At 44.5% G+C, this 144,179-nt stretch overlaps 1 protein-coding gene across 6 annotated transcripts; it reads left to right on the forward strand.

Annotated features, from left to right (window-relative positions):
* Positions 1-21,544: 21,544 nt before the first annotated feature.
* Positions 21,545-104,091, forward strand: PAX2 (paired box 2). 6 transcript variants are annotated; one of them, XM_041461055.1, is made up of 10 exons: positions 21,545-21,673; positions 25,383-25,551; positions 26,791-26,988; positions 55,438-55,523; positions 57,531-57,650; positions 78,886-79,061; positions 80,862-80,988; positions 95,949-96,050; positions 101,943-102,029; positions 103,970-104,091. In XM_041461055.1, the coding sequence occupies exons 1-10, from the start codon at positions 21,631-21,633 to the stop codon at positions 104,089-104,091; spliced, it is 1,230 nt and encodes a 409-aa protein (XP_041316989.1). In that variant the 5' UTR covers positions 21,545-21,630. The 6 variants fall into 6 exon arrangements, with proteins under 6 accessions (XP_041316989.1, XP_041316990.1, XP_041316991.1 ...); XM_041461056.1 differs by having other exon boundaries at positions 103,951-104,027; XM_041461057.1 differs by having other exon boundaries at positions 21,631-21,673; positions 25,386-25,551; positions 55,438-55,496; positions 103,951-104,027.
* Positions 104,092-144,179: the final 40,088 nt, after the last annotated feature.

The raw sequence follows: 144,179 nt of genomic DNA on the forward strand, positions 1-144,179 counted from the left end.
AGGAATTGCCTTTCGGGTTTTTAATTAGAGTAATTGAAACTGGAAGAGGCGGGGCTGATTATTTTTTATTTTTTCCCCTTTGTTATTATTTAAAAGTCATTGATAATGTTCCCTGCATTCAGATATCGTCTTCAGAAGCAGACTTACAACAAAGCAACAAAGGGAAAACAGACAGATCCGCGGGTCTGGAGCTTGAAACTCCCAAGCCAGCAGTGTGCGTGTATTAGGTTAATTGGGTTTTGTGGGTCTGGGGGATCTCTGAGACTGTCCCCAACCCAGCTCTTACTGCCTCTGAGCTGGGCTGGTATTTCGCGTGTGAGGGAAAAAAAAAAAAAAAAAAAAAAAAAAGAAAAAAAAAACCAAACAACAACAACAACTCTGGTAACATGAAATCAATGACCTGGCAGTTACACTCTAATTAGCGCCTCCCGCGAAGCAGCCCAAAGCCAGCCCAGGAAAACCGCACACAGGCACCGCACGCCGGGGAGCGGGGGCAGGCGCGTCCTCGGCGGGCTGTGACTCTCCGTGCCGGGGCAGCCTGACTCGCTCCGAGCCTTCCCCGGTGCGTCTCCCACCCGCGGCCGCGGCCGCACCTCCGGCTCGCCCACGCGCGGCGCGGAGCGGCTCGGCCGAGAAGCGGGGACCGGCCCCACCCGGCTCCCTGCGGGGCAGCCGCCGAGAAACCCCCGGCTTCGCTCTCGTTTGCCCGAGCTATTTTTCTTTCGCCCTGAAAAGAGCAGACAATATTGTCCATTCATCAGAAAGGCAGGAATTTGGTGCTTCTGGTTGACTCCGAGACGGGTAATTCAGAGAGAAATGAAAGCTGGATAAATGACTCGGTAGTGTGAATTAGCACGGAGGGTGCAAGCCGCCTGGCAGAGAAGTGCGATTTTATAAACAACGGCATCGTCTGGCAAAAGGGTAAAGAACTGTACAGAGCTCACAGCTTTTCTAAAGCTTCACATTGATATTTTATAAATGGAGAAGTGGGGGGGAGAGATATACATGTGATATATGTTCATGAGCACAGGCTATGCAAGCACAAGGGAACATTCTCGTTCAGATCCCCACACAGGTGCATCTCGCCACGTACTAAATGCTCCCTAGCTGTCTCCAAAAGAAATAGCTATATGCAATAAAATATATATAAATTAAAGTCTCTTCATTTTGATATAAAGATTCGGGTTTATATTATACATCTCTTATATATTGCCACGTATTCCTCTCCACAGACGAATCTATTTTGGGTATATGGGCGCAGTTGTGAACGTAACATATATATTTATAGTTACATAGGGAATCTGAGAGTTGGCAATACGTCTAGCAACGAGACCACTCGTTATATATATGGTTGCATAAAGGATCGTGTACAGTTACATTAAGTCCCATTAAGACAGTGAATGTCGGTCCGCACCGTTTCGCACACGAAATTACAATTACAAGTTTCTGACTAAAGAGTACGAGGAAATTGTTAGAAGCTGGGGTGGTCCGGTCCCCCGGCCTGGTGCCGGCGACCTCCTTCCCACTGGGGTGCCATTGGACTTAGGAAAGCGGAGATGGGAAAAGGTGTTTATTCAGGGCAATTAGAAAGCAGGTACCGCTTCAAAAAATGGATTTATTAAGGGGAAAAGGAGTCGAAATTATTGTTAAAAAATGTGCATAAACGAGTCTAACAAAGTAGGGAAGCAGAAGCATATTGGCGTGTAAGGTATCACACTGGAACTGCTTCCACTTCAGACCTCGGGATTAATCAAAGAAATCGGTGCGGCTGATGAGGAGTTATTCAGCAGCTGAGCTCTGGAAAACTGCATCCCTGCTTTCTTTATACATTTTATTATTTTCAATTGGTTTGAAAAATTAGAAGTGTTTAGAAAAAAGAAATACACATTTCTTCTTCCAGCGGGCTGGAAAGCTTTGATTTTATCCCCCATCCCCTCTCTCTTATCTTCCCTTTCTATTTTTTTCTTCCTCTCAAGTTTGTGATGGGGACCGCAGGGAAGGATGCTTTTGAGAAAGAAATTGAAGCACCTTTTTGGAGGGCACTGCTCTCCTTCGCCCCACCCTCAGCATTCCTAACTCCTGTTTTTACCGGCAATGCCAGCCTGGAAGCCAGCAGCCTGGGCGTTCTGTAACCTCCGACGCCAGGCAGGGAAGAGACAGATCAGGGCTCTCCCTGACAGTTTCCCTTCATTGTGCTCTTAAACCTCCCCCTGGCAGGGCTCGGCAAACGCTTCTTTGTCCGCTTAGGAGTGGCCGTGGCAGGGGGAGGCGAGTTCTTCCTCTTTATATGGACATCCGTCGATGCCAAAACTTTCTTAGGAAACTTGGAGGAAGACTCAGCTTCTGACAATCGAGTAGAGATGACAACTGCCAGAGATGCCTGTGGCCATTAGCTTTAACTTTCCTTTCAAAGCAGACGGGAAAATGCCTCTTTTCAGAATGGCCATCTCTTACATCCTGTATTCTTAAGTGCAAATCTTTAATGCTGTTGAATCAGAACCTCTTGTCTCTTGGCCGGTTCGCAGACAAAGTTGACAAGCTAAGGGGATGGTGGGGAGCGAAAGTTACTGACACGAGTGAGTGGGACAAGCAGGAGTGGCCGCACCCCTCCGCACTCGCTCGCTGGGGTGTCACGCCTGGCCTTGTCCAGGCACATGGACCGCTCGGGAAATCACCCCCCGAGAGCGATTCCTATTGATCGCCGGGCGAAGAGCAGCGGATTGCATCTCTCCCCTGACGGTCGACGACGTGTGACGGCGGAGGGTATAGGGCGGGGAGGGGACTGGAGGAGGGGGGGCAGAAGGAGAGAGGGGAAGAGGGAGTTCTTGGGCCAATTTTTCAGTTATTAAAGGACCCTTCCTGGACCTACAGAGCTCAGGGGCATTTCTCATCTCAACTCCAAATAGAAAAAAAAATGTAGTCAGCTATCTTTAATCATTGACTCGAGGGCACATTTCACATCATCTCTCAAATCTGCATTTTTTATGAAGTGGCCAAAACGTGTGCTGTGTGCCTAATTTTCTCTCCCTTACAGGCGTTAAGAAGAGTAATGAGAAATCGGCTGGAAATTAACTTGCTTCTGCCCCTGCAGCCTTCTCCCCTCATGAGAGGCTGGAACTTTTATCCCCCTCACACACACTTTTATATCAACTGGTTGAGAGCCCGGGGGCTGCCGGAGTTGCGGGGCAAGGGGGGCAGGCGGAGGGAGCTGCCTGCAGCACAGTTAGGAGACAGACCTGCAAAGTTCCCTTTTCTCTACAGCTCCCAGACCATAACAGAGATTCTTGTCACAAGGACAATGGTTGTGTTCCCGGGAAAAGGTGAAAGGCACACGAGTTACGTCTCCCCCGGATTTTACTCTTCCACTCAATGTTCCTCTCTCAAACCTACTCCAGCATCTAAAATACTGAAAACTCAGTGTGTTCAAGAGATCCGGGGAGCAGGGAGGCAGCGGATATAGGAGGATATTTACTTTCTATGCTTTAATATACGGAAACACATTATCATTGTTGTCATTATTGTTCCTCTTATCATTACTAATGCCTGGAGTGTTGGAGTTTTCCACGGAGGTTTGGAGTTTTCCACCGACGTGGAGACGGCGTGTAAGGACAGGCTGTCTGGGAAGGAAGAACCACTGCTTCCTCACTTCTTGCGCCTTGAGGTCTATTTTTTGTTGCTCCCGTAGCCCTTCCCCGACACTCGCCCCCGCGCCCGGCAAGAGCCGCGGAGCAAGGCAGCCCAGCCGTGCCGCCGCTGGCTCCTTCCCCATCCCCGAGAAAGCCGTGCCCGGGGGAAAAGCAGGCTCTTCCCTTCCCTCGACGTGCCGGGGAACTGTTGCTTCTGCGCACCTGCCCACACCGGCGCCTCCGAGGCAGCTGCGAGCCGCTCCTGCTGGGACCCCCGGGACCCCTGCGCTACCGAGGGTGGCCAGGGCTGGAGAGCCGGGAGCTGCCGCGTCCCCCACGGTGCGGAGGGGCCAGCGCCCGCTGCCCGTCGGCCCGACGGGAGGCGCTTGTTTGGGGGCAGCTGCTCCACCTGCTCCGGGGCACTCGCAATGGAAACTGGAAGTGAACCTAAAAAAAGAAAAGTGCGGCGGAAAATAATTCTTACAGCTCAAAACAGCGTAAAGCTGAGATTTAGGAGCTCCATAAAATGCCAATGGGGAAATCACCTCGGCACAGGCTGCCATAAATGTTTCAGCTTTTCTGTTCTAATTCTCATGTCTACGAAGTGTTTGACGGCTCTTAAAAACCTCTTTACTCTTTACTTATTTTCCTTTTATCCTTTCTTATCTTATCCTTTCTCTTCCTCTGCCCCCTCACTCACTTTTTTCCTTCCACAAACTCTAGAAAGGTGGGGGGTTGTTTTCCTCTTCTCATATTTTCTATTTTTTCGCCCATTCTGTTCATTTATCCATCCATCCATCCATCCATCCACCCATCCTCCTTTCATCATCAAATTAAACGTTCCCTTATTTATTCAGACCTTTTTCCCTAATATTGTTAAAGATCAATGTCGGTCTCTCTGTCTACCCATTCATCCTGATTTCCATCTTCTCACTTAGTTCCATACATCTTTTATTTTCACCTTCTTTTGCACATTGGCACGGGGCATGCTCTGCTGCCGCAGTCTCTCGTGGTTTTTACGTGATCTTCCATTTTTCCTTTCCTTTTCTCCAATTCTGGCAACGGCGAGCGGAAGACCCCCGCCTACATGCTCACCTCCCTCATTCCTATCCTAATCCACGCTGGGACTCTCCAGATTCCCTGCCCGTCCAGATTCCCCGGGCCCTGCGTAGCCAGGCTGTCCCTAAGAACAGGGCGCCCGCAGGCCGCCTGGCTGCCGGGTCCCCTTCCTTGAGATAGAAACTTATGTTGAACTACCTGGAGAAGGAGTAAGAGATTCATAGCGACGTCTCCCCAGCTCTCGGGAGAGCATTGCCACCCGTCTGCCCACAGCCCCGCGCAGGGGGTGCGGTAGCCCCGACCCCGAGACACTTCGCAGGGTTTTGCCAGCCACCCCCTCCAACGGGGACCACCAGCCGGGGCCGTAGAAACATTCTGGGAAGCGCTTTTGAATGTAAACGTCACGGCAGGGCAGCGAGGGATTAACACTGCCCGGCCCGGGGCAGCCCCCCCTGGTTGGGCCGCGGCCGGGGCCCGTGCCCGGCGCCGCCGAGCTGCACTGCCCCCTCTGGCGGGACGCGCCGCCCGGCCGCCCTGTCGGGAACCGGCCCGAGGCCGCCCTGCTGCTGGGGCGTCGGGAGCCCCGAGCCAAGGAAACGCCACCCTCCTCCCGGCTGCCCCCGAACCGGTGCCGCAGCTCCCGGCCTGATCTTGGCGGGGAACCCGGCTTCCCGCAGCCAGCCTGGTTTCGTGCCCCGGGGCGCCACCGGCACGCCCGCCCAGCCCACTTGTCCCTGCGCCACGTCCCGGTCGGTCACTTCACGCCGAGGCCCCTGCACCGACGAACCCTGGCTCCATCCCTCCCGCACACCTCCCACCCCCGCCGGCGCCCGGGCACCCCGCCGGAGAGTCCCGAAAGGCAGCGATAGCCCCTGCGGCTACGTCCCGGGCGGCCGGGAGGGTTCCATCCTACGGCAAACCTAACCCACCGCCCTCGGGCATTCACCCCACCCACCCCAAAGTTGTCGCAAACACTTTCCCACTCCACTGCTCTGACACCAGCTCAGACACTGGAAAGGCAGCCTTTTTCCGTGCCAGCAGCATCCCTGCAACTTTGGTAGCTCAAAGTACTCCTGCTCATCTCACAGCCTCTACGGACAGCCCCGGAACAGGGGAGAAGCTCACTCCTTGCCCTGCTCCTCTCACCTCTCCCTTTGTCCTCCCCGTTCCGCCATCACCATGAAAAAGCACCAGGTGGTCAGCCCAACACTAAGGCAATAGTGCGGGGCAAGAGGCAGCGGCACGGACATCTCGCACCTCTGAAGTCACCCCGAAACTCTCGGGTAAAGGCTGGATCTGCCCGTGCACGGCTGCCGGCCGGACGAGCCTCCGAGTGCCGAAGACCCCGGCCGGGGTCCAGCCTCGCCTCTGTCCTTGCGTCTCCCTTGCCCATTCCTCCACAGGTCGTCTTTTTAATATCTCTCCACCCTTCAAAGCACACCCTGCCTCAAAGAAAGGGAGAGGAGACGTTGAACGAAGGGAAAGGCGCCCATTTCCTTACAATGCTCTCAAGCCAAACAGCCAAGCAATGTGAATTTTCCCCCGCCATTGGAAATCGTCCCTGCTCCCCGTGTCGCTAGTGTCTGCCCTATTACCTGTTGCACCACTTTCTGTCTCGGACTATGGGGAAAGAGCCTGTGAGCCTCCCTTTTGCACACCACAGCCCCTTCAAGGAGTTTATTCCTTAAAACACTCCGTCCTGGTTTCCTTGCTAAAAGGTGCAGGCAGCCAGAGCCCGAGCCCGCAGCGGAGGAGCCGGGAGATTTTCCCGTGGTACGAGCGGCCGCGGCAGGGGGGAAGCGGCGGCCGGTGCTGGCTGGGAGCAGGGAGAGCCGCGCTCCCTCTGCCTCTGCATTTCCCTGGGAACTTTCTATTACGGAGTTAACTATTAACTGCAGGAAAGCAGGCAATTTTCTTCGGAATGCAAACTATTTCCTTTATCCAGCAGATAGATGTTTGAGGTGATTGATTAATATGGAAACTGATATTAAAATATGTGTCGTAGAACACTTTCCCCGTAGTCACAGTCTCACGGCTACTGCCGCAAGGAGGAACAGGCGTCCAGGGCAAGCAACGCTCCGAGCTGCTGCCTCGGGTTTTCCTGGCTGGCCAAGAAATGTTTTAATTGTGAAATACATGCAGATATAGTTATAACAGCTCGCATTAATACATCTGAACAGTGCTGAGCGAAAGGGCACACTGAAGGCGCACAGCAGGACTCACGTGGGGGAAGAAACGCCGGGGGTCCCGCCACAGAAGGGGAAGGTGTTGGGATAATGCTTGGCGCTGCCCTCTGGAGCAAAGGCGAGGGTGGGTGTCCAGCGTATCGGCGGGGTAAAGAAAAGAGATTCACGTATATAGAGATGGTGTAGAGCCAAACAGGTACACTATAACCATTCGTGGGGCACCAGTTTGCTGCAAGGGGAGAAACGAGAAATTTTAACAGGGAAGTCTGCAATTCTAGACTCTCGTTAGATTACAGTTTGGCACAGCTTTAAGGTCGGAAGCGTAGTGTGTTCATTAAGGTGCCCATAGTCGTTCACTCCTTTTATCTGTAGCAGCACCTGCGCTCCTTGGTTAAGGGTCGCAGTCTGACACCGAAAAGGACTGTTACACACCGGGAAACCGGGAAAAGTCCGGTTCCCGTTTATCCCGGCCCCACCATGTGTTGCTGTTCTCCTTTGGCTAGCCTCGTGCTAATTAACCTGTGCCCCTTTTAATTAAGAGAGGACTCTCTTGGCGGTGCCCCCCGCTCTGCCCGACGGCGCCCCTGCCGCCCCCAGGGGCTGAAGCCCCGGCAGCCCCAGCCCTGTCGCCCAGCCCGCCCCAAGCCCCCGGGCCGCCCGCCGACCTGCCCCATGGCCCGCAGAGGTGGATGGCATGGGCACCTGCCCTTCTCGGCCCACTCGGCTCAGCCTCCTGATGATATTTTTCATGCTTCGCCCCCCACCCCCCCGCCCCACCCTGCCTTTCCCTTCTCCGCTGATTCACACAAACATTTAATATAGGGAAAGGAGAATTTTCCAGTCTCTTTTGCTGCTTTTCCCCCTCTTTCACATGTTTGCCCCTCTCCCCCTTGCTCTCTTCCCTTCTGTTTCCGTGTCCTCGCCCCCCCGCCGCCGTTTGTTTGTCCCAATGCCCGGCCGATCATCGCGGTGTATGAAGTTCTAACTGGTTTGTGTCAGGCAGCTCTCTCTAAGCAGTCTGGCGTGACGGATTAAACATCAACTAGTTAAATAAAAATTAATATCAACTGCCTCCTAACTTCTAATGTCATGTTGTTTATAACTAATGAACTGATTAGGGGATAAACACATCAGGAAGACATTTCTGCTTCCCTGCTCTTTCGAGAGAGATTTGCAGAATTCAGAGTAAATCTCCCAGAGTCCCTTCTGGGTTTCTCCCACACCAGTCTGGGGAGGGAGGACGGGGATTCCGTGGGGTTTGTTGGGGTAAGGTCGGAGGAATCTGATGCCTGTGTCAGGGTTAGCTGGACTTATTTAAACATCTCACCGAGGAAGCATTTCAGCGCGGCTGCGAGCTGGGCTCGGGCTGCAGGGAGGTGAGGAACCACTCCAGACAGATCCAGCGGCTGCTGCAGACCGGGCTGGAGAAGGCGTCTGAGGCAAATACTCATTGCTGAAATTATTGACTTTTGGTGCCCCATTTTAATATTTAAAATGAAACTTTCTTTTCTTTGCTTGAAAAGGCAATCGATGATTTTTAAGTGATATGAAGGAAAGCGTTCCCTCCGCCTTCCTTATTTTTACAATTCTCCACTTGTCTGGGGCGTGCTTTTCGCCAGTCCGCGTTGTTAACATTTTCCTAAACACTTTAAAAAAAGAAACACATGCAGACACATAACCCCCAACAGCCTCTCTTGGAGAGGTCCCAAGCTTTTAAATACTGTTTGCCCAGCACCGCCGGCTCTGACAAGACAATAATAACAGGGGAAGCTTTTTAAAACCAATTTAGCAAATGCAGAAATGTAATTTTAATGAAGAATCGATAGCAGAATGGTTCATTTTTCCTGGGACTCCTTGTTGGAGCTGAGAGAGACTTTCAATCAATGGGGAGATAGAAGGGGGGAGTAGAAAGAGAGAAAGAAAAATATTCGTTCAGTGATGTCTTTAGCACTGGGAATTTTTCTTCTTTTCTTTAGAGCTTTGTTCTATTTATTATTTATTTATTTTCAGTCGCAAAGCCTTTACCAAAACGTGGTCGTAAAAGCAAGACAAGAGACGAGTGGACGGATAAATGGATGGATGGATGGATGGATGGATGGATGGATGGATGGATGGATGGACGGACGGACCGACGGATAAATAATCTCTCTGAGGCAAAAAGCTAGGCGCTCTACAGAGGTGGACTTCACAGGATTGCCTTCTGTCGCCTCCAAACTAAACGGCGAAATTCTCGTCTCCCGCCACCCCAACTGGAGTGTGCCCGGACCCCGAGCTGAGAGCTACCAGCTCCCGGGTGGGCTGCGCCACCATCCAGACCAATTCCCCGCCCGTCCCCAACGCGCTCCCCCCCTCAGCCTGAGCCCACCGCCTCCCTTTTCAACTTGGAGGAAGTTCCTCCTCTGTCCCGCGTCCCCCTCTCCCTTGCCAGCCCCTCTCCGAGCACATTTTTATGGTAATAAGACAACAAATTAATCTGCTGTTGCAACAAGACTTCCCTACAGGTAGCCAGCTTGAAGGAGGGGGGCAAGGGGAAGCAGATTCAAAGTCCAGGCGTTGTCCCCCCTCCCGCAGGATCCCCGCGGGACCCCCCCAGCCCCCTTCCTCCCTGGCTGCACAGCCCTGGTAGACTGGAGCAGGTGAGCCCCTCTCCAATTTTATAAGCAGCAGCGCTGCATTTGCTTTGATTGTTATTTATTTTCCCCTCCTTTTAGCCTGTCCCGGCTCAGTAGAGCGGCGTTTCTTTCTCTATGGCTGGCTATTTTTTTTTTTTTTTTTTTTTTTTTTTTTTTTTTTTTTTTTTTTTTTTGGTGGTGGTGGTGCTCTGGTGTGTCTGTGTTGTTATCTAAACCGTTTAGTTTTGGGTGGTTGCGCCTAGATCTCGAAAGTCAGCGGGGGAAAGCAAGACACCCAAGCGGGGAGGAGAGAAGCGAAGAAAAGGCCGCGGCGGATCTACTGGCTTGCAGCCGTCCCGGAGAGACGGGCCATTAGGCAGAGGAGCCATGGCTCAGAGCTCAGGGAGAGCAGGTAAGGCGGGGGGGGCGCTGAATATTCAGCAGGGAGGGATGAGACCGTCACCCCCAACTCCCTCCTTTGGCAAGAGGCAGCCTGCTTCGGCTCTCCTCCACGCACACCCTCCTCACCTCGCCAGATCCCCCTCTAGCACTTGCTATCTCACCTGAAAAACACCCCTTTTCCTTACGGGTGTCCGCTCCAGCGCTCCTTGAAAGGCTGGGCTCCCACCGTGTTTACCGGGGCAGCTTGGCAAGGACCCGCAGCGGAGCACCCAGACGCGAGCGAGAGCCGGGCCGAGCCCCGGTCCCTTCCCTCCCGAGCCGCTCCGACCGCCAGCGGCCCCGGGCGCTTTGCCTCGCCGCCCTGCAGGCGCCCCGGGCGGCCGAGCCAGCCCCCTCCACCGGCCTTTGTTTATTTGCCCCAACCCCGGAGGTGTCTCCCGTCCGCAGAAAGTTCAGGGCATTGCTTAAACTCTTCCTCCACCGACTCCCTCCCCACCTCGGGAAACTTTGCTCGCTGTGCTGGCTCTGGATCTGCGTTGTCCCCGCCTCGGGCCCCTCGGGCAGCCCAGCGCCTCGCCGGGGCTCTGCGGGGGCGAAGCGCGGGGCTGAGGCGGGCGGGGGCCGGCACTGCCTCGCCCCCGAGCGGGGGCTGCCTCTGAGTCCCCCAAACCTGCTCCGCCGACGGACGCGTCTCCGGATCGCCCCCGTCTCCCAGTCAGCAATTTTATGATTTGCAAACAAAGCTTCAAACAAACCCCGCCGGAGAGGTTTTCCTCGGCGCTGCCGCTCGCGGTAAAAGCACAATTACGCGGTTTGGTTCCCTCAAATTAAGTATATAAACAGAGCTTTTAATTAAGGGATTTTTTTTGGCGGGGGGGGGGAAAGGACATAGAGGTTTAAAATACAAATCTCACCGACTGCCAGCACAGAGCCGAGCTGTTGCCCCGGCTGCCAGTCGTTTGCTGCAGGGGAGGCTTGGAAAAGAAAGGCTGCGACGAGCGCTGGGAACCCAGGCTAGGAACCGGAGCTAACAGCGCTGGTTTTCTTTTGTCATTTCTGATGGAGTCGCAGGGTGAAATATCCCCCACCTAGACAGGGATTCAAGTGCACAAACAGAGAGACACGTACGAGAGGCAAATAAAAATATTCGCCCTTCAGAAAACCACATCTTTTCAATCGATAGTTTCCCCATATATAAATGTGTGTGCACTACCTCTGTAAATCTCAATTTTAAACACATTGTGTGTGAATATATATATATGCATATACATGTGCAAGCTTATGTTTTCATAATCGAACCAATTAAATCTATTATATATGCTGTATACTAAATATAAATATGACAAAGATTCACCAAACATGAAAGAAAATTACAAAGGGAACGAAAAGGGCCTCCTAAAAGAAAAGGCCACAGAGGCAGTTTTTTGCTATTCTGTACCAAAAATCTTCTAAGTCAAAACTGGAAAAAACCTTCAGAAAGTTTGCAAACCCCTCTGCTCCTTTTCCCTTCTGTGTTTTTAAAGGATCTGCCGAAGTCCCTTTGCATCTGAGGTTTAAATAGGGAGATCAATAGAAAACAGTTGTAATGATCTAATTAATTATGGCAAAATTAAAAGCGAGTAGAAAATCAATCTCTGATGGTGTTGAAGATGGAATTAAATTGATAGTCCATCTGTTCACCTCCTAGACCGTATAAATATGCAACCCAAGGACGGAGCTAATGGGATCGAGCTGCCTGGGAGACTCTCTCATTCTCTCTCTCTTCTTTTTACTTCATTCCTTCCCGAAGTTGAGCCCCGTAGCCCCGTGTTCCCTCTCGCAGCCCTCTGTTCACCCAGAGTTCCCACTCTCGCTGCTTGTGTCGAGCAACTCAAGCCGGCAGCAGTAGCCCGCAAATCTGAGGGTACAAAGCCGTGTGACTGGGAGGAAAAAAAGAAAGCTGAGGAGACAGCGTTCAGTGAGAGCGTGCTCCCTATCGTGCTGTTTTTAAATCAAACGGACATCATGATGATGACGATGACAACGGAGTAGTTTGAGGATGTTCTCCTCCTTCTAAGCATCTTATTTACATTGGTCGTGGGTTCAGAAAAGTCAGCCCTTCCTGTAGCCGGATTTTTACAAAATACTGCGCGTGTTCTGTCAGGGAGAGGTGACACATTGAATTAGTTTTGTTTGTCCGGTTTTCCTGACTGCGAAGCTCGAAGAGCAGAGACCCAACGGGAGGCGCTCGGTGCCGCCCTGTCCTGGCGCTGTCCCCCTTCCCCACACCTGCCCTGTCCCTGCCAGGCCAACTTTCCCCAAGTGGGCATTGGGCATTCCTGCTCCGGGCTGTCCTCGGGCTTCTACCCGCCTGCCCACCACGGTGACATTCTGCTGAACGACCAGCGCCACTTGAAAATAAAGGAGAATCGGTGTAATTGGTAAATTAGAGACATCACTGCATTTGCCCGTTTAAAAAAAAATATATAGTAATAAATACCCTCTTTCCCCCATTTCCGCGGTTATTTGTAGGTGTGGAGCATACGCTAACAGCAGGGAGAGCTAGGGCGAGCTGTCAGGCTGGAGGAGTTCCCCGCCATCCCGGCCGCTTTTTAATTGTGAAAAATTAAAGCTAGGGACTGCGGTTCCATTGAAAAATAACCAATGAAACCGATGATACTATCGCCTGGGTTAGAGCTGCGTGGGGTGGGACGGTGGGGGAGGGTCGCTTAAATAAGTGAAGCCTAAATATAAATCAACTAAAACGGGGGGTCCCGGGCCCAGATCTAACCGCGTGTGCACACCCCCACTATCGGGGCGAAAAAAATTGACCGTATCTCACCAAGTTGTGTCAATTTAGTTCTGCCAAACCCCGAGAGCCGACGGAGGGAGTCCCGCCGGCTTCGCCTGCCGCCCCCAGCGCCGCGCCGAGGCTGGAGCCGGTCCCGGAGCCCCGCGCAGGGCCGGAGCGGGGGAGAAGGGGAGGGGGGAGGGCGGGTCGGGTCGGGCTCTGCCTGCGGGGACTTCCCTGCCAAAGTTTGCCTTCCCCTCACACTTCCCCATCCGGCCAAAAAAGAGTGCCGGGGGCGGGGAGCGGGGGAGCAGCCCGCAGCACCAATCGGATTTATTAATTGATGTATTGAAAAGAAAGATTGATTGACATCTCCTAATGGAAATTACAGCCTCACTTTCCTGCTGCACGCTGCCCTCCCGGCTATCCCTTCATAAAGAAACCCTTGAGGCAAAAGGTAGATTTTCATTTAAAGTGCCCCAGTCCTCAATTTCACAGATTAGATACATTTTAAACACAGACGCACATATTGCAAATTAGAAGCTAATTTAATTATAAATCAAAACTGGGCATAAATATGCACTCACCACAAAGGATCCATTTAGCAGAATGCAACCACCTCCCCTAACCCTGGAAAACTGCCTTGCAGAAATAACACTACATATACATTGCCAAAGTTATGGATTGTGCACAGTTTAAAGATATCCACGGGAGATATTTTTTCCCACGCTGGGGAAGGGGTAAAACCCCATGTGTCAGAAATCAGCCGTTCACATGGTGACAATTTCTCTTTCTCCTAGAGAAAAGAATTCTCCCACAAATAAAAGTTTGCATAGATGTAGAACGTTGTAATTCTGAACTTACAGGCTAGGAGGGAGTCAGAAGAGGCAGATTTTTGAAGTCCAGCAGGTCAGGATCAACAACCACGCTCACACACGCACACACACGCACACACGCACCCACAGAGCCGGGGCTCGTATTGATTGGTGACGTTTGGTTTGCAAACCTCAGAGAGGAGAGGAAGGAGGAAAGTACCAGGGTCCGAGTGAGGAGAAGGAAAGGCAGGCACCCGGGAACAACGCTCCGCGCTCGGAAAACCTCCCTCCCTCTGTCCGTCCCTCCATCCCGGATCCGCTCGTCCTCTCTCCTCTCTGCGTTCCACTCTCCCGCGCCCGCAGAGTTGCTCCCTGACTCCTCATCCCGCACGAGCTGCCCAGATGAGGCAGCCAGGGAAACTGGAGGGATTTGGTGCTGGCTCACAGTTCAGTCCTTCCCCGCCCCCTCCACCTTCCAGCTCCTTTTTATAAGTTAGAATTCTCTATTTCCCCCACCCTTCCTTTAGTCTCTTTCTCTTCCTCCACTACGCTGAGAGACACCTCCACTTCTTTCAGCCCCTCCGTTTCCCCGCACACTTCATCCCTCTGCCTCTCCTTCTGTGTTTTCCTCCTCAGAGGCAGTAAACTCCGAGGCCATTAGCAGCTGATGTTAAAGAGGCATGAGTCTTCCTGCCACTTTTTTAATTAGGCGCCTAACTTGAGCTTTGGCGGCTTGAGGGGAAGGGAAGGAGCGAGCCCGTCTTTGCCAGTGGCACAGGAGGAGAGAGAGCTAAATTCGCCCGTTTGCCCGGTTTTCCCACAAAGAGGGGAAGGGGGAAGAAAGTTTCCCCACCAACTTACGACCAGTTTCTGCTGACGCCCTGAAGACTCCCGTCTTCCCCCCCGCCGCCGATTCAAGCACTACTCCGCAAGCAGGACCCCCGCGCCCGGCCGGGCAAGCCCCAGCCCTCACCTGCGGCTCTCGCACGGGGCGGAGGGGCCGCGCCAGGTCCTTTGTTGGTGCGTTTCCAGCCTTTGTTTAGCGGTGGAAACGAGCCTGCCTTCCCCGACCCAGCTCCCGGCGCATCCCAGCCGACCGGAGAGCCGTCCGCGGCAGAGGGAAGCGGGGGCAGAAGCAGGGCTTACAACAGGGCTTGGGAACCACTGCCAGAAACGCAACCGCGGCAACTTTCTCTGGGGAGGCGGATTTGTGTGTGTACAGAAATTGTTCGGGCTCAGCTTGGCAGGAGGAGAGGAGAGAGGAGAGAGGAGAGAGGAGAGAGGAGAGAGGCATATCTATCACTTTCCAGTGCATGTGTGAAGAAGTCTGCTTCCAACTTCCCCCGCCGGCCCTGCGGAGGGAGTGGAGCGAAGCAGTCGCCCCTCTCGCCGGCGGGTCTTTCTGTGCGATCATTTTTGGAGATGTGAATCCCAGGCAGTCATTACCACACTTTGGCCCCTTTGACTGCTGGAATTACCCTTTCCAGGGACTTTAATGGGCAAGCCATAGGGTTTTTCGCTGATCCGCAGCAGTTTTCTCTGCCTCCCCATTTTTATGGGTGTATTATAGTTAGGGGTTATATAAATGTTTTTGCGTGTGATAACTGTAAATCCTAACATTTGCAAATCGCCCTGAGGCAAACTAACCTTGGACGGGCAGATAGAGGGAGGGAGGATCTCCCACTACTGCTGATTAAAAGGAGACTTTAATAAGCGTCTAATTCACTCATCGGGAGTTTTATGGAGAAATTACAGGACAAAAAAAAAAAAAAAAAAAAAAAAAAAAAAAAAAAAAAAAAAAAAAAAAAAAAAAAAAAATAGACATCTCCAGCGTGGGGGGCAGGAGGCAGTAGAGGGGGCTCCCACGCATCTACCCCAGAGGCAGCCCAGGGCAAAGGCAAGAGACAGCTGGGCCTTGCCAGTGGCTCAGTCTCCTATCACGAAAGAGGCAGGGTTCACATCTGCCAGTTCGTTTTTGGGTCAGAGGAGCAACACGAAACCCTCTGTCCTCAGCCCCGCTCCGCCGCTCCGGGGCAAAGAAATGAGCAGGCGGACGACCAGAGGGGCTCTGGGGTTGCAGGACAGACAAACGGAGAGATCGGTGGCAGGAGTTTTGTAGCGAGCGGGCGAAGCCGGCCCGTGGAGGCCGCCTCGACGGGAAACAGGTCTGGGAACCCCACTTGCAGCGGGAGCTCCTCCAGACCGCACTGGGCGCGATGTTCGGGGGCAGGGATGGACCGAGACCCCAGCTCGGTGCTGGGAGCCGTGTACCTGCTCCCTGCCTGCCCGCTTAGGGTGGGAAGGGGCAGGCTGGGGCGGGCTGTGCTGAGGCCGCCCCTGTCTCCATATGTCTATGGCTCGGGAGGCTTGGAGACTCGCCCCAGCTCCGGCCGTCCCGGTGCGCTGAGAGGCGGCTTTGTTGCAGAAGTGTCTCTTCACATTGTTGGCTCTCCCCCAAACCCCCCCCCCCCCCCCCCCTCCCCCCTTTCTTTTTTTTTTTTTTTTTTTTTTTTTTTTTCCCCTCAATGAGGCTGCAAAAGGTCTTCGGCTTGTCTCGTTTTTGTGGCAAACGCTCTCTTGTAAAGAGGAGAGGTTAAAGTGTCGGTGACTGAATAAAGAGCAGCACACGTGGGCTATTACCATTCAGGGCAAACAAATGCAGAGAAGGGTAAAGCCAGCAGCAGGCAGGGCGAGGGGGGAGCGCAGCCCCCCCCGGTACACACACGCACCCGCCCCGCTGGCAGGGCCCGGCCGCCGGCCTCCTCGCGGCCCCGGCGTCCCCCAGACATGCAACCCACCCATGGCTCACAAAAGAGCTAGAGAAAGAGAGAGGGGGAGACATGAGGGGGTCTTAGATGGGAAAAAAAAGAAAGTAGCTTTAGGGGAAATGTGCTGTGGAGTGTGAAATTGCAGCCCGTGGTGCTCCATATTGTACCAGAAGCTCTCCAAAAACTCATCCTCCAACGTGACCAGAGGTGCTTAGAGGGGGAGAAAGAGGGAGAGGGGAAGAGGGGCTCGGAGACACAGGGGGAGGGGAAGGATGGGGGCCTTTTATTCTTTTCGCGCCCTCTTTCTTATTAATTGTTCGTTTAAAACCTAACTTTATGTTCATTTGTTAAACTCGACCACCAAGAGCAATCTCGGGTCTTCTGGGCAGAGCGGCTGGGGGGCATGGGGAGGAGCAGCTGGATGCTGGCTGCTTCCCCCCACCCTGCTCGGCCCTGCCCGGCCCTACGCACCCTTCGGAAATCTACCGCAGCTTCGGTTCTGTTTCTATGTCTCCACGCTACTGCTCGGCACCTCTGCCCTTCCCCATCAGCCGCTCCCCTCCGGTATGATCAGGCCACAGCTCCCATACAGCGAAGATGTGGATACCCCTTCCATCTGGGCGCTTGTTGGCAAGAGGCAGCGAGAAATCTCAGGCCAGAAATCATCCTCTCCTGAGACAAAGCACCCAAAAAGTCGTCCAGGAATGTTTTATCAAAGCGTCCCCCTCCTGAAGATCCCTCTGACACACACATGCCCACTTCTTCCCTTAAATGCTCACATCTTTGGGCGGGGAGGGGGGGATGTGTTATCATTTTCTTCCTCTATCTTTTCTCAGACAGGGATTTCGCCACCAACTTTCTCAGGCTGAAAGTTAAGTTAGTTGACGCAGAAACTATGCATCAGAAAAATACACCTAGACGGTCAGCATAGATTTATTCTGTGAATTCTTAAATATGTAGCTGAGAATATTAAGGGTTGAGCTAAATCACCTCCAAAGTACCAACATTTAGGCTGTAAGCGTTTGCACACTTGACAAGAGGAAGAACGCAGACAGGGTGTGGAGCCAAGAACTTAGTGGCATCTCCATGGTGTACAAATCCAAAACTTCTACCTCTGCAGCACACCGTCCTGCATCCTGTGGCCATAGGTCGCGTTTAGCTGTTTTTCCAGCATAATTGGCTACAGACAAATCGTAGAAAACAGAGACCCAACGTGGGCACAAGTCCTGGCTCTGGAGCCAACTGTGATCGCAGGCACAAGCGTTTACTCCAGGCCTGAGCCCTCCGAGGGGCTCCTCCTCTCCCGACCCCTATTGTTCCAGGGCACAGCGCCCTTCCGAGTGGAGAGAGGACCAGGGGGAGCAGTTTCCGAGAGCAGTGTCTGTAGAAGCTGGCTCCCAGGGACAAGGCGAGGCAGCAAGCTAGGGAAGCCAAGGCGGCTCGGGAGAACTCAAATGACTTCGAAGGGAAGCTGACAGGACCCTCGAGATTATGTGTATTGGAACCAAGGGTGGGAAACAGGATCAATGGAGAAGATTTCGACTTGATCAGACGGAGAAAGCCGGCTAATGAAGCAGATCGAAAGATGGCTATCATTGCAACTCCCCCAAAAGTTTATTTTTCTTGAAATTTCCGCAGAGAGGCGGCCGTCTCTTTTGAAGTGTAAATGTTTCTAGCTTGGGGGAAGGCGGGGGGGGCGGGGTGGGGGGGAAAGGCTGGGTTAGAGAAGAAGGGGGAGATCCTCATATTCTCTTTGAGAAAAAGAAATAAAAGCAGGAGGGAAAAAAGGAAAAGCAAAGCAAAGCAAAGAAAAGAGATTACTAAAAGAGAAAAGATTAATCTAAAGTGGGACAGGGAAATAAGCACACAGGGCTCGTGAAGTGGAATAGATGGGAAGCTATGGGAGTGGAAAGAGGCCCGTGGTCTCGGCCTCACCCGGTCCCTCAGGGCTCACGGCAGTGCCCGGGGGCGCGCAGACAGCCTGGTATTTTTAATTTTGGTTGGCAGAAATTGTTCAGTGGATTTAAATGTTGACAAAGCAATACTTCCAGGAAGACTAGTGTGGGAAGGGGCACCAGGTGATATTGTGGTATGTGTGGTGGGGGAAGGGGAAAGCAAGCAGAGAGCTTTCCCTTCCCTTCCCTTCCCTTCCCTTCCCTTCCCTTCCCTTCCCTTCCCTCTCCTCAGAAAGTTGTCTTGTTCTACCAGGCTCAGGGCTCCCCGGTTTACTCGGGTTACCTCCGTGCGTAGGATTCAGACTTCGTGTCGCAGAGTGCTCATTTTTTGTATTTCTCGAGCCTGCTATCCCTGTCTTTCTTCTCAGTGATACGGGAAAATAGTGAAGAAATTAAGGCAAAATACATTATCGGGAAAAGGTTTGGGATTCGCCGGCTGCCCCAGACCACCACCAAGCTGTTATCTCCTGACCGTACAATGGTCAGTTACAAAGGCTCAGAGCATCTCTGAGAGAGGGTCCATGAACTCACCAAGCGTTAGTGCAGGCGCAGGGAGCTCCCTCCCTTCCACCCGGCATTGCCGGGGCTCCTGCCGCACCTCCCGTGCTCGGCTGTGTGCCTGAGCACGGCCCCAAGAGCGCGGGGCAATCGGGGCTGCCTGGGGCGGAAGGGAGCAAGGCCGGGGGTGACTGCTGGAAGACGAGAAGCGACCGAGACCGGTCGGTGACGGAGAGTTGTGACGGGCAGGGCGAGAGGCGCCGAGTGGCGAGAGGGGTTCCCCTCAGCGGCGACAAGCGGGCTCCCGGCTCCGCCGTGAACAGGGGACTCTGCTACCCGGGGAATTCGACAGCTACAGTTGTCCCACCGACAGACGCGAACGGGCCGTGCCGTGCCGTGCCGTGCCGGGCCAGGCCGGACCGGGCCGGGCCATGCCGGGGATCCCGGCGGGATCGCGGCGGCCCGGGCCCGCCGCCGGCTCGTCTCCGCTCAGCCAAGCGACCGGAGGGCTCCATCTAGAGGCCGCGGCGGGCAGCGCCGCCGCCCCGCACCTGAGCCCGGCCGCCCCTCAGCCGCTGCGCGGGGCGGTCCCGCCGCGGCCGGGCCCGGGCCCGGGGCGGGAACGCTGATGGGGGACCTGGCGGGTGGGCGAGCTGCGGCCGGCGGGTCAGAGCCACGGCCCGTCCCCGGTGAGCAGGGCGCCCTGGCCCGGCAGCGGGGCAGCCCGAGGGAAGCAGCGGCCGCCCTCGGTTTGGCGTGCGGAGGGAGTTCCCCCGGAGAGACGGAGCCGAGCCTTTGCCTTCGCCAGGCGGGCGGCAGCGCAGATCCTGAGCGGGCAGCGCGGAGCCCCCAGTCCCATGGGAAATTCACCCCGCGCAGGAGCTGCTGGCAGGGGCGGCAGGGCCGCCTCAGCCGTGCCCGCCGCGCCTGTCCGCAGCGCAGCCCCGCAGTCACAGAGGACTCACTTCTATGTAATCCCCGTGGTGTAACAAAAAATTTTCTTTTCCAAATCATCCCTTCTTTTGCACACAAGGGAAAGAGAGAGAGGAGAGAGAAAGATAAAACATCAGCCGAAGTGCCAAAATGATTTATGAGACAGTGGAAAATATTTCATAAAGATCTCTCAGACATTCTTTACTTAAAGCGGTTAGGGAAAAAAAAAAAAGGGGGGGGGGCTGTTTTGTGACAGATAAGCAGAGGGATAGGAAGAATGAAGGAAGAAAAGAGAAGGAAGTATACTTCAGGTGATGGTAAACTCTCAAGTTTGAAAATCAAAATTGAGCTCACAGCAATTTCTGTCTTGCCTTTCTGCCCCTGGTTATTACCCTACGAAGGTGTTTCTTATTTGCTCTATATTTCTTTGCTAGGTCAAAGCCATGTCTGTTTTAGCAGCAGACTTATTTGTAAAATAATTTAAAAATCCCACTCTAACACACACACACAAAAAAAAAAAAAAAAAAAAAAAAAAAAAAAAAAAAAAAAAAAAAGAAAAAAGAGAGAGAGAAGAGAGAGTGGGAGAGGCAGCAGAGATGTGGAAAGTGTGAGGCTGGATTTGCTGTTATTTCCCCAAATGCATGTGAGGGAAAACTTTGCAATGACCGAAACGGGCCTAATCTCTTGGTTTTTAAGAGGTGCAAGAAGCTTGCTTGCTCTTTCTATGTCTCTTTCTTTCTTTCTTTCTCTTTCTTTCTTTCTTTCTTTCTTTCTTTCTTTCTTTCTTTCTGTCTGGCTTCTATTTATATTTCTTTCCTCTCCTTTTTATACATTCCTCTCTTTCTGTGTCTCTCCTTTTTCTTTTCCTTCTTCTCTCCCCCTCACCTCCTTTCTTTTTTTCTCCCACACTAAGCCGCACACCACGGAAGCCTTGATGTGTATCGAATCCCCCTCCTGTCCCGCTCTACACCGAGTAAAGTCTCCGGTTAAAAAAGCGGAGCGTGAGAAGGGAGGTGAAACTAGCAAGGCGTGTGTGCTTGTGTTAAATAAGCGAGTTAAGGATCCTGAGCCGTGACAACAAAGCGGGGCTCACGTCCGTTCCCGCGGGCCGGGCAGGGGCGCCGCCGCCCCGCACACGCACGGCCCGGGGCGCTCCGAGCGCGCGGCCGGGGCTCCCCCGCCGCCGGTCCCGCAGGCAACGGCCCCCCCCGCGCTGAGCTCCGCCGGCCCGGCCCTCTTCTCTCTCCTCTCCTCTCCTCTCCCCTCTCCTCTCCTGGCCGCGCTCGGCTCGGCGCGCTGGCGAATCAGAGAGTGTCGGAATCTATTGCCTTTGTCTGACAAGTCATCCATCTCCGGGGAGGCGGGCGGGGGGCTGAGGGCGCTGCGGCTTTTAGAGAGACACACACCGGGAGCGGAGGCTCCAGTCTCCGGCCCCGGCTTCTCGCAAGCACTTCCCACCTCGGGCGAAAGTCCGCCGGGCGCCGGATCCGCCGCCCGGCCGAGAGGAGGGGTCGCGCCCGCTCGCCGCTCGCCGCTTTCCCGGGGATTGCTACTCTGCTTTGAACTTAAATGAACTAGCCCCGGACCGCGGGAGGAGGAGGAGGGAGAGCCGCGTCCTCCTGCGCCTTCTGCCGCCTGGCCGCCGGCCGCACCTTGCTCCGGCACCCCCTCCCCGTCGCCGGGGATGCTCTGAGCCCTCCCAGCCATGACACCCACCTGCCCCCCGGCGCCGCCAGTCCCTCGCTCCCACGGACTCTGCTGACTCCCCCACGGCCGGCGCAGCCCTCCCGCCCCTCGGAAAGTACTTCGCTGCCCGCTCCGCCGGGCCGGGGGCCCAGCGCATCCCGCCGCTCCCCTCCTTTCCTCTCCTCGTGTGCTTTTTTGTTTTGTTTTGTTTTCCGTTTTTTTTTTTTTTTTCCAATTTTTTTCTCCCCTAAGTCTTGAAGTTGAGTTTTAGAGGCGACACGGCGGCTTCAGCCGATTTCTTCCCCTTCCTTTGCCTCCCCATGGATATGCACTGCAAAGCAGACCCCTTCTCAGCAATGCACCGTGAGTACTGGAGCCCGGCTCCTTCCGCTGCTGTCCCTTTCTCATCCCTTCATTCTTCCTTCCCCAACCATCCTTCCTCACCTGATCCTCCTCCAGGTCCACCTTTTCACCCTGGCCGCTACCGGGCTCAGAGAGGCGTTCAGAAGGCAGGACGGATACTGCCGGCCCGAGCTGCAGAGCAAGGATGCCGGGCAGCCCCGAGCTGAGGGGAGCAGAGCTCCGTGCCGGCAGTGGGGCGGGGGCCAGGACCCCCAGTCCGAGGGCAGGGGACTGAGCGCTGCTGTGCCTGTGCTGCGTGCCCTGAGAGCGCTAAGAAAAGCCCCCTTCGAACCAGAGCTGTGCTCCGCAAATACACTTTCTCCATCGCCCCTCAGAAAACAAGAGTTTATTCTGACTCGTGTCAGCCCCCGGGACGGGCCCTTTCCCTGTCCGTGCCCAGCCGGGCCGGGACTCCCCGCAACGCTCCGCGGCTTTAACCCCCCAGACTGCCCCGCGATGCGATGCTGTTTGCTTTGATTTTGGATTTCGGTGGCAGAGAGGGAAGACGCCAGTTTCGAATTAATGGCGGGTTAGTCGGTGGCTGTTCTGTGAGTCGTTTTCGTTTGGCGAAAGGTTGGACTGCGGGAAAAATAGGACAATTGTATGGCAGGGAGATGAAGTGGCTTTGGAGGCTCCCAAGAAGTCACGATCCCTCCTGGTTTATTTACCAGATACCCGGTGTGAATTTTAAATACAATCCTGGTACAGAGGAAGGGCATTCATGCTACATTTTTCAATTTTAAAAGGTTTTCTTAAGAGGGGGACGAAGGAACGTGAAAAACCTCCTTTACCAGGGACTGTAACAAGGAATTTCCAGTGATTTTAATTAAACCGCAGGAGAGAAAATAATTCCGAGATTTAAATTGAAGAAGAAAAAAATACAAATAGAAAACCGAGACTGAGAGTATGTTGAGTCAGGAAATGAATAATTAAGAGCAATTTGTAACTTTTGACACCGAAACTTTTGAGGACACGCCCTGCCCACTGCATAAAACACAAATCGAAAAGATAGAAAATGGAAATGCTTGAACTTTAAAAAAATCCCGATTTTGCCTTGAGAAGGAAGGTGCCGAAATACAAGCCCACGATTAAATCCCCAAACGCGGACGTAGGTAACTGCCTTTCTGTTTCCTAATAACTGATTTCCAGAATACATTGCTTAAAATGTAAGTTTTGATTTCCAAAGAGCTTTAACAGCAAACACTCCGTGCTTTAGCCATTATTTTAATTTTCAGCGGTGCGATCTGTTTCGGGACGCGATGTCAGTAATTCCAGCTGCAGTACGATCTGAAACATGTCAGCAGACGAAAGAGGCATTTCACTGTCGCTGATTTTTTAAAAACTCCAGGGAGATTCCTGACCAATTTCTGGCTTCCGATTAGGGGAAAAAAAAACCCCAAAGAACACCAAATCTAAACAAAACAAAACGACCCCACCAACGTTTGATTCGTTTCCTAAAGTGTATTTCTAGAGCTACAGACCTGGTTATTATTAAGCAATGTAAAGAGATGCGGGCACAGGCTCCTGACATACAGACACGATCGGTACGACAGCGGCACGACTGAGTCTGTGCACATACAGATGCCGGCACTTACATGCAGATAAATACACGTAAATATCTGACTGCTCTGATAGAAAGAATGTTAGAAAACCACGGGGCAGAACAGAACAAACCCGTGTGAAAAATATCCGGACTGCAATAATTTGAATTATTAATTTTTAATCTTTTTGCATCTGTTGCCCTTTAATACTTTGTAATGCGAGTTATAATAGGTGCTTTGAATTATTTATCATGGAGTTGCCGAAGAAATTGCTATCTGGTAACTTTAGAGGCAACATGTGCAGAAGGGCTTCTGAAAAAATGGAGAAAGAACACAACAATATATACCCGCGGGTTTTAGTGGAAGAAGATAAACATCCCCCGTCCCCTCTGAAACCCTAAATATGTTTTTTAAAAGACTAACAAAAGAATGCAAAACATAACCCCGGTTCAGCGGGGAACGACGAAAAGCCAGCCGGCGCCCCGGCCGATGGGGCTGGGAGGGGATGTGTGAAGGTGTTACTGAAGGGGTGGGGGAGATGGGAAAAACTCTATTTGTACGAAAGGACTTGGATCGATCGCAGGGCAATGAGAGTTTCCACTAAGTTCAGAACCAATAAGTCAGTGTCAGAAGCAGGAGAGAAAAAAACCTCAACGAAAATACAAACAGATCATTTTTCAGCAAACTGCAAAACGAACTAAGATCTCTTGGCGAGGAAAATACAGGAGGTTAGGGTTGTGTGAAAGGAAAGCTTTAATACAGAGTGCACTCCACAGCTATATCAGCTGGATATTCCGGAGACAGAGGCGCTCAGGTAGCAGCGCCAGCGAAGCTGTACCGCCTGCGAGCGGGCATCTCCCCATGCCCTGGCAACGGCGAACTGCTCTCGGCTCTAACGTAGACCTTTGATTCACGACCGACTGTCTTATTGCGCCCGAAAAGCAGATATTTCCCTTTATCCCCGTCACTCCGTTTCTCGTGTCCACTCTTAGCAGGTGCATACTTATTTTTTCCCCAAAGTTATTTCTAGAAATGGAGAAAGACAGATCGGGGGGGAAAAGCGATCCTAGCAATCCTGTCTGAGAGAGAGCAGGTTTTTGGCTGGAAAGGGGGAACAGAAGAAAACGGAGAATTTAACTTCTCCCTGAATTAGATTTGTATGGTAGGGGGGGGGAAAAAAATCCCCCAAAAAACCAAACCCAAACCCGGAAGAGTACGAGTCTATTATTTTTTTTTTCCCGGATTTTTTTTCCTGTAAACATCGAAAGCTAATGAGAAATAGGGTCTGCCTGTAAAGGAACACCAGCTGCGGGACACAAAATATTTTCTATCTCTCTCCCTCCATTTCTTTCCTTTTCTCTTTTCTCTGTGAGTCTTTTCAACTCGCATCCCAAAATAACGGGATAGAACTGCTTGCATGGGGGACATGCCGCGGGGTGAGGGAGGGCGGAGTTCGCGAGGAACTGTAATTGACAACGTGATAGAAAATCCTGGAAAGAAAATGAGAGAAAAAGCCCAGGAGTAAAGAGAAAGGGGACTGCGGCAGAGTCCGCCCGGAGCCTCTAAGAGGTCGAGCTCTGGAGTTGGGAGTGCATCGCTGCCCTGCTCTGGGGCTGAGGAGCGGGCGCGGGCGCTGTTTCCATGTCCGGCCCATCACAATGGCCGTGAGAATCCACCGCTCCGGCATCCCGATCGGGACCGCAGGAGGAGAGCGGCTCGGGGAGGGAGGGCGGCGTACGGGAAGGTGGAGAACAATGTTCCTCCGTCTCGGGAAAATTCATTCTGCCTTCCCTTTCCATCATTTTCTTTCTCTTTCTTTTCTTTTCTTTTTCTTTCTTTCTTTCCTTTCTTTTCCTTTCTTCCTTTCTTCCTTTTTCTTTTCTTTTCTTTCCTCTTGTTATCGCTCTCATTTTCTCATTCTCCTTGTTTGTATCTCTTTTCTCTCCTTCTCCCTGTTTATCTTCTCTCGCTTCCCCACGTCCTGTTCCCCACTCTCGACCCCCCGCCGTCACCTCCATCCATCTGTAATGACTGGAGAATTTGCAGCGCGAGTGGTAAAGAATCCACGACTAACGGTGTGTTTCTGGTGTGCGTGGGTTGTTGTGTTTTTTTTATTTCTCTTTCCCCAGCAGGGCACGGGGGTGTGAACCAGCTCGGGGGGGTGTTTGTGAACGGCAGGCCCCTACCTGACGTGGTGAGACAAAGGATAGTGGAGCTGGCTCACCAGGGGGTGCGACCCTGTGACATTTCCAGGCAGCTGCGGGTCAGCCACGGTTGTGTCAGCAAGATCTTGGGCAGGTAAGGAAAGAGGCAGCTCCTTTCCCTCCCCTGAGACTGCAACATTACGTCCCTTCCCCGCTCCAATATGACCTTCCGCCCTTCCCGCGGCACCGGGCTCTCCCCGCCACGACCCCGGCACCTTCGCACAGTGGGAGCCCGCGGCTGAGCAGGGCCCCCTCCTCCAGCTGGCAAGGACGTGTTTCTCCCCTGCCTCCCCCCTTCCCTCACCGGCGGTGTTTAAAAACTCCTGGGAAGACAAAATAATTCGAGAAGAGTGTGTGGGAGGGCGGGAAAGACAAGGGACGGGAGAAAGAAAGCGAAAGAACCACCAAAAATCCCCAATCCATGAGGAACAAAAAAAATCCTAACTCACAACAAGCCGTAAGCAGCTTTACCAAATACACGGGTAAATAAACAAACAACGGGGCGAATAAATAAATAAATAAATAAATGCCCGCGGTAACTGATCATCGCCAAATGAGGTGTGCAATATCCCTAGGGGCTACTCGGGGAGAGCCAGGGCCCTGGCCCGGCCGCTCGGATGCAGAGCGGTGTGAGCAGGCGGCGGTGCCCCAGCCGCCGGTGCGGGCGCTACGCGCGCTGCCGTGCCCGGCCAAGGCCGGGACAGAAACGCTGCCGGCAGCGCAGCTAATGGACAGCGGGGAGTGGGCTGGCGCTGCCCTGTACGAGCACCCGCTTGAGAGGCATCCCGGGGCCGGGATGAATCGTTCTCCTGCATCCGCAGCTCGGCCAGCGCCCCGGTTCGGGAGCGGCCGGCTGGGAGATGCAGGCGGGGGAGTGCGAGCCCGCCACTGCCCGTTCCCCACGCCCCCTTCCCGGCCGCCCGGCCCGATCCCGCGTTCGGCGGGCTTCATCTCTGGACGGCGGCATCGGGGAGAGGGTTTCTGTTTAATTTCCCGACCCCAGGGCCTAAAAGAAGTGTGTGCGCGTAAAGCGGGGGAAGGGGGAGGCAGCGCCCCTCGCTTCTAACACACACACACGTACACATAGGAAAAAAAAAAAAGAAAAAAAAAGAGTGAGCCCTAGAGAGACGAAGGGACTGCCTTAGCCCCAGGTCATGTCGCCTGGCGCCTCGAGAAGCGGCGATACGCAGCGCCCGAGCGGCCACGGCCCGAGGCCGCGTACCCGCGGGTCGAAACCGAGGTGGGGCAGGGGGCAGGGGCCGCGGGGTGCTCTGAGGGCCAGTGAGGCTCTGGGTGCTCAAGGACGGCAGGCCACTGACCATATTTTATGCAGGTATTACGAGACGGGAAGCATAAAGCCCGGCGTGATCGGAGGCTCCAAACCCAAAGTGGCCACCCCCAAAGTAGTGGATAAAATCGCCGAGTACAAGAGACAAAACCCGACAATGTTCGCCTGGGAGATCCGGGACAGGTTATTGGCCGAGGGCATCTGCGACAACGACACGGTCCCCAGCGTCTCCTCCATAAACAGGTAAGAGCAACTCCGCAGCTCGCGGCCCAGTCGCATCTTTACGGCCCCATAAACCCCCTTCCAACAGCGAGGACGGCCTAATCCTTCCTCGGTCAGAGTAGATCCAGCCTTCGGCGGTCCCCTGTCTGCAGCGGGACCCGTGGGCATAGCCCGCCAGTCCCCGGCCCGGTCCAGCGGGCGTTCCCTGGCCTCGCCGTGACCTCCGAGCCCAGCTCCCGGCAGCGGGACGGAAAACAGCCGCCCGCTCCCGCAGCAGCCGCCCCGAGCAGCGGGTGCGCGGATCCGTCCCGGGGCTCGCTGCGGCAGGCCCGCAGCTTGTGCCCGACGCCCGGCCCGGGGCCAGCCGGGGCCGGGGCAGCGCTGCTGCCAGAGCACCTGAGCTCCCGCCGAGCAGCCGGCACTGCCGCAAGGTTTGGGTGCTGCTCAGGCTGGAGGGGTGAGGGACTGCGGAGCCGGGGCTTCCCGTGTCCCTCGAACACCCCTACCGGCGTGTAGATGAGCTCCAGCCTTGCCAGGGTATTAGAACTCTGAGCCGAAAGGCTGCCTTCATCTTCTGCCAAGCAGGGCTCACAGCCGCGAGCCGCTGAGCGCGGGAGGAAGGATTCCCTTGCACCCACTCCCCCGGCTCACTCTCCATCGGTAGCCTGAGGGAACGGCTAAATTTGCCGGGCTGTTCTCCACCCGGCTGGGGAGCGCTGCTCTCCGCTGTCCCGGTGGCCCCGACTCGGTCTGATCCCTGATCTCGCAGAAGGCTGGGCAGCAGCAGAATTGATTTCGCACTAGCGAACCATTTGCCCCCTCCGCCTTCCCCATTTCCTCCCCCGGCTGCTAGGGTGCAGATTTTGTTGATTTTGTTGTTGGAGGGACTCAGATTTGGTCTCAGGTTTGAGGTGACAAAAAAAAAAAAAACCTATATGACACGCAAAAACCCAGGATCGATGCAGGAGAAAAAGGAATAGATATAATCACGTACTGACAGACGTCAAAGCGCTCAGACTGCTCACATGCCTGCACGTTCAAACACAACGTACATCAGATCTTCACACTTTGGCAACACAACACTCCTGTGCACACAGTAAAAGTAATTACACCGTTTTAGTGTTATGTATGTACAGATACCCTGACTGTGCCCACAGAAATACAACCTCTAGAAACAGAGTATACATAGGCATGAAATACCTCACCAACAGAGTAAAAATACACTAAATTTTGGATGCAATTCCAAATGTATGGCTCTTCCCAGCCAAATAAATATACACAGGGTATGTGTAAATAAGCATGCAGGCTTTTGTAGTGTTTACATAGATAAAATGCACAAATCCCTATACTGGCCTTTTTGATATATAACAAATTTAGCCAGATTTAAAAAACCAAAATCAAAACCAAAACCTGGTGTATTTATAGCAAGAGAAGCAAAAATAAATAGCAAGGAAAACAGTGGTATTTTTTTGTCTTGCACTTTTCATGGCAGATTTATCAAAATATGTCTAATAACTCAGACTGTGTATTTCTAAATCTGGCATCCTATATAAATGGGTTTTAATATTTTGCAAATGATATGGAATTATCCCAAATCATCTTGAAAACAGCAGGTAGAATTAGCTAGTAGAATGTACCTTGGCTAAGAAAGATTCCCTCAGACACACTGTCTCTGTAATATACTGCTAGGCTACCCTAGGAAATTATCCCTGTGTGTGCCATCTGTATTAAAATGGTTATTAAGTTATGAACAGGGTAACATAATACTGATCGGCTAATTATACACCCTCCTAAAAAACCTCCAGGTCTCTGTTACTCTCTCAGTCAGGTATTGAAATAATAACAGTTTGACATTCAGACACCTTACAAAGGCAGCTGTGGAAGGACAGACAGCTATCCCTGTAAGGAATTGAGCTGGTGGTATGGAAGTCCAGAGGAATGGCCATAGGCTCTTTGGAGAAATGACATGTACAGACCCAACATATATTTATACTTCAGCTAGCTTAAGGGATCTCAGCATCCAAAAGTCACTGAAGTCTCAGTCTTATGCTTGCTGGACCCAGTGCCTCATGTCTGGGTTGTGCTGTCCCAGGCAGAAAGCTGAGCACCAGATTTGGCTCCCACCGTGCTACCAGTCTGCGGCAGGGTTTTGGGAGTTTTGTACCTCAGTTTCCCCACACTGGATATGAAAACTAATTTTTCTCAGAAGGAGGTGGAAACAGATGCCAGTTAGATTGTGCTTATAAAATACTTTGAGGACAAGTGTTTTGAACTGCTAAGTATTATTATACTAGAGAGGCTCAGCTGTGACCCACCATGGCAATGGCATTTGAGTGTGTAGTCCCCAAGGCTCAAGAGCATTTTAGCTTCACAAGATCTAGTCTTTCCCCATTCCTTTTAAAAATACAGATAAAACTTCCCACTGTTCACCTTTGTATGAAGCTCCCCAAAACTCACATCTGTGAGCCCATAACACAGGTAATAAAATTTGCAAGTCTGTCCTAGACAAGAACAGGACAGCGAACTGGGAAAAAATTGCAGTGAAATAGGAAATATTGAGTATATTAGGGCCCAATCCTAGTGCTGTGGAGAGTAGCGTGAGCTTCATCACTCCAGTGACTTTCATTACTCCACCTCACAGAACTCACAAAACACAAAGAAGCTCACAATTTAAATATACATTTTTCTCTCTCTCATTGTAAAAATTCACATACAGAATCTGGACAGTTTCTTTGTAACAGGAAATCCCTTACCTGCAGTAAATTTTCATCTCTCTGATCACCAATCACAAATTGGAGTTAATCTAACACTTAGTCTCTGAGCAGCTTCAGAGAGATGACAATTTTAAAACCTAGCCATCAATAAATATCTGTCTTCTTACTTCTGCGAAATGTGGCATTTCCAATGCAAAATCTGGTTTTACCCAGTGTCTAGAACAGTTAGAACTACATCCAGGAACATTATCTTAAGGCAATTAGCAAGGCATTTACGAAAAGTTACCTATATCCCTAAATAGACTGTGAATACTGTGCTTCAAAATGGAGATGTCCTTGTATATAGAAAAAAAATTACTTCTGGTTATTATAAGATTTTTTGAAAATGTATTAATTACCTTTTATTTTCTTTCTGAGAATTAGTCTAACATTAGTAAAGGTCTTCAGGTGAGAGACTTAAGAACAACAGTTTCAATTCAGTTTTAAAATTCTCCCTTAAGCACTTTAAAATTTAAAAAAAAATTTTTTTTAATTCTGTGTGCCTACATTGCAGTGGTCTGTCACTATTGCACTGAGAATAGCAGGACACTTTTGGGACAACATGTTATTTAGTTCTGAGTTTTGTCAGAAACTTTTTCATTCCAAACTCACGCAGACAAAGGGTAGATACAAATTCTAGTGAAAAAAAACATGACTTAACTACCCTGTCAAGACTCAGGAAAAAACATTAAAGTCTTCTGCTACACAGTAGATTTCTTTTAATTACGGGAAAAATCTAGAGAGTATATGAGTTCATAAGCCAAGTGCACCAGAAATGACAGAATCGAGATCAGTTATCTCTGCGCCAACAGCTTTCCTGTTCCCACTTCATACTTTAAGTACTGTGCAGTATAAACCAATTGTCTATGCGTAGGTATACACATAAACATACATACAAACATGTATATGTACATGTATATATGTAAACTCACACACACATACACAGTGCATGCAATTGAGAAGCAGGCAAATGACAGAAGTTGTTAATTCTTTGGTAAGCAATTAATGCTTTAAATCTTTTGAGCACCTTGCTTCTTGAGCACTCTGCCAGCGCAAACTTTTCCATCTATCATCTAACTATAAACCAGTTATCTTTGGTCATTTCAGATTAGACTGTTTCAAGTGAATTTAGACATTGTTAAATGTAGATGCTCCTTGTGGCAGTCTCCCAAAAATGAACTTGGGCAGATGCTAGTGAGAACTTTTCCTTTGTTTAGCAGAACATATAGTTCACCTAAGAACATAAATTTCATGAGATGGTAATCATCCCAGAGAAATCTGAATTACACAGTGGACGTTAGTAGGAACAGGAGGGAGCACCTCACGGGCATACTTTCACGGTACTCTAAGTTATGCAATTGTTGTTTAAGCACTATTTCCTGCTTCTCTTAAATTAATGAAATATCTTGGGTTAATGAATGAGGTTCAGAAAGGCAAAGCAAAACAACCTCCCTCTGATTTGCACCTCTATCCCAGTTGTTGGATGGCCAGGTTCAGTACTGGGAACTCCCAGTTAGTTCTTAGCCAACGCATGCCAAAGGCAAAGCATTTCAGAGTTCAGTCAGTCTTCTGGTTACACTTTGGACCCTGAGTTCCTGAGAACAGACCTAACTAATACCCCATGGCAGAGAACAGAGTTTAGTGGATATATTATCTCCGTCAAACTGCTGGATGCTTTTTCGATCTTCTCTTAGGTATTGGGTATCCATTAATTTCTAGAGTTAAGCATATGGTTTAGGGAGATGTTTCCATTTTCACGATATAGCAATTGACTAATGATGCCTAGTTAAAGTCTCCAGTAATGATGTGTTTTTAAAATACATATGGAAAGACACATACATTGACGTGCGTTATAAGGACCAGTAAAATATACTTGTACATTGAAATATTTTTGAGCATACGGCCAATTTCAGTGGCTGCAGGCCAGCCTGTAGTTTAGAGCAAAGAATGGCATATTCGAAGATCAGATTTCTCTTACCAGTTCTGACATTAATTTTCTGACTGATCTTAGGCAGGTCACACGGACTCCTTAGAAGGCTGTTTTGCCATCTGTAAAATGAAAATAACAGCTTTTAGTTACTTTTGTAAAACTCCATATGATCTTTCACTAAAAATTTCCATTGAGTTCAACACATAACAATAAAAAGTTCAAAACTGGTGCTAGGTTGGTTTACATCAGCTGAGGCTTTAGCTCATGCAATTGAGGTAAATGTAACATTTCGAGACAAACAATTGTCTGGCAAGAAGAAGGCACATTAGAGCAGGGGCTGTGCTGTATGCAGAAGAAATCAGTATTACACAAACAGCTTTCTGAGCTACCCTCGCTAGCCAGCAGCACTTGAAAATTCCCCAAAGGACATCCCACCAAAGTTACTGTGAATCTCCTTGGTTTTCCTTCCCCCTGAACAAATCTGGAATTCTTGGAAGAGAGATATTGAGTCTAGGGAGAAGCTGGAAGAGTACAGGGTATCTCTAATGGCAGCTTGTTCATAGTGATCAAATGCAGTGACAACTGCATTGTCTGCAGTGAACTTGGGGTGAACTGCCTGAGTTTTAACCTGCAAGCATGTGTGTGGGTGTGCATGTCACACAAACCTATCACCACTGCTGGTATTTAGTAGGCACAAGTCAGTTTTCTCAATATAGACACCAAATACTCGACTTGTCAGATAGACTGGGTTTGCCTCTGTCTGACATTGTTTTGGTGCAAGGGAGGAGTGAAGAAAACTTGTCCGACGGTGCTCAGTGGAGATTACCGGGACTTGTAAACTGGCATTTCCTAGTGCACATGGAAGAAACTCAGGATTCTAGCAGGAATCCTCTCTCCCAGCTGATGCTGAGTCTAAGGTTTCTATGCAGTTTCCTGCATGGGGGCACGCTCTCGAGGTAGAAGACTTCTACTGCCAGTTGCTTTCAGCAGAGCAAAGAATGTAATCGGGTCACACAGGGCTTCATTACAGGGAATATACTCCTTTAAATTCAGACTCTTTTCCATCAGACACAAACCTGGTATTATCTTCTTTTTATCATTGCAAATAAAGGACAGGCTCATAAAGCAGAGGTTACAGACAATGTTACTGCAGCTGAAAGAGTAAATGAATGCTCACAGCATTTCTCTTTGTCTTATTCATCATATCTGGCCATTGGAAGGTTGTATGGGGGGAAGTACAATAAGCTAGCTGCATTTTTTCTGATTTTCATATTGCAGAGATATTAGCTCAACAGAGCCAGTCAGCAAGTAGAATTGGTTGTGCCTGGGAAGTTTTGAACTCCCTGTTCTGTGAACCTTGAAGTTCAGAACCGTATCGGCCCCTTTATCACCTAAAAATCCCAGCCCTTCCTTTTTCTATAGATGTATAAAAAGCTTGATTTTTGCTGGAAGTTAAATATTTTCAAGCTTTTGCAACTACTGAATTATTGCTGCATTCTGCCATAGAGGTAGCTGCAGTTCTGTGCTGGGTGAGTGACTCTTATGGAGCTAAACCTCACTTACCAGAATCAGTATTATGTGGAAAAAACTCATTTGACTTTGGGAGAAAAGAGGAGAAAATATAAGTGGCTTGGCCAAGAAATGACGATGGGGTGAGAACAATATAGTGATCTGAAGGGCACAGTCCTTCCAAAAGGAAAGGAATGATCACATTTAAACAAAGCACTATAGGCAGGAATTAAGGGAGGCAAATAAGAAAGGAAACATTTAAATGGTAGCAGAAGGTATCCTCTGATATGGAGGTCCATTAAAATGTGGAATTGCATCCCATAGGAATTCCTGATTTCTTGGAAAATATGTAAGTAGGTGGCATTAATAACAAGCAAATATACAATAAGAAATAATCTTGTGTTGGCTAAAGAGACAGATAATGGTTTAGCAGGCCAGCTAGACTTTTTATAATATGATGACATGGTGCATACAAAACAAAGTCGTGTTTTCAGACATATATCAAGTATCAGAAAATTCCCATCTCTAACCCCAAAGCCTATTCAAAAAAAAAAAAAAAAGTATTTTCATTTTATTTGAATAACAGGATATGATTTCAAAACAGTTAAACAAGGTTGATCTTCACTTAGATTCCATTGTCCTTAATTAAGGCATGGTGAAATTCAAATGGAATTTAAGCTCTCCACTTGAAATCAGCAAAATATTTAGACATCACACTTTTGCTGCTGGTCTCTATAAATGGAAAGCTAGAGACTTCTTAAAGCATTTGCCATTGGTCTGACATCCACATAGCTCACTGGGGGTTTAAGAAATCCCATCTGTGTGTAGATGCTCTAACAATGATTACTACTCATGAAAGCATCAGAAAGGTTCTTCTCCCAAATGATTATTTTTTAAACTGAAACTAACAGGAATGAGGATTTTTTCCACTGTAATTCAAATTAACCTATCGGAGCCTATAGCTGCATTGCCATATTTATCAGTCCCAACTGTTTAAAAATGCCAAGGTAGAGCCTAAACTGTGTAATTGTCATAAGAATCACAAGCGCTTGTAATACAATGTAGGTTTGTTTTCACTTGTTTTCTCTTTTCTACTCTAAATTTTAAAGGGGATTTGGATATCTGACTCCTATTAAGCATCTTTAAAAACATCTTAACAATGCAGCCCTTTGTCTTCTGAGAGCTGACAGGTCCCTTTTCAAGCCCCCACAAGCACTGGCAACATACTTTATTAAATGAGAGCTGAAATTCTCATACTACCACTTGACTGGAGGAGCTGAAAAACCCAAAAAGCCATGGTTAGGCTTGTGATGAAATACTAGACACTATGATATTCAGCACTAGCCTCCAATTTTCTCTATTGCCAGTAACTGAGGGCTGATTTTGCAGCACTTATATGGCTATCTACCCAGCTGAAAATCACAAATCTAATCACTTGGTTTCCAGATTCCTCAGGGTGCACTTACAAATATTCATTTCCAATCAATTTACACCTGCTAATATTTCTCAATGCTTACATGTGATCACAGAGTCAGAAGAAATGCCAGTGCTTACTATTTCTATTGCAATAGCATAAAGAGGCTCTGTGCATAGATCACAAACCATTGTCCAAAACAGGCACAGCGTAAATAGGAATTTCTTTCAAGAGGCACTTTTAGAAAATCAGCATATACACATGTCTTGGTTTACACCAGCCCCTTAGCTTCTACTAGGCTCATAATTCAGACAATCCTCAAAGTTTCAGGGGTCCTGAAACAAACATCTTTGTCTGTCATAGGAAATGAGATATGTGGGAAGGGCTCACTCATCAAGTCCAAGTCTAGGTAAAAAGCAGAGCAAAACTGAAGAGTCCTTTTCTATGGGCTCATATTTGACAAGACAGAGGCTGCACACCAGCCAGGCTGAAAGAGCCTCCCCCCTCTTCCATGATAAGTAGGCATATAAATAAATAAATAAATGGCATCCTAACTGCACTGAGAACTCAATAAAACAATCACATCAAATATGAGGAGGTATAAATCTCATGTCTGCACAGGTAACCCACTCAATTGCTTTTATTATGGCTCAGCCTGACTCCATTTATTACCATCCGTGGCCTGGGTGAAGGATGTTTGCATGGAGGGTGGTCTCCTGGTGAAATCCTATCCCTGGAGCAGTGACAATCAGCCCATACAGAGGTGGATTTTGGTGGGGAGACCAAGGCAGATCCATCTGTCTGCATGAAAACTAATCAATAACCCTGTAACTAGACCCCTTGTCACCGGGAAATGGACAACACAATAGTTCAATCTTGGAGCCATAGGAGAGGAATAGCTGTGGTTGGGGTATGAAGAATTACAGGATATATGCATGAAATGTTTGAGACATATGGAGAGAATATGTCTGTCCATACAGACATTGAGGAGGAGCGATGACATAGACGGAGTGTAGAGGGTACATTAGTATATAGGAGGCAGATTTGAAAGATTGGTGTGTTCAGAGGTGGGTATGAGAAACAAAAAATCTGAATTATACGGCATTTTTTTCTACAGGACATTTACACAGGGATTCTAAGTGCAAGGCAGATAGGTACCTTTGGGAAAATGTGCCTGTTGGTTGGATACTACATATTGGTATATGGTAGAGAGCATGTGTCTCTGAGCAGGCACGTAGATGGTGACACAAAATGCTGGTATGCAAAAGGAAGCATATTCAGGAGCTCAGTGCAGTCAGGGAAGGATATTCCTTTGTCCTTTGTCTGGCTTGGGATTTATGTGTGTACTAGTTTTGACAGAGAGGAGGAAGAGTGATGTGCCAAAAGCCTGAGCTAACAGACTGTGAGTACACAGATACACTTCCCAGAAAATGCTGTATATGAAAAATTTACCCAAACCTCACTGTTAATTCAGGAAGGGAGATTCTGGTGGCTTGTCTCTGCCTCTATGAAAAATAGAAATAGGACATTTCTTGCTTTTGTCACCCTTAGATCTGCAGTTCCTGTAGCATTTCTAAAACCTGCACAGAATACTGCTCCCCAGGCTTCCAGCAATTCCGTAACACATGCACATATACACAGGTAGGATGGAGTTTGCCTCTAATAATTGTTCACTCCTGGGGGAAAATTCACTATTCTATGTTTAGCTCCATTTTCAACAGATCCTCCTCCTTCCGAGGTAAGAGTTCTTCCCTCTCTTATGGGTCCAAGGCATAAGGGTTAAATAGCCATCTCTTCTTGGAAGACAAATTGCTTCAAGATTAGTGATCAGCTCTGCTCAAAATGCCCATCACTATATTTCATTTGAGAAGGGTGGTACCCATGTTTTGCAAGCAGACTGATGTTTGCTTGTTAATTTACACAAGGAAAAGCAGAGACTGCAACCAGACAGCAAAGTTACAAAAGAAACCCTCACGTATCTGTCAGGCAGGATGCCATGTACCACCTCTAGTTCCAGGGTAGTTTGCATAGTTCTGGGAACAAAAAGAGCACTTATTTCATTGGTCAGGAAGGAATAATATCACAGCCCTTTGATTCCCAAAATCAATCCTCATTTGTTTCAAGCTGGGCCAAAATACAACAGCAACATCATTACCCCACTACCCACTTTCAAGCTCTCACTTTAAAATTGCACTAGATTCTTTGAGCACTAAGATTTGGGCTCTTCTTAAAGGGATTACTGCCTTTCAGTATACCCATGTTTCTCTAAAAATTCTTTTAAGAACAAGTTTTGGTCATCTGCCTCTACAAAGAAAGACCACTGCATGATTTAGCTAGGTAATAGTGCCTGCTGTTAATATTTCCCTAAATTTAGGCCACTTCTTTGTTGTTTAACTGCAGAGTTTTGAACATGAAAAATTAAACATTTATACATAAATTACACATACACAAAAGTATATATTCATTTATAAAATCAATGTGAATGGAGGGGATGTATAAGAGAAGAGAAAAGGCACGAATAACATTTCTGAAGAAAAGGATAAAATGTTTGCAAACCAAGTGCATGGGGAAGTGTATTTCAGGGATACACTACATACAAATGTGCCAAGGCAGTGTAAGCAGAGGCAGAGTGGAAAATGCGCAATGTCCCAAATTCCCTTTGTCTATGGAACAAAAAGCAAATTTAAAGTTTAAAAGAGACAATATATGTAGTACTATTTCTGACAGATGAGCCACAACATGAAGTTTCCAGAACAGGAAGAGAGCACAGTTGGGTGGGTTGGATAAGGAAAGAGCAAGAGATAAGGATGGAGTGAAAGGCTAAAGCAGATTTGAATTGTATACCGTCAAAATCAGACCCGCTGCGGCTCTCCAGAAGGCAGTTTGGGCCACTGTGCCAAATAAGATGCCGAGTCATTCAGTATTAACATCCAACTCCCTTATGTGGCTTTAACAGTTTCAGGCTACATGTGTGCCTGAGTTTAGGGTCTGTGAGTATGAAGGCAGACAGGATGGGGACAGAGTAAGTGGATCTGGCTGCATGCAGCTTCTTGTGAGGGGTGCAGGCTGGAGAGCAGGGAGGAACTGCATGGATGAGTTTGTATGCTTGCACATGAGAAAGCACAAAGAAATTTGTAAAAGACGAGTACCATGCTTGTAAACCCCCTTTGCAGTTTACTTGAGTTTTTGTGACCTGCAAATATTTAAAGAAAAATACATGTCTATGGTATACCTATTGCTCTTCATGCCCCACAGAAAAAAAAGGGAGAGGTGGTGTCAGAGGGTGACATGAAATGGAAGGGAGTGTGGTCCATTTCAGGTGGATGTGTGTACAAGGAAATGCCCCTGGCACTGTGAAAGACAAGGGATAAAGTGATCCTGGGGAACACAGTCTTTTGAAGCATGCATGCATGAGGAGGATGCCAGCCCTGTAAATGAAGCCTTAGCACTGCTCAGAGCACCACCTTCCAAAATGAAAGCACTTTCTGCACCTCTTGAATATGCTCCAGGATCACTCTGTGCACAGTGAAGTAATTTGAGCATGGAAACCTGGGTGCCTTTGTGCAGATAAACCTTTGAGTCTCTATTGTTCCAATAGACAATCTTCTCTGTAATGGATATTTGGGCGAGACATGCCCTATACCCCATGACATGTGTACCAGGAGGAGCACTGGGCATATCACTAGGGCAACATGTCCAGCTGGGAGTATAGACTTTTAGGAAGTAGGTATTATTGGTCTGTGTAAGAACTAAGAACAGTCTTATCCATGGAAAAAACATCGCAACTCTGCAGTTACATGCAGGGAGTCACAGTGGTGAGCAAAGGCACAGCAATACGGTGGGACTCTGCTGGGGATTCTGTGCCACTGCTTCCCGAGGGCCAGAGAGTCTTGTAAATGCACTGATGGACTATGGCTCTAAGCAGATGCAGGGGGGAGTCCTAACAGTGCTCATATCTTCACCAGCAGTTCTTTTGGACAGATGTGGGGATAAGGTGCTTTGGGAGCTGTACCACCAATGTGCTGAGGAAACACAGGTGGTGAGATGGGCAGCACCACTAACACAAACACATGTGCAAGCGTGTGTATGACAAAGTGGCATCTGCTGACATGTGTGAACACAAAAGGTGTACAACAGGGCAAATACATATACAAAAGAAAATGTCATGCACAAAGGTAGGGACATGTGCCTGTTGTGGGTACCAAGTGCGACCGAGGGAATGAGGGGCATATATGGAATGATACATTTGTCATGGAATGATACATTTGTCGGGGAGCGGATGTGTGGTAGTTCACCTGATACATGATGCAAGAAGAGGATACCTGGGGATAGCGGGGGCAGAGGAGATTACACAAAACGAGATATTTCTAATTATAGCTATAGTTTAATGCACTGGACTCTGCCCTTCTCCCCTCTCCCTTCCCCTTGCACTCTTTTCCTCATTACCCAGCTTATCTTGTTTGGGTTAAGAGGCCAATTTCAACACGCTATAATTGAAGAGTGAAGAGAATCTGATAAGATAAGGAAGGGACATCATTCCTCAAGGGATCAATAGAGGTTTCATGTTCCTCCTTCCCCTGCTGTGTCCCTAACATGCTAACACTCTGTGTCCATGGGCCTGGTTTATTTACTCTGCTTGTCTGCAAGACTGGAAAGGAAGTGTGAGAGTAGAGTGGGGCTGTCTGCCACACAGCCAGAGCAGGGAAGGGGGCATAGGGAAGGGACCATGATCTCCTCTGGGACTCACGACGAGGCAGGGAGGTGACAAGTCTGATACCCTTCTGGCTCTGGCAAGGGCACAGATTAACAAGGGAGGTGTTCACCTTTGGCCTTTTATCTCATTGTAGCTCTGCAATGAAAGGATATTGATAATTTTTCTTTGTTTAGACTTGCTTTCCCTGGCATCCATGTGCAGACAAGCTCAAGCTTTTTATAAGCATTCACAGGGCAACCTCTCAGGGTGACTGAGTCATAATTAACCCTTCCACAAGGAGGGCTGGTAGCTGCTCCTGAGTAGGTTTATGTTAGTATCTGAAGTTCAGGCTTGCTGGACCCAGTATCTCACAAGCTGTTCTTAGTAGTTTTTTGGACTAAACCGGCATGTTTGGGATCCCCTTAAGGAACATGAAGCTGTCTCAGCAGTGAATACAGATCCTCGTGGCAGGGCTGCCGGGGCTCCCACACTGCAAAGGTAGAGTTTGTTCCACTCCTGACTCATGCTCTTCGGCAGGAAGATGCGTATCTCACAGAAGCAATGTGAGATCCACAGGAACTCATGCTCATGTGAGATGCATATGAATGTGCAGGCAGCTGGGGCACTGTAAAGAAGTCCCTGCAGGAGGCCCAGCCTCTCACATCAGGCAAGCTCTGTGGTATTCCCCTGTCCCTGCAGCTGGCATAGGAATGCTCAGGCACAGGGAGAAGAGCTGAGAGGTCAGCACAGTACAGGATGCAATCCAGATCCCATACAACAGGGCTGGGCAAGTTGCTGGAGAGACTGAGACACGGAGGGGTCTGGAGCTGAGATATCTTCTTCCAGCTGATTTCTCTTTTATTTTTAACACCCAGAGAAACAGACGCTGAGAGCAAGTCAGTCATGCAGTGAGCATGTGGCAGAGTTGGGAATACAACCCAGATCCCCTGACTCCCAACCTCAGGCTTTAACCACTAGACCATGCTTCCCTCTAAGCCACCTTGAACTTTCCTCAGTGAGGATGGGGGCTACTAAGCCTCTGTGGGCTGCAGTTTACCAAGCTGTCAGGAGTGTGCTCACTGGACCGCCTCACCAGAGACAGCCTTCCTCACGCATGCTAAAAAAGTTGAAAAGAAATTCATTTCATGGCCGGTGGTTGCTTAAAAAAGGCGATTCCAGCATATGTATGTGATAAATGTTAACTGTGCATTAATCGCATTAAAGAGGACCCTATAAACTTTTCATTTCTAATTAAATTCTGGCCGGTGATTCTGGCGAAGCCAGCTCACTCCGGGCCTTTGTTTATGTGGAAAATTAAAATGCAAATACAATGGAATTTATTTCCATTACTAGAGTGATATGCTGGGCTCCTCTGTTTAACAGCCTCCAATTATTTTTCAAACAGGTCTCTCTCCCTCTTTCCCTCCCTCTCTCCTTTCCTCACTCCCTCATTTTTTTCCCTTCTCCCTATTACCCTGATGCTGCTACCCCAGTGCGAGGGGTGGGATCTGGTAAAGCAGTGGTTGGGCTAAGGATCATGTAATCTGTTCAAGGTCAAATGCAGGCCAGAATATGGTGGAGAAAGTGGGGAAAAGAGTGTGAGATCACAAACAAGAGACCAAGGGAAGTAACAAGGCCTGAGCTAATACAAGGATGAGTAAGGAGTTACCTGTTAGCAACCTCACTGAAAAATATAAGCTAAATTCACTGGCTTGCTAAATCCCAGCCATATAGACGGCCTGACTGAGAGAGGTCATAGATCTTTCCCTGATGAGATATTTTGATGAGAGGGTACAAGTGAAAACTCTCTCTGGAAGTTTTCTGGATCTTTCACAGCCTTTTTCATAGACTTTTTCTGGATGTGACTGCTGCTAGGCTAAATCCTGATGGCCAAGGAAGGACAGAACAGGCCCAGTGCCAGACACATTGCCTGTGCAGAGCAAATAAATTCATGCAGCAATGACACATAATCATCAGCTGAAAAATAACTGAACTCTCCTGTTCATTTCCAAGGGACCAAATGTGGCCACAATGTCTTAAAGCATTACTGCACAATACCCACACAAGTCAGAAGCCATTGCACAAACCCAGAGATTCATTGTACGTTTAAAATTTCTGAACACATATATTTACTGCTAAATGCTGCTGACACAGAATCCCATTCTTTCTTACATATATGGGAGACCCAGGTCAGTTCAGACTTGGGAACATTGCTAGTCAGTCACACACAGATCAGAAGCATCTGTTAACTGACACAGATGCCCTTCTATGCATTAATGTAGAAAGTCACACAAGAAGACCCTTGCAAAGGCAAGCGTGCACTTCACTGAAGACTTGTAGTAATTTATAGGTCCATTCACAGACTCAGTCAAATCTATTTGAAACTGTACAGAATTGTCTTGCACGTAATTGTGAAGAACCTTATCCAAAAACATAACTGAAAGGTCTTAGCAAAATCCCTGAGTACACCAGAAGACACACACACCTTGAAGCATGCAGCTGAGAACCAGCCAGACATGCCACCCCACGTGTCACACACACGAGAGACATACCCCGCGGGCAGGGAGAGCTCGTGAACCAAAGGGATATTCTTTTAGTGCATGTGAGCATCTTAAGGAATCACCTAGTGTAAGTGATCCTGCCCCAGCGAGACAGGGAAACAGGAGAAGGACACATTCACTTACAACACTGAAAAGAGGCCATTACCCAGTCAAACAACCCAATCCCTGACATCATTATTCAATACACAGGAGCCCTGAAATGCACACTAACTCAATCACACGATTACAAAATAATACTGATGGAATCAATGAGACAGACATGCAGACATACAAAGTACACCCAGCCTGGTGTTAATACACAATAACAGCCGCCCAACAAGCGAATACAAAACAGCCATTCACGACCACAGGGCAAAACACCAAAACATGGGGCCACATTCTCAAGGGAGACTTGAAAACTCTGGTAACAAAACCCACCCTTGCCAAAGGGGTCTTAGGGTATGGGCAAAATCTGGCAGTTGGCAGTCTAGTGAGCAGGAAATAGTAAAAACCTTGTTGAGCAGCACAACTGAGCACATTCATGTCCTAGTGAGGCTGGTGGACTGCCAGGGCACTCAGAACCACTCAGGATTGCACCCACACCCTTGAAGTAGACTGATCTAGTGAAGTGACACCTGCTCAATGACCAAAAGCAACATGCAGGCACACTTAACACAAGAAGGGGTGCATGACATTCAAACCTCACCAAAACACAAGCCATTATAAGAAAGGAAATCATACAGAATATTACAAACAAAACAGATTCACACTGTGGACAGATCAAAATACTGTTTAGCACCCAAAGCCACAGAACCATCTCACAGACCTGCCTCTGCAACACAGCCAAATCCTCTTCCCAAACCACAGCACTGCCCCCAAACCTAACACAGCACTAGTGTGCTTCCTCTTCTGAGGGGAAAAAAGCAAAGTGGCACATAGAACAGGCTCATAAGGTCACAAATAATCAACCTTCCTTGTGCTTGCAGATAGTGCCAGACCATGCTAACCCAAGCGCTTAACACACAGCCCAAACAGCCAGCTTTTGCAAATCCTGCATGATCTTCTTGGGAGGGAGATGGGGGAACCAGACTGTAAGTCCTTTCCCTGGCACAGCAGGCAGCAGCTCGTAGCAGGTTGCGTGCACAAGAATGTGCTGTTATTGAAAGAGCCAGCAAGGCTGGGGGAAGGCTACTGTTGGTTGTGTGTGCCTGCGTGTGTTGTGTGTACAGGAATTCCCCTTCCTCTACCCAGTGCTGCTGTTTGTAGCCATTAAAAAGCCCAGGTCCTCATGCTGGGTGTTCAGTGAGTATTGATTTGGTCTGCAAGCAATTTTAATATTTCTTCAGGGACTTTCCAGCAACAGCACAAGTCATTAATTCACCCTCCCAAATTGCTTATTCAATAGAAGGAACATGGCTCCTGAATAAAGTCCCAGAATTTATGTGACTCACATGAGTCAGGAGGTCAAACAACTGTTATGGAGCGAAGTTAAAAATCCAAATAAAATATTGACACTTTTTTGGGAGTGAGAGGAGGGGGAAGGGGGAAGGGAAAGAAAAGGTATTTAAAATAGGGTTTTGTTGCAATGCCCCCAGGATAAAGAATGGAAAGAGATTGAAGACAAGCTGGAGTTTGTAAAATCAATGGGATTTATTGCATATCCGCTTGGCATTTAATAACTCCTTCCTTTCCATCTTCCCCTGCTCTGCTTGTACATGGGGGAGATAAAAACTACAAATAGCCAGCCACAAAGTACACAGATGGACACCCCAACCACAAACACACAGAGGCAGGTACATGCAGAGGTGAATGTTACTGGGAGGCAGTGGCATAGCATCAGAAGGTCCTCTCAGGACTCAATATCTTGACTGAACCAGATAGAGCCATTCACACAGGGAATTATATTATGCCCATACAGTAGCGGGGAGTGTGTGTCCACAGTCTCAGTTTAAAAACAGGCAGGGAGGGGAAACTGAGGCACAGAGCGAATTAAAAGACTGCTCACTCACACAGCTCATCAACAGGGATCCAGGTGTCCTGGTGCCCAGTTTGTGCTTTTGCAGCTGAATGATGGTGCCTTTTACGAGAATGAAAGTACTCACATTGACCGAGATCAGGCCTCAAGAAGGCCCCCATCTCACAGGAGGGACACACAAACCACACAAAGAAACGGATCTACAGACACCATGCAAGCCCATCCATATGCAGATAGATGCACAGACAGACACAAATACATACATGCTTTTACTGAGCTCATTGACATTCAGAAAGCAGCGCAGCCAGATCACACACAGAGGTGGGAGCACACCTGCAGACAGACAGACAGACCTGCAATGGGCTGTGTGTACAAACCCATGAGCACACACATACGCACACTGGTACAGCAGTACAGCCCTGCAGAGCAGCACAGCCACACTGAAAGTCACTGCTTCTGCTAGCCTAGGCTTTACTTACAGGGGCATCCTCTCAGCTAGCTGCACATAAATGGATGCCCACATACACGGAAGTGCATTCTGCACAAGCGTATTAATATGTAGGACTGTCTCCTTATTGCATTACATTGTGGCTGCTTCAGTGAAACCATGCTAATTTTCTACCACTCAAAGATCTGAGACTGCTGTAGCCATCAAATAACACTATTCATAAGCAATAACTCCATAAAAAACAGCACACAAAATATTGCCTAACCATCTAATCAAACAGCAGTGGATGGCTTGAGACATTTAAGTGGCTTTCTTTGATTTCTTTGTGATTTTTTTGGTCTGGTTAACTTTTCAGCAAAATCTTAGGGCAGCTGGTCTCATCTGCGATGAGATTTTCCAAAAGCCAATTTTTCAAGGGCTTTTTTGCATTGGATAAAGATATTTGACAGAATTTCCTTCCTAAGGTATCTTTTGACGAAATACACAGTGTGTTTTTAAATTAAGGAAGGTAATGAAAATTTTCAAATTTCCAAAATGATGCTCTAAAAATATTAATATTCTTCCATTAAAATATGCTTCTGTCTTACTTCTAAGGTTATTTTGTTCATGGTTGATTTTGCAACTGCCTTTAAAAATTACATGATAGACTCTTCGGTTCACCTTATGCTACCTCCTGTCTTCTTAAACTACAATACATTCAAGAAATAAATGTAAAGGGAGTATAGTTTTTTTAAATACCCTTGCCTCTGTCTCTCTATATTCCTGTGCCTGTGAATCCTGATTGCATCTGATCTTGTTGAATTTAAGTTAGATAAAAAAATTAAATACATGCTGATTTACAGCTGGAGGCATTCTGGTTCATGAACAAGTACATGTACAAGTACTTAATTCAGATTAAAGGGACCACGTTTTGAAATAATGGAACTGAATAAAATCACTAAAATTCTCTAGGATATCATGATTTGCAGAAATAATATATCATAATTTGCAATATTGTATTCCACTGCAAAATCCTAAACTGCAAAATTTGAATAATTCAATACTGATAACTCAGGTTTTCAGATAGTGCTAAACAATTGCTGCATCCTTCTGTGTTTACCCCAGCTAGTGCCTGGTTCAGCAAGTCAAGCTCTAGACAAATCAGTCTTAGAGATCACTAAAGCTCACTGGGAGAAAAGTTGCCTGCATGGGGATGTAGGGATAAGGAAACACTTGTGCGTGTGGGAGGATCATTTAAACTGCTCCTCTTGGGAGGCTGGTTGTCAATTCGGAGTTGTTGAAGGAGTCTCAGCTGAGATGGTTTCATTGAGAGGGAATAGAAAACAGGCTTGTTTACACAGGGGCAAACAGGAAAATTAATCTGAATTAACTTTGCAACTACATTGGTTAAAAGCATTAAAACATTGTTCAGGTGCTCATTCAAAATTTGAGTGTCCTAAATTGAATTAAGTTCACTTCATTTCCAAAGTGAATTAAGCTAAACTAAATTAAAGCTGCCTTAATTCTAAACAAGAGAGTCAGAGGTGTAATACAGTTTAACTAGACCACTTTAATTTCACATATTCAGTTAATTCCAATTATTTTGCAGAGCCTTATGTAGGTAAACCCTTAATCTGCTAACTCCTATGGACAGGGACTGTAGTTATGCAGGAGCCAGAAAAAGGAGACCCAGAGGCTCAGGGTACTCCACCAGCCACTGCAACTGTAACAGCAAAGGATGCATACAATAGGTTGGTGAAGGCTCATGGAAACACGCAGTTCTGTAGTTAATCAGATGGAAGCCAGGTATGTTTTTTTAAGAATAGCGCAGTTCTGCATTCACAAACTTACACAATTATGCAAACGTACACACAGGTATGGGCCTTACAATACAGCAAGGTTACACATAAATTTTGGATCAGTATTCAGAGATGTTAGCTATTACATCAGAGATATTATACTCTTGTTAAAGACTAGTGCTAGGTGATTGTGACTTATTATTTTTAATAAGTGTGTGCTGTACAAAAACATCCATATAGATAGCTGATGATGGTTACAAGCCACACATCTGAATATTTTCCCATAAAACTCTGTTAAAACTTGAAATGGTTGAAAAATGTTTTTTAATTCTTCATGGGACCTGAATATTTAATATGTGACCCAAATGTCTAACTCCATGTAGTCACAGCTATAAATGCAGACCTATAGGTGAACAGGTATGCTGGCTGTGTGGGGAATTAAAACATACTAAGAAACAAACACTAGTGCATTTGCCAACACAATATGGACACATAAACATACAGCTTGTATCTCTAAACCTGACAGTGGCTTACCTGAGCCAAACAGACTGGTTACAGATTTATCTTTTCACTATATAAAACTGGCTTTGTCCTACAAAAATGAAAACTAGACAATCTTCTACAGAGACAGGTACCAACCTGATGCTGGGAGTCTATGCAGCACCCACACCCTGAAATGCTCACTTGTGCTTAACTGCTTTGGGTGACATGACAAAGCAAGGAATAAATGATACCGAGAACAACAAGGACTAGAACAGGAAGGCAAAGATTCTGGTTCCCTGTGAATATTTTTTGTGTGTTTTTGAATCAGAACTTTATTAAAATTCTACATTTCAGCGTAGTTGGAACCTACTTTTTCAATAAAATCTAAATGTATTATTTTTATTTTTAGCATAGTCACCAATTGACCTGCAAAAGGTAATTTTAAAGGGAAACCCCAAAATTTTTCTTCTCTAATAATACTTACATTTTTATTACAATTTTGTAGATTTCTTTATAAGCTGAGGTAAAAATAATATTAGATTTAATAAACACATCCTCAGCACTGGTTTTTTTGTTTTTTTTTTTTTAGTTTGGCAAAAATCTTCTAACAGTAAGGGGTCCACTGGGAAAATTTTCCCCAGTTCTGAGGAGTGTAAGGGAGGCACAAAAAATGACATCCCTGTAAAGGGAAACATTCACTTATCCAACACATGCAAGCACGTACTGCAGTGCAGCACTCTGCAGGATACAGAGATAATACACAGCTAATACATAATGCTGCCAAGTTAAAACCAAAAGTTAAAAAGTCCTGAGTCAGTACCTTCCAAAATGAAGAGACTGGCATAAAATTCCCAATGCTGTAAATAAGAATTTTTCCTTTGCCTCCAGTTCTGACCCCTTGGGAGTCAGCCAGGTCCCACTTCCACCTGGTCCTTGCAGTTATGAAAGCCAAAAATACCTTGGTATTAAATGAAAGCTGAACTAATTGTTTATCTTCAAGATCTGAGGCTCTACACAAAATACCAGGTATGGCATAACTTGCAAGAGGGCTGAGAATGTTATCTACATTTATCTGATTCCTCCCAGTTCAAGACTCCCTTCCTAGTACACACATGTCTTCTGTTAATCAAAATGAATGTCCACAAGGAATTCAGCACAGACTCCTGAATTTTAATAACTGGAAATGGGCTCAAAGCAAAGCTTTCAATTAAAAGTTCCCATACTCCAGATTAAGATATTTAACCTTGGCAAGCCCGTGTGTTTCTGTAGGTCTTCTTAACTCACCCGCTGGCACAGCCGCTGCTCTGACAGCTCCAGCCCACGCGGCGTGGCAGTCACCGTGTGCTGGCAGCTCGTGGGGCTGTGCCCCATGCCAGCTCCATGCTGCTGCAGCAACACTGCTGGCAGCACTCAAGCCAGCCAGTCTAGAGGTAACAGAATATGACACTCTGAACTGCAGAGTTGGCACTCTGAACTACACATCATTGCAGTGAATCAGGTGTAATCAGAAAACAATTCTTAATTCCTAAGAGGTCAAAAATTTCTGGGCCTTTTCATGGCAGAAATGTCTTGCTAGTGAAAGGCACTTTAGCTACTAGTGATGCTTTTCTCCTGTTCTCTTCCTGTGGCTTGTTAGTTTTACAGCTTTTGGTCTTCTGTTGCAGAGATTATGAATTTGTTGAGGGGGAAAGGTAGATCTGTATCTGCTTTAATGGATACTTTGATGGATGCTCTGAGTTGAATGTCTGCTACATGGTTGCCTATGGTATCAAAATTTGGACTCGATGACCCAGGTGGTTCCTCCCAGGCCTGTGTTTCTACATTCAATACCAGTAGCACTCTTTGTCATTTAAGACTTCCTTAATTTGACATCCTAAAACCAGGATGTGAAAAACCCAAGATCAAGTTTGCTTACAGTATTTTGGTACCTGTATGGTATCTTCTAAATGTTTGGATTTTAACGAATTTCTGGAAGAAAGCCTTCCAGACATGAACTGAGTAAAATGAAAGTAGAAACACCTGCCTGAGGACATTTCTATCTTGCAGTCACTGCTTGAGTGCAGTTCTTGCAGACATACGTTAGCCACCTTTAAGCCAACCAGCCCGGGTCCTGACAGCTCTGTAGCCACAGCTTTGCATAGCGCAGCAAATATTCAAGTATACCTGTTTCCCAGGTGGGCAAATGGTTCTTACAGCCTCATGCAGCAATTCATTCTAGGGGTCAGGCTAGGTAACCTATCCACATGGGGCTGACCGCTGCCTATTATCAGTACCAGGGGCATGAAGCTGCATACCATTGCTCAGCAGAATGAGGTGGCAGGCCAGCCTCCTGCCTGGCACATCTACTCTCAGAAGGCAGACATCTCCTTTCTTTCTTTACACCCCTCTTCCTTATGTCTGCACTTGTACTATGTAGCACAGCAGAATGGGAATGGGTAGAGATCTGCTAGAAGCTGAACGTTAATGCTCTGCTCAAATTAAATGAAATAAAACCATATGGTGTCATCATGGGTCACTGATTTAAAACAACAAAAAAATCCTAGCTCCACTCTAAGCCCTTCAGATAGTAAAACTGATGCTGTGAATTGTGTGTCTTCTTAGAGTGCAGTCAAGAAATGCAGTGAGAGAAATGGGCAGGATTGGGCTTTCTCTCATGTTTGTACTGAGCAGGCTAACCTGGAACAAAGTGACTTTTCTCCCGATGTCTGCAGGCACGTCAGTCTAGCCCCAGTGAAATTGATGGACCTACACAGATTAACAGCACATACAGAGTCAATTCTCCTCAGAGAGGGCTGGGATTGTCTTTTGAGATATGTAAGGCATCTCCATTTTGACCTCTCATCTATTTGGAAGCTTTGGGAAAACAGATAATCCCTCTTCATGTATCTTTTAGGACCATCAATCTAACAAATCTAATTAATCTATCATACTTGTGCTTATATATGCTAACACAGTACATGATCACTCGTCTTCTCTTTCCTTTTCCAAAAGGTAGCGAGAAGGAAATGCAATTTTCATGATAGAAGCAAGTTTGAATGTGAATATTGCTTGTGGCCCCTGAACATGGCAGGGTTTGAAGGCATTCTGTTGCCCTGGCAGGGAGTGCCAGAGCCCCAGGCCAGCTAGCGAGGAAGCTGCTCCTGCCAATGTCAGCTGTTTTTTTGAAGGTTCTAAGTGTTGCAGTAGATTTTGAGAGCAGTAGCTTCTACTGCTCCCACCCTACTTCCTGTGAGAAATTATTGGTTGGCTTTTATGTAGCAACTGCAGCTCTGATTTTCCCAATTACATCTGCTGCTGCAAATTCAAACACCACCACCAAAGCCTGTACAGCTGAAATACAATTCCTGTTGCCTTTGCCCATTTCCCTTCACATACAGCCACTGTCAGCAGGGTACATGTCACTTCTGCTTCGAGCAGGAGAACGAAGCCAATACTGTGCTACAGCTCGCTGAAGCACTTACTTGGCCCTTGTTTATTAGAGAGTCTGAGCCCTTCACTCCTCCTTCCAGCTGTCCTCACTGTGCCCCAGGTGGCACGGCAATGCTCCTATCTTCACACTTCAGGCAGGAAACAGAGCACAGAGAGAAATGCCATTTGTCCAAACTCTTGATGAGAGAGGTCCATGACAGAGCAAGAACTGAAGCCCTTCCCTAAATCGGATTAGGCTCTAACTATCAGACTTTCTATTTCCCTTCCTTTGCCCCCAAATCCCTTGGCTGTTTTTCCTCACCGTGTCACAAAGCTTGCTTTCCATTCTGAACTTTGGGCAAACAAGATTTTCCCTCTCCTCTTCTTTTGCCCAACCGTGAATTCAGCTGTGTTTCCACCTATGCACAGAAACATAAGACTGTCTCCTGCTTTGAACCGAAGCCACATTCAGAGCTCTTTATGCCTCTGCAGCACCAATCTGCAGGTGGGATATTGGCTTCATGGGGGCTTTCACCAAAGATCCCAAAGCTGCCTCTCCTCATCCCATGTTGTCCCTCTTTGCCAGCAACACTGGGATGGTCACCAGCCCTTTTGTGGGAAGCCATCTGATGCAGAGAAGGTTTGTGTCTCACACAGCCCTGCCCCGTGTGCCCCGCAGGCTGCCTTGTGCGCGGCGCCGGCACAGCCCGGGCTCAGCGGCACGGCCCAGCACTAATTAAGCAGCGTGGCACAGCAGGGTGTGTGTGCCTTGGCCATCACAGCCTCCCCTGGACACAGCGCAGAGAAAAGGCTGAAGCTTCACAATGTTAGCCTTCCAAGAACCGCTTTAATTGCCCAGTAATGCACACCCTGGGGTCTTGTAATGTGCTTCTAATATGGAGCATTTAAAATATGAATACTCCAAAACAATTACAAGGAGTTTGGTGCTCTGCTGAGTGTATCCTTCCACCCTCAAAAATAATCCATGACAATGGAATCTGATCAAAGTGAGGACACCAATGCTTTCTGAAATCTGTCAGGGTCTTCTTGAGGCAGCAGGACACACCAATCGTTCCTTCAGTTCAACTTCACACTGTTCTTCCAGGATTAAGAGAATTGCTAGATTGTGACTCCAGATTATTCAGTCCCACTTTATCTCCCTCTGATCAGCCCTAGTATGATTTTTTTTAGTTGAGATACTGTCAAAACACTCTGCCAGCCATAGTAAGAGAGAAGAAACCACAGAGTATGTTAGGTTTTAAGAGTATGGGCAGAAATGTCAGAGAAGCAAGGTGAGTTTTCTGCGATCTTTTCTATGTTCTTTTACAAAGTAATTTCTGGACAAGTTTAGAAGGGATTTTCTACTAGCTTATTTACATGGAGTGAAAGTTCTCAGAAAGTACTCTGGCTCAGCTAATTTTAACTTCTAATATTTCTTGTTACATCTCTTGATTAGAGCTTGTTACAATTGCAATACTAGAAGAGAAGGTTTTTCTCTGTCCATCTGTATTCACAATCAGGAAAAGGAATTCCATTAAAACTGACAAAAATAATGAAATATAAATCAAACATTGGAAATTGATGATCTAATGTTGAACATTTAAGAAAGTCAAAGGCATTTGGAAATAAGCAGTTGTTTTCAGCTGGTGCTGTATGTAATATTAAGTCTAGAAGGAGTTACTACAAGCCAACTATAGCAACTCATGAATTCCAGGATGGATGTATAATTCACAATACGATACTATTTACTGTAATGACATTATATGCCATCACTTAACATAATATTGCATATTAAATTCAGATTGTGAAATGAAGTTCAGTTGCTTTACTGCAATCAAAGATCTATAAATGTCCTGTTGCTGAAACTTCAGAAGGCTATGTATTAAATCTGTTTATATTATCCAAAACTCAAAGTAGTCAACTTGTACAAAAATCTCCCAGTGGAAAATGAAAAATGGGAATTTATAGTAAGTATGAGTTTGTGTTCCTAATTAAATACAAATGCTGTTATTGGAGTCACTGATTGTGATGGAATTAAGAGCAGGGATGAATTTAGTCCAAAGGGTCAATTTCTCTTGGAAGGGATGATTGAAAATATTGGCATTTATCTCAAGAAATCAGCACTGCTAACTGGTGTGCCAGCACTTGTGTCCCTTTGGCTTTTGGGAAGGGCTGAGGATGTAATCTGCAAGACTTGTCTTTCTCCAGTGTCTGAAGGCAAGAAGAACCTATCAAAGACAGCAAGAGGTGACAGAGATTTTGTGACCTCTTATACAGCAGTAATCCAGAAATCCTAGATTTGAGGCAGCAGAGCTGGCTTAGTGCGTATTTCAATCCCTGGTAAGGGTGAGAAGCTTTCAGCAACACTGAAGTTTAAAGACAGCATTATTATGCTGCATTTGTTGCTATGGGGCCAGGTCAGCTCTGTTCATCTCTCATCTGCTGTTTTATTAGGTGGTCTTTTGTAGGACAGACTCACTTGAAGCCTCTCAAAGCAGCAGCAGTGCTGCCTATCTATTCTGCTGTGTATCACAGTCCCTAAGTGAATCGACCCAGGGGGATGCACCGCCGTGTTCTGCACTGAGCATTAGAGTCCTGAAATTTCCCTTCTTTCCTTAAAACACTGCAGCTGAGTCATGACTTCAGGGTGAAGGAACACTGCTGGGGAGATTCTTTTCAAGACCTGCCTCTTCTTTTAGCCATAGAAAATACGTTCTACCCGATACCTCATAAGGTTCACTGTGCATTTGATGCCAAAAATTATTTGACCCAAGCCACTGGAGGCAGCACAACCAGAACTCCTCTCCTCTGCTCACAGTTTCCAGACACTTTCTTTTGACATAAGACCGGTTTCGTTCTTAGGAAGGGAATGTTTCTGAACAGAGCCTTTCACCTCTGGGTCACTAGCAGAAATCTGGCCCTGCTTGGTAGTGACCGAAAATCATTACCAGCTGACAGCTACTTGGTGCAATGAGCTGGTCAGTCTCATTCCAGTTCCTAATGGACACATCTCAGTAAACACAGTCACAACTGGCACTAACTGGTGTTCTCAGCCAAGAGACCTCGAACTGAATGGGAAAGGAAATTGAACCTTCCTCTTCATCCCCTGCCTGGGTTTTGGAATATTATGGACAGGCATTTTATACCTGCAGTGTTTCACAGGCTGTTTTTACTCTAAATGGGTTTTTGAAACTTTGCAATTTTCATGCAGCATGATTCAGCACAGCCTGATCTGCCATCTCAGTATAATTAGACTCATCTTATGGTTCCCCTCAGTAGAAGCTGAGCTGCCTGGTGCCATCTCCCAGTACAAATGGCAAATCTGATGTCATATCTCAGTATGAATGGAACCATCTGATGTCACCTCAGTGCTAACAGGACGTTTTATAATATGTCATCTAAGGCTGCAGGGGAAATCTTCTAATCCATTCACCATGCTACACTACAATAGAACATAACACAGTATAATGTGTAGGTTAACTTAGACACCCTCAGGCAGATTTTGGATAGACGGATAGATGGATGGATAGAAACATTTATACAAAGTATACATATATTATATCACTCTATTGATTTTAAAAAAGTTCCAGGACTGCCTAGCTATAATGAGATTTTTGAACTTTGTGTTGCGATCAATGAGGGGAATATTATTGGCGTGGAGAATTGATATACCCGCTCTCTGTGGCTTGTTCTGCTCCTGGACTGCCCCTGCCCCCAAGGTGTACGATTCCATCAGACACTTAACCTCTTTTACAGTGTCATCAGGCTAAAAGGAATCTAATAGTGACACGGGACTTGTGCTCAGCACTCTGGCACTATTGCTTTCCTGTCACAAATAATTTATAGCTTTCTATTTCCATCCCTTTGCCTGCACCCCATCCCCTTTTTCTGTTTCTCTGGGCTGGGGGAAATCAATAAACTCACACAACCAGAGTGGCACTTCAGGGGGTTTTAGGGGGAATGTGAGACAAGAGGGGAAAAAAAGAAAAAAAAAACCAGAAAAGAAGAAAAAAAGTTATATTATTTGCTGTAGTACACTTTTCAGATCAGCTCTTCACCTAGTACGAATTGTATGACCTCAGAATCTGGCCCTGAGGCCTTCAAACACTTTTTGTATAGATTCTCAGCAACTATAGATTAGGGTATCTGGTACCACTGATCTATATGAAGTGAGGATCTGGATGTCCATCCTCAGCTAGAACCTTGACATTCTCTGTCTCCAGCTATGTCCCAGGCACTCCAGCTACTGGCCAGGCTTCATCAAACTTGTAGCAGAGTTTTCTGACATGCTGAGGTGAGATGTTCTCTTTCTTTTCCTAAGAAGACTTCATTCTCAGAAGTAGTTTTTAAAAATTAGAAGTTGCTTTTTAAAAATTGCCCCCACAGTGTCTCTGCCTATCTCTATCCATGCCATATCACCCACTAGCCACACATTTACTCTTTGAAATTTTGCCAACTTATTCTTTAGAACAGATTTTTAAGGGAAGCTCTCAAGTGGGCAGGAAGAATCTTCTACTTGCTTTCACTTTCTGGAGAGATTTTTGAGTAGAAATTAAAGCTAATATAATGCAGGGCTAAGAGTTCCAGAAGCTCAGGCTGAAGAGAATCTGCAGCCTACACCCCAGATGGAGTGGCTGAAGAGAGGAGAGGCTTTTTCTAATCTCAGAAAGGAAGTTTGTTTCCAAGGCCTTCACAGATCATGGCTCATTTACTGAATTCCTTGGTGGAACAGCTGTTCCCAACTCACAGATACCCAATATCTGCCAGTAGTCAGGGACCTTGCCAGTCAGGTACTAGGTACTAGTGATTTTCTTTCACCACTGACCTCAGCTGGATTTAAACCAGTGACCTAGAGGTGAAAGATTTCATGTAACAAGAAACAGAGCACTGACAATTACAGTTCAGTTTGTTGTCATTCTGAGCTACATTATAAGCTTTGTGATGTCTTTTTGAGTTCCCATGCTGTATTCATTCATCACCTGACAAACACCAATTTTTGCCCTGTTTGATGGACCTTTTTTTCCTGGTGCTCTATATCCCATCACTAGTCCCTGCAGATGCCTTCTGATTTCACCTCATTTATGAAAGGCAAGGGCTTTTGGCAAACCTTCCACAGGACAAAGCATTTAGTCAGTTAGAAGGGTATTTTTCAGGTAGACAATGAAATTAAAGCTACTCCATTTGTAAATTCAGCCATGTCTGTATTAGCTGTGAAGACTGCACTGTGATTATGCTCACAGATCAGACCATAAATGACAATGCAGCTGTTAACACACAGAAGATCCTAGCTTGCTCACTGAACACCATCCTTATGCAGTGAACACCCAAGTTTGGGATAAAGACGACAGAGCAGAAATAGGATGATTCTCTGAGAGCTGGACTATTAAAGCAGTAGAACCAGGATCACAAGGCAAATGAAACCACTCTGCTGCACTGAGAGCTCAGATTGAGCCTTCAGGTTCTGATATCTGGGACTGTGGGCCTGCAAAGGCACAGAGAAGATGCATTTGAGTTCTGAATGTGTTTCACTCTTTTCCAGGATCATCAGAACCAAAGTTCAGCAACCTTTTCACCCAACACCAGATGGGAGTGGGGCAGGTGTGACTGCACCAGGACATACTATTGGTAAGTAGACTGGCATGAGGGGTGGTGACAGGTCAAGTGGAAATGGGGATGAAGCTTAGTTGAGGGAACAAAGTCTGACAGGCAGATGCTAAGCAGAGCAAAAGGGAGGAGGGGTGGAGGGAAAGAAGCCTCCATGAAAATCAGAGTTTTCTATTTGTCTCCCCTGTTGCATTGCAGAGAAGTGAATCACAGGGAAACTAACTCAAAGCCGGGGTTTGCCCAAGTGATTCTGCCTTAACGTCCATTTCACATTCCTGCTCTCTCCTTCATCTCCTTATAGAGAAGCATTTACTGCTGTCCTGTCTAAGCATCAGTCTTCAGCTTTTCCCTTGTCCTTACCTTGACTCTCTTTTTCCTCCCTACCAATTTTTCTTTTCTCCTCTCCCTTTGATGGAAATGGTCCATTTTTTAATGGTAGTAATACACAAACATAGGTAAGATATTCCAGCTGCCTCACAACTAAGTTCGTCATTGTTCTAGCTCTGCAGTCCCATGGGTATATTTCACTGAGAAAGTGCATATTTCTTTTGCTGCGGGAGATGTTTTACTGGTTTGTTGAGATGAACAGAAGATGGGGGCTGTAATACAGTGACCAAATGCCTCCTAGTCTGTGTTAGATGTGTGATGAGATACTTTCTAATCTGTGGGCTGTGTGGTGGATATGTCTGCTCTTGCTAGCATAGCTTTATCTAGTGACAAACTAGTGCAGGAAAAACATGCAGTATGCTGGGATATTGTGAAAAATGGTGGTTTATTTGTGGCCTAAGACTTTCTTAGATTCTGTTGGTTATTGATAATCTCTGCTACACAAGCATTTACCAGAAAATCCTCCTCTGCATGGGACAGAGCTGGTAGATGTCCTGGACACAAACTGTATCCAGAATTACAATGAGCAAATATGGAAGAACATTTCTGGGTGGCCTTTTAATACGAACTTGCTCACTGGACTGGCAATCACTGATCACGACAGATGGAGCTGGCAGATTCCTTCTTGGAACAGTAATGCAATGTCTAGGAAATGCAATGGCTGAGCTGGACAGTGATTGTGAGTGCTTCTAGTGGAGTCTCTCATTGCTCTGGGATGTTCTAGGAAGTGGGTCAACATTGGAGAGTGTTTAAAGGTTCTGCTCCATCCTGAAAGGCTTCTGTTGGATGTATTGATTGCTTCAGGTCAGTGCTTTATGAGCTGAATGATGAATAGTGGCCTGTAACTGGGATATTCTTTTCATTACTGGGACACACTGGGACACAATAGGTATGCCTGCTGGATACACAGGTCTGTTTTCTAAAGGCCTGATTATCATGAAGGGATCATTTCTAATTTGGATTACTTGTCACTTTTGATATATTGGAAATTCATGAGCAGTCTTGGACAGCCAAGTGGCCAGAGCATTCTGCCTATTGATATTGGTCAGTACTAAAGGAAGGCACTAGGTTTTCTTTAATCTGGGTGGTAGCATGCATCACCCAGTCATTCCAGCAGGGAACTGAATTTAATAGGCCAGCAGTGAAGTGCTTCTAACCTATGTTAAGAAGGTAATTTTTTCACTAAGTGTTTCAGGTGGGCAAGTAGGAGGCTAGTCTGCCTAAGACAGAGCATGTGCACTCCTAGTGAAAAAATACTGAGAGGAAATGATCTGGTAATATATGGATGGACTATGAAGTCACTAGAGAATGCGGCCTATGCTGCATTTCACTCCATTACCTTGAAAGTCTGCTCTGAACTGGGATGTAACAACATTTAGCTTCTTGATGGAATACCCTTACTTGTTATCAATGGCCCTGTATTGGAAGGCTGTGAAGCTGCAATGCAGAAGTGAACAAGCAAAGCTGGGACGCAACTTTGCTGGGATACAGTAGAGTAAGTCCTTCAGCATGAGGGATCGGGAATCTGCTTAGTGCCCAGGCTTTCCTATTAGACTGGTGGCATGCATAGCTTTCAGCTGGGGATCCCTGAGTGCTGTGCTGCTCTCCTGATGGCCCTTTTTCCCTTTTCCTTTTGTCCAGTGCCCAGCACAGCATCCCCTCCTGTCTCCAGTGCCTCCAATGATCCAGTGGGCTCTTACTCCATTAACGGGATCCTGGGGATTCCTCGGTCGAATGGCGAGAAGAGGAAACGTGATGAAGGTAGGGGGAGGGGAGAAGCTCATCCTCCCTTTTATATTCTTTGTCCCCATGTACAGGCTCCAATTTCAGGCCAAGGTTTGCAGCTGCTCCAGGGGCTAGATCAGTTTTAGCAGCAGAGACCAATTCCCCGCCACTGCCCTGCTGGCTTGGAATGCTCTTCTTCCGAAGCCTTTCATGACAGGCTGCGTCTCCAGACATCTGCTCAGCAGGCAGAGAGCCGTCTCCATTGCTGGAGCTGATCCCAAGTTCATTCACTGCTGGAAACGGCTGGAACTGAATTCCCCAGGTGCCAGCAGGTGCCTGGACTTTGAACTGTGGGTAAACATGGTTTCCCTGACTCGCTTGATTTCAAACTAAATGCCGCCTTGGAGAAGCACCAGCAATGTGGGAGTTGTCTTTCATTCCCCTTGCAAACAAGATCCTGCCCTGTGATGTGCCACGAGCTGGTGATCACAAGGGCCCAGTTTTCAATAAGTAGCATCTACCACAGCAGAACTGTCATGCTTGCAACAGTCTGAAAGGAGAACAGGAAGTCTTCTGAGTACTGTGATCCTAAGGTTGTTTCTAAGCCTTTCGCTAAGGTTGTAATGAAACAGTATTAAGCTCTCTCATTTGGCATCCTACTTGCTGTGAAGTATTCAGGGCAAAGATCCTGAAATTAATCAAAAGCTTGAGCATCAGGTCTAAATAGATTGAGTCAGGAGGGGTGGGTAAGGTCTTGGTGTTCTTATGGTACACTTTCAAACACTTTTCCTTAAATCTGTCTTTTTAAATTTTATTTGTTCTAAAACTGAGGCCCAGGAGATGAACTTTTTAAAGAATACTGACTGGCCAGTTTGTTGGGTTCAGCTCTGACTTCAGTATGTTGTGTTGCTTGTTGCATGGAAAGACCTCTTAGGACAGGTGGCTCAGTGTGCTGTGTGTGCTGTAATCCCAACGCTGTGCAGCGCAAGAGAACACGAGAGTTCTCTGTGATTTGTGCTGAGAAGAGAAAGCTCTCCTGAAACGGATGCTGCATTTTGAGGTTTTGCTAGTAATTTTCTCAGTATTGGTTCTGGTGAGGTTCACATCTGTAAGTTTTTGATCCAAATAAACACAGTAATCCTGAGAAGAAAAGGCAGTCATCATGTTCCCTTTCTCCCTTATACAAATTAAAACTAGATGCCAGGGCCCAATCAAGCTTCTGTAAAACAAATGGGCAGATTTTTGCTGATGTCATTGGAAACTGGATCGGTCCACCAGAGGAAGATCCATTTCCCAGCTAGATGGCAGTAGGGCCCAGCTAAGAAAAAAGTGTAGCAATGGAAGGGCTGAGTCAATGCCTCAAAGTCAAAAAATGTCAGGAATAAGAGACAAGGATTGCAAACCTTTCCAGCATTCGCCATCATTACATACGATGGCAGGAAAAAGTGACATTTCAAACTGAATGACACGTTTCTGTAACAGTTGTGCAGATCTCCTGGCAGTTATTTGGGGGTTTGTGAATCCCTGTTCTCATACAGTCCAATGTGGTGATCACCATCTCTAAACATGGTGCTTCCACATCTCATTAGAAATTAAGCTTTTCAGTCTGGCTTTAGCTACTATTCAGGCTATACCTGGAAAGATCATCCCACTTTAAATGCAGCCACTTCCAGCCTCAGAACCTGAGCTTTCTTTGGAACAGTACAATTAAACACAGAAACAACACAACAGCCATCTAAGACTGTGACACATCACAATGATATATTGACAGTAAGAATTATTCTTTGTGTCTGTCCTTAATTCATTCCAGATTTGATTTAGGCAAGTGACACTATGCAGCTCCTTGCTGTTGGCCAAGCGCCCATATCCCGCTAGGAATCAAAAAGGTACCAACCTGACAATCCTGCAGATGTTGCTTGTCTTTAGCTCTCAGAGTTTTAGGTGGCAGTTACATGACATGATTGCAATTGCCTTAGATAACAGCCTTAATCCTGCCATCCCAGATAGCTGCTGCAGGGACACGTTGTGCTCCTGACCCAGAGAAAACTCACATGGGACCCCCAGCTAGCTGCTGAACATCTCTAACCATAAGTTGAGTTATCTAGACTCACACTGGCCTTCAGAAATGCTGAAAAATTGTCCCTTTGCGGGGCTGAGTCCTAAGATTAGAAGGGTCCAAGGGGAAGTTTTGCAAAGCCAGTGATCCACACTCATTCCTGGGCAGTCTCCTCTGTAGCTCTGAACATTCTGATTGTTTCTAGTTGAGATGGGGAGTAGGAAAAGTTTGTCAAGAGATATAATGTGAATATTTCTTTCATATTCATGCTTGATGCAAACACCTTCTTAGTATTTCCCAGAGCTTCTGAACACTTTTTTGCAGTTTCTTTCTTAACTTCAGGTTTTATTTTCACATTGAAAAGCCCTTGTGAGCTTTGCACATCTACTTTCCAAGCATTTAGGGAGTGGTTCTTCCCTAAAGGAGGCAGAAGAAGCAGCACTGCTCTCTCTTTCTTTCCGCTCTGTTGGACCAGCTCTGCTGCAAGGATTCCTCTGTGAGGAATGCAGTTCAGCAGCAAGGGGAAGTACCAAGCTGTTCCTGAATCACCAGTTCTGAAAACCTTGTTAGCAACCTCTGTCATGGCTGGGGGGAACGGGGTGGGAGAAAGACAGAGAAGCTCCTATGTGAGCACACCCCCTCCCCCAGGTCCTCCTTGCTGCAGCTGGTGTCTACATTAGACAGTAGCACAGATGATTAAGAAGAGGAGAGATAATTATGTGTCAAGATGATGTAGCAGAACTCCCGAGTTGGACAGAAGGAGCCAGACAGATGCAAGAGGTGGGCTCAGAGATGGACGCTGACAGCCAGGTGTGCTCCTCACAGGGAGTTAGAGGGAAGAGTGGGAATCCCAACCTACCAAATACACTGGTTGGAAGTGCAAGGGTGGACTGGGTGATGTATGACATTGAGAGAGGACTAGCTGGGAAGCAGCTCTGAGTGTCTACTAGTCACAACAAGGAACTGTCTGGCCATGAGTCTTTCCTCAAAACTCAGTATGTCTTCCTCAGGTGAATGCCAAGAACGGGTGGTCAGGATTTGCCTTGTTAAGACCAAATTACACTTTTGTTTCAGTTTATAACCAGTGATTGCAAAACTTCTGACTTCTGTGATAGAGTTGAACTCCTGCAATTTTGAAAATAATTCGACTAAAAAGTTCACCACCATTTGTGTAGCACATTGTGTGCCATTTCTTGCGGTCTGTGGGCATTGCCAGTGGAGCTGTAACTTCCTCTGACCTTACACCCACCATCACTTACACCCACCATCTTCCAAAGGCAGAGGTCACCCTGCAGCATGTAATGACTTTCTCAAGACCAGTGAGGGTCTTACACTATCAAGTTGCATCAGAAAACATGAGTGGCTCTTTATGGTTTGAGTGTTGTAGTACTCTGTGATGGCAGGCCAACCATGGTCAGCAGAGTCACTGCCAGACTAAGAAGCAGCAATACAATATCCAGAAGGACAAAGGGGGAAAATATGCAACTATTTCTGCTTTTTCGTAACTCCTTAATTGACAGCTAAAAGAATGAGAACTGGGGTGACCTGGAGGCACTAACAAAAACTTAGTATTACTCATATAGTAGTCTTGAGCACTGTACAAGGAGAAAAAAAGGAGAAATGCAGAGAAAGTGAAAGACAGATAGAAAGATAGATATAGATAAATAATTAGATAACAGGAAAAGAGTATATCAAGCTGCTGCCAGCATACCACAGCATCTTCAGCTGGGTGAAACTTCAGCAATTTTTACAAAATCATTCTTATGAGACACAGCCCTTTCTTTCCATAACAGGCTGCAAACAGATTTCCTGTCTAAACCTAAATTCTCATTTGGGATTCACCTTCCAGTGAGGTTGATGTTGTAACATTCTCAGCATTATTAATCTTGGTCCTTGACAGCATCTGTAGTATTTGACAGCATTACTGGCAATAATATCTGCAGTGCCGACAATGGCAGAGATAATATCCCCCAGTATTATCGACATTAGCAGGGATCATATCTGCAGCCTGTTATTGGTGGGAGCAGACGTAATGTGTCCAGTATTATTAGTATCAGTAGTAATAAAACCCAAAGGCTTGTTAGTGTGATCAGTGCTAATATCAGCACTAGGTTTGTGGGAGAGGAGGGGACGGAGTGATTGCTACTGTAAATGGCTATAATACTCAGGGTGTTTGCAGTAAAGGAATCCCCAGCAGAGATGGGGGAGCAAACCTGAGGAGGCAGAAGTCTCTCCTTCCCATTCTTCACTTGTCATTTTGATAATTAGAGTAATGCAGGGCTGTGTCAGTGCAGGGGGACAATGAAGAGTCACCAAGATTTCTACAGATCTGGTGGTGTTTTCCAAGAAGTGTTAGCTGTATCAGTGCAGATGGTTCACCATACTCCTCAAATGGGATTGGGCTGTGCTGAACAGGGTGCTGCCCACTATCTGTAGGAGCGTCTGTGCTGTTAATCCTGGAGCTATAGGATAGGCAGCATCACTGCCCTTCTCTTTGGTGCTGCTTATATAATTTTCTGACTGTTAGTGCCACAACACCCTATACTGAAATTCAGTCCTTTTGTTACAGGTGGTTTTCTCTTTCCTCACTCCAAATAGGAGGACTCTGAATGCAGAGCAGGGTCTTGACAGTGTTTAGCTTGGGACCTTTCCTACCTTGCTATGATCTGATTTTCATATTGGGAAATTAAAAATGCCTCCTTCCAGTGAAGTGTGAGACTGTGACAGTCCCAGTATTGAAAGCTGTTTTTTTTAAATACTGTCCCAGGACATACACTGTTTTAAAGACTTGAGTTCAACATTTTCAAGTGGAAAGTAACACAGAGGAGAGGTGTGTAATGTGTCTAAGGTTTTGAGCAGATATACAGCAGCTGAGTGTGCCACAGCAAGTACAATCTCATTTGTGTTGTTCAGAGTGGCAGTTTGAGAGACATAGCTATGACATTTCAGATGGCTGTGTCATTGCCAGTGGCGCACAGTATGTGTTTGCAGGCAGTTTGGTTGTGGTTATCCTGTTGTTGTAACTACCACTATAGGTTGTGGGTTTGTGACGCTAATGATGAGATTAACTGTATCACTACTTGCTCTGCTGCCCCATTACACTCAAAGCCATTACACTCTTCACAGCAGCAGCTGTGAATTGTTTCTTGTGGTATGTTTGCATCACGGCATGCAGTAAGGGTTTTTCAACATGGTAATTGTTGGTTCACTGGTGCAGTTTCTACTGTGCTGTCACTGCAATTCATAGAGTTGTTACTGCAGCTGATATAACGTGTGGGTTGAAAACAGACTGGCCATGACAGTGAAGTCAATACAGCGATGTCACTGCAGCACCATGTTCAGAATGTTGTGTTTTCATGAAGTGTGATATTAGTGTTCCACAGCATGCTGGGGTCATTTCAGAACATACAGTGTGCTTATGCTGTCATCTGCAGTAGGGTGATGCTTTGCTTATGCTGAAGTTGTACTAGAGCAGAGGTCTAGCCCAGAACTGTCCTGTGGGGAAATGCATTCATTCATTTTTCTATGCTGCCTGCATACGTTTGCTAAGAATGTGAGTGAGTCACTCCACTTGACTGTGTCATGGCCTGACATATGTTCATTTCTGGGCATATTAGGTATATTTCTGTTCTTCTCAAACCCTAATAATTGTTGAAGACAACAGGGTGTGTTTGGACTCCTGCAGGTGATGGAACAGCACTACTGTCTGTGGCGAGCCTGCATTGTTTCACAGTGTGATTTTTTGTCACCACAGCTGACTTGTTTGTGTTATTCTATATGACTGCTTTATTGCAGGTCAGCAAAAGTCTTAATGACATTGGAGACACATGCAGTTATATTGCCTCAGGTGCTAACCCCATGTTCCAACCATCACACAGAGTTGTGGGGTGTACACACAGCAGTTTATGGATGTGCAGATGGGCTGAGCAGATTCTGAAGTCTTTCACACTCTCACAATGTTTTTCTCCTACTTTCCCTGGGACTGTGCTGTTTTATGCAGCACGGCTGAGTTTCCAGTTGCTGGCAGCTTGCAGCAATGGTGTGTCGCTGCAAACAGGAGCAGTCACAGGGGACCAGGCTTGCTGCATTTATACATACAAGTCTAGGTAACACTCCCTGCCATTCTAGATGAAAATATAAATTGAAGAGGGAGTTTATTCTAAGTAATCACCCACTTCGCCCTCCTGAAGGTTTTTGGCTAGCAAGACCCCTGGAAGGACATAAGAAAAGCACCTGCTACTCATCCTGCACCTCCATAAATAAACTGCAGGAGGATGTCAGAAAAGGGAGAGTATGTATAGGAAAACAGAGGAGGGGGAAACTGGATGAAGCAGAAGAAAATGAATAAGCAGCACAACACTAACAGAAATGTGGTCTGCTGCACCAGGAATCTGGAGGTCAGTCTGTAAGCAGGAGAAACAGGATACATGTATTTGTGTGAGCATGTCTGCACACAGGCTGGGGGTTTGGGGAGCACACATTGCTCAGGAGGAAGTCAGGTAAGGGAGAGTTAACAGCTTACATCACAGAAAGCAGTTTGGACAGAATGCCCTGCTTCCAAAGCTTATAGTGCTGCTTAGTTTGGCAGGGGCTGGTATTCTCTGAAGACAAGCTGGTCTGGCTTCAGTTGTATTTGTGTGCATCTCTGATTGTGTATTTGTATCTCTAGGAATGCACGCCTGTTTGTTTTTTGTATTTCTGTGTTAGGATCACTGGTCTCTATTTTTCTGTGCTTATGTACTGGGGTGAGTGGCAGGTTGGACCCGTATTTTTGTGCATGACTATGCAGATGTGGAAAATGTGTACATTAAGATGTGTATAATATTGCCTAGTAGGAGGATGGATACTGTGGATCATATGGATGCCTGGGCATGCATGGCTCAGTATTAGTGCTATGTATTTTTATGAATGCGAGGTATTTGTATTCACATTTTGAGCATATATGTGAATGTTGTATTTGTATGTATATTCTGAGTGTATGTGTTGTTACATACTTGGAGTATCAATGTATCTTTGTGGTTGCTGGATATGAATATGTAGCCTGCTAGTGCTGTGCACTTCTGTATATAGTTTGTACAGATGTGTATTTGCATTGAGGTTATATATATGTGTGTATGCTATATATATATATATATATATATATATATATATATGTACATATTGGTTGTTCTTGCTGGTATAAAGGCTGTTTATGTAAATGTTTTGTATTTGTTTACATTATTTGATTCTGTACATGTTAATTTAAGGAAATTACTTTGAGTTACAGGTTTTAATTTAGTTAGTGTACATATACTTTTGTAAGTTATTTGTTTATTCAGAAATTACATTTAATTGACATGCACCTACACTAGTACCTCTCTGTGTGTCAGTTTGCATTCTTGTGTCTTTAATATTAATTTGCTGTTTTGTGGGCGCTACTTTTGCATAGAGCTTTTCTTTACATTTATTTATGTGAGTACCATAATTGTGTGCTTTTCCGACTGTTTATTATGGGTGTTTAGTTTGTGGTTAGATCTTTTTCCACTTTTTGACTCATTCTTGGGAGTGGTTGTTGCAGCTAACATGTCAACAGGAGTTAGGCAGCTACAACTCCTCCTAGTATGATTCTACCTGTGAAAGGCTGCTCCCCAGTTTTGCTGCTTTTCTGAATCTTCTTGTGCACTTCAGATGAGTTTTACGTTGGGTCTGCCTGCAATCATGGAGGTGGCTGTTGTATGTTTTCATGGATGTAAAGAGTATGGGAGTCAGAGGGAGCATGGTGTCTGAATCCATGAAGGTCCCAGGTTAATGTGCAGTGGATGACAGAATCAACTGCAAAAGGAACCAGAAATAGCTCGCAATGTGCAGGCAAATGGTATTTTAGGGGTTGTTGGTATAGCAGTGGATGGGGATGCCATGACCAGTGAGAGATGACACTGGTTTGGGGTCAAGTGACATGGCAATGAGACGTAAGGGCAATACTACTGTGAAATACAGGTGACATGGCACTGAGACAAAACATGGGTCACAGTGACATGCCAATGACCCAGGCTGATCTGTCAGAACAGGGAGAGCTGGAATCTGTCCATCAGCTGAATAAGGCAAGGGAAAACAGGAGGAGGAGGGGTGAAGAAGATCAGAGGCAAATCAACAGACCTGTACCTGGGCTGTAGGACCCAGATCACCAGCAGTTTGGGACACGCAGTGTCTCCACAGGATCAGTTGTGTCCTGGTGTGAAGGGCCAGGGCAGCCTGTTAGCAGTGGCTGTTTGCTTGCAGTGATAGAGAGAAGGGATAACACAGTGATGACATCAGGTGGTGGCCATATCCTGTGAAGGTAGCCATGGACCATGGGGACGGTGTGGGCAGGGGCATTATTCCCAGTTGCTGGAAAAACAAAGAACCTAACAAGCAGTAAAACAAAAACAAAGGAGACTTGGAAGCACCTGACAGCCCTAATTCATCACAGCCCAAGATTTTTTCCCCCCCTTCATGTTCCCATTATATTTGTTTGTAAAAGTGGAAATCAATTTTGAAGGTAATTTTCTGGAAAGAATGGAAGGGAGGTGGGAGGGCCGGATAAGGCAGAGATGGCAAGAGGAAAAAAAAAATTTAGGCCAGGCACAGCCCAGGGGCAGCTCTTGGCAAGGTGAAAGAAAATTGCATATTCAATCTCCATCCATGAATCTCCCTTGCTGCTGCCCGCCTCCTGCTCGAAAACAATGAAGGCTTTCTCCCCTACGCTACACAACGCCTGAGTATCAGCGCTCACTTTAACTTCAGGGTCATTAATTCACCTGATTATTGCAGGAGAGGAGAGGGTTGCAGAGGCATCCATTCTAAAGAGCCCTCCCTTAGCTCATCCTTTGATTAGTTCAGGGTGGGGGGATTTGAGATAATGTGTTGTCTTGGACACAGTTTAAAATGGGAGGGGTTGAAGAGGGGGTGGAAGGAGGTAGAGAGGGAAAGATGTGGCCCAGCTTGTTGTGGAAGGGAGGGTTGGAAAGCAGTCATTCTTGCATCCCTCTGCCGTGGTGTTACTGCAAATTAAAAGTAGCATGTTCCACTTCGTAGCTATCTTTCAGGGAGGGGAGGGGCATGGGTATATGTCGGCATGGGGATGGGGGGGATCTTATCATTGCTTCCTCAGCAGCCCAGCGTAGTGTCACCCTGTGAGGTGACATTTGAATTTACAATTCCGCAGAGAAAAGCCATTAATTCACAAATTAACATTTCTCCCTCTCTCTCTCTAGCTCTTTCTCTCTCTCTCTCTCTCTATCTCACATGGATGTGCAAGCAATTGAAAAGACAAAGGAAATAGCCTTAAGGAAGAGACTTTACTGCTACTCTGTCTGTGCAGAGATTGCTACTACTGCTTCTAGATAGATAAACCAATTACCTGAGCTGCTCTGCTCATGGCAGCCTGCTATTACCTCCTTTTGTAGAGCTGATTCCATTGCTGGATTACACTGTGTGTATCTCATTAATGTAAACCAGCATGATACTGGGCACTGTTTCTGACCCTTCTTGCCATAGCCCCTTGCTCTGCAGTGGAAGAGGAACTGGGAGAGGAGTTGAAGAGAGGTGACAGTAGGCACAACATACTTCCTAGAGCAGGCTACACACAGAGCTCGTTAGAATACCTGTGCTAAGCTTAGAGGAGATGGGGGCTTCCCTTCTGTGGAGCAGATCGCATGACATTAACCCTGATCTCTTCCATGTCCTGGTGAGCACCGAGGGTGCTGTGCAAGAGGCCTTGTGTGTGGGCACCAGGCACGGGCACCTTGCATTCTCAGCTCTACAACAGGTGTAGAAATGTGTGTGGCAAGCACACAGATGTGTGAGTACAAAAAGCTGCACATCCATAGCTATTGCACATGAGTGACTGACTCATAGAGGAGCTGACTGACTTACACAGGTACACAACAGAGCTCAGAATAAGAAGCAAGAGTAAGCACTCCAGCTTAAAGATTGTAAGGGCCAGATTTCTCTGTAGTGCAACTCTATTGAAAGCAAGTAAAGGATGCCTGTGGAGATGTTCTTGTCTAAGACAAACACTAGACACTACTTCTACACAACCCTGTTGTCTTACAAATCCCTCTTGTTGCTCTTTCCTGCCACAGTGTTTCTCACATACTTCCACTATCACTGCTGCTGGGGCTGCTTGGATGGCACATATACAGTAAAGACACACACACAGACAGACACACGTGTAGACACTTAGCCACACACTGGTACCACCCCAGGTACACATCTGTGATACTGTCAGCCTGGCTATGCAAACTCATACCTCTGCACATACGGCTGCTCCTCACCTGCTCCTCTGGTGAGGTCTCTTCAGTGGCCCCAAGACTACCTGCTGCGGGGCACACTGGCAGTCAGGTTTCTAAGCACCTTCTGGCACTCTCTGCAGACTGCCTTGTAGGAACATGCTGGCTACCCTGCCTTTTAGCCTGGTAACACAGCTACATGTGTTTGGGGAGAAAATGTCCAAGCAGTGTTGTTTAAATAAAGATTTGCACATACTAATGTGCAGTTATCCAGGTAAAAGAAAAATGGATCGGAATAGCTGTTTCTAGAAACCTAGTCTCCACATGCTCAGTGGTTGGAGCATGTGCTTTTCTTCAGCATTGCCTTGGGTCCTTAAATCTTCCTAAAAACTTATCCTTTTAACAAGAGCATCTGCCTCTCTGACATTCCCTGTGCCCCACACCGTGCACAGCACATGGCTGGGGAGCATCATCCCGCAGCTGGTGCTGGAAGACGGATCACGATCAGTGGAGGAATCGGCAGGCAGTGCCAGTAATTCAAACCATCCTGACCGTTCAGTGAACCTGAACCTGCTGACCTTGACAGCACTAGACAGAAGCGGCCTCAGGAATCCCAACCTTTAGAGAGGCATTGGCTGGAGGATGGCTCCTGCTCTCTCCCTTTCTTTCTTTCTCTTCCTGATCACATCCAGCAGCCAAGGGGGCCCAACAGTCAATCTCCAGTGCACCAATTAGCTCCTAATTTGGCTATCTCTGCACTCCCAAGACTACATCAGTGTAACGTTAAGCATCTCTTGCTGTTCATAGATGTAAATCATTCCTATAGAGGAGTGTCTTCTTGTGCTAAAGGAAAACACTAAGCACCTTGTTCTCAGTCAGGGCCACAAAAACCCCTCCTCCCAAAATGGGAGCTGCTGCTCCTGCTGTTTGGAAGGAAAGCAGAAGCTCTTTACTTCCCTAAGTGATAGTATCAGATCCTTTAACCTTGTTTCACTGGGTCCCGGGGGAACAACAAGATCTCACCAAGCGATTAGCCCATGGGAATCTTGACTGGATAGAGGAGGGGTAAGGAGGCAATTTGATTGGAGGAGAGAAAGAAAGAAAAACCAGTGTGTTTAATTTTGTCACCAGACCTTGCTTTAAAAAAATGCAGTTTGTGAACATTTTATGATGCTTTCAGGACTTTCAGGACTCCAGCTATCTCTGCTGATAAAACAGCATTTTGCATTGGCCTGCAGAGGCTATTCTAAGCTCTAGGATATTGCATATGAGGGATAACTCTGTTAGTAGTAGATGGCTGGAAAGAAGAAATTACAGATACATATTTGTATCTATCTATTGACACACACCAGACATGTTCTGTCTTCCGTCTGTCTCCATCCATAGCTCTTTGAAGATTATTTTTCCAAGAATCAATCAGATAAAATAAAGGATGCTTTAAATAGGTGTCAAATGCAATTCATGCCCATCTTAAGGCCCTTTAAAATGTCAGAGTTTTGTTAAGGGGTCTAAAAATAATGCCTAGGTCCACATTTTCCTTTCACTTTTCCTTCATTCATCCAAGCATCCTACTGCTTACATCCCAACAGGTTCAAGATACAAAGGCCTCTTCCCACAGAGGTCAACAGCTACAGAAAAACACATATGAGTACAGTGCCAGAACAGGAGCCAGGTTATGGCTATCACGGTTTCCTTTTGGATGTGTACCAGGTCAGGATTTCTTTCTCTCTTTGGCCCTGCCTTTTTTTTTTGGTCAGAGGAGCTATTCTGTTTTAAAACTAGGGGATCTGCATTGGAACAGATTTGTAGACATCTGATTAAACGTTAATGAGGTGATTATTATTATGAAATGTCCATCAAACCTTGAGTGCCTTCTACTCCTCTCTTAAATGCTCTAGAAAAGGCTGTTATAAAGGACAGGTATATTTCTATGCCTGGTTTCCCAAATTCCCTGGTGTTCTTTTGCTTTGGCTTTTGGCATCTAGTCTGGAAAGAGGTAGGCCTTGAACAGAAGTGTTGACTTTCCAAGAAGATCAGAACTGTTCTAGAGTTTGGGACAACTTTATTAAATCCCAGCAAACAAAAAACAATACTGCACTAGCTAATCCTCAAAGATACTTATGGCTCTTCTCTCCAGCGAAGAACCTATAATGGCCTTCAGGTGACCTCATGCAGAAAGATGACAAATTATTCTACTAATGGTTTACAGTTATTATAGGAATGAGGATTCAAAAAAATATTTTGCATGATGATATTTCAAGCAGATTGCTACCTATTGCAAGCCTGTAGCTCTTTTATTGCATGGCATTTCACAATTATCCATCCAGTATCATATGTTGTTTATTAACCTTCCCATTCTTAAGATCTCATTTTCTACTGAAATGTGGCTGACTCTCAGGTGGACCATAGCAGATGTTGAACAATACAGAGCATCAACTGTGAAATTTTGCTGTGCCATGTCCAAATGAAACCACAGGAGAATTAAGATATGCTGTGGGTAATCACTCAGGCTGGATTTTGTTCAGGACAGCCAGGTTAATGTCTGCACTCTTGCAAAAAATGCCATGGGAATTTTAATGACTCTGAGTGATTGGAGCCTTTGTTTTATGGCACGTCAAAAATGGCAGCTCTAAAAACACTCTGCTTGAATACTGGTTTAGTGCTGACTCAGAGGAGCTTCCAATAACATGATTCACAAGTATCTGGCTCAGGGGCAGGCACAGACTCCTTTGACTGATGAGGTTAAGGTAAAAGTGTACATGAGGGGAAAACGGGAGGAATGAAAGGAACAGAAAGTCTAGAGCAAGGGAAACAGAGGAAAGGAGACATATTAGTGGGGGACCAAGCCGATGGAACCAAGCAGTCTAAAGAGGAATTCATATTTTCTAGACTGTCTATGGTCTGACCCAGATCTGCTGAGTCTATATGCTGGCGTCCTCTCAGTGCTCCCCGCTGGAATCTCAGGGATTCCCACAAATTGGGAGGTGGAACTGGATGGTGACAGTCCAGCTCTGGGCTCCTTGCTTTGTGTCTAGCAGTCCTGATAGCAGTGTTGATTTCCATGTCAGGCAAAGCACTGCTTGAGGAAAAAAAAAAAAATCCTCCAAGTGTGGCGGTGTCAGCGCTCGCTGTTGTTCGACAGTGTAAAATTAAATTAATAAAGCCCCCAACACAGGAAAACATAACAGGAAATTAATGGCCTTTACTGTCGCTCTGATGCAGTCATTTGCAACCCTGCTTTCCGCACCAAAGACTTCATAAATGCAAGCAGTTTCTCTAAACAAGCATAGTTAGGGCTGCATGCGATGTAATTTTTTGTGTTGCTTCTGTCCTTTGGAGCTAACAAAAGCCACCCTTTTTTATATGCTCACCAAGGGGGATCCTGCCAAGAAGTATCTCCCCAACAAACATGCTTAGGAAGATGAGAGAAGAGAGTTAAGTCACGCCAAAGATGCTAAGAGCATCACCTTCTCTGGCAGAGGGAAAGTGTAGCTTCTGGAGCCCTGCTTCCCTGCAGCAGCAGCTGTACCTGAGGACAATGCACTAAAGGCAATGTTGTGGACACCACAACAGCAAAAATCAGGACACTCCTTCTGATAACTTTTAGGATGTGTAAATCAGTATAACCACTGAATGCAAGAGACTTACAGATTTACACTGACCAGAGGATCTGGCTCACTGTGTGAGAATGCCAGTTGCTACTCTGTCAACATAAACACAGCCAGTGTACTGGATCCTAGAGGCAGCTGCATTTCTATTTGTCTAACAGTCAAACCTAATAGTACTAGTAAGAGATACTGGACCTAGGAAACTACTACCTAGGCTAAAACCACTTACCTGCACACCCACACATGCTGTAGTACATATTGTATATACATCTGAGACAGCTGCTTGCATCCAAACATCTGGAAAGACTTGCTGGCATTTTCAGTTAGGCTGGACGTGCTGATTTTTACTATCCAGCACAGACAAGGCTGGATGTGCTGATTTTTACTATCCAACACAGACTTAGTTTCCCAGATGCTCTTGTCCAAATTTGCAATCACACACTTAGATAGAGTAGTAAATACATATGATTTTAATATGCATATATACACTCACTTCCTTAAAAGCATTTCGCATGCTCCCATGATAATCCAAGACAGATCTGAGCACACACTTCATTACACATTTGCACACACAATTCATTACATTTACATTCTCATTGAGCACTGCCATTTTTGCTCATGCAAGCCCTGCATTCAAGCTGCACTGCCCGTGCCTGCTCCATCTAGGGTACTCAGTCACACTCAACCCCTGTGTAAAAAGCACTGCTGTCAGGCAACAGCACACATCTCACTCTTCCTCAGTCAGGCACACTCACTTCCCTGCATGAGCAGCCTTCCTTACTCACCAATTCCTCAGGTGAGCTATGCCCTCATTTCAAAACGTAAAATCCGTTGTTTCTGAGCCTTTCTGCTTTAAGCCTGAGCATGTAAGAAAGAATTACACAAAGTCTATGTGTTGCTGACACACTTAAACTACAGAGACACGTGGACCAGCACAGTACTATCAATTAGCATACTGAAATTCAGGTTTGTGGATTCCCTTGAGGCAAATGGACACAGGAATCTGAACAATTGTGGAGTTCATGAAGGCTGATTATGATCTCCTTGAGGTGGTAATCCTCCAGTATTTATGTCCCACTATCCCTATTTCTGCAGGATACTGTACATAACCCGAACTTGTACTGTATCTTCTTTCACCATCACAGCTTAGGTGCCTGGCAACATTCCTTCTCTATGCATTCCTGAACCTTGCCAGCCCCTTCCATGCTCCATTATCTCTATTCTGCACTCACTTAGGATCCTTCCCATCTGAATTTGAGGTTCATCTCTCTCCCCACTAGGTATCACAATCAAAGCACTCAGAATTCTTGCAATACTACTACATGCTGAAACACAGAACTGACCCATCTAGAGGTGACATCTTCTTTTGCACCGTCTAAAAGATCACAAAAATTCTCCTGAAAGGAAATGTAACCCAAAATTTACAGCCTTCCTTTTCCAAACCTCTAATTAGTAGGGCAAGAAAGTTACATAGGCGAAAATATCACCGGATTAGGACTGCCAGTCCTTACTTATCCCTACTGGAGGGAGTACAGTATTAATTTAATAATTACTGAGGATGCAAACAATGTCTCTAGAAACACTGTGGCTGCTAGAATGGATCAGCTCGTGTAGATCAGGACATCAGTACCAGGCAGTCCTGGCCCTCTGAAAATGTGTGACCCACTACCTCAGGACAAGGTCCTTGTCCTTGGTCTCTCTCTTGTTGGGGTCAGTTCAGACACAGATGTGGGAGGTCTGCTATTCCCAGTGGGAGCTCGAGCCCAGGGTTGGAAGGCCAGCTCTGCTGGAGCTGGGCTCCTTCGTGTTGCACTGAATGCAGCGCGAGGGCCCGCGCAGGGCTGGCTGCCATGAATGACAAGCACTGGCTATCGATCGCGTTCTGAACTCGGCCCAGCCGATAGAAGGTAATTAATGACTCCATTTGCCTCAGCACCGAGGAGAACAATTGAGTTTGAAACTGCAACAACTGGCAGTGTGGGGAAAGGCCCCCCGGGATGGACAGGAAAGCTGCCTGACAGGCCCAGGCTGCGTGGGGACACAGGAACACATCAGAGGGGGAAAAAAGAGAAAGAGAAATTGGAAAAAGGGAAAGAGCAGTCTTAACACAAAAGTGTGATTTGGGAAGGGGCAGCACATGTATCCACAAATGCTCAGGGAGTAGGAGAGGACTGCTCTGAGTTAAGCACCTGGCAGGAATGGTGCAGGCAGGCTGCAATTGAGGACAGGGTCGCCTTGCTGGTGCAGAGGGACAGCATTGCAGCATCCAGCTCAGCACCACTGCATCAGACTGTTGTGCTTCCCTTGGAGCGTTTGACAATTAGATGGGTTCTGCTGTGTCACCTAGCTGGCAGTTCTCATGCCAGTCACATTTGCTTTTGTTATGACTGTGATTTTTATTGGTAAAGTTGCAAGGGCCCAGCTGAGATCAGGCAGACATGTCATAACAGCCCCTTCCCTAAAAGACAGCAGTATTTCCATGTTTGTGTGGTAGCTGCACAGCTTCTCATGACCTTCCTAGATGTTCCTGTGCCACAAAGATCTCCTTATGTCAGCAATACTTCTGAGTTATTTGTTAAGATGATCCTGTCCCACCCTGAGCAAGAGTTCTGTCTGTCACTTGTACCCACGGAAAGTAATGAATTACGCTACTTTGTGCTACTTGTACATTTTGGTGTCTTTGTGGCTTCCAGACCTGAGAATGTCTCTTTGTTTTGGAATTATTTAATGGGCATATTCCCTGTGTCAGATGTAGTCAAGGTTGTTCTGTTGTTCTTTGGCACAGCATTTCCTTGTTATCTGTCAGAATAGTTCTGTGACACCCATGGAGCATTTCTGTGTCTTGTGTTGAGGGTTTACTCTGAACATTCGCTGTGTGTACACCCTTGGCTGTCCCTCGGAGGAGAGATATTTCCTGTCACATGTGCAAGGCCTGATCACATTGACGGCAATGTGTGCCTTTGTGAGGGACACAGTGACTGAGGCTGTGGTTTGCCTCTCAAGCTGTTTGTTAAGATTCTTACTATTAAAAAGAGAGGTTTACCTTCCACTAAAAGGGAACTGGGAAAGGTGATGATGCTGCTTCCTACTGGGTACTGTTACCACAGTTACCCACATGGCATCCTCAGACTCATCCTGCAGCTGAAGTCTTCCTTTACCCCTTTGAACAGGATCCCTTCCAATAACTGTTTTCTTGGCAAATACCTGTCCCATAAGCTTTTAGCACTGTTCTCATCAGCTGAAGTGACTGTTGCCCACCACAGTGCCACTCCTCCTGGGATCTGCTAGTCATTCCCAATTCAGATTTCCCCATAAGCCCTTGCTTCACTAGCACCTGCAGCCCTCTGATGGACTCCATCTCTTCTCCGAAGTCCTCTCTGGTCTTTTCTGCCACCTTTGCTCATACACACACGGCTTTCAGCTCTCATACTTTGTGTATTACAATATTTGAAGCTTCTCCTGATAGTCCAGCTTCCAGAGTCATACCCTTAGATGAGAATTGCAACTTTGATCTAAAACCAGATATAAGTGTCTGGCCCTTGCAGTTTCAGGGAAAAAATGAAAACACATCCTCTGTAGGTTTTGACACCAGAAGACAATCACAGGGACTTACAATCATTTGGTTTTGAAGAAAATAAAACAATCTGTGACTGTGAATGTCTCAGCTTTAGCAATACAAGACATACAAATCTGTCTTTCAGTATCACCTCTGTGAAACCTTCTCTGCTTCAAAAGTAAAATATATATGCACAATTAATATAACTGCTCTGTGAAGTTTGGGATTCATGCATTCTACCATTGCTAAGCCAAATACTACTGCAAGCTGTTTAGACAAGATTAGCCTCAAGGTACCCTACAGGCCTCTGTCAAAAGTTTCCTTGCTTTTGCAGATTTTAAAGCATAGGCTAGGGCAGAGTGGCCCATCCCCCTCCTTCTTCCCTCTCCCCTCCAGAAATTTCAACCTAAACTAAAGTATTGTCTTTCTCCTTACAACTTTTGTACCCCTCTCTATTCATTTGCTTGCTTTGATCATTCTTATTTCTTTTTTAACCCCATTCTTTATTCTTTCCTGCATCCTTCTCTTTCATTTCCCATAGACTGTACAGATGCTGTCTCATCAGCTGGTCCTGGGTTTCCCAAGCACACATACACGCTTATGTGTGCACATGCACACGCACACACTCTGACACAAATAAATAAATAAATAGAAAGGTCAGTGAGCAGAGCAGCAATAACCCCTAAAACAGTACTATCAGAGGGACATGATTGATCAATTGAATTCCATAGCGGCTCAAAAATGTGGGATTAAGTAGTGTATTATACGCACAATGAGTTGAGGCATGATGTTCATTTCAAGTTCATTTCGCCAGCCCTCTGCCACCAGATCAGGCAATCAATAGGGGCAGCAGATATCATATATCACCTCTCTCCGTGCTAGGCAGAGAGCACCATAATCTCCCGCAAATTTAGAGTGACAGATTTGTCAAGATCTGAAGGGCCCCTGAATAAATGAAGGAAAAGAGACTCTTACAGCGACTCAGGAAAGCTGTGATTTCAGCTTCTTCACACAAAGGCATGGCCTGTGCACATGCAGGAAACACATGTGCACAGGGCTCTGAAGGCAGACAGAATTGCAAATACCTGTGCATGTGTGCACAAATCTGTGTAACCACTCAGGGCAACTTACTAAGGGTAAAATCTAGTTTAATGACAATCAGTGAAAGTTTTACTGTACATCAGTCCACTCACACCAAACAAGATGTGGAGTTTAAGGCTGCCATCCTTGAAAATCAGGTATAGCCAAAACCAGCACCCACAGACAAATGCCTGGTCAGGTATGTACTGTGATGCAGAATCTAAAGAATAACAGAATAATTATCTACTGCAAAAATACCCATGTGTATTAGTGTCATGGTGTGTACAATCATACACACTCACTGACATGTGGAAAAATCCTCAAAGACAAACAGCTTCACAGGCTGCAGACAGGCTGAGGCTGATACAGAAACTTTTTTTTTTTTTTTCTGAGTCTGGACCCAGAAGTTCTGTGCTAGCTTTCTGCAGAGAAGACCAGAGTTCTAGTCTTCCTGAAATTCACCACCTGCAGAAACAGCTCAGTGTCATATAAAACATGAAAACTGTACTGGCCCACAGAGCGTGCAGTCCAGCAAGCCTGATCCTTGCTTTGTTTTCTTAGTCAAATCTGTCATGAACTCCAGATTTCAGGAAATTGATAACTTTCTCTTGGGCAAATAAGCCTGGGGAGAGGAGAAAACTCCAGGGATCTGTGCCAGTAAACAGCCTTGCTCTGGCTTGGGGTGGAAAAGAAAGAGAGAAGAGGCTGCTTGAGGGAAGGCTGCTGGCAGGGACAAATCAATATGTAATATTTTCTATGGTCTTGTGAGTGGTACTGTACTACGCTACTGTATATAATGTACTATTGATTATATCATATCGTATAATCACCTATAAACGGATATATCTCATAGCCAGAAGGCAGCAGTCTCAGTCATAACTCTGGGCCACCAGCTGGGCATTAACTGTGCCAGGAAAATACCATCTTGGCACTATCTATGAGCTAAAAGAGGAAGCAGCAAGTGACATTGCTCTGAATGCTGCACAGTGAATGTCACTCCAGGCTTCTGGGAGCATCATGTGTTCATGAGCACCTCATGATTGCATGGAGGAAGGAAAAGGTCTATACAGTACCCTTGACCAATTTCCTGACAGAGAGCAGATTTCTGAGATTCACAGACTGGAGGCCACCAAGAAAGGCTTAAGTACCAGACACATTAGTGAAAAACCAGGAAGATAATTACAGCACAAGAGGGAGAACCTGATCTTAGGTTAGTCAGGGTGATAAGGCAGTCAGACTTGTGTCTGATGAAGTACAGTAGGTAAGGATTCAGCATGGAGAGTATGGAGGTATATCAGCATGGATGAAGGAGGGGATTATTACCAGGCACACCAAAGTTAGCCTGAGATGTGACAGCAGAAAGATAATCAGCACAGTTGGAGGAGATTATAATGAGAAGACTTGCCTCAGAGGAGATGAGGGATTATGACAGAGGAAGATTCACTTCAGCTGGGACAGGAGGTTATAACAGACAGACTCACCTTGGATATGACAGATGCTAATAGCAGGAGACTCACTCGACATAAAAAGGGGTTATAACAGAGAAAAATGCACCTCATTTGAGTTGGGGGATAACAGAGGAAAAAAACCAAACCAAACCCAAACCCAGATAGGTGATCAGATGGTTTATCACAGGAAAAAAATCACTTTGGATGGGGCAGGGCACTTATCACTGACTCACAGCCAAGGGGATGAGTGGGCTGTAAGAGACATGGGATGGCACAACAGAAAGAGAGACACCCTGGAGCATGGCAGGAGGCACTGCTGTGAGATTGGACTGTGTCAGAGGGCTGCTGTAGGGATAGAGATGCACTTCCAGGGAAGCTTCTACCAGAAGGCAGCTATATTCCTAGTAAGAGCAAAGTAATACAAGGAAGGCTGAATCTCAATGAGCAGGTGGGAATTTTGTAATTCCCACCTAGGTTTTCTAATACAGTAATTCATTTTGGATAAGAAGGGAAGCTGGCAGAGACAGAGATTAATTTCATTTTGGAGGGAGTTTTATAACAGAGATACGGGTCATGATAAATCACAAGCTAAACATAGGTGAATGGGACAGAAACCAACATATGTTGGATGGGACAGCTGCCCCACAGGGAGAGATTTGTCTCTGGTGGAACATGGAGTCAGAAAACAGATTTCCCTGTTATCTAAAGGGAATGAAAGGCTCATCTAGGATATAATCAGATGAAATTAGAACAGTGATAGCTGCTCATAGGACTGGGGAGCTACAACAGAGACTTGCTCCCCTCCAAACTGTAAGAGAGCCTTTTTCCCATTGCAGGCTCCCTCAGTCCTCTCCACTACAGCCCATCCTCAACACACTTGTTTCTCTGTGAACTGCCTCTCCAATGGTCTTCTAGCGATGCTAATCGCTGTGCTTTGCTCCCATTTTATGCTCGGCAATGGAGATTTGGCAATTTTTAACACTGAAAATCAGCGGAACCGAAACTCATCTCTGAGCTAAGCACCATTCTCCACAGCCTCACTCATCCTGGGCAGGAGAATCCCACAGAACCCACTGGAGCAGCCTGGCCACTCCATCACAGAGGAAGGGGCTCCTCTTGGACCCCTGCAGCCTCCTCTTCCCTCAGGAATGGCACAGCTACCTGGGTGGAGGCACAGAGCCTCCCTCTTTCCCACTCTGTCCTTGTCCTGCATCCATTACCAATCCAAGCCAGGGTGGTGCTAACTCCCTGTTTTCTCTGTCTGTGCCCTGCAGATGTATCCGAGGGCTCAGTTCCCAATGGAGATTCCCAGAGCAGCGTGGACAGTTTGCGGAAGCACCTTCGTGGCGACACTTTCACCCAGCAGCAGCTGGAAGCTTTAGATCGAGTTTTTGAGCGTCCTTCTTACCCTGACGTCTTTCAAACATCAGAGCACATCAAATCTGAGCAGGTGAGGGCCTGGCCTGGTAATGGGAACCCACAGGCACGGAGAGGATGATGGCAGGGAGATTCCCAAAATCCCTCTCCCCCTCTCTGTCCCTTGTTCTGACGCTGACCTGTTATTGCACATACCTTTTACAGCCCTGCTTATTTGTAACTGTATCACTGTGCTTATACACAAGCTTTACCTCCTCTAGTAAACTTGCACACTGTGCTCTCCCTACAGCCCCATGACCACTTTTCCCTCTGCACACAGACCTGTCTGAACCTTGCCATGAACATGCCTAACCCCATCCATGTTCACTGGCAGACAGCACTGCATAGAAACTCCTGCATCCTGAGATCACACTGGTGATCAGCGAGCCACAGGATTGGGTTTTAATGGATCATTTTCCTTCATGGCCCAAAGCTGAGACTCAACTCCTATCTCCAGCATAGTTTTCCACACTTCTGCAGCTCTGCCCACCTTTTCTTTACTCCCCTGCTCTCCCAGCCTTTTATCCCAAAAGCTGTTTGTCTTAATAAAATGAAAATCAAAAGTCTTTTTAAACCGCCCCAAGCCATAAACCAACAAAGGAAGAGAAGGAGAGGTTGGCTGTGGACTCCCTTCATCCCAGAGTCCCTGGGTTTATTACAATGAATAACCTTTATTTACTTTCATTAGACTATTAAGCACCAGCACAGTCATTTTTCCCCCTGAAACTCTGAGCAGGGCCCATAAAGCAAATCCAAAGCCTAATTGAGTTCATTTTAATTTCTCTCCGATCACAGCGAATTACTCTGGTGATAAATCAGGGGGCAGGCTCACCCCCAGTAGAAGGCCTAATTTGCAGCTAATTACAAAACTGATTTCTACAGGAAGATCAATACAAGAAGGAATTGGAAATGACTAGGCAGTCCTAGCCAAGCAGGGACAGGGGCGGGGAGGGGGCAGCATGCGTGGAACCTGCTGGAGGAGGGGAAGATGTGGGGAGGGGGCTGGGGAAGTGCATGGAAAAAAACAGAGGAGAGAGCAGAAAATCAGTTTTAATTTAACGTAATATTAATCAGAGCAACTTTTCCTGCTGTTTTGTAGTCTTCCTGGTTTCTCCAGCTCCCGCGTCTGGTCTGGAGGCTGCCACAATAAAAAGGCAATTACCAAAGCCTTTCGGACAGGACACCCTTTCAGATTCAATGGCTCTCCCCCTCCCACCCTTCTGTTAGCCATGTGGCTCCCCCCTCCCCAATTTCATACCCCAATGCACAGAGTGACAGAGGCAGGGGATGAGGCTTCTTTGTTTTTAAAAAGCTAGGACAGAGGTAACAGTGGAGGGGAGACAGGCGACCCAGGCAGAGACCCTGGCAACAGTCAGCCAACACTGGCTGCTTCCTACAGCCTGCCTGTCCTAGTCATGTCATTGTAGTCCTGTGCCCCAGCTGTCCTTGTCACCAGGGCAAACACCTCCCATCTCCACTCAGCCAAGAGGAGGGGATGTGGATTTCCCTTTTCTCTTCCCGTGGGCTGGCACAGACAGCCATCCCCATCCCCACAGCACCAAATGAGGGCTCAGCCATACCACAAGGTAACAGGCCAGATCCCTCACCTCTCTTCCCCTTCACAGCATCAAGCAGGCAGGTGGGATAGTTCATCCTAGGATACCCCCTCCTCATCCCCCTCAACCTTCTTGTCACTTTATCTTCTCCATTTCCTCCTCCTCCTCTTCCATCTGTGCAAGTGTTTGCATCTCTCCTCTTCCTCCCCCCCATCTGTACACCCTTCCCTTTCTCCCATCACATCAATAGCGAGCTGTCTTTCTCCTCTCTTCCCCAGGGTAATGAGTACTCCCTCCCAGCTCTGACCCCTGGTCTCGATGAAGTCAAATCAAGTCTATCCACCTCTGCTAACCCAGACCTGGGGACAAATGTGTCAGGACCCCAGACGTACCCTGTGGTGACCGGTAAGCTGCCTGACCAAACAGCAGAACCAAGCTTTTTATTTCCCTCATCACCATTAGCTTCTGCTTTTTCTGCTAATGCAAGATACCCCTCTGTGGCAAACAAGGAAAGAGACAGAAAGATCGTGGAGAACATAAGGGCTCAATAGAAGTTTGAAATCCAGAGTGTTGGCAGTTTTGGGTACACTTAGATGTGTCCAGGTGTGACTCAAAGACAGGCAAACCCTGATATGAATCACAAACTCGTGTGCCCAGATGGGGCTTAAGGTTGGGATGTTGGTGGAGAACAAATATATCCGAATATGCACTGTGATTTTTTTTCCTTTGTATCTGAGAACAATGGGGTCATGGCTTACCCATGATCTCCACTTGGTTTTCTTCTGGAGAAATAATAGTTTAAGTTTTATTCAACTCTGGCACTTGGAAGGGGCATTTGCAAATTAAAAACTGAGATTTGCTGAACTGCAACTGCTAAACTCCCTCCTCCTTAAGTCCATGAGTCTCTTAGGAAAGCCGGCAAAAATTTTTTTTCACAGCCTTTCCTCACATGTGGGCACATTAAACTCAGGTGTGTTCCTGTGAGAGTAGAAACTATGAGCCAACACATGAAAGCAGACAAATTAGGATGCAGAGAGATAGGAGGCAACCCCTGTAGCAGATGCTTCACTGAAACTTCCTTTTTGCTGGTGGCACACGCAGAACCTGAGTGGCACAGGTTGGCCTAGGGCCACAGGTCACTCCCACACTGTCCTGATACTGGTGTAGGCTGCCTGTCCTGCATGTGTTTAGAGCTGTTAGGAAATGGTGTCACAGCCCATCTTCTCGAGGCCTTGGTTGCCATCGGTGGCTGCTCACACAGCTACCAGACTTGCACATCTCCTGGGTAGCTAAAGTGGCTGCAAGGCTCAAGTGACTTGCCCCTCTTTGGTGTATCCCCCTTTCTCAACAACTTTTGTAGCACCTCTAGAAACCTCGTGGTAGAAGTTGAGAAACAACTCATGACAAAGAGGTCTAGGTTGTGTTAGTAAGGGAAGAAGCTTCTTGTCCCTTGACCAAAAAGTTGTCCTCTGATGGCACAGAATCAAGAGCACTGGAGTATGTATCTCAATTTTTTCTTACAGAAGCCCCAGCTAATAGCCCCTGATGTCAGGGCAGCTCATGGCTGAGGCAGGCAGTCATTGCTTGACCAGCAAACACTGAGCAAAGGCATATTGTTGCATGCAACTTTTGGCTACTAAGAACTTTGGGATCATGCAGGATTAGTAACAGTTAACTCAAACACAGAGGACATCCAGTGTGTCTGCAAAATCTCATGGAGACCATGGGAGATGAACTATATTATTCAGGAAATGTTTAGAAAGTGTGACATCCCAGACCTTTTTCATGGCTTTTACAGCTATCAGGCTTGATTCAGAATCCTTGTAGCCATGCAGTTTCTTAGCCAACCAGAAAAAAAAAAAAAGGCTTAGCTGTGGCAAAAGTGTTCAACCTTTCTTTGTATTTGCAAAACTCAGCTGTCATTCATCTACTGTTTAGCAGATCCACATCTCTTACAGGAAATATCTTCTCATCTTTGAGGGACAAAGCCAGTAGCAGAGCAAGGCAAATCCCCACAGCTAAATGTAAAGGTGATGTGTCTACAATCAGAGTTTAAAATTCAAAGAGGCCATGAAAATAGTTCTTTTTAGTCCTTTTGCCTACGTGAAGATGGTGCATTCTAGCTTGTCAGTGTGAGAGGAGGCTTCCTGAAGGCTGGGACACTACACAAGCCTTGGACTTGACTCTCACAAGAACACAGCAGGAGACAGATTTGGTCTCACAGAAGAGACTGTAGGCTGAGGAAAAAAATTTTCTTCATGTCCCTCCCACCCTGTGTTACCCCTACTCTGTTCCCTGCCACACTCCCAGCTCAGCTTGAGAACATCCCCATCTGATCCATCTGGATCCAAGAGTGAGAAAAGTTCATTTCAGACCCAGCTTGACATTCCCAGGTGGCAACTTAGCACTAACATCTCAATCTGTATGCGACATTTCAATCAGTGCAGAGTAACAAAAGCAGAACTATTAGCACTGGGAGCTGTTCACTGGTGGTAATGATGGAGAAATTCAGAAACTGGAAATGAAAAGGGGAAGAAAAAGCCCCACAACAACCTGAAAGGCATCAGGGGAAGAGGGGCGGAGAATTCTTCCTGTACACTTAGGCCAGGATCCAATGTTTGGATTAATGGTGCCATTACCCAAGAAAGGACTTCAGATAATGCTCATTCTTAAAATGTTTTTGCTGGCAATTAAATGGTTGCAGGTATTGATCTTCATTGATCTGATGTTCTCAATTTGCATAATCTATTAAAGATGAATGATTCATTGTATGTTTGCTATGGGACTGGGCAATGCTTTCAAGGAAGGACCAGAGATGTGAGGAACTCAGTCCTGCTTCCTGATCTACCCCAGCTAGGAAATTAAGGAAGAAGCATGTAGATTTCTTTGGTATCACCCAGCTCCTGCTCCCAGGAAGGGATATTGGAGTAGTAGTGAGTATTGAATTGCTGGCTGCCTCTTTTGCTGCTATGGTATCATCCTTGAAACGCCTCACAAAATGCCCAGGGCAGTCTGTGAATTCAGGTGATACCTGACACAAATGCGAAACAAACCTACTCATTCAGGGTACAAATTCTGTGTGGAGTCACTTCACAATGTGAGATTTGGAGCTTCAGTCTACAAGGAAGTCTCCCCAGCTTAGTCTTCCCAGGGAGAAAACTGTATCACTAGGCCTTTCCAAACCATAGCTATATGATGCCAGATCATGCAGTCTTCAGAAAGTGTTCCTTTCTGAAGACTTCAGAGAAGGTCCTTCTCTCTGGCTCACGAGTAGCTGTCCTCAGCAAGCTCTTTCAGCTCACACCATTCTGAGACTACAGCCCTCCAAAAGCCATCAAACCCTCAACAATCTGTCACTACCTAAGACTGTGAATTGTATTGAGATAGTTAAGGAATGGTGTTGCTTAAGTCCCTTTATCTGTCTGGGAGCTTCTTGGAACTGAAGAGCTGGAAATGCTGCAAAACAGGCAGCCACTTCTCCAACAGGCCAGAAGGCCTTCCCCAAAGTCCTGGGCATCTATTCAAAGACACAGCTTAGCACCACAGCTATGTACAGCCCAGCCTTGCCTAGTACTGCCAATGTCAAACACTCCCTTTCAGACAATTATTGTACTAACACATCTTAGATGGCTCATTTATTACTCAAATCTCTGAAAGAAGTAAACAAAACCATTTTTTTTACTATGCAGCAAGCAGGTCATCCTTATCTCTCCCTATTAAGTATGTTCAAGGAATGTCCATGATTGAGTTGTCACTTAGGGACTTGCTGGACACTAGGCTAGGAAACCGACCCTGTTGTCCTTCATATGGAACAGACAATGCAGAAATTTTCAACTGCCCTGTGAAGATTCAGAGAGAGAAAAAAGTTCATGGATTTTACTTTCCTCCACACCTCCCCTCTCTGGCACACAATCAGGGTTTTTTTTCAGTTTATTTTTTTAAAATTCATACATGAATATATGCAAAAAAAAAATGGAATTACTGGCAAAAAAGGATACTTGCTATACTTGAAAGACATAAAGTAGTATTCAAACAGAATCTGATTCTCAGGAAAGCTGTGATGCTAATCATGGGGAAATCACTGGCTAGACATTTGGAAAGATTTTCTGAAATGCTAAACAATCCTTTGAGAACTTTAGCCTCCTGCAAGGTGAAAAGATGCTATTTCCTTCATTTCAGATTAGCGAGTGAATTCAAGAGAATTTTGTTCAGTTCAATAACCTGGTCATTTAAAATGAAGGAACAAACTCAGATTTCAAAAAGCGGGAACATTTTTTTCCCTCAAATTAAGTGAATTAGAGTTGGTATGAAAGGATGAAATGTATTCTTTTAAAAATAGGATTCTTAAACCAATCAAAATTCTTCCTTATAGGTATCCTTTCTTCCAGTTAATAAAGAATTTTTTAATGCAAAACCTGCTTAGAAAAGCTTGATTTTTCTGTTCTAGTATATTTAGGAAGTCAGGGGACTTATGGTCATTTTATTTAATTAGCATGAATAATTACAAATACTGTTTTTAATTTAATTTTAATTTCCATGCAAATATAACTTGACACAGATAACAAGTAAAAACTTAATAATCTAATAAAATAATAACATGGACTCATCGTTCACTATTTTGACATGTAATAACATATGAAGACAAATTATATTAAACAACATAATTGCTTAAATAAACGTGCACATGATGCAGTTCATCTACTTAGCAAAAACTGAAATAACTATATTTAGGGTGAATTTTGTATTTGTCAAAATATTTGTTACCTCCCATAAAATTCAAGCTTGTAGCAAACAGCCCCACAGTGGAAATGTAAAACAAGTTGATCCAGTTTGCTGTTTTAAATCATGACTGAAACTGACCATTACATTCAGTTGTACTTATAATGTTACAGTGAGAGGGGAAGTATTTCCTTCCCTTTTTCCTTGTTTGTACTGGTGAAAAATTCCTGTCTTACTCCAGTCTACTTTAGCCTCTGATATCAGCAAACAATGGCCCTGGTCAGGGCTGGACTCCTCTGGCTTAAAAAATTCAGTGTTTAGCAAACTGCTGGGGGGCCCAAGTTGGCTTTGGTGATGGAAGATGCCAGATGCTGACCCTGCTCCGCAGCCCAGCAGCATGGCTGCAGCCACCATCGCTCAAACAGCCTCTTGGGCACAGCTCTGGGTGCTCCAATGCCCTGAAAATGGAATATGATAATCATTCATGCATCTGCTACTAGGTTGTTGCCTCACTAAAACAAAGGTAGTATTTTCTGTGAGCAAGCCTCTCATATTGAAGATGAGGAACTGGCAAAAGCAGAAGTCCACAGAACCTCCAAGTTTAATCAATCATTTCCCCTCTTTAAGAAGAGATAGCATCTTCTTATCTAGTCAAGGAGTTTGTAAAAGCAAAAGGTGTTACTATTCTTCTCTGGGACCAAATGGCTGAGAGTGATAGATGGTCAGATGAATGATTCCTGAAACAGCCAGGAATGGGGGTGAAGGGGAAGGAATCACATAAACTATTTATATGCATTCAGTGGAATTTTCACTGACAGTAACTTTATGATGCTGAAGAAAGCAGCTGGTGGGCTTTAAAGGCATATTCAACTGAAGAACACAGAAATGGATGGGCCTAAAAGAAATAATATCTTTGCTTTCCTTAATTTAGCATTTAAATGGACAATAGCAGTGAGTGAAAATAATGTCATATAATGACAATAGCAGTGAATTGGCATTGCCAGTCCAATTTTCTTCAGCAAGAGGCAGCATGCAGGCTGCCACACTCTGTGCTGCTGGACAAAAGGGGACTTTTTTAGAGAAAATAATTGCATTATATTGTCTTTCCAGTAATTCAAGTTTTGCCTTTTCTTCTGAGGTGAAATGAAGGATCCAATGAGTACAATTTTGATAAAAATTCTTGCGATGTATACATTTGCCCAGTGTAGCAAAAACTGTGCTTTATACCTGAGTTAAGCAGACATAAATAACTTTTGGTGTCCATCAACTGTAATGAATTTAATCAGGCCCACTTTTTGTACAACCAAAATTGCCCACTGCAGTCTTTCAGAGAAATTGAGAGCTTAGAGTAATCTTTCTCCCATCTTTTTAAGTTTACCACTGCTGTGGGCTACCAAGGAATATCTATCCTATCTTGTGATTAGTAAAATACCATTATGATGAAACCTTGGAGTTACCTATAATGAGGACTGCATGAAAAACTAACAAGTTTTGCATTGCCCAGTATATATTTCAAAAGCATCTTAAGATGCAACACTTAAGTCGCAAAACAAGAAGGAGTAAGCACATGCTATATTTCAAGACAGGCAGAACTTGCCAAATCCAATGGGCTGCAACTCAAGAAAGGGGACAACATAAACTCGACTGAACTTCCCTGTTTGTCAAGTGCACAAGTTGCATGCACACCTTTCTCCCCTGCAGCCCGGACTTCAAAGCATATCTTCCCTCTTCAGCTCCATCCTTAAACAAACGTACTGAAAGCCACATGAAATAGACTCCAGAAGAGTTCCCAAGTGATTAATTAGTGTCCATGTAGCTTCAAAGATTAAGTCCAGATCACATGTCTACTGTGGAAGCTCCATGTTTTACTCTATATGAAGGGTATAAAATTTTCTCTTCAAAGTAATATACAGAGTTAGCAGGTCAGTTTACTTGGAAAGCAGCAGTTGATCAGATCAGACATAAAATCTAGATTTACAGCATTCAGTTTAATGAAAAAAATACAGAAAATACATTACAAAATTTGATGTGGGATGTGATGTCACAACAGCATTGACTCTTAGGGGAAAGCAGCCCAAGGTTAAGAGCATGGATGAATGTGCGCACAAACAGAAAAAAAACCTGAACAGACAAGGCACACTCTCCAGTCAGTAGGAAGACACGAAAGGTATAACGAGAAGCAGGTTAATCTTGGCACACCCGTAAGTTCTTCTAGCAAAGGTCTGTTATGATCAGAGAAGAGAAAAAACAGAGGACAGTATTTATTTTATGTGCAATTTGAAAAAGGCTCTTGCAACAGAAAACCTACAAAACTAAGAATAGAAAAAGTGGTTATTCTGATATGACAGCAAGCAAAAGCAAACAATATGCTATGTGAGTCCTGTCTGGTCTTTTGTATGGCTTTTGGAATTGGAGGCAAGATCAACACAAGGAAGAAAGTGATGTAACTCCACTGCCAATAGTGTAAACTTACCACTCCATGAGTTCTGAGGACCCAGTCCCATTCTGTTTACCACAATGAAACTTTTCTAAGGAATAGAGAACACAAATACAGAAAAGATGTTTCAGAGGTGAGTGCAAGGATAGAATTCAAAACATCTGAGATAAGATTCAGCTTTGGCACAGGGTTCCTACACAAACTTGAGTATTCTTCTCTGGCCTCAGTTCTTCACAGATAAAAGAGTGATCCCTAAGCAATGCTGTAAGGAGGTGCGTTGTAAAGGGTGGGGCACTGGAGTCATACAAATATTTGATAGAGACCTCAGGAAAAGACAAAGAACAGGAAACATTGTCAAGATGGTAAGCAGGGTTGAGTGGGTTGTGTAAGAACCATCCCTCATGCATGGATGTGCCATCTTGGTAATCTGTGTGTACTATAAAGAAAAGGAGCACTGAATGCAGATAGCTTATCCTTCAGGAAACCAGCAATGAAAAACAAGCAGCTTATGTAGTCCTGCAACCAACCCCCACCCCACTTCCCTTCCCTTCAGCAGGAGAGAGCATGATAAAAGCTGAGTCGCCATTGGAACCCAAAGCTGTGAATCTTCCTCTCACTCTGTCTGGCCAAATCCCTTCATTCACAGTAGGAATTTAGCCTAGAGTTCTTGCTCTCCACCAAAATAACTGAGGAGAGGGTTAGAATGGAAGAAAAACAACCATAACTCAGAAAACACAGTCAGAAAGAGAGGAGCAGGTGATTCACAAAATGTTGTCCTCTGCTATATTTCCAGCTATATCCCTACTCTGCTTACCTTCAAGTTTCCCCCACCATGACAGTGGGTGATATTTTTTTTGCCACCTATAAACAAGGATACTGTTCACCTTTTAGAAGAATAAAGGAGACTGGGGCAGGAATAGATTTCTGCTGCTATGGAAAGGGGTTGCAAACTCATTCCACTCCCCTCCCATTTGATTACACGTTGGTATTCCAGCCTTAGGAGAAAGATATAGCTCGGGATTTGCTGAAGGAGCCTTACTAAGAAACACTCCGAACAAAACACAGACAAGCCAAAATTGCACTGCTCCACAGCTTGCTGGCAGTAGTGGGACTTGGGATAGGCAGGGGCAAGTTCTCCATCACAAATATGAAAGAATTAGAGAATGGAGAAAATCAAAATTGAAAACATAAAAGATGCAGCTGAAGTTTGAAGTGGTTAAAATGAAAAATGAGACGGTGCCATTCACAGGTGGATAGATAGATCAATCAATTGATTTCGTATACAGTGACATGCTTTGGAGCTATAATTCACTGCTGGGGCAATTATTCCAGCATAGCAGTGGCAGGAGTTATACCAGAGACAGAATTCAGGTGCTTTTAGTCAGTGGAGAGTTGGACAACAAAGGAGTAAAAAATGGTAAATGCCATCCATCAGTAAAGATACATGGGATATAAATTATGTCTGTGCAGTTGTAGAGTGTAGAGGGAAAGACAGACAGATAAATAGACACATATAAGTCTGAGTTTTGGTTGTGCAATCATTCGCTGTCTGACCTTATCCTAGCCTCCTTTCCACTATTAGAGAGAAGAGTGTTTAGCATTATTGTGTTCAAGTCTCTTTGCCATGTTACTGTTGAGTTCTTTATCCCCCCACACACTGAGTAAGTGGCAATGGCTCTGGAAGGTGCGAGGAATTTTTCTTCATAAGCCTTGATGTGTTCAAGAGAGGACTGGGCTCATCTCTGCTGTGAGTCTGACAGGGGTTTTAACAGCGTCACAACATTGGGACAAATAGCTCCTGGTCCCTTAACCCTTCCCAGCTTTGCAAGGCAAGGCCTAGCACTGTTGTTCCCATTGCAAGGGCTTTACACAGTCTTTCAGGCTGAAATCCTCTCTGTGGTGGCTGGGCAGAGCGGAAATCCAGGGGCTGGATCAGATTGGCCTAATGCTACAGCAGCTTAAGCGGTCTGTTTTACCAGAGATTATGGTTTCACTTACACAGAGCGCCTGAAAAATGCTGTGGTTTAGGAAGGATTATAGCTGAAAATTCCATGCTTTAAAAGAGAAATAAAGCAGGGGAGGGACTAGGAAACCAAACGTGCCTGGGGGCTGTGCAAACAGGATTAACCCCTGCCCATAGCACCTCTTGCTTCTGCCCACCCACGCTTCCATGTCCACCTTATTCTCTGCCCTTTCGTCCTCAGCAGCTCCCCACACCTGCTGTCTCTTGTATAATAGAGTTGAAATAGGAGTATGGAAAATGCCCAGGACTGAAGTGTCCCCAGTTTATTTATGTATCACTGTCAAATGACTTCCTTGAAAAATATCCCTTCACTCACAGCCTGTGAAAGCCCAGGGAACTTTTGGGCCTCTGCCTGCAGATAGGTCTATTCATCCAAATTATCTTGTATCAACATTATTCGGATAAAGGCTTCAAGCGCTCCCAGAATGCTGGTGGTGACTCTGCCTGTTTGGTCTGAAAGTAAATCTGTGCATTCCTTGCCTTGCAGAGGACAGAGGATGCAGGAGAAAAATAGCCTGGGAGGTCCCTGATCTACAGAGACTGGCTCTGGCACATGAAGGCTCACTAGTGGGACAGTAGGACAGTATATCCTTGTAAAAGGCAGAAGCTGCGTGCTGATGGGCTGCCTACTCTGGGGACTTTAATTAAGTCTTAACCAAAATCCAGATCTCCAACTTCCGTTCCCCATATCCTCCACAAAAGGTCCTTGCCAAACAGAGCTTCGCAGCAAAAAGGGAAAAGAAATTACAATCCTCACTTAGCATACCAGTGATTTCACTTAATAAACTAAGTGAAGAGGAAGTGTATCCCTCTTGGCCAGGACTGATCCTTCCCAATTAATTGAAACATGAGCATATGTCTTTGCTGCAAAGAAGCCTTGGTGATGAGAGACTTTGCTGGCCACCCATGTTAGAAGTACTTGGAGTACAACACAGATGGCAAACTATCATTTTTGCCAGGTAGCAAATCTTTAGGAAACAAATATCTCAGGCATTCACAGCATTCACAGAGAGAAATTGCCCAGCCCTTTATTGTCTACAGCCTTGCAACAAGGTGCCTAAAGTTAATTAAGCCAGTTCTACATTAATCAAGTCAGATTTATGACTTAATCATATGTCACATTTCTATTTCTCTGTATAAATCAAAACCACCAGAACTAACTTATTTCATAGGCCATTGGCAATAGTTGCCATCACAGCAGAGAGATGGCTTTCATTTAGTGGCTTGAATTTATTTACCTGAGGATGGACAGTTTGCTAGATAATTTGGATTGGATCTGATCACATCACCCATGCTTTGCTTTCAGGTGTCCAAATACAGGACTCTATTACTGCTGACTCAACAGCAGTGGGTGTTCTGGAGCACCCATGCTTTAGGTCACAGAGTTCTCCAATTCCCAAACATCCTACTTGTCAGCCAAGTTAGGAACAGTGGCAAAGCTCAATCTATTGTGCCTGTGAAAACCTGCACATCAGAAATAGAGGCCCAATGTAAACAACAATGAAAATTAGACCTTTTACAAGTCCCCCACATTTCCTCTCTTCCATTATGTCTCTCTGTCAAGGTATCTATCTGGCAAAACTACACTCTGGGAACAATCAGAGTCAGCCCTGATTGTTTTTATGGTTAAATCTCCAAAATGTGCCACTGTGAACAAGATCAATTGATTGATCCATCTGTCTATCCACCTATTAATTGCACAGTCCCATTTGTATTTTAGACTCAAACTCCAGCTATACCATTTTTGTCAAGATTTTATGAAACTTGGGTAGAGAAGCTTTGGCCATTACACCCAGCAATCTGTTTAATAGATGCTTATAGCAAGGCTATTCTCCTGAGGAAGGTTATCTTGGGTTTGAAGAGAAAAAGTGGTGCAATTCTTTGGGTCAAACTGTGTAAGTGTAGCATCTTCATATGCCCTTGGCCAGCAAGAAAAAGCAGCAGGAAAGGGAGCACAAAAGCTTCAGAGCATTCTTCTTCCCAATCCTGTGCTTGTTCCTGTCCTCCCTCTCCTGCATGTTCCCTCCCTCACCTCTCCTCTTCTTGCCTCCCATTCCTCCCCTCTGCCACTGCACTCCATTCCCCTCATCTCCTGCTGCTCTGCAGAGGCATTCCTGCAGTCCGAGCCTAGCCCCCAGGCACATTTACTGCTGTTGTCTCAGCACTGCCTCCTCTGATCTACTCCTAGCCTTTTTATTTTTGTTTTTGTTTTAAAATTAATTTCCCTGTAGATTTTAACCACTCCATTTTCATTTACCCATTTTGTTCTTCCTCTCCTCCCTTCCCCACCCTCCTCTTCCTTCCCCTGTTCCCTTTGTCTGTCTGTGTCCATCCCTTACCCTACCACAGAAAACCTCTCCTCTCCCCTCAGTATAAAGCAAGAGCCTCATGGAGCCTCTCTCACCCCTTTCACCCCCACCACGCCGGTCGGCTCTGGGCAGGCTGATCTTCAGCCCTTCCACATGGCCCTTTCAGACGATGCGTCCACGCCTTGCTACAGTGCCTTCCTTCATCATGGTGCCCACTTTGGGCAGTCCAGCAGCCAGCCTCTGATAGCAGGTAACCGGCCTTGGCCACAAACTGAGTGGGGATGCTGTAGGCAAGGGGTTCAGTTTCGTCTGATGGGGAGGCAAATAAATGCTGCAACCTCTTTGAGTGCAAGTGGGAACAAGAGCAACCATGTTCCAGGTCTGCATCTGCAGTGTGTGTTCACAGCTCCATGAAGAATCAAAAAGTTTTCATGCCTGTCCTGCAATTTTAGAATAAAATGAGAAAAGAAGCTGTAACTACCTAGAAGTGACTGGATGTTCTGGCTGGATTGGGTTTGGGACTTAGTATAGAAACATGCATACAGCAAAATCCTGTGTTGACTCAATAGCCATAATGTCCCTGAGTACTGCAGGCACAGAATACAGTGTGCTAGCCTAAGGCAGATGACAGCAGCGTAAAGATCTCAGCCAGCTCTAGGCCTGCCTGGGGTGTTCAGCATGGGTTGCAGCTACTAAGTCAGACAGACACGGGCAGTTGGTGAGCACTGCAATAGCTGTGCTGTGAGCAGTATTTGAGTCACCTGGTTTGGGAGTGTCAGTGCCTTCACACACCAGACCACGCAGTTAAGAAACCCAGCATCATGTCTGAATGTCAAGAGCAGGAAGGATGTGTGAAAGGCTATGTTTTACAGCCAAAGGAACACAGAGCTGAGGTAGGTGGCCTTTAAGGGAAGAGCAGAAGTGAAGAAATAGGTTGCAGAAGATGGCAGCATTTATGAGCAGCAGGCAGGAGGGAAAGATGAGGAGAAAAGTCAAGTTTCAGGTAGGTACTAAGGGAAACCCCTGAGCAAGGTGACAGACGGAGCATTGCTGCAAAATCTCAGGGGTGACTCAGGTGAAATAGTGGGTATCGTCTTGGGTGACCACTGACTATTTTTCAAAGGATGTAATCTGCGCTTTTTCAGAACAGACAAGTCTTAGTGCAGACCATACTAATATTCAAGAAACATATCTTCTTCCTAACACTCAAGAAACGTATCTTGCTTCTACCTCCTTCATTATTTTTCTCTTTCGACTTCATGTCCTTCCTTTGTCTTGTCATGTGAGATTTCCATTTCTAAACCTCCACGTAGGAAAACAGCAAGTAACAGCAGAGAAAGCTTGTGATCATTAGACCATCTTGCTCCTACCTTACTGCAGCCAGTAAGAGCCTCTGAGTTCTGGGCACTTCCTAAGCCAAGAAGTGGTTCCAACAGTAGAGATATCTGGGGATACTGTTATATACGACCATCTTCTAGCCTAGAAGGCACTGTATTTCTTGAGAGGCACATGCCTTAAGACTCTTATAGGGAATTAGACATGGAACAAAGCGTTCAAAAGCACAAACAATGTCATAGTGATTCAGGTGCCGTTCCTCACTCAGAAAGTTCTTGCAGGAAGAAGAATGGCTGCAGCTGGAAGCATGTTATGAGCTAGCTTTGCCACAACCCTGCAGTACAAGAATTTAATAATCCTGTGCACCTGTTTGCAATGGAAGGAGCCTGTTTGTATGTAACAGCATTTTAAGAGTTTCTCTGTGGGACTCTTACTGATGTTACTGATGCAGTACTTGCTCATTATCTTCTTTTTTCAAGACTGGGATTCTGACAAATGATCACTTCCCAACAAATTTTCCATGTTCAGTCTTGAACATCAACCTCTGTGTGCTCATGTCTGAATAAAAACACAGGGGCATATGTGCACACATCAAGTAGCAAAGTGAGTGTATATGTGATCCCACCTGAATGAAAGTGTCAAAATGAATTCATTTTGCCTGCAGCTAGATAATGTTATCTCTGACTTTTCAGTGACACTGTTTTCTCACTCATCACTTGTTATTTCTCAGGTTAGTCAATAAATGAAACTAAAAGAACAAGAATTTTAAGCATAAAAGTTCCTTGCCTTAAACCAAAGTGAGAAAAAAATTACTACATCTACTAGGTGTTATTCATATGGTTTAACATACAGCTACAAGTCACTAAAGGAACGATGGTGATAAAAGAGTGCCGAATATTAATCCCTGATACATTATGTATTGATTTTTAACAGTACTGGGGAGTGGCTGGAAAATGGCTCAGCTGTTGTCCAAGAGGACATAAGCTAGGAATTTCAGCCACTGATAGGGAACCTCCTCTGGAAGAAAGAATGAACTTGCATTTCTGTTTTCTTGAGTAAATCTCCTCAGTAATCCTTACTCAAGACCTGTGAAAGCAGTGACACTGGTTTAGCCTACCTCATCCCAGAGAAACTTCCTCCCTTCAGGTTCATGTTCCATGCTTATTAGTTTTTGCTTTGCCTTGTAACTGTTAATTATTTCTGATTCCCAGCCAAGGTTCATGCTTGTTCCAGGGCCTGCTTTTATCAGTTATCATTCTGTTGGTAGTAAAGTTAAACCAATGCTTCTTCTTTCATTGGCATATCCCAGCATGGTTCCTGTGACTCCAGTGGTGTTAATGGGCTTTACTTAGCCAGTCACTCCTAAAGGTGAATCAGGCTCTTGCCAGGAGAGACAAAATTTAACAAAAGAACAAGAAATAGCACAAACTTCTTGGTGAGCTATAGTTCACCTAGGGAATGTGAAAGGCTTTTGATGCCTGGAACAGGCTGACATCTCAGTAGGCAGTGTTGGAGGTTGAGCTGTAAAGCTCTCAGCAGCTGTGGGGGAAAGATTATCTTAATTTATTTAGCTTTTTGTTTTGTTTTATTTTTCTTTGTTTGTTTTGCTTTGCTTTGGCTTGAAACTCCCAGCAGCTTCTGAGATTATTTTAGTTCATTTAAATGCAATAAGCACTAACAGCAAATGCCCTTCTGGCTGGCCCATTTTCAGGCTAACCAGTCCAAATGAGGAAATGCCTCTGGCATCAACCAAGAAACCCCCAGCTGCACTTCCTAAGAGAGGAAAAATAAACTACAATCATACACCCGTCCACACCCCTCTCTACTTCTTTGGCGATGAAAAGTTACCACAACTTAAAGTATTATTAACAAAAACTTGTACCTGTGAAAAATGAAGTGAGACAAACTGATTTGCATGATCCTATTATTACAAATAGTACACCAGCACCTGGAAGGAGTCCAACCATTATCGGTCTCATGCTAAGCGCTGTGCAAATGTACTAAAAGTGCGCTCTTGCACCAAAGAGTTTGCAGCACAAAAAGAAGCACAGAGAGGTAAAGTGACTTGCCCAAAACCATATGCAGGTGAACGGCAAAGGTGGGAAGAGAGACAGGCACAGAAAACTCTTGGATCACTTCCCAGTGCCTTGCACATTGATCATGCCCTAAAGCAACATCACCACGGTTTTGGAACCGCATCCACTGCATATAGACAGGACCTCAGCTACTCTGGCAATGAATATGCTGCCATTCTCTGTGCAGATCAGGGCCATTTTGATTTAGTTAAAATAGATCCAAAATCAAACCAAATTCTTTTGAGCCTCAGCAAAGCTACGTTTTAACATCCATCCTTATAGTGTGAGAACAAAAGTGCCCCAATCTTCACCCAAAATTTTCAGTAGGTAGACAGAACTCATGTAAGAGAAGGCTGTGCAGTAGTTGCCTATCAAGTTGTGTGACAGTGGGACAAGAGGTGATACCAAATCAATACTGAAAGATCTTATCTGTATTGATCACCTGTCCTGATTCTCTCCCTTTCCAGGTCGTGATATGGCAAGCACCACCTTGCCTGGATATCCTCCCCATGTTCCTCCAACTGGACAAGGCAGCTACCCAACATCAACTCTTGCAGGAATGGTTCCTGGTAAGTCAGCTGCCAACCTCGGTAATGGTGCACACATGTCTGAACGCTTACCAGCATTGTGAGAGCTTTCACAGCTGGCTTGGCTATTGCTTTGCTGACATGAAGAGCTATTTTTTCATAGAGAAACCATCAGGAGCCTATGACCAACGTAGCTAACAACCCTTTTTGTAATGTATCTCTGTCCCCCTAGTAACTGATTCACTGCTGCTATGGGCAGCTAGCTAGCTATAACCTGTGGCAATTAATTGGTAATTAATTAACCCTAGTATTCATTAACTAATGTAATTATTTTCCAATGACCCATGCAGATTATTATGTACTGCTCATGGCTCAAGACACTCACCTATCCACTAACTAAGGGTGACAACTCACCTTCTGTCTAAATCCATGGCCATCAAGCTGAAAATTATCAATGGCAATTTAATACCTACAGTATTTGAAGACCTACTGTCTATATAGCCTAAACTTACTAAGAACTCAGAAATTATTAACAGCATTTCACTAGAAACTAACTATTCAGTCTTATCAACCAACTACTTAACCACCTCCTGTTTGTAAAATAGTGCCACCAATCCAAGAAATTACCAACCTCATCCTACATCCAAAGACAAACTCTTTCTTTGATACCCAGTGCTTTGGAGAAATACCTTATCTCAGCTTATGTATACTCCCAACTCTTTCAGCAGACAATTGAAGAGTTTTTTACCTCAGGCTCTATTACCCACCCTCCTCTAATGACAGTTGTCCCCAGTAGATAAATGAAGAGGCAAGATTTTCTTTTCTCAGACATGGTAGCTCAGAACTCAGAACTCATCTGCCACCGATTTCTGCTTTTTATGGCCCATGGTTGTGAGTCGTGATGATTAAGGGGCAGGTACACAGCCCATTCTGCATCCTCTGCTTCTGAAGAGATGAGTCCAGAACTGAAGCAGCAACAAGTTGAGGACAGAGAGCTCTTAAATTACTATCATCTGATTTGCCAGGGCTCAGGAGTGGAAACCCTAACTTAACCCTCACCCAGATCTCAGAACAGACAGCTAAATGAACATTAACATCAGTGAGGACAGTGAAAATATAACTCTTAGGAAAGGCTTTCAGGTGAAAGTCTTCACATCTTAAAGTGACAAATCATAGAACTGCCTGAGTTCCAAGGGACCTTAAAGGTCACCTAGTTCCAACCACCTTGTCATGGGTGGACATCTTTACGGGATGTGCAAAGCCCCATCCAGCCTGACCTTGAACACTTTCAGGGATTGGGTATCCACAACTACTCTGGGCAACCTATTCTAGTGGCAAATTTTAGGGCATGTCCTAGGGCATGTACTAAATTATTCAAGAAGGTGTTTTGGCTCCAGAATCAGACATGCACTGAGACAATATAAAATCAATTAACATCTCCCACACAACTTCCCCCAGTAACAGTAGGTAAATTCAGTTGACAATATTTAAGATCATTTATGGTCAAAACTTACAGGAGGCCACAGCATATAAAAATTAATAATATCAAAGTAGCTGGCTCTTTGAGTAGAAAGTGTTCAGTGATTTCTAAGTTTAATGTCCTCATTGTAACGATGATAGTAACTTCTAAACTGGGACAAAAATTTTAAGACCACTAATATCAGGGGTCATTTATCCAAGAATAAGGTATTTCAGCTCCTTGGTGTGGACGCTGCATATAAGGTAGCAGTGTCCAAAAAAAAAAAAAAAAAACAAAAAACAAAACAAAAAAAAAACCCAAAAAAACAAAAAACAACACAGAAATATTCCCTGAAAGAAAAGGAAGAGAATTATACAGAAAAGGAAAAAAAAAAAAAAAAAGTTAAGTTATACTTCAAAGTTAAAAAAATTATTTTGCTCAAATGGATATCTTCACATTAAATCTGATGTCAACATTTAATCAGAGGGCGTTTTTCCAGTAGCCTGCAGTAGTTACTGCATCTTTCAACAGAACACGAGGTTCTGGCTGTTTCTGTCATACCCCACTGGTGAGACCCAGCCAGGAAGCCCTTTTCTTCCTGTTTTCTAGTGTGACTGAAGCCAACAAGATGGAGATAAAGAGGCTTCCTGGGAAGAAACAGAAGATTTTGCTTTAAAAGGTGCAAGCACTCTGCAGATCTCTGCAGCCACTACTTTTGTCGGGGGCCAACAGGGGAAATATGAGGAAGGGTGTAAGAGTAGAGCAAGCATGTATTGGTACTTTCTTCAAAGACCTCCCAGCCTCCATGTTGCAGCTAAGAAACATTTTAAGTCAGACTTCTTTCTATTTAATATTAAACCCTTGATAGGTTTTTCCTCTGCAAATGTAAAAAATGTCTCCTGTGTCCATATAAGCCTTTAACATGCACAGAAACCTTTTGCAAGAAATTCTATAGCTAAACTACATATTGTGTGAAAACTATATCCCTTATTTTTTCTGAACCTGCCACCTGCTAGGCTCACTTCATGCCTCATAATTTCTGTATTAGAAGACTAAACCAATAAGATTTAAATACAGATACCGAGAAATAGTGTTAGTAAAGATTCCCTGAGCACAGATTGCACAGAATATAGGCCTCCTGAGATCAATCCTCTGTGCTGACTTGCAACCTCTGTTAGGAGTCCAGTTTGAACAATCAAACACAATGGTGCCAACGGTTTGTTATGTGCCCTCAGGCCAAGAAAGTTCAGGAGCCAGCGCTTTAACTACACCTGAAACATGAAGCCGGCAAGATGACTGCTCAGGAAGTATCTCTGAGAAACATACTAACATACAAACAAACCTATTGTTCAGATGTGAGAAAACATGGGAAAGAGGCTCTGTCTTCTTTTAACAAAGGTGGAGAGCTAAAAACACAACTGTTCAGAAATCAGATTTCTAATCCATTCAAAATTGTGACTCCTTGATATTTGCTTTCATCTTGCATTGGTATGAGGAGTCAGAACCTTGCAATAGTTCAGTTTGCAAACATCAGGATGAAACATTTCAATAACATCAACATGTTCTAGATGTCAAGACATATTAAAATAATGAAAGGACTGAAAGGAAATTAAATGAAATGAGAAAGGCAAAATGAAACAAAACAAGAAAGTTGAAACATAATACTTTGTTTCAATTTGCAATAACTTCAGAACTTTTCTTTCCAAAACTCTATTGAAGCTGACAAGCTTGAGCAAAACATTTCCATTTCAATGAGACAGCATTTTCCAGTGGAAAACCGTTTCTGAGAAGATTGCTTAACCAGTGCTAATCAAAGCTGCTATTTTCTACCCATGACAACCTTTCACTAGACTTCTACTCACACAGTTTAGAGAAAAGCTTGTCTCCTGTAGCACTACATTCACGCCACATGGGCAGTAAATGCACATGGCCTCTGAGGTTTATGCAAATGATGTGACAAGATACATATTCCTGCATTTGCCCTTCCTGTAACTTCAGGTCCCAGGCTGTAAACATGGACAAAGGCCAGTGGTTCTGAGCACACATTTGGAAAAGCAGGGGTCAGTCACTCACAGACAGATGAATCAGGTACACTTAACCTACATATCTGAGAGAAGTTTCCCACAAAGCTACAGAATGTCTTTGACTCCTGTCTCAATTCTTCCTCTTTCCCAGAAAGGACGTTAAGTTTCTGCAAACTGTTTTAGCGAAGTCAGCATCCACTGAAGGAACTGAAGTTTACACAGAGCAGTGCAGAGCCTGCAGAGGGCTGGGGACGGCGGCGGCAGGGAGTCGTTAAACAGAATCCAATGTTGATGAGGAAATTACACTTGTTTCATTAGTGATCGGGGAAGGCGATAGCTCAGTTCCTCTTGGTCACAGTTGAGCTCAAAAGCTCATTATCCTGCTGCATGCATGCTTTCACTCCTCGTCAATAAACACTGTTTCCAGTGGCTGCCCTCCCTCCTCCCTGAGCTCCATAGCTGTGGCTTTTTCCCCTGCGCTTAACCCATGCTTTAGCAACACTATAAACAGTTTAGGGTGTCAATTCAGCAGGGAGTGAGAAAAAAGTCTTGAAATATCAGAACAATTTCTCTCCATACAAGAGTATGGTTAAGTAAAGTAAAGTTATGTCATATGAAGCATTTCAAAAGCAGAAATTTTCATGAGGATAGATTTTCTTCTCCTTTGGGAAGCAAACCAATTCCAGCATATTCCACAGATAAATCAATCCAGTAAAGAAAAATCTGGACTGTGCATTGCATGGTCATCTTCACAGGTTTCACCTATTCCTTCCCAGCTAGTTGTCAGAATTTCCATGCAGGATGTTTCTAGCTACGGAATTATGCTGAGTTATCATCATTAAAACAGTAGTTAGCAAGATCTCACAAAAAATGAGGCTTTATACTGAAACTAAAAGCTACTGTGACTAAATACCTTTGGATGATTATTTGGTTCGATTCATACTCATTTTTGCACTGACTACTTTGGTTATCACCCTGAGTACCTCTAAAAACCTTGCTGGAAAGATTGTCCTCAAGTTTAAAGCAGTATAAATCCCCTAACTTGAACAGACTTCATTTCCACCATCTGAGAATCTGTGGTTTTGGCTTTAACACTCCAGTGAGAGGAGATTTGCAGAGATTATGCCATAAATTAATTTACATTCTTTGGTAATTGTATTACAGGCATCCATTCCATCTTGCATTACCTTCTTTTCCTGTTCCATGGTATCTAGCAAGGACTGCCAGGTGCTTCTGTTGTAACAATTCCACCTCTGCCTTTGGGCGGACCAGAAGCTAATACCTACACTATTCTTCCACTGCCTTTTAAGCACATAAGGCCTTTCAGACAGTCTTAATTGTCCACAGTTTGTTGATACTACATTAAATTGAGCTTATGATCAGATCATATAATGATTTTCCATAATAGAAGCATACATGTTTAAGTTTGGGGAGATTTGTTTATTTTGAATGCAGCACCAGACCCCTTTGGTTACCAAATACCCTGCACAGCCTTCTAAGAAACAGCGAGACTCAGCTCCTTCTGCACAATAAAACTGAATGTTTTAGAAGACTCTGCACCATTCAGATCTTTGTTCAGAGTCTCACTAGGTCACAAAATTTGGAAGTATTTTGGTTTGGGCCCATTTTCCTAATGTGAAAAAGGCAGCTGTAGCACAACTTGTCTTTCAGATTCAGCACAGTACCTAAAGTGCTAATCATTAGAAAAACATTTTCCAGAGCTAGAATACAGCAAGCTTTCTCTATAATTCACTAACTAAGCATAAAAGAGAGGTTAATCATGTATGAATCACTTTTCTGACTAATACCATCATCCAGAGTAAGAAAGAAAGTGATTCATGTGTTTTCCATTTTGTTTTGTATTTAATCACAGCCAACTCAGAACATTTCCAAAAATTAATGATACTCTTCTCCACAAATATGCCATCACCCTCAGTACCCTAATAAAAAAAATTAGCAATACGTATTGCTATCAACAGCACTGCTAGTTCCAAAGAGTTTCTTGGGAGCTTGTCCCATTAACCTTCCATGCCTGCTGTCTCGACACTGCTGGAGAACCTTATTGTTATTAATAAGAAAGCTGATAATTAAATGCATAAAAGCTTGCATATGCAGTCCTACTGCAGATTGAGAATTGGAAGACAGAAGGCAATAAAAAAAAAAAAGGAAGAAACCCACCCCAATTAAATAATTTATTTGTATTATTGAATTTGAACTGATTTCTTGATTGTGAAGAAGTCAATCTTGTGATGCTTAATGGTATGGGTAAGCAATTTTGCACTGAACAGGCACGGAAGTGTCTTGAAGGGAAGAGTTCCAGCTAGACAAGGAAGCTACATACACCAGTTTTCCTGCTGGCAAATGGATTCAGCATGAACAGTGGTCTGATGAAATAGCAGACATCAATCTTTATTCCTTACTATATTTCACACCTTCCTTGGTTTCTTCCAGGGAGCGAGTTCTCAGGGAATCCCTACAGCCACCCTCAGTACACGACCTACAACGAGGCCTGGCGGTTCAGCAACCCTGCATTACTAAGTGAGTACCTCTTTCCCACAGCACACCCCCAGCCTCGCGCTCCTTCTGTTTGTCTCTTTGTTTTCTTTTCTTTGTTCTCTTTGGGTTTTTGTTTGTTTGTTTGTTTCTGAAAAGGGGTTTCAAGTATTTGGGCAGGTGAGAGGTCTTTTCCTCACTCTCCAGTCCAGTTTGAAATATACCTCATGCATATTTTGTATCAGTTCTGTAGCAGATTCCTCTTTCATGAGACAGTTAAGAACTCAAGTTCAGCTCTGGCTTCTCCATGGGCTGCATCCACAATTTATTCTAAATTATATCAAAAGTAAAAATTTAGGTTCTGCTACTCTTAGGCCACAACCAGCATACTTTCAAGGCCTGGTTAAAAATTCAGATAAGGTTTCACTCCTCTCCCAGGCTAAATCCAGAGTCAATTCCTGGGAAATCTTTAAATCCCATAGAATTTCTTCCTACTGGACCAGTTGGACTAATATCTAGAGTGGGAGACAGGCTGCATCACAAGATTTATAATAGCCAGTAGAGCTCGCTTTCAGGGATATATATCCATCTCCAGTCATTGATATGCTCAGAAAGAGTCAGGATTTTTTTTCAGTGGGGGAAAATCTCCTATGAGACTTTAGCTTTTAATACAACATTTCTTTGCAGGGGAATAGGAAGAGATTTATTATATGTAAAATAAATCAGTTGTGATTATTACCTATGTATTTACTGAGGTTTAACAACTGGATAATAGATGCACATTTTATTCCAGTGCTGTTAAACTTCAGTAAATGTGATCTTAATAATCAATCACTATTTAACAGACATTCAATAACCATCTAAAGAGCTTTCATGCCAATTGTGACCCAAATCCCAATTAATAAAGCACTGTAATTTTGTTTCATTTCTCCCCTACTGGTTTTAAAGTCACTTTGTCAGGTGCACCCAGAACATCTGGCCCTGAGACTTTGTGGCTACGGATCAGGTGTGGCATATCGCACCGTGATGTTTTTTGTGGTTTAGCCCCAGGCATTAGCCAAGCCCCATGCAGCCACTCATTCATTCCCCCACCAGGAGGATCAGGGAGAGAATTGGAAGGATAAAAACTAGAAAACTCCTGGGCTGAGATACAGACAGTTTAACAGGAAAAGCAAAAGCCACACACACAAGCTAAGCACAACAAAGAATGAATTCACTCCTTCCCATGGGCAGGCAGGTGTTTAGCCATCCCCAGGAGAGCAGAGCCCCATTATGCACAATGGTTACATGGGAAGACAAACAGTGTCACTCCAAACATTTCCTTTTCCTCCTTCCTTCCCTGCATTCACATAGTGACCAGGATCTTTTCTGGTCTGGAATATCCCTTTGGCCAGTTCAGGTCATCTATCCCAGCTGTGTCTCCTCTCAGCCTCCCATGGACTCCCAGACTTCTCACTGCTGCATGGTAGTATGAGAAGTAAAAAAGCCTTGGCTCTGTGTAAGCCCTGCTCAGCAATAACAAAAACATCTCTGTACTATCAACCCTGTGCTCAGCACAAATCCAAAACACAGCCACTTACCAGCCACTGTGAAGAAAACGAACTCTACCCAGCCAAGACCAGCACAAATGCTCATGGGCTTACTTATAGATTGTCAGAGGATGCAAAAGGATCTCTTTCTCATAGAGGGAAGTCCTATCTAGAGGCCACCGTAGCATCTATCGACTGAAGCGTAGCCCTCAGTTGGCTTCCACTGACTGCCTTTCCCTAATCCCATTAGGAGCTCAGTCTCCAAGTTCTTCTTTCGGTTCTTTTGCTTTTCTTTCTTTCTACCTTTCTTTTTGTTTTCAGTTGTCCTTAATTTCTTTTCTTAGTTTGATTGTTTCTGTTTTTTGTTTTGTTTTGGTTTTTTTTGTTTACTGTTTGTCCTTTCAACCAGTCCATTCTTCTCCTGTGTTAACTTTCAGGTTCCCCTTATTATTATAGTGCCACATCCCGGGGCTCCGCACCTCCCACTGCTGCCGCTGCCTATGACCGCCACTAGTTACCATGGAAACCACATGAAACTGCAGGGCGACAGCTTAGGCCTCCACATTGTACCTGTCTGATCACCTCCCTCCATCCCTGGGAAGGGTGAAGAGACCTTCTCTGTTCCTCCACACAGTCCAGTTCCTTCCTCTTCGCCACGAAGGTGCTGGACCAAGCGCTCACCACATGAGACTGAGACCCCTTCGTTCTCCCTGCCCTCCGCCCCTGCCAGAAACAGCGTGCGGCCAAGTGGCTTCCCCTGCAGGAGCCCTCCAACACCCCTGGGTAAAACTCAGCCATGCAAAATCCCCTTGGCTTCCAGGTCTCCAGGGGGACTGGGAAGCAATGCAGCTGGCAACCATTGCCTTACAGGACCCCTTTCTGGGAGCGGTAAGGGCCAGGGAAGCAGGGGAGAACGCCGCTTGTGAAACACTGTTCCCCAAAGATATACTCTTCTGTGGTGGACTCTTGAGTGTGTGTAACCTGTGATGCTCATCCTGTTTCCCTGGACAGAGGGAACAGTCTGGCTAGAGCAGAGATGGCAGCACCTGGCCCATCTGCCAAATGAAGAAAGGACCAAGTAAAGATCTGCACCCCATGAGGGTTCTCTGTGCACCTCATCCCCACTTTCCAGCATGGACTCCCCCAGAGTTGGCTGCACTTCATGGGTGGTGACTTTGCAGGCCAGAGTTGGGAGGAACCTCACACATACACCCACAATTTCTGTGACACACAATCAGCTCAGACAGGAGGATGGAGCAACATTTACAAACAAACCGACGAAATGAAGAAATATATAAATAATCTATAAATATAACTGTGTTTTTATGCTTTGTCATGAAGGTCTGTAAAAAGGAACAAAAAAAAATCCCCAATTTTCTAAAAAACCCAAGCAAACAAAATCAACAAAAAAACCAAAATAATAATTAAAAAACCCTACAAAAATAAAACTCCAAGTCCCATCTCTCCCCACCACCTGAATGGCAGATGAGTTCCTCTGACGTTTGATGCTCCTCTTTCACTCTAGGGTTTTGTTTCCTTTCTGTTTTGCACTACAATGGGATGATGGTATTGGAGAGGATTGGATGCCAGCTCCACCCGGTCGCCTCCTCCTCCCCCTCCTTTCCCAAATCCTGTCTCTGGGGAGCAGTGTGGACAAGTCACATCTGACAAAGTTACCAAATACATCAGTCGACAAAAAAAAAAAAAAAAAAAAAAAAAAAAAAAAAAAAGGCACTCTGAGGCAACAAACGTTTTCCATGTCACTGGTTGGCAAACAAAGAAAACAAGCCCAGCTGCGCTCTCACTGTGCTGTGTGGTGGAAAGTGTGGGGCTTCACGTGGGCCCATCTGATTGCCCTCTGGACAGCTGAGACTGAGATGGACAAATTCAGGATTGGCTGGGATAATTGCTTGGTTCCCTAGTCCTTAGCCTTCAGTCCTTTTATCTTAAACTCTGTACCTGTGATGACTTCAATTCACTCACATCCCAACTTTTGCAATTTTAGATATGCCTAACACCCATTCTCCAGATCTCCACTGCTGGTGACAACCACCTCATTATCTGTGCCCAACACCTAATTTCCTAACCATTACAGCCCTGCTATATGGGCCCCCCTTTGATTCCCCACCCATCTGCTCATACACCTACTAATTTATAGGCCCCCATTCAAATCCATATGCTTGCATCCTACCAGCCAGACCCAATATACAGCCCCATGTTTTCATTTTCAATCCTGTATTGTGCACCCTACTATTTACTCCTTATCCCAAATGTTCCACCTGATGATTCTCAAGAGATTCTCTGCTCATTTTGGTTCCCAAGTGACGGACAAACACTGTTCTGCAAAAGGCTAAATGTCAATAGAAATGCTTATTATCCTGTATTGTCAGCAAACTCATAAACTGTTCCTTGCACTGACACTTCCTCAAAATTGCTCAAAGAAAACATGAAGGCAGCTATAGCCTGTCCCCAGGGCACCAAGTCTGCCAAAGTAGATCCTTGTTGTTTTAAAGAGGTTTCAGATAAAACTCATGGGCTATTGTCCATGGACAAAGTCCGGATTGAGAATAAAACCCCCGAAGGGCATAAAAGTGAACAGTGGAACAATCTCTACAGCCAACATCATGTATAAAATCCAAAGTTCAAGCCTCTGAGGAGATGTGGTAGTGGACTTGGTATTCTGTCTCCAAGTTTAACTTGTATGTTATGAAATCCACCATCAGTAAACAGCTGTATTGATCCCAAAGGGCCCTTTCACCTAACTTTTTCAGCCTTTGCATGGCTTTAGCTGATTATAGGTCTGTGTCTTCTTTAATGGGGTGCCCAAATGATAAGGGTATTTGGGGGACATTTACATAGAAGATATAGAGCTAAAATCTGTTCCTGTACAGAATAAAATCCAAGAGGTTACTTCTGATCTATTAAAAGTGTCATTCTGCACAACTTACCTCTCAGTAACCTGCTGCAAATAGCGGAGTGGTTACACTGTCACCATGACCAGAATTTGGCCTGTTGTCTGAGCCTACTCTGTGAGAGAAAAAATTCTGTTCAATTTCTAAACAAATGCTTTCACCGCTCCTTCTGTTTTCCTTCACAGACACCAGATAGATGCTGAACCCTGTTAGAATGGTCTCTCTTTTAGTCTCTCAGTACAACCTCTGCTCTACTTGTGCACCACAGATTCACTCAGCAGGTAATCAGTGCAGAGGCAAGAAATCCCAGGACCAGCAAAGAGAAGCTCCTGAGGAAGCTAGAGAAAAGGAGACGGTCACACCTCACACTCGGCCACCTGCAGCCCAGGGCCCAGGTTGAGAGAAGCCAGAAGTTCAGAAATGTTTATTTTTCTAATGGTGTTTCACTAAACTTGAGGACATGAGCTAGAGTCTGAAAGCAGGACTTAGTTGTCTCACTCACGGCTGGCTTGATTTGACCCTTGGAAGGCCAAATCTATTGTTGGTTTAACTCCACTGGTAAAAGAGGATTTCCACCAGGCATTGGATTGGTCTGAAAGTTCATAAGTACAGCATATAGTTTGACCAGGAAAATTCAAAGGAAAGCAGAATTATGCAAAGGACTGGGCAGTCTAATCCTCTTCCACCACCATCTGTAGACCCTCATGCGAATGTACTGAATTACATTTGCCAAAGAGTTTCTTGTGTTGGTTGTTTTGATTTACAGTCGGTGGATGCATTGTAAAGCAGTATTATAGCCCAAGTCTAGTAGCTGACACAGGGATTTATGTGGTGATATTATGCAGAAGAAAACCATCAATATTCATCTAGATTCCATTAGACTGGACTATGCAGGAAACGCAAAAATTCTACCAATTATTTAATATTATGTTATTTGCAAAAAACAATTGCTGCTTTGTAGGAAGATAATGTGTGTAATGTGAAGGCAATTCCTCTTGTATATAAGTTCATCTCCATCATCATCATGGTAGTTATTAAAACAGCCTCGTCTCATCCTGTAGATAAGGAACACGCTGTGTGTACCGTGCAAGTCTCGTTGTGCTCACTGAAAACAAAACAATGTGTTCAATAAAGCACAGCACAAATCCAGAACTTGAGGGAACAGCCAAACCTTGTAAGGACCCTTTCCCCAACAGGCCAACAGCTGCTTTGCTATAGGTGGGGGGTTTTAATTATTTTCCTTTTAAAAGTGTTACAGGATAAAGAACAAGGATTGGAGGAAGAAATCATTACGCAAAATCCAGTGAAGTCTGTAACACATTCTGTTATAGACTTCTCCATTCTGCTGTCTCTTACCTTTCTCACATTTCTTTCTCATACCCTCTTTCCATTCATTTTCTATCCCTCTCTTTTATTATTTCTCATTCCCAATGCACTTTTCTATCCAGGGAGAGAAGAGCATTACTGATATGAGAACAGGTTTCTGGGACCTCAAACACCCTTGTTCTTCTTGTGGCTCTAGAAAACCTTTGTCAGCTCCAACTTCCCCACACACACCAATTCCAACACTGTAAAATGGGAATAACAACAGTTTCTAGTTCACAGGGGGATTGCATAGCTGAATTAATTAGCACCGGCTCAGTGCTTTGAGATTCTGGATAGAAAGTTCTATCAAAATTTTAAGCATTATTGTGAATAATAATTAATGTTTCCATGACATTTCTCTGTTTTCCTTTTTCACACAAATCATTCTTTGTTTCTTTATTCTTCTTCCTTAGCTCTCCCTTCACTTCTTTCTTCTCAGGTCATTCTTAGTTCTGTTGCTACATTTGCTTTATCTAATGGACCAAGCAGAAATGTTGTGAGACTGACTCTCCTCTGTCTCTACTCGATCATGGGGGAAGAATCTCACAAAATCTCAAATGCTGTGCTTGGCTGGAAACAACAGGGACCATGGCATTCAAAACTGGGCAGTACCTTTGAGTCCTGCTCTCTGAAGCTCTCATCCTTTTGGCCCAAAGGGATGTGGGGAGGATTGCATGAGGTGGATGCAGTAAAGCTGACACCTGTGGCCTGTAAATGTGTTGGGGAGAGTTGGTGGCAATAAGCCCTGCTGTGGAAACAGGGAGAAGTTTGCATGCTGTCTGACCCATCAGTAGCGATGAATCAAACTCAGAGTAAGACTTTGGAATTAATCACAACATAAATGTGAGGATGTTAAACAAGAAAAGGAAAGCAAAAAGCCCTGCATCTCTCTCTTCTCTTGAGTATAAAATTATATATGCTTATTAACATTTTCCTAAAGGAATTTTTGTTTTGCTGAACTGTTGGAAAAACTTTACCCTTTTGTCCCCAAGGAAAAGCACCCCTCTGGAAAAAGAAATAAGAATCATAGCTGAGCTGCCCCCTTTGGCACTGACAGAGTGAGGGCTTCTGAGGGACCCACAAAACCACAGGGTGCTCCTTGGCTGAGCTCAGGATGGTGGCAAACTTGTAAAGCAGGAAGGAGGGAACCAACCAGCAATTAGAGAACTGATAACAAATGTCACCGTAGAGCAGCTCTGCTGGTGATCTCCAGGCTAAGCTAGACATGAGCCTGGGGAGGGAGGGGGCAAGTGCCAGGTGCAGGGTCACATCCATTCTAGGCTTCTGCAGCCCCTCTTGGCTTTTCCTCATCACTTCAGTTCTGTTTGACTCTTTTCTTTTATCTTTTTGTGCACATGAGAAATAAAAGCAAATTTTTTTTTCTATGTCATTTTTGTGGCTTCTGGCTTGTTTCTCTTGCCCTCTCCTTCTTTCTCTCTCTTCCTCCACTCCCCCAACACTTCACTCCAATAGATTCACCCTGAGGTCTCTGGGAAGTTACATTTGTTGCACCTGGCACCCTTTGGGCACCGTGTAAACAACATTATGATTGTAAACAACCACCATGCTGCGTGATGGACAGCACTGCACATGCTTGCAACACCCTACAGCACAATGCAGCCTCTGAGCTCCCACCATGCTCCTGTGCATTGCCAGCAGGACTCCCTCTTCTACTGATCTCACTCCATTGATTCCCAATGATGCATAACACATCAGGTACCCCCAGGTAGTTCAAAAAATCAAAATGCTGTTGGGTAGCCACAACATCAGAAAGATGTGGGGTAAAGCCAAGAGCCACCTTTCCCTTTAATCCTGTTTCCTCATAGCCTCAACTGGGAGACTCTGTCTAGGTGAACTGGGGAACAAAACCCAATGTAAAGTCATAAATTACCCATTCTCCAAGCTATTCATCATCCCCCTAACAAACAGCTGGGCATTGTATTCAGGTATGCTATAAACATACCAAATACTGAGGTATTCAGTCAATTTCTCCTCAGTTAAGCATTAGTTCTCCAGGAAGTCCTATACAGTTTAAGGTCATAGAGGTGGACTAAAAATGCAGCAAGAAGTCGGGCTAGGCCAAACCAATTTTGCTCCTACAATTTTTAGTCATTATAAAATATTTTCACAACTCCTCATGAAAGCCAGTGGGCCCCATTTTCTGCCAGTGCCTGTGTATCCTAAGGAAAGCCTGCACATAACTGCTGTCATGAAATCAAATACTTTTGCTCATCAGAGAGTTAAAGCATTGTCTTTTGTTTATTTTCTATTTTTCCCTTGCAGTATTAATAGCACAGGCTGAAAATCCCCCAACAGGTCATTTTCTGTAAGTGAAAGTCAATTTAGTGAAATCCAAACAGACTGTAAAAGCAATGCAGTTTTCACAATACTGCAGCAAAACTGCCTGGCAACTCTCCTGAAGTTGGAGGCCTCAGGTTCCCAGGGTTTACTGCCTGTGAGAGAGACAGGCCTGGGATGTTATGTAGGGATAGGCTTGCACTCAAAATTGGATTAAAACTGGATTCCCCAATTCTGACACTTTTTATGCATCAGAATTATCTTTCTCTGTCAAACTTTTGGTGATAAAAATCAAAAAGCCAATTGATAGATGAATCCTAGATGTTAAATTGACTGGAATAAAAGGAAATTATTAATGTACATTCACTGTCAGAGGTGAAAGACATGCTAAGAATCACCAGATAGATGTGCCAGACAAATGCAAAATGGATTTTCAAAATTCATCCTGGTAAAATAATCTTACAAGAATGATTTAGAAACTAGCATGATTATATCATTTATATCACAAAATACAGCCCAGAGACCTTTACCCTGACATTCTTGTGTAAGTCTCCATAACTGGCAGTAGAACTATAGCAAAACTTTTGCAACTTTCAAAAACGTATATATCTTGCAAAAATAAATACTTGCATGAAAGAGCTATTTCCACCATTTAAACTACTATTATGTTCCTTTAATAAGTCTGCATAATCAATGGGGGTTCTCAGTGTGAAAATGTTATGTGATAAAACTAAAAAGAGCACCACAGTCTGTCTCCTAATGAGGAAAATTATATTGTGAGGGTTTATACAACACTAAGTAAAGAAATCCTCTTTATGATTACTCTGACAAGAAAAATAAAGAAAAGTTTGAACATTCTGCGATGATGACAACCTTCTTTAAATACACTCTTTAATGAGTGTGGGCAGGAAAAGATAATACACATCTCAAGGTATTTATTTAGGTAGCAGATGAATTTACTGGATACAAAATCAGTACGGAAAAACTGTAAGAATCTGGGGAGTGACAAAAATGGAAGAACAGCAAACATGATATCAATGGAAAGGAACAAGGAAAAAGATCATCCTGAAAACTATAATCTAGTAAATCTATACAATGATGTTTGTGTCCAAAGAAAAATGCTTTAAAATATTAAGGGAAGGATCCACTCACTAAAAAAGTAACAGTTAATGAAGATTGTGAACTGTCCATATATAAATTTTTCTCTGCTTTAGAAAAAAGCTAGAACTATCCTCAGGACAGTTAACTTACATGATTCAGGCACTGTCTGCAATGAAGTAAAGAATGTTTGTATTGTCAGCACCTCATGATCCCAGTACAGGCAAAAATCACAAGATACATTAGAAATAATGTAACTTGTATACAACACCATTTTGTATAAACGTATATTTATATACACATATATAACATAAATACAAAAGAACTTTTATTTTACTTCTAGTTCAGTGTTCTCAAGACATCTACAGCTACATTATTAATGGTGCCTCTTCCTCTGTAAGAGTCAGAAACTTACTTCCAGTGAAAAGGAAGCATCTCATTGCATCACAGGGACCTTGTGGTTCAGTGCTTTTGGAAGCAGCTCAAATGTCACAAGACCTGGAAACAGCCCAGTAACTCCTGGCAAGGCTGACAGGGTTGGTCTGATACCAAAGCTTGTCAAAGGCTTGGGTTTTTTCCTGTTTTCTCCTGTGTGACATTTTGGTGGAAGATGCCATCCAGAGCCTATTTGATAATTTCAGGTTCAAAATTCTACCTGGAAATTAATTCTGTAATAGCAGCTTGGAAAGGACTGTTTGCCACTGGTTCTTATCCATGTAGCAAGAGAACCCCTCTTGTCAACCTTGGCTGCTTCTTGCAAGCTCTGTCTCCTGCCATGCCCTTCCTTCAAGATCTCTTTCTGTGCCTTGCCAGCTCTTCCCCAGGCATGTTGACCCCTAATACTGCTCATGATGAGGAATACATGGACTATCTATAAAGTCTCTTCTTCCTTCTCTCCTCCTACCCTCTCAGGTATAACCCCCCACATGTTTCTTATACACAGTGGGGAGAGCATCCAGCACCCCACATTCCATGCTCAGGTACTACTGGCTTCTCCACACATTCAAAGGACCTTCTCTGTCCTTGCTGTTTCAGTCACAGTCCCCTTCACAGTCCCCTTTAGTAAGGAACAGAAGGTTTCAGGAAGGAGGCAACATTCATCATTATTACAGGCACCCTAACTTTCTGCTGCCATTTGTAAGCAAATGCTGACCCTCTGAAACTGCAACCTTGTGTGGCTTCTGACCACTGGGAGAAAAGCTGTAGGGGACTGTTTTGAAGGGTTTGGGTTTGGTTGGTTTTTTTTTTTTTCAAACTCAAGGCAGATTTAGATTAGATTTTAGGGAGTAATTCTTGACTGTGAGGGTGGTGATACATTAGAACAGGTTGCCCAGAGAAGTTGTGCATGCCCCATCCCTAGAAGTGTTCAAGGCCAGGCTGGATGGGGCTCTAAGCAACCTGGTCTAGAGAGTGGCATTCTCACCTACTGCAGGGGAGTTGGAGTGAGACAAAATTCAAGGTTCCTTCCAACCCAAAACATTCTACAATTCTGTAATGACTTTTAACCTGAGACTAATTTCAAACACATCCTGTTGAGCATCCACAAAAGACAAACAAAATCTACCCAGAAAACTCAAATGGACTGAACAGGGTGAAACTTCACACAGGTAGAGAACCTCCCTGCACAGAAGAAAGAAGCTTTTTTTTTTTTTCCACGTCAGCATCCATGAGAATCCTGTTTTAACCACAGAGCTGCATTTAGAACCTCCTTAATACACCAGCAATGGTTAATTACACTGCCTAGATAATCAGGCAGCTTCCACATATATACTTCACAGACTCATATATGAAAGTCAAATCACCATTACCAAGCAAATCAATCCAAAGCCCCCTATTTTCATGCTGGTTTCTCTAACATCAAGACCAGTAGTTTTTAGTGTACGCTTCTAACATCACTAGTTTATTTTTAAGGAAAATGCTTTTAATGTAACTGGGAAAGGTGAGCTTATGGCCATAGATGGACTGTACAGGCAGCTATTCTTCTACTGCTTGCTTTTTGTTCTTACTGTTTGCTAATTGAAAAAGATTGAAAATAATTTCTCTAGATATGCTTCAAATCTTGGAATATGATATAAAATCCAGGAACCCAAATTTTAACCAGCAACATCTAGCTAACAGTTAGCTGTCTAACCCATCAGGAAAGTTTATATATCCTATCCCACTGTCAAAATTGAGTAGAAATAGGATAATAGCTTGCTAATGCTACCAGCTGAGCCAACCTTTTTTCTCAAGCTGATATAGTCTACAGTCACAAAGTTCCAGACAGACTCTGCACAGAATCATTCTCCTTAAAATGTCATGAATTGCCTGTTTGAACTTGAAAAGTCTCAGGGAAAAAAAAGAGTAGTAAAAGAATTGAGCCAAAGCTACAAAGCAGGGTACCCAAAACTTAGTGCCAGAATAGAGGAAGACTGGACAGAACTCTGCAGGCAATATGCCAAAGGGAACAAGAGAGAAATTAAATCAACTTGTCATACTTTCTGCTCTCTAACTTGGTAGATCCTATAAGTAACAGGGTAAGATTAGCAGAAAAGGTTTGCACCAGCATGAACAGAAACTCCTTGTCCACACCCTCATCCACCTTTGTCCAGCAAGCCATTAACATCAAGCAAGTATAATATGCTAGCAAGTTAAATTTGCTAATCAACCAGGATGTGAGCATGTTATAGCTACTTAGTATTCAGTTAGCTCTTTGAAAAATGATTTGGTAGAGAATCAGGCCCTCCTCTGCCTCTCTAGCTGACTCTCATCTGATTCTAATTCAATTTCTCTGCCTATTGTTTATTTCACCGCTCCCCTGTGAAGTGTCAAATGCTGATGTTCCGTCAGCCTAGAACTGTCGTTTATATTTGTCATTCAGTCCTTGTTAAAATATAAAACAGGACTGCGCCTGCCTTGGAGCGCACTGCCTGGGAATTCCCTGTGGTAAAATTAGTCCATTTAGATGGAAAGTTTTGTGTCACTCCCCTGTCTAAATTGGCAGATCTGGCTCTTTTGCAAAAACCAATAAACTGTGAACCTTGATGCATCTGTCAATCAAACTCATCTTTCGTGAGCAAAGCCAGATGACAACAAAAGCTGGGCAGGCTTCTCCGATTGGTTCTTCTCATTTAGGCATATCAGGAGGCACCTGTCACTCCTCTGGCTCAGCATCATGCTCAGAGGGACTCGATTCCCGGAGAGATGAAGCCTTATTGGGGGCTGGGTTGGGGCTGGGATGGGAAAGGAGAATGGGGGAGTTTACCCTTCTCACTTTCAGTACAATCTGCAGCTTGGCTCCTTCCTCATAGTATTGGTGGGAGACAAGGAACTGGCATCACCTTTTGTTCTGAAAATGCATTTTTCATATCTTAAGCAAGCTCTTTGATTTCTTAAATGGCAGGTTTTCTGGTGGCTAAAAGGATGTAGAAGGAGCAGTAAATATGACATGCTATATGGGGCTCTGGGAACTAAGCCAAAATACCACAGGAGGAGAGACAGGACACATTCCAAACCCCCTTCCAAAGCTGCTGTGCCACTGTGCCTATCTGGTCACCCACTGAGGAGAAGCAGAGAAAGTATTTCTACCTGTCTGCTAGGAAAGAAGGGGTTTGAAAACTGCATTTCAAAGGAAGTATTTAATCTAAAGGCATAAAAGAGGGAATGAAATGGCAGCAAAGATCAATAGCTCACACCACAGGACTTGAGAGGAGCTGGCACTTAGGAGCTGATGATACAATCCCCAGAGAGAGCAGAACTTCACAGGACATCTCAGCTTGTCCAGTTTTCACTGGAAAATTCTGAACTCTGCTGTCTGCCCAAGAAAAGGGGGCCAAATTTTTTATTATTTTTTTCTTTTGCTTTCCAAAAACTGATTTTAAATTCTTTTTTACAGTGTTCTCATTTGCATACTTGCTTTAGGTTGCTATTAAACCAATCAAGGAATTTTTCTTCCACAAAGCCATTGCTTGATGGTGGATTTATGTTGACTCTTAGGCACCTCATCATAAACCTCATCTCAGGTACCTACATTTTTTCTTTCTACTTTGTTTTGCTCAGAACAGCTCTGCCTGCATATGTCATTTACACTGTTTGCAGGCATCATTGTAATTATCTTAGCAATGCAGTAGCCAAACTGTTCTCTCAAAATCAGAGTAGAGTACATGATTATTTCTCACAGTTACCATGCAAGTCTCATCAAAGTTTTGTGCTTTTGCTCCAAGAAGGATATGTAATAAAAGATTAAAATCTCAGCCTCCCTAAAATAGTTGTGGGTTCTTTTGTTTCTACCATCCAGTGTCAATTACAGGCTCAAAAACAAAAGACTAAAAGCTTAAAATCAAACTGCAAAAAAGCTCTTTACAACATTAAAGCTCCTGTCATTATTCTTACTTACTGAGTGTGTGAGACTTGCCGAACTGGACATACAAAGTACAGATTTTCATGTGAGATGAATCTGGTAAAATATTGACCAGGTGATACTAGTTAGCTTTCATAGACACATCTACTGGGCATCTACATACAAGGTCAAAATACAATCTGTACCTCCGTGTCTGAGGGCTTGAACAGGCTGTTGAAAGACTGTTTTTAGCAGGCAGGTTACAGGGTACTGAGTGAATACACAAAGTAGCATAGCCAAAGACTGTAGTCTTGGAAAGGAACATTGCAAACTGTGATTATGAACCTAACATCACCTACCAATCCTGAGACAATGACTCTGTTCCTTATGTACTGTACACAGTAAAACATCATTCCTGTCCTGACCAGCCTACTTATCATTAGACAAAACTGAAAGAGAAACTGACTCATTCAGCGCTGCTCACCTGATCATTGACAGCAAAGGAACAACACATAAATCTCACCAGCTCTGCCAGCTGGATCCTCCTGCTCTTTATGCAGGTATGGATAAAAGCAAAGAGAACCATCATCAATTAGCTTTTTTCTTTTTTTCTTTTTTTTTTTTTTTAACAGACTCTTGAAAAAGTAAATTAAAGAAAAGATAATGAATCTTCAACACAGGTTTTCTACCTGCTGCATCATTTTCTGGGAGGGGAGTACATACATGTAATACACAGAGTGTCTAAGCAAATGAACTGGAAAACACTGTGCCAAAAAAAAAGAGAAACTTTATACGACTGCTTTGTGGACATAAAGAGCTAGCAGAGAGTACAACAGGCCAAAGAATGTCCATAAAGCCAAGATTCCCAAAAGCAGCTCTCTAAAATGTAACTCATACTTAAGGATCTAGCCAAACACCACAGGTTTCCCAGAATCACCAAGAGCCCAGCACTTTCCCTGTTCACGAGCACATTTTCTTGTTGTGGCTGCACGCAGGAGTGGAATTTCTTCCATGATTTATTCCCATCCCAGGTCTCTGCTCTGTAGGTTCACTGCCCAACAACTGTAAGATACTGGCCAGTATTCTGGACTGCATAATCTTTTGGTATTTGGTTTCTCCTCTGTCAAAATATTCCAGAGGCTCAGTCTCTGCAGCTGTGACCAGCTCTTCTAAAGGGTTCAAAGGTGAGCTAGGTATGTAAATATGTACAGCTCAGTTTTTTTACTACAAGACTTTGAAAAGTGTTTGAACACTTAGTTGCACATTATACACTGAGTTTTAGTGGTTTTGAATTTTTTTTCAAGATCCCTGAAAACCCATGCATCATTTTCATCTCTATCTACTCAGACCTTAGCTTTAATTAATTCATTTATTCTTAACCTGCTCTTCTTTGAAAATTCTGGGGTTTAGGTTGATTAGGAAAAATTTCACCCTGCTCTTCTACTAACTAGATGACATATTCACCATTCAACTTCTTTTTGGGTTTTAGTATAAATCAAAAGAAACTTAAATTATACCCCATGCTCCAACTATTTCATTGTGCTTCCCCTTCTGTCTGTATCAGCTGATCATTCTCACTAGATTTAGATATTACTGTCTGCAGCAGAAATTCTCTTGCTGCTTTGTGTTTGTTCAGCAGGTACCATAGTGGGCTCCTGGCCCCCTCCAAAAGCCTCAAAGAGCTCCCACAAAATAAACTTTCAACAGCAAAATATTTTTGGAGAAAAGGCCACAAAATATCATTGTTGTGAAACATGCAGGTGATGTTGAATGTATCTTCTCCTTGGAGGTGAATTCTCTGAAATTACTGTCTACTTGGAAAATCCTGCTCTGGGTCATAGTGCCAGATGTGAAGTTTCCACCAAAAGAGGGGAGAGAGAGTGGAAACAAAACTAGAAGTAACTCAGAACAGTCTTGATTATGGAGACTTGTCAGTCTTTATCAATATCTCTGTGGTATTGTCAAAAGTGCCTTTCTAGTTTTGTCTTTGAGTATGCATTGCCCATTTTGACTCATTATTGTTTGTTTAGTCATGTGTTTTACACCTTCATTTGTATTTTGCTTGGACAACACAACAAAACAAAAAAAAAGAAATAACATTTTTATTTGCTGTGTGACCTGTTTGCGTTCCCAAGCTGAGGCTGGGCACAGACATCATCCATTCCCTCAGAAGAGAGCGAGACACCAGAACATTTGAGACCCATGGTGAACAGTCTGCAGGGAAAGGAAGATGTTTCCAAGGTCATATCTCAGGGCTGGGCCTCATCATTTTTGTGTTCCATTCTAAGGTGACTGGAAGGCTTTTTGGAGTCTTTCCTTCTAAGTGAGTCATACATTGGCAAGGGTAATAGCGGTTTTTTTTGTTCATCTCTGAACTACAAAGGTTTTAATTCAGAAAAATCAAAGCTTTGGTGTATCTCTTCCCTTGCACAACCACTCAGAACACAGCAAAGTTCAGCCTGGATTATTTGGTTGCTTATGCACAGAACATGTTTTTTGTGCAATACGTATCTGTGTATGTTAACAGTGAGCATCAGAGCCCACATTAAATGGCCAACCAAATGCCCCAGAAGGCAGCTGAAAGCTTAGACTAATGGGCTTGGTTTATGCTCCAGAATAGTTCTTAATTTGCCAAAACAGACACTAATTTTGAAATACCCCATGCTGCTACCACAGGAGATACATACTGGCAGCAATCACACAGATGCAAGAACCTCCTTACGCTCCTTCTCTTCAGACATAAGTGTTGTGATGCAGATCCTCTCACTTTGTCCCATTAACCCTATTTCAAAGCATGGTAAGTATGTAAGCCACTGATCATCTGGTTTGCTTAGCAAAGACGGAAAACATTTTTCTTGACATGTTTCTCCTTTGGCATGCAGAACTAGTGGGCAGTCTGTCTAATATGGCTTGCTCCTAAACTGTTCAACCTTCAAAAAAACATTCAAGATTCTAGTTTTGGTTAGCAGGGCCAAAATAATAACAACATATTGTTTCTGCCATCGATTCCCATTGTATTATATTTTTCCCTTAAAATGAGTTTTGGTCAACCTCTTATTTAAATGCTGAACAAGCCACCTAAGATGCAGCCCAGACTGAAGAAGCCAAAGAGAGAAGAAAATGGTCATGAGATTGATAGCAACCCACCTGTATATACAATCAATTATGGTTCTCAACTGGAACAATGAGATTTTGCTTTTTTTGTCCTTTCTGTATCTTTTCTCAAACCTGCAGGATGTTCATCTATATAATGGTTAACTCACTCAGACTCATTGGAGAGCTCCTATCAAGCTCAGTTAACACTGCAATAGTACGACAAATTACCTGTGCTGTGATAAAAACAGAGGCTGGGTCTACAAATGTCAGTGAGAATTTGTCAGTTCTGCTCCTGACTGAGTATCCACTTGGCCATGAGGGTAGTCCCCTAAATTTCATTTTACTAGCCATAAACAGAGTTGCTTAAAGACAAATTGCTATGCAGACCACTGCCATCTCCTGCTTGAATCACAAGCACACCAGAAGGCACTCAGGGATCTCTTATCTTCAAGCAACCACAATAATTCTCCCTTACAAGTCACACATGAATAAAAACCTCTTGTTTCTGATTAGACCATCTACAACTTTCTGTAAACCTCCATTCCAGATTAGTCACTACATAAATGAGGCATAACATTGTTATTACTTCCTCCACCAAGTATACAAGAATCTTTACATAGTTCTTCAGGGCTCCAGGCAGAAATCTTAGCTGCACAATTCACTCAAAAATCCTTCAAAATTCAAATGCTTTTCATGTCTTCAGGAATTTTCTGTTCAAATTTTTAATTGTGACATTTTCTTACCTTTATCTGTGCTCCACATGGTCTGTTGCTGTGCTGCTCAGGGCATTCTTTGACCTCTGCATCCCCTGGTGTCAGAAAGACTCTTAATTGGAATTCATTAAAATGGTTCCTAAACACTCCTCAGAAGATAAGCCACAGGCTTCCTTAGTAGAACCAGACTCTGCAGGTCACAAGAACACAAGAAAAAGATGGCAATTGATTAAATTACAAAGTAGCAAATGAAAAGCTGATTAAATTTTTTCCCAACAAGTTTGTATTTTGACCAACTGAATTTGTAACCACGGGAAGTTACCAAGATTCCAGAAAATTCTGGAAAGCTTTATAAACAGAAAAAAATTCCAGAGTTATGAGCACTCAACAAGCATTCTGCAGATTATCTGAGCTCACAACAAAGTGCAGGAGATTCCTCTGTCTGCCTATTGCACTACTCTACCTTCCTGTAAAGAATCTGTTGAAACTACTGCTAGAGATGGTCTGCCAAGCAAAACATGAGCCTTTCTTACAAATCCTATGCTTCTAAATACACAAATACCATTAAAAGGGAGGAAACAGCCTGCAACTTTGGCTTGCATTTCTAATTGTGGGCCCTGCTGAAGGAGCTGCATATTGAATAATTTAAAGTAATTTGCCTTGCTGTTTAGCTGCCTATTATATCCTGGTTAGTTCTAAATGCAACCCTCTTGGAGCTTATTTTGGTTCATTTTATCTCCACTATTTTATGCAAAGTTCAGTTTTGAATGAACTGTCTCTTCAGCAACAGGAGTTTTTTCATCTGTGTTTCACAATGCAAGAAGATTTGTGTTTTTTCAGGTTTTGCTCGCTCTCTTCAATTTTTAGGGGTAATTTTTTAATAAAATTTTGTTCCTATCTCAAAGATTCATTGGTATAGGAGAAGAAATGCCTGTTTACTTCTTTAATGTGTCCTATGTCATGTTCACCTCACTGGCTCAGGACAGCTTGATCATAACCATTTTTCTCAGAAGCTGATTTGCCTTCTGTATGCACCACTGTCAGTCAGCCCTCTGAAGTCAAAAGAGTAACATTCATGTAAACAGTGAGCAAGTGAAACTGGAATCAGGCATTGACTTTTAAGATAGCTGTTTTCAAGTTCATTGCCACAGCTACCCCAGAGGAGACTCCTATTGCACTGTGATCATCTTTTCTGACCTCTGATATGAGATACCCATAGGGCTGCTCTGAATTAATTCCTGCTGTGGGTCCAATGACTGGAGTTGAAGTAGGAGGATCTGTTCCTGAGGAACATTTGCTATCAACTGTAAAGGTTCAAGGGCTGGAAAATACAGTGAACCCTAACTGTAATATTTTGACAGGTGATTACCTGCACTGTTGGAAATATGCACATTTTTTCTGGTTGAATTTACCTGGTATCAACTTATAGGTGCTGGAGCTTCTCAGATACCAAACTGTGATCAAACTATATTGCAGAGTTCTTTGCTACCAAAGTATAGGTCCTTCATTTTTGTTCATATTTATAAACTGTAATACTACTAATCTTACTTTTAAGGAGAAAAAAAATCCTTTTATAAATAACCTGAATTTAGACATTATGTCTTTGTGTGGAGTCACTCTAAATAAAAGAGACAACTCCTATGTTCTTTCCTGTACACTTGCTCTTAGCACAGTAACTTTAAATGTCTTTCTAACTGGCAGAAAACTTGGGGGCTCTACAAAAAGACTGTCTCAAATCCTTTGAAGTTTTGCTATGATAGCTGTTGTCTTCCTACATCTCCTCACCCAACCTACTTTGTTTTAGCACCATAGAAGTTCTGATGCTTCGGCAGGATGTTGTCCAGCAGGATGCAGGCTAGAGGCTTGACCTGACCCAGCATAAAAACAACAATGTAAAGACAACCATAAACAAGCATTTGGTCTCCTCAAAGCTCAGTTGCATAGTTTTTACCAGATGAGAATTATATTTGTGTGTGCTTTTAATATGACTGAACAAAATAGGAGAGAGACCATCTACCACACATTGTTGTGTTTTACCACCCCCGGTTTGGGGCTTGCCACTCAAATTCAGTTCTGTCTCCAGGCTGTTTATGATATGGGCACTCATTTTGACAGCTGGACTGATGAAACCTAGAGTCCCAAGACAAAGGTGATGGCTGAATGCTAGTAAACTGAGCCACAGTGCTCCAAAACCAAGACAGGCCCTGCTAGCCTGCAGCTGAAGGCTCTGGATGGCGGTTCCAGAAATGCTGAGCTCCAACTTAAAGCTGCTTGCAATGAGATGAGCAGGAAAGCTGCTGGTGACTCTTCCACTGATTTCGGCATTGAGTATTTTGATACATCCCACTTACAGTGGAAAGAAGTCCATGGGAGGAGACTGAGGTGAAGATGAAGATAATGAAGCCGGTTCTCTACCCCTGCATACAACATTTCACAGACCTATCTCTCTCTGACCAAGTCTGCAGTACATCTCTTTAGGATGCTCAAAGATTCCTAGAACATACAGAATTTAAAAATCCATGTAATGTTTATGCAAATAGTTTTGTTGCAGCCAAATTTAATTTCTTTCTATCTTTGTTTGGTTTTAACATTATCCATGCTGACGCACATGCATGTGCTTGCATACCCACTCTTCTGCATTCAGAAGTTATGAAGTCAAAAGCACTAAAATTATCATCTACATTGCTCTGACTAGAAACTGAATCCCTATGCCAGAGTCATGACATTTTAATGAAAATATAACGATGATGTCATTTAAATTGTATTGGGAAGCACTGTATTGTCTCAATCTTGTACAATGTGAAATGATGTAACCTGGGATCATCAGTGGCATGTATAGAACTAGGCACCCATTTCTGACCCATACAGAGAGAAAACTAGGAACCCAAATTACAGAATTTGTTTTGCAAGATGTGATTCCTTCTTGGATGTCTCTGACAATGACAGACACCAATGCATCACGAGGTGATAGACATCACTCAGTACCTACTGAAACAGTATTCGGGCACCTATCAGGGTTCTGAGGGTTAACCAGATGTGTCCTTAACTTCCCACTCACTTTGTTATGAGGGAGAAATAGAGATATAAGCGTTACAGGTGGAGGCTTCTGGCTGAGCCCCAAAGACACCACATAAAAACTTTAAGCTTTTATTGTTAGGGTTTTTTTTCCCTTTTTTTCCTCCCACGCCATGGTGCTATTTGTGGAAAAGCAGCATTGTGACTCCCACTACAAGAGACGTGGCACTCCCTTCCTCTCCCAATCCTTCTCCTGCATTATCCATTGCACTGAGTTGTAATGAAGAGTGCCAAAAAGGAATAGAATTTTTTTGTCTTTCATTTTATTTTTTAAGCAATCTCCTCCTCCACCTCTTCTTTCTTCTACTCCTCCTCTTCTTCATCCTCCCACCCACCCCCATCCTGTCCATCTCCCCTCATCCTATTCACACACCACTCCCCCCCTTTACCGGTATCCAACACTGTCAACCCAAACACATGATAAATTGCCCTGTCAACAGAATTCATTCAGGGACCAATTAATTCCACAGAAATGAACCAGGAGCCATCAGTTGCTGAAAAACTCCAAGTGCAGGGAGCGAGGAAGCTAGCTTTGTGTGTGTGTGTGTGTGAGAGAGAGAGAGAGGCTTGGGAAGTTAGTCTGACAGAAATTGGTCATTTAATGCTTAAGTGCACTGTAGACAGCCCTGTCATAGCAGCCGGCATGGCAAAAACTCCCCCAGTGCTTTATTTATTAATTATGTGGAGCAGCACGGGGGTCACTTCACTGTCTCGATACAGACTCATCAACTTTACTTCTTGTCACTGGGAGAGATCCCATAGCATGTGAGATAGAGAGCCAGGCCTTTTTCTGGCTCTGTCTCCTGCCATCCTGCTACAATACAGGGTAGAAGCAAGTTTGGAAGAGGACCACTTGTGCCCTCAGTGAGAGTGGGCAGTGGCAGGTGGGGACACAAGAACATTCAGAAGTATTCAGAAGCAAACCATTATCCCACTGCTGCCCACCTCTAGAGCAGGGATGGTGGGAGCCTGGAGATTTCATTTGCAAAGCTTCCTCATTATCCTCCTTCAAACTCTCCTTAGCCATGATGCCTGCAAAAATCTGACAGCAGTTAGGCTGCTGATGTATTATGAGCACTGCCTATCCTGCTGATCAATAGTGTCTCATTGCTCCTTACTGTATTCCCCCAGCTGTCCGTACTAGCCATTGCTTCTTGGCTCATATTTGAAAGCTCTCTGAGGGCAAGACCATCCTTCTCTCACACACAAGTACAGCACCAGGCAATGCCTGATTTCTGAGAAGTGCTCCTCAGATTGTAGTAACAGAAAGAATAATAACAGCAACAATTCTATCCTTGCACAGAATTACAGAAAATAAGGCTGAAGTTGACCTTAGGAGATTGATAAGACCATGCCTTTGCCAAGGCAGGATCAACCACTGTTAAAGAACTAAACCTTTTTGTCTGGCCTGTTTTTAAGAGCAACAACAAAGGCTACACAACCTCAGTGCTCCACCACCCCATTTTGCTCTTCACCCTGCTGTGGTTTTAGGGTTTGAAAACACCAATTCCCTCACAAATCATCAAGCCAGACCCTGAAATCTATCTCCACCTTTAAGTAAGAGACAGACATATGTATCTACCACATTGTATAGATTTACAGATGATGCGTGGGCTGCTCTTTAACATTTTCTTGCCTGCTTATAAAACAACAGGATGCATTCTGGTTTAATCTAACAGAACATGCATTTTCCTATTGGGCCAGCAGAACTAAATTTTCATCCTCCATTAGACAACTTAAAACATGAAGAAATCCTGGGAGTGGTGATACTGCACTAGGATTGCAGATTTTAGACCTCTCACTAGCAGCTCTGCTCTTTCAAGTACCTTCACTGAAAAAGAAAACTATTCCTTCACACTTGATGTCCAGTGAGGAACTGTTGGACCCTTCCAGCTGACCCTGAGATTAGCTCAGCAAGGTGCTAATGATGCCAAGGTTTTGGCTTCAATCTCTATATGGGCCATTCAGTCAGGAGTTGGACTCAATGATCATTGTGAGTCCCTCCCAAGTCAGACTATTCTGCAGCATTATTTCATCTGATGCCTGAAGAAACAGAGCTATACTTAGAAGTTTTGGATTTCTGGTCTGGATTTTCCTAACCATTGGGAATATTCAAGAACAAGGCTTAAGTGCTTTTCTTCTGCAGACATCTCTCCAAATAAACACCTGTCTCTTCATTCTTATCAGTGCAATAAGGAAAAGCAAAACCACAGCAGAAGTCTGAGTTGGTGAGCTATTGCAGTTGTATCTTGGCAAAAAGCTGTTGCCTTTACCTTTCCCAACCCCACCATGGTTCAGTTTAAAGAGGCCAAAAATCCTTTCCCTGCCTATCATGGTACACAGAGGGGAGAACACACCTAGCACACAGAGACCTCCAGCACATCAGATGGCATATTAGATTTAGTTTAATACCACAAACTACAAAAATATACTCTCCTGATTTGGAGCTACAGTTAGATCCTTCTAAGGCTTGGAGGACACATTGGAGTGCTATACTAGGCTGTTTCCTTGTACCCATCCCTATCCAAAAGACAATCTCCCAAGATTACAATTCCACATCCACCTTACAGCATCACACGCTAGGTGACGAATTGGAATAACTATGTTAATTTCCTTAAGAGAGAGCTGTTCTGTACAAGCCAGGGAGAGAGATCTATCCTGTCCTTGAGACAACAATATCTCTAAAGAGCCTATCTTGAACAACAAGAGACAGGAAACAAACGTCTGCTCTAATGGCAATCTGCATCTACATATTTATCTTTATTTATAGCTCCACTCTCTCAGTAATCACTCAGTAATAGGTAAACGTTAGTGTGTGGTGGAAGGTACAGTCTGATCAGGAAACTCGTTTGACAAAGGACTACTTAAGTCACACGGGATCCATATAAATGCCTTCCACAATCAACCATGGTTGCGTTTCTCAATCAGGTTTTAAGAGTGCTTCCTAGCATCTGTCTGTTACTAATAACTAACATTTTATAGAGGAATTTAGATGAAAAAATGTTTTCTATTCCTTAATTCAATGTAAGAAAAGGAAAAGAATCTTTTATTTCATCTAATGAGTAATTTATGTAGGCAAAGATGATTTTAGCTAATCTGCAGGATGTACAGTCTGCAGTAATCTTTACCACTGACTCTTAGGTAGCTGCCTTATTAGCATACATGCAGAAACAGTAACCACTCCCTTCACTTTTTGTAATCATCACAATACAGTATTAGTTAAAAAAGCCTGGTCATTTTCCAATGGGAAAAAACCTAACTCAATGACCTCAGGGATCGCTGACAGTTCTGTTCATTTCTTCCCTATGCTCCATCTAAAATGTGATGGGGAAAACAATGAATTTAAAAAGTGAAACTTCAATATACAATTGTCATTTGTTGGCCTTCAAAAACCTCGTATTTCAGATATTCAGAAAAGGGATCATATTACAAACTAATTCTCTCAAGCTGCAGATAATATTCAGATAATAATCTGACTAATTTTCAGTAGATTATAGCTTCTTTGTACTAGGAATCATGAATTCCTTGAAACCACCAGTATTGCTGATGTCACCCAGATATTGTTGTGATGCTACAAATAGCAAAACCAGAAGAAAAATAAATATTTTCAAATAATCCTACTTGGTACCAGAAATAAATTACCCTTTCACAGAGCAGGCATGACAGAAGAAATCAGATAGGAAATAGTCTTGAGAGTGGAGGACCCGATAGCAGTCGGGTCAGAAAATTTACTTTTGTCTTGGATAGACTTTTTTATGGAGATTCTGATTGCCTTCATTGTCTAGAAAGACAGGCAATAACAGTTTCATTCCATGTATGAAAAGATATTTTGGACTTCCCTTTGCTTATTCCAAGATACATCCCCATTAAAGGAGCACCATGTATTTTGCTGTTTTAAGTTTGCTTGAGACTTTGGCCTCAAGAAACTCTCTCTGCTGGTTAAAAAAAATCAGTGTGTGTCCCTGCACTGCAGCTTTGCTGTGAACATTGTTCTGCATAGGCACTTCCTCTCTGAAGCACACATTTGTCCTTAAAGTATCTTGGGGTAGTATGTGGCAAACTTACCTGCTGAAGCTAAAACACAACAGGTCATTAGTTCCTAGTGTGAAAATGTCAAACCACTTCTCTGTTTACTGGGGAATTATACTGTGATGCAGCGGATAGTGATTTATGAGGAGGAGTCTGGGGGTTTCAGAGGGTACAAACAATCGTCATCCACTTATGCATATCAAGGACACAGACTTTGCAGTATAACTAATACTGACAATCAGGGAAAAGAATCCTGCGATTCTAGGAGATCAGTATGGACTATCATGAGCACTACTGTTGCTGATACCTTTTCTTGTAAGAGCAGCGTGACTCTGTAGGCTGTTAACTTAGTCAACAGCAGAGGATGAAAAGTGGTATTTGGCTGATGAGCTTTCTAATAATGGGGCTTGCTATCTGCAAGTGTTTAGCAAGTCAGACAACAGCCTGAAAAGTCCAAAAGCAAAAAATTACAGGGATGACTGTGTGTTTTCATCTTACTTTTAACCCTTTCACCTTTCAGTTACATGGCTAGTAAAACTACATTCTAAAGTGAAACTTATTTTTTAGGGTAATAATTTTTCTCCTGCTGCTGACATTTAAAAGAAAATACAAAATTAAAATATTACAAAGACAGAATAGTTTATAATGCCAAAGTCATCCCAGCCTTGGGCATGCAGAAGGCTTAATACACATAAAGCAATATGAAGACTGTATGTAGTCTTCATATTCTCTTCTTGTAAAACAGATGTATCTGCCCATGACACCAAAAGAGCTCTTCTAATACAAGGAGTTCTGGACTCACTCCCCAGAAGAAGTTGGTTTTGGTAGCTTAAAGGACAGCAGAGAGCTCTGACCCCATCTCCTCCTTCTCAGACCATTTTTCCTATTTTAAGCCACTGCATACAGCAGCTTTCAGAGTGTGGGGGTCAGTGCTGGGGCCCAATTACTTTAACAGTGTTAGCAGCATCACAGCACAAAAGATCACACAATGTCCTTCCCCTCTTGGAAATCTCAAGTTTTTGTTGTCTATTTTTTTTTTTTTTAGGCTGAACTGAATGTTCTTCTCACTGATACAGCTGGAAGCACTCAACACCATCCAGGTGCGTTTGCCAGTGGTTGTTCTTAAGCGCATGTATCAGTGTGCCCAACACACTGGAGAAGGCAGGATCAGGACTGCAAGTCTGGGCTGAATTAGATGCGAAGTACCTACTGAAGCCTGTAAGGACTGAGGGCCCACACATTTGAGACATATATGTAAGAACCTGGTGTAACAGGAGGAGAGAATTCTGCCATAAAGGTGGGAGGAGCTGCTGTCATTGTGAGAGCAGAGGAACCTTGGTTTGGCCCTGGAGCTTACAATGAGTGCTTGTTTTCCAGCAGGTAAAGCCAAGCTGCCTTCACTTTCTGCATGATGAGAATTTTCAAAGAGCACCTGAATAATTCAGGGAGGCTTTGATCTGAGTGCAGATGGACACAGGCATAAACTGTTTCCAGAGCCAGCTGGGAAGCAGTATTCCTGACACTTCTCACCTCCTGCCACTTCTCCTTGACATCCAATCCTAGGCCAGCAGCTCTCCCAGCTCCCATTGTGTTGGCAGCTCAGTGACATGTTTGGTGTCAGTGGAGATCCCACAGCCTCTCTGTACTACCTGTTTACCACTTGAGAAGCGTGATAGGGCATGAGACTGCACACTGCTCCTCAGGTCTCCTTTCAAGGATGGATGAGATTGTCCTTGGGGAGAAAAGGTCAGTATGTCCACCTCACTGCTTGGCTGAAATTGCCCCTGATCCAGAGGCAAAGGTCTCTGCAAGGGATGCCTGGGGTGTATTTTTGGGACAGTCTAAGTAGGGGTAGAGCTTTTGTGTGCAGCCATGAGAGAAGGTGATGAAAGGAGCTTTTACCAAGTCTCTGTGGTCTCCCTGTTACTCCCTTTCCTTTCCAAGTAATTCTGCATCTTGATCAAGCTTTATTCAGCCTCTCAGGGTTCACCCTGACCTGGAAAAGATCATCTGTGATATACATCAGTCCAACCAGGAAAATAATCTAGTCCTTTACTGTAAAAGAAGCATATGCATTTCATAGTGTATTTACAGTTTCTGGTGTAATAGTGACTAGATACTACAGCAGTGACTTGATTTTGTTCAAGTACATGGAAAACATACACTGAAAATTATTTTATTCTTGTTGACTTTAACAGAATAATTCTGGATTTACATCTGTAAGTCCATTAGAAGAGTGAGAATCAGAGTGTGAGTTGATGCATTCAGCAAGATAGAATTTTTTATTTGGTTTTGTTTGGGTTTTTTTACAGTCCTATTTCCATATTTCCAATGATCACTCTTTAAACATGCTTTTTGTCTCTCCTCTCTCTCTCTGACTAAACTATAAATTTTATATGAGCCATGGAAGTTTTTCTAATTTCACTATATCTCCCTATACTGCTTTGTGGGGCTGGACCTCCACTGTGCTAATGAGTCAATTCTACCTTTCACTGAATTGTTTGTATGTTCTGACATAAAAGGATGGGGATGAACAGAAAAAAAAGCAAAAGTTAATATAACTAGAGGGTTCCTATGCAGTCCTTGTATCATATAAAAGCATTGCTCTGTCATATAAACAAGACACAATATAATTCTTTTCCCTCACAGTAACTGCCTTTCTAGCAGCTTTCTAAGGACATGTTTGAATGCAGCCCACCACCATGGTTTCTCAGTTCTGCACAGGCTCTGCTCACTTGGCCTCCAGACTAATACAGGACTTTCCAGAAACTGAGAACCTTGCCCATTTTACAGCTGGGGACCTGAGACACAGGAATTAATTATTGCGTGCATGGTCACACTACAACTCATAGCTCGCTCAGCACAGAATCGAAGTAATGTCATTTAGATGCCGCTTAATGTCACATTATTTGATTCGCTAGACCCACAGCTGATCACTTTTGTATGTAAATCAGCCACTCGAGCTGGAGGAAAGGCACTGTAAACTTACATATCGAGAGAGGTAAAGAACTGATGAAAAAAATGTAACAGAACTATCTGGCAGGGTTTACAGAGGGGAAGATTTTGTTGTGATTAGCAGTAGAATCTGCAGAAGTACGGAAACTTTCTTTTGTAATGCTGATGGCTCTGCTCCCTAGAATTTTCTATCACCTTTCAGCCAAGCAGTGACATGTGTCTGTGAGGCCAGAAATGTGGTCTGTGTCCCAAGATGAACTGAATGTGCTTCAGAATGAGAACTATATTTTGTTGTGTGTTATTGCTTATTCAGTGTGCTCTGGTCCTTGCTTTTTCAGGAATACCAGAAGTGGTAACTTGGTGGATAGGCTGGATACACCCAGTTCTGCAGTTCCCAAGCCAGTTTTCTGCTTGTGGATTTACCTGACATGGAATTACAAGTTTCACAGAATTAGCATCTGTGTCCTAAGAGATGAAAGGTTATGAGTAGGACTTTAGGGATGAAATGAAAGAAAATAAGCAGTCCTGGAGTGCAAAGATGCAGGCAAGCAGTATTATCTGGATGTGTTGTCCAAATCAAGCCCATACATCTGTTCAAAGGAGTACTTTATACATGCACAGTGTTTGCAAACTCAGGCCATGATTAAACAGCAATGACATGTAGCAGCCTATGAAGGAAAGCAGCGGGTGCTGAAATGCTTAGCTGTTTTTCTTTTGAGAAATCAAGTGTGCTTCAAAGATAACAGGCCATGAAGATTAAGCTGCTACTGCACCAAAGGAGGAAAGCAGATGGAGCCACCAGCACTGCCACAGATGAGTACACAGAGATGTTTAAAGGCTAGAGATTTTATCAGTCCCTGCTCAAGGAGGACTGTAGGTTTCAGCTGTGGAAGCTGGAGAGAGGCAAAGAGGAAAAGAAGGGGAGGAACATGAAGTAGAAGGATTTCATTAATTAAAAGAGATTAATTAGCACCATAGAAGCAGGTACCATGGATTACAGCAACTGTCAGCAAAGAGCAGTGACAGCTGCAGCAGGGCTGGCCGGCCACTCCCCCCCCAGCCACTGGCCATGTCCACACCTCAAGCCTTAGGGCAGTAAAGCCAGGCAGCTCAGGGGTCAGAGTGCTCCCAAAGTGAGGGTAACTTGGAGGATGGATCTCAACCGGACAGTGGAATGAGCTGGTGCTGGTTTTTGTACATTCCATGTCACCTTGAGCAAATTACTGATCTTGCTATGCTCCAGTTCCTGAAATAGGGAGATAATTCTTCTGAACTGCCAATTTAAATTGTAAGACCTTAGGGGCAGAGAGTAGAGCACGCCTTCTATTATATTTATAAAGGATCAGTAAGTATTAAAGAAGTGCTGCAGTAAAGACCTAGTTAGCTGGTAACCACAGTCCAGATGCACAAAGCTAAAGTTAGAAAAAATGTTCATGTACTCCCCCTCCACCCCTCAATATATCTTTCATATCAATAAAGTATTTCATAATTTAGCTATACCAACAGTATTTTAAACTAACCTGGAAGCAAATGTTACCCATTTATTTGTTTGTACTTCTATTAAAAACATTGTCACTTTAACATTTTTTTCTATTTGTAACACACCAGAACACAGAAGGGCTCTAAAATTAATATCATCTTAATTTTGCTAAAGTGAAACATTCACATTGATATTAAAATTACTTCATACTTGTTTAGCCAAACTTCTCAAACTATTACGGATCACAGAATACTTTTGATTCCCAAGAAACTCTGTATTTACAGCTATCATTATGACTACCTCCAGCTTGTTCCACTGCAGCACCACAAGTAACACATACTGTTCACATGTGAAGCATTTTAGTATTTGCTATTCAGCATCTATTAGTCCTGCAAAAATATATTTATTTAGAAGCCAAATAAAGTGTGTTAGTTCAATTCTGTATATGCACAGCACTGGAGGATTTGATCTCCACTAAAGGTTCCATTTGTTCCGTAAAACCACAGCATGTTCTTCTGTGTATGCCAGAAACAGACTACAAATCTTGCAGAGTGGGGGGAGCTCTGGGAGGGCTCCTGCTCCCAGCTTTCTAACTCTCAAAGGCACAGAAGACTCCTTGCAGACATTTATTAGCTTCCCATTTGCCTCAGTTTCTCCACATACAAACTGAAGGCATTAGTTAATACAGCTCAACAATATGTTGTAGGGCAAATATATTTGTCTCTGTTTGCGGAGCAGGCAGAGGCTTGGGAGGACAAAGTAACAGAAACAATTGGTATCTCCTAGAACAGAAACACACAGAGTTTGTCTTCAAAAACCTGAACATCCTGGGCAGATTTTAAGAATCTCTAAAGACAGAAAACTAAACTCCAGCAATCAGTTGAGTTTTCTCCTGTGCCCTCAGATGTCATTGCAAGTCACACACATCATCTGGACTCCAGCTTGGGGGAAAGAGAATGTGAAAACTGCAGACACGTTGCTGTTGACCCTTCCATTTGAATTGCAACATGTGAGGGACCCATTCTTGGCTCCAAGCACCCGGGCAAGGACTACAATATGAAGCACAGATTTACTATGTGACACTGGGTGAATCACGTTTTCCCTTGTCTCAGTTCCCCATTAGCAAGAAGGAGGAGGGAGGTAAAAGACATACCTCCTGGAAACACTGGAAAGACATAGCTCACCCTCATCCAAGCACACAGTGTCTTCAGAAAAGATGCATCATAAGCTGATTTTGACCTGAACTCTGTTATCCATGAGAGCTCGCTGCTCCTTTAGGATGCTGAAGCCAGCAGTCCTGTAAAGCTCTGTACCTGCCTGGTGTGCACACAGCAACCATCTCAGCACAGTGTCAGACTCTGGGCTGCTCCAGTCTATTTTATCACAATTTACTTGGTAACAGGTTACAAATGTGGCATCTGATGAAAATAATGAGCCTTGATGTCACTTAGTGCACGAGGCTCCCTGCGTGTGTGCAGGGAATAGCAAACAACAGCCAGTCTGGCCTCCTCACAGGTGCCAGTACAATTGGTCCCATGGCAGCATCCTCTTTCTGTGCTCTGCCTCAGCAATCCTCACCACCAACCACACTCGGGCACCACCAAAAACTCACTGCAGCATCAAGGTCAAGCCCAAGGCAACCAGAGCAGGACTACTCTCCACTGTGACAGGTTAATGTCCTTTGGAAACTCACCCAGTGGCCAGGTCTCAAGGACACTAGTTATGCCCTCAGGTGCATCTGTGTCCCACTTCCAGAGGCACAGGTCAGTCAGGAGCAGGAACCAGCCCACTGTGAGGAAATGATCCCTCTTTTCACCTTAGCATTCTCAGTGTGATGGAAAAATGTTCAGCGAAGAAAATCCCACTAAAAATCTAAAGTTATCCAGCTCTTAAGTGACTAAGTATCCCTGGTCTTAGGGGCTGGTCAAACCAAGTGAACACTTGCTCCTACCCAAGCCCCTTTGCTCTTCTGAGTCTTATTTTTTCTGTTGCTGAATGGAGACAAAAGTGCTCTTTATACTCCATGGGGTGGCCTTAAGGGTAAATCTGATAAAGAACAATGTGGGGCTATGGACAAAGATAAATTTGGGAAGGGTACAAGCAGCTGTGATACAGAGCAGAGAGAAATGCACCAAAGATGGGATAACCATAGAAAATATCACTAAACAAGTGCTAAAGCAGATACAGGAATGGAAGTAAAAAATTAAAGAAGGTAAAGGCGGTGGAACAGAGCCATGATACAGCTCTTCATTTATTCTCCGATATTTTGTCTTTTTTCTTGTAAGTTGGGATTTCCCAGAGATTTTTGCAAAGTTTCTACCAAAAGAAAAAAAAAAAAAAAAAAAAAAAAAAAAAAAAAAAAAACCCCCCCAAAACCAAAACAGAAAAAACTCCACCACAAACCCCCAAATAGCACATGCCTTCAGATGGAGAAGTAGGACTCTGTATTTTTGGATGCTTTGGCTAGATATTCAGACCAATGTCTGACTGACACTGTCTGGAACGGGCCAGGTTTAAATGCTTGAAAATCCCCCTAGAGGAGTCACCTGATCAGAGAAGAGGAGCTTTGTAGCCCCTAACATTTACTACAGCCACTATTATTATTCATTTCACTGTATAAAAATATACCATGACTACATAGAGACTTACAATCTTTTGGAAATAGGAGACAGTATAGAAAAGCACCATCTTTATTCTTTCCAAATACCAATATAAAAGTTGCCCAAGATGCAGAAGGATCTTGCAATACTAGTGCTGGACTAACAAGCAAGAGGTGAGGGTTGCAGCTCTTATTTTGCTCTCCTCTGTGGTTCAAAACCCATTTATTTCCTATGTGTGAGGATACAGTCTTCCCAAATTTCAGATCAGTTGGATTGCAAAGCCAAATTACTATCTGCTTGCCTTTTTTTTTTTTTTTTTTAACAAGAGAGAAATCCTATCATGACAGGGGCTCTGATCTCACGAGAGCCTTTCATTGCTATTGTAATACAAACACTAACCCCACTCCTCTCATTAAAATCTCATCATCTTCCCCAGAGCTTCAACACTGCTCGTAGTCAGGTCACTGAACATAGCCCATGTGTAAAGGGAAATGGCAGCAGGACAAGAGAGGGTGGATGAGGACATGCTGAATACTTATATTTGTTGAGCTGGTCACAGTGACACCTAGCTTTTTTTTCCTGAGTTGACAGCATAAAGCATACAAGAAATGTAAATCATAGCTTTGGGCGTGCATAATCTTGCACTGAATCTAACACAGAAGTATCTGAACAGAGAAAAAACAATGTATAAAACGGCTTTTTTTTTTTCAGTTTAGCAGAAAAAAAGCCTAACAAAAAACCTATGGTTTAGAAGATAGAACACAAATTCAGATGAAAAATACACTCCACTGTTTTAATTTACTGTGATTAGCAACTGAAAGTGTCAACTGAAATAGTGAGTTCTTATTCTCTTTCATGTAAACTGTACACTATGTGTCTTGCTCAGGGGGTCAAAGTAGATTATTTCAGGATTCCTTCTGCGTGCAAATTTATTTTTTCTGTTACCTACTTGTCCACTGCTGTCAGTCCCTCACATGATCCATATAGTCTTTCCTGATCTTGATCAGCATGCCAAACTTGGTCACACCTACAAATTCCTCTTACGTATGTTTATTACTTTTTCAGATCATTAACAAATATATTAACCAATTCTGACATTGTTACAGATTGCCTGTTTTGCCTGAATACTTCTTTCAGCAATATGAGAATTTTCACCACACCCCTTGCCAGTCTGCTTCCAAATGGATTCTCATATTTGAAGAATTTTTTTTCTGCTATCACTTCAGTGTATGTGAGTCTCCAGAATATGTTAGCCAAGGCATTTTCTGTAAATTTCTGTCCAGAGTAGTGTGAGAGTGCCCCACCTCTAAAGAAGTCTGAGCATTCCTATTTTGCAGATGTAAAAGTATCCCACAAGATACCTACATCCTGATGCACAAAGCATTTACATGTCTAATTCTCACTGAATTTTTATCCTTTATAAGATCTCAAATGACTGTGGGAGAGCACTCTACTTAAAAATCTTATTTCTTTGGCAAAGTGCTCTAGAAGTACAAAAATAGACTCCCAGCTCCAGAAAGCCTCCATGCTCACCCACACGCTACATTATAGAGCCAAGAGACAGACCCACTAAAGCCAACATGTGTAGTAGTTACCATGCTGCTCCATCAGCTCTGGTCTCCAGCTGTGAAACCCACAACCATGAGCCACTGGGAACAGGTCTCCAGATCAGGTGGATCACCTACTGGGGATCTGGAAATTCCTGGCCAGTGTGATGGTCTGTATGAGCAACTGGAGCAGGGCTGCAGCCTCAGCAGCTAGGGACACTGGCATGCAGACACAGCTGCTGAGCAGCGTCTGAGCCCCATAGCTGGACAATCCACCTTTCACGTATGTGGAAGCCGACGCTGCCAACAACACAGGGGGCAAAACCAGGTGATCTTTAAGACCCCTTCCAGCCCAAACCATTCTGTTATACTCCTCAAAATGCCTGCATAACCAAGACCAGCTCAACTTTGCCCAGAGAACTCTCTGTCTTTACACACTAGAACCCCTAACCCCTGGGGCCTGCTGACTGCGACAGATAGAAAAGCTCTCTGCAGCAGTGTCTGCTGGAATGTTTTTTAATTATCTCTGGAAAGTATGGACTGTGTATCATCATTAACTGGACTAAACACTGACGGTCAGTGAGTCAGGTACCAGTAAACGGTGCAATTAACAGCCAGAGGAGAGAAGTGTATTCAATCTGAAAGCTTTCTTTCTCAATCCATCTCCACTCATCACCCAAAGTGCTGAGCAGCGGACTTTTACTTTCAATTACATTAATCAGGTTAATTCCAAGTTAAAGTCAACATTTTAATCAAGAGGCAGGGAAGTAGAGGGCTGAGGGGAAGAAAGGAAGGAAAAGAAAGGCAAGAGGAAGCAGTAGGAAATGAAAGGTGCAGGGAAAGAAAGCAAGACATTAAAGTGATAGGCACCAATGAAAAAATAAAATTAAATAAATAAGGAATAAGCTTTTATGTTGGACCTCTAAACTAAAAGGATTAACATTCACCTCCTGTGTAACTTGGGTATACTGGGCAGTTGCAGGGGGAAACTGGAATATATCAGAGCAGCTTCAGAAATGCTATATTTTATGGAAAGAACTGTCCATAGAAATATCTCTTCAAAAGACTTTGTAATGACCCAGGTCACAGATCCATCACACCATGACTTCTGTTTGCCCAGGCATAACTTTCCTGCATGCCACGTAAAGCTTAAAAACATTGCATGCCCAGAAAAACTACCAAATGCTCCATCACACTGAACAGGAGTTCCACCTGCACCCACAGGTGAATCAATCGCATTAGAGATCAGGTACTAATGACTACAGAAATATGGCATGAAGTCTTTCAAAGAAGCCTACTCTGATGAGCCCATTGTATGTCCCTGCCAGAGATTTGTTTAACTAAGTGAATAGTTAGAGATGCCCAGCTTCCACTGGATTTCAAAAGGACCTGGGAGCCTAATTTCATTGAGCTCCTTTACTGATCACATTTACAGATGATCCAGATTTGCAAAGGAAACCACATAAAGGACTGAAAGGTTCATCTGGACTGAAGGTCCTCCCTCTTGCCAGGTGAAACAATGTGTGTGGGGTGAGAAGCAGAGATTTAAGAGTTTTGGCTTTGGCCCATCACACCCTTTCTTTCAGAGTTGCATTAGTTACAGAGAAATTTCAAGGTGCAGCTCCTGTTCTATAGAGCCCTACTGAAGCCTGAGTCCTGAGGAGCAATCTCACTGGCTGCATGTTTCAGGACTATCTCCAGGACAGTGAACCTACAAGTGCTTAGACTGAATCACTCATTTTGGGCCTGAACAAAGCCTGCTAATCCTTGGCTCACAGCACAATGCCAGTTTCTTCTCTTGGAGTCTTGAACAAAAGTCAGAGGGACATTCAGTACATGGGAAAACAAAAGCTGGAGGAAAGCAAACTTTCTGTAGGAAGGAAGCATATGATAGAACAGATTGACTACCAGGAACACTTATTCACCTCCTGACACTAGTACAAACCTCACCCATGACCTTGGGTGAATTGTTTCTCCCAGACACATTAACCATGCGATGGAGACAGCAGTGCCACTGCTGTTACCTTTCCAAAGCACTTTTACATAAAAGCTGTATTTAGCATTATTATTATTAATGACAATTTTTAATTAAAATCCTCTTAGGACCATGTCACACCTTTGAGCCAGCTAGATCATATCTTTGACATCTCTAAAAAAATCAGAATAATCATACATTAGGAATTCAGAGCAACAAAACAGTGCAAAGGGATTGAGAAGGACAAAAGGGAAAGATATACATAAAGTGAGGAAAAGCTCACAATGTGAAGATGACTGTACATGCTACCTACTAAAAGTCAAGCTTTGGGGTCTCTGAAACAGCAGCAGGCATTGTGGCTCTGTTCCCATGCTTGTGAGGTTTGATATCATATTAAGAACCACATGCCCCAACTGAGCAGAATAGTACCTCCTTTTGGAAGGAAGCAAGAGACAATGAAAATGTTCCCAGAAGCCATCAGGAGCAGAGTTCCAGAACTTCCTCCCCAGCAGGAACTCAGTTCCAGCACTTCTGAATTTACATTTTAAAATAAGTTACTTGCTGTTTCACTTGAATAAGTGAAACAAATCATGCAAAAATAGAAAGACTGGAGTAAATAAAAGAAAGCAATTAATTAGTGGGTCTGATCAAGAATGCCCAGCTGTGCTCATTCTTCCTCCAGCCTTCCCCACCCTCAGTGCCGCACTGCAGCAGCAGAGGCCCCTGTGTGCCTGCTCCCCTCACCTCAGCTCACCAGCTCGGCTCTGCAGCACAGCTAGAGCTGAAACAACCCCCTGTGACACCTTAACCAGCACTCCTGAACACCAGCCTCCCTAGAAACATCTCATTCTTCTCTCTCCCTCTTCTCACTATCACAGCCAGAAAGCACAAAAGGTTACAGCAGTGACAGGAAAATGCCTCTTTCCTTAGGAGTAGGAAGAAAGGTAGGAATGTGATGATTTAGCAGATTAATTTGGGATCCCAACAGATTGTGTACTGATAAGGAAAGATGCTGCCAGGTCAGTGAAAACAGCAAACCTGTAGAATCTGAGAATCAGTGCTGAAGTCAGCCAGGGCCACCAGAAGTGTGAATTTTGTGACACAAGCGTTGCAGCTCTGGGCACACAATTCTGCTCCTGAATATGCTACTGAACTGTTTATAACCACAGCTCCATCACTCCACCACACCTTGGACCTTTCCTAGGCTGCACACCTCTCATGGAGCAACTCTGCAAAGAAGGACTTAAACTGATAAATAGATGGTTGGCAGAACCACAACTGAAGGCAATAATAATAGCAAAAATAGAGTTATAGCCATCATTTGTTTCACTTGGATTCACTAGGAAAGTACAGAGTTCAGTGAAGCTTTTCTGTTGTGGTTGCAAAACTGATATGTCATCCTGGTGTTTCTACATCATTAAAATCTCTGCATGTACATATGGCTTTACCACATGCCTGCAGATAGCCCAGTTCTTGACAGGCTGATTCTACAGACCACTGAAATGCTACTAAGAATAGGGCACCTTTCTATATAAAAAATAACCCATATCCTGAGTGCTGAGGAACTCCCATATCCACCTCCATCTGTCAAGGCAATCCATCACATTCTAGGCTGCATGTAAGGAAATCAAAACATAGAACAGGAAAGAGTGATTTTCATAAAAAGGCTCAACTCTTATGAACTCTTCTTTCTATTCAGCAGTCCTATCCCTCAGGATCCTCAAAACAAGGTTAGGCTGATGTGTTTACTAACTTAATTCACTGCCAACTGTGTCAAATTTCACGTTCCACACTACGGCCTTCCTGAGGCTCAAATCTTCATCTTTTGCCCTGCACATACACCTGGTGACTTATACACCTATCTTACTGTGTGCTTTGAAATTGCCATGATGCCTGCTGATTCCTCTCATCCTGAGGCTCTGGGAAGTGATGTGGAGTGGAAAGCAGAATTAGTGGTCCTGAACCCATTGGCAAAGTTCCCATTTCAATGTAGTCCAAGGAAAAACTGCAAATCACAGCTCCCAGGGATGGAAATGTGTGGGAGGTCACATTCTCCTCTGAACACACTGCACCTGCTGAAGGCTTAAGAGTTCTCAAAACGCTGCTCTCCTCAGTAGCATGGGAAGTTCTAGGGAGAAAAAAGGAGAGTCTCCTGTTCCATTCCCTTTTCTTTGCCAAGAGGATCTTGTTGAAGGATGGGATATTGATTCTTCTCCCTCCAGCAGTACAAGGCCTTGGCCGGATGGAGTCAGACTCAATCATAATTGCATTTGCATAATACATTTTACCTTTCTCTCCTCCGCTGTAGTTTTCTGAACTTGCCAAGTTGCAAGCTGACCCTGTGAGCCAAGGTGTGATTAACTGAGAAATTCACAGCAGCGCCACTTTAATCAAAGGGGACAGAGGTTACAACAGCTCAATATTAGCGATAACCAGCCTTTGATCCACAGAGCTAGGCCAAGCCTGGCAGGCAAGCTGCGAGGAAATGCACCGTCAGGGCTTTTGTGGGGAAATAATACCTTATTAACCCCTTCATTTAACCTGCTGTGGGTGAGCAGAGAGAATCACCAGAAAAAAACCTCTCTTCCAGAGTCTTAATTACAGCCCACAAAGCTGCTGCTTCTTAAAACTACACCTAAAGGTGTTAAATTCCAGAAAAGCACCACCTCCATCTCTCAAGACCTATAGACTGATTTGTGAGGACGACGACAGCTTCTAAATGCTCCAGCTTCTACTCTAGACTGACCACCAGTGGGCTGACAGAGACACAGCCCAGGCTATCAGCTTTTAGCAATTCCCTACTGGTCCACACACACGGGCAGTGTTTCCAAGTCCACTCCCCACTGTTGCAAAGCCCTGGCCAAGTCACTCAACCCTCCCTTTCCTTTGGTTCTCCTCTTTTGCCTGACAAAACACAATTTCTTAACATGGAGTTCCAGTAGGATCTAACATAATGTAGCTAAACAGATCAAAATTTAATGTGAACTTCAACAAATAATTAGAGATCATTCTCATAATCAGGTTGCACCAAAGATAATACGAAGTCTAAACAACTGGAGAAATACTATTTAATAAGAAATGTGTTAAATTCAATATGTAGTCCTGGAACAGAAAACAGACACAGAATCCCAGGGGACAAGAAAGTCCCAGTTATGGTAACTATAGAGAAATGGAAAATTCTCATTTTCTAAAAAACTTCCAATTGTGAAATTTGTTTAGCATGGGACTGGAAATAATCCACACAGAATGAAACCCATAGTAGAATACATTTCCTGGCAAAAACAAATTTGGGTCAATCAAAATGTTTTATTTCAATAAAACAAAATTTAAAAAATAATTTTCTGATTTAAAACCCATATGAATATTACAGAATCAAACATCTTTTTGCAAAAAAAAGTAATTTCAAAGTGAAAAACACCTTTTGCTTTTGAAGAAGTGAAATGGAAGGTGACAATTCTACCAACAGCTTTCTGTCAACAACTTCGTGAAACAAATATCAGTGAAACTGACATTTCAGAGGTAAGTTTCTCTTTTCAGTTAAACACTCTTCTCTAGTTGGGAACACTCTTTTAAAACCAATCCATTCCCTTATTTATCTTTTTTTGAGAGGGCACAGAAAAAGGAAGTGCCATCTTCCTGAATGCTTTTTATTCACCCACTCTTACCATCTTCTCTCGAATGAAGACTTGGCCAGAGAACTAGGAAGTCTCACCTCTCCTGCAGAGACCAAAAGGACACAGAGTTTTCCAATCAAGACTTTGGCCCAACATTCTTTAAGTGAGGGAAGAGCTGTCCTTAAATAGGGCCAGCAAGGGTGAAGTAATTACCTCATATACTCCCAAAGCAATGCATTGTGGAGTCCAAGTACTCCGCCACTGAAAATCAGACTTTCCAGTACAGTCACGTTACATTTTTGGGTCGTGACTTTAAAAAAAAAAAAATTACTTGAGTCTGTTTTTGAAGAATTATCTCTAGATACCTCCAGGAGTCCTCATTTTTGAAAAGGAAGGGTCTGAGAACCACACATCTTTCCCAGATCGTTATTACGGCTACAGACAGCTGCAGGGAATTGTTTTGTTTAACAGGTGACTAAAGCCCAGCAGACCCTCTGCAAAGGCACACCTTAGCTGGGGGAAGTCAATTCTCATCCTGTGGATCACAGTTCTATAGGTCTCAGCTCCTCCCACATCACTTTCTCCTCATCACTTCTTGATAGACCATCCTCTGCTACTGCCATCACATCTATTTACCTTCTTTTTCTTCAACACCTTGGTTTTGTGTCTTATTCACGCCTGCATGAAATGTTTCTAGAAACATTGAAGGAAACAACAGGAAATCTCATTCTGACAAAAGGAAAGGCACTTCAGCAAAGGCATGATATATACCAAAAGCCTGCGTTGCAGTTTCTAACCTGTCCCCTGTACCTCAGGAAAACAAACAAACATCAGTTACCTGTAACATGAACCAACCCTCTGACCCAGAAATGCATCCTCCTACTGGTAGAAGATGACAACAGATACCACACCAAGCCCACTCAGCACATTCACCTCTGCTTGCCTGCCTGCTAGCAGGAGTCTTTGGCCCCTTCCTCCCCCATTCTTCTCTACCCCCTGCATATCCAGTCATTAATTGATCCCTGATCATCTCACAAATATATTTCCTTCTCTCCTCAGGGCAGGTCCACCCGCTTTTCCCTGTTCTCTCCATTAAGATGGGTCTCACATCACCATGCACAGCGGCACACGCACAGCTCCAAACACCTCAGGGCAGGCACATCATTTCCAATTGTGAGCAAATGCTGTTGGTTTTCATTAATCTGCAGACACTATATTTGCCAATTTCTCCAACTTTTCTTTCTCACTCTCTCTTTCTGCTCCAAGGCAGGTGAGTGCATCAATTTTCTTCTCATCTGTGGCAGTTAAATTAAATGGAATCGGCCTGATTGCTGAAAATCAAAGAGAAGGCTGATAAAGCAATTAAATCCCTCTAATTCCTCCCCTTGAAAAGGTGCAGCTTGGCTCAGAAGCTAATTAACTTCATAATGAAAATCCTTCTTCACCTTTTTAGGCTTTCTTTCACTCTTGTTTTTGGTAGAGGTGGTAGGTTGCCTATAGAAGAGGGGTGTTATAGTGATAAGCATGGCTCCCTTGAACATGGCAGACAACCGAGTGCATGCATCACAGCACAAGCTTTCCAAGGGCCTAATGTGAGCCAGTTCTGCTATGTAGGACTGGAGTGTGCTGTGGTGTTTGCTCTGCAGTTGCACAAAAGATCTCAGGATAACTTGTTTGCCAGTAGCTTTGATGTTTACCCTGTGCCCAGCCCATGAAGACTATCAAAGCCCTTGTAACAGCTTCAGCGACAGCAATTGCAAGTTTCATCTCTGAGAGTCATTAAATTTCTCATACAACAAAACAGCAGCTTCACATTAGACAATTAATCTTAATTGTTACAGTCATAAAACATAGGTAGGCACAGATCTTTAGAACTCTGCACCCCATCTTTCTTACTCCAATTCTACTTAGCATTTGGATGTTTGTTCCTTCTCACTTTCATTTTGTTGGGAGTTGGAAGGCTCTCTCAGATTTTAACAGGTATCTTTCAATTCTCTTACAATTAAGAGAATTTTCAGCCTAGGCTATGCTATGCTCTGTTTTTCTCTGATCATGCTCCTCCCAGTACCAAAGTACCCCACATTATTCTACATCGAGTCACAATCCAGAGTGTGAGTGAGATCAAACTCCTTGTGCTCCAGGACAATCCACCCTAGTCACGAAGCTCATACAAGTGATGTATTTCAATTTCCATCTGCCAGGACCTATACAAAGGAGCACTGTTGCAGCAGTACTCTGGCATGCTGAATCTCTAGACGAAGCCTGGTCCTTCACCAAACCTTAATCCCTTCAATTTGTCAACCTGGGAGTCAGTAACTCCAGTGAAAACTTAAGGGGACAAATACCTTTCAGTATCATGCCATTTTAACTATATAGAAAATATTACAAAATTATCGTAATACAAATATACAAGGGGAAGACAACTGGTGTTCATGACATATCTCTCTACACCCCGCCACCTAACTTTCCACTGGGAAAACCTGTATCAATGTTTCTGCTTTCCAGCATTATTCCTCCTATTAGAAATCTGTGTGTCAGGTTAAATTTAAATCCCCTTTTGTTACAAAATCAGCTTCAGCTTCCCAGGTTAAGTAACTCTTTGCTAACTCTTGCTAATTTTTGCCAAACACGTAATTAATGTATTCTGTATATTACCATTCAACAAAATTTTGCCAAATATGAAAGGAAGTATATTAATGACAATATTCTATCACCTCTGGGAAAGGTTAATTTTGCTATTACTTTTATCTTTTGTTCAGAACTGAAGAGGGAATTTTGCTTTCTAAAAATAATTAACTGACCTGTCACCTGTCCCTGACAAAACTTGCCATGGGGTTTTTAATTGCCACAAATGATCTGATCAATGCTGCTGTACCACGTACAGAGAGCAGTTCTCTTAAAATAATGTAGAATGCCCAGCAAAGCCTTGAGACCATCTTTTGTCTCTAGTGAAAAGTCTAGTTTTGCATTGTATTTGGGAACATGTGATTTATAGGACAGAAATGCTTTACAACATAGAGTTTAGACTAATACTAGTTTTCACTTAGACTGCTATTTGTTAGGACCTCACAATATTGTATAAAGAAATATTTTGTGCACCCCCTGCTAACTCCTCAGCACTCTTCTCTCTACTCTCTGGAGGAAGCACTTCTGAATGGACTCAGGCTGAATCCCAGTAGAGCTTCCTGCCTGGTTTGAGAGGTATAACCAGGTCACATCCCAAGGAGGTGTGGCCTCAAGCTGTTGGCATCCCTATGTTATCCTCGCTTTGACAAATGGTTTGTTTTTGCTGCAGCAGTAAATCTGACAGCCATTGTTTACTCCTCTGTCTATGCACTCGTCAGCAGGAATGTGGACAGCTCTGCAAACCCCCAAGCCCCCGGCTAACAAATGGCTGTGCACTCCATTAGTGCTCCCTCTCCACCATGAAAATCCCTGTTTGCAGGCATTAGGAGATATGCAGGGGGAGCCTCTGACCCTATGCCCAACATCTGGGGACAGAAACTTGGGTTCACAAAGCCCAACTCATCAAGGAGTGCAGCATCCGCTACCTGTCATCCAGTCAGGGGAGCAAACTTTTTCAGCTGGATC

Source organism: Pyrgilauda ruficollis, unplaced genomic scaffold (assembly GCF_017590135.1).
Source record: "Pyrgilauda ruficollis isolate IOZ18807 unplaced genomic scaffold, ASM1759013v1 scaffold15, whole genome shotgun sequence".
In the NCBI taxonomy this organism is placed as follows: domain Eukaryota; kingdom Metazoa; phylum Chordata; class Aves; order Passeriformes; family Passeridae; genus Pyrgilauda; species Pyrgilauda ruficollis.

Excerpts from the sequence above, each read along its gene's own strand:
- PAX2 (XM_041461055.1), top strand. The coding sequence starts at position 21,631 with ATGGATATGCACTGCAAAGCAGACCCCTTCTCAGCAATGCACC. Across the intron at positions 21,674-25,382 it reads CCCCTTCTCAGCAATGCACC|CAGGGCACGGGGGTGTGAAC; the intron begins GTGAGTACTGGA and ends CTCTTTCCCCAG. Across the intron at positions 55,524-57,530 it reads TGCACCAGGACATACTATTG|TGCCCAGCACAGCATCCCCT; the intron begins GTAAGTAGACTG and ends CCTTTTGTCCAG.